Source organism: Cibotium barometz, chromosome 29 (assembly GCF_041138505.1).
Source record: "Cibotium barometz isolate CiBa-2024 chromosome 29, ASM4113850v1, whole genome shotgun sequence".
Lineage (NCBI taxonomy): Eukaryota > Viridiplantae > Streptophyta > Polypodiopsida > Cyatheales > Cibotiaceae > Cibotium > Cibotium barometz.
The window spans coordinates 27,150,481-27,294,659 of NC_141074.1; the positions used below are offsets into that span (position 1 = coordinate 27,150,481).

Sequence of the window (144,179 nt, forward strand, 5' to 3'; positions counted from 1 at the left end):
TGGTTGCAGCGAAGGGTTGGTCTTTACATCAAATGGATGTAAAGAATGCTTTCTTGCATGGTGATTTGCAAGAAGAAGTGTATATGATGTGGCCACTTGGTTATGAGAGTGATGCACATCTAGCTTTTGTGTGCACATTGCGCAAAGCCTTGTATGGCTTAAAGCATGCACCCAGAGCATGGTCAGACAAGATCGGGGAGTATCTTGTTACCATTGGATTTCACATATCGAATATAGATTTTTCACTATATGTGAAAAAGATAGATAGAGGGATCATGCTATAAGTCATCTATGTGGATGACTTTATTATCATCACTGGTGTGATAGTGATGCATGATGTTAGGATGCTTTTGAAGCAGAAGTTTGAGATGAAGGATTTGGGTGAGCTGTGGTATTTCTTGGGCATAGAGGTGGTGAGATCACTTCATGATGGCATTTTCTATTACAGAGGCAGTATGGCTAGGACATGCTGTCCAAGTATGGTATGATAGGTTGTAAGCCTATTTTAGTGCCATTGGAGCAGAACAAAGCTTTCCATAGATACAGGTGAGCTTTTGGAGGACCCCACTGCATATACAGGCACATATGGGTAGTTTGATCTACATGACCATTACAAGGCCAGACTTGAGCTATGTCGTTAGAATTTGTAAGATTCCTCCCCAGCCCCTCAAGATGTGCAGTTTCTTCCCCTATAATCAATCCCCTTTTCACCCTTTTCAGAATAATAAAAGGTCTTGTTTCTACCTGTTTTGGCATAGAGAGAGAGAGAGAGAGAGAGAGAGAGAGAGAGATAGAGAGAGAGAGAGAGAGAGAGAGAGAGAGAGAAAATGTTCTAGAGAGAGGTAACTCAGAATAATAAAAGATCTTGTTTCTACCTATTTTGGCATAGAGAGAGAAAATGTTCTAGAGAGAGATAACTCAATTTTTAGGTATCTTTGGATGGAAAAATATCCTTTCTTATTAAACTAAATTCCCCCGAAATAGAAGTTAAAAAGAATTTCCTAAGGTCCATTAGAAATAAATTATAATCTGCTCAAAAGGCCTTAGCCTAAGGGTCCATATTTTCTAAAAATTTTGGATTAAGGTTCTGAGGGACCAATTAGATTAATCCAAATGTAGGGAGGAGACAAATTGAAGAAATAAAGAAAAACCTCCCAAAAATGAGTAAATACTCACATAAGATGAAGAGTGGACTAAGGACCAAGGAAAATAGTTAAAAAACTGATTTTTGACACCACCCTCTAGGATTCTTCGCAGGTCACCTAGCGCTTCACTCATAGGCTGCTTCCTTGGTCCCTCATCCACCGTACCGGAAGCTCACCATTTTAATCGAACCGAGGCTGCTCAAGACCTCGGCCGACCTTCCTACGTGAGACGTCCTCCATTGACTCTTTGTCAGCTGTTGCAACTTTATCAAATTAGGTCTCCACGACTTCATTCACAAGACGGTCAAAATGCTTCCCCAAAGTTCTTGACATAAAACAGTCATTTAAAAAAAACAGGTCATAAATATAGTTTCTATAGCGAACTCTTGTCTTTCCACATTATTCCACATCATTCTTCATTTATTTCCTGTATTCCCTTTCTCATCACATCATAATCATTCACATCACAATTCACATGACACCACATCAATTCTCGTCCATCACATTCAATTACATCACATCCATTTACACCCATCACATCTCATTCATTCATATCCATCACATTCGTTCATTCATACCACCACATGCATTTTCATAACCATCCCATCACATACATTCTATCCACATTATATCACATCACTTGTGTCCACAACATATCTCATTCATACATCCATCCAATCGTTCACCTGTACGACTACCCACATCTATTCATACATTCATATCTATCACTTCGCATCCACATATATTCATGTCACATCACATCATTTTTCATCACATCACATTCCTTCGCATACACATCCACATCACATTCTTTTACATACATTCACTCACATCCCATATCATTCATTTACATCTTGATTCACATGACATCCCATCTCATCACATCTATTCACCTCACATCTCTTCACCCCTATTCACATCACACATCTCATCACATCTATTTACCTCACATCTCATCACCTCTATTCACATCACATCTATGCATCCCTTCATTCACATCTATCTGATTCACATCACACATCTCTTCACATCTATTTACCTCACATCTCGTCACCTCTATTCACATCACATCTATTCATCCCTTCATTCACATCTATCTGATTCTCATCACACATCTCTTCACATCTATTTACCTCACATCTCATCACCTCTATTCACATCACATCTATTCATCCCTTCATTCACATCTATCTAAATATTTCGACTTTGATAGAATTCTTGAATTTTCTCTTTACAAACTGAGTGAATATGAAATGATAGAATTTTCCCTCTCAAAGTATTTAGTTATTCATTTATCAAATATTCATGAAAATTAAACATAGAATTAAAGAGAATCTAATTTTGATATAAAAATTCTTTATGCATCTATTTATGCATAAAATCAATTTAATAGGAATAACACTTTTAAAAGAAAAAGATTTCCAATATGTATCTTTCTATGCATAGAATTTAAATCTAATGAAAATAACAGTTATATTAAAAAATATCCAATATGCATCTTTCTATGCATAGAAATTGAATCTAATGAAAATAACACTTTTATAATTAAAAAATATCCAATATGCATCTTTCTATGCATAGAAATTGAATCTAATGAAAACAACACTTTTATAATAAAAAAATATCCAATATGCATCTTTCTATGCATAGAAATTGAATCTAATGAAAACAAAACTTTTATAATAAAAAAATATCCAATATGCATCTTTCTATGCATAGAAATTGAATCTAATAAAAATAACACTTTTATAATAAAAAAATCCAATACGCATCTTTCTTTTCATAGAAATTGAATCTAATGAAAATAACACTTTTATAATAAAAAAATCCTTTAATACATCTATTTATGCATAAAATAGGAATAACAATTTTAAAATAAAAAGAATTTCGAATGCACAAATGGTGGGGATTATTCTTTTTGAATAGCATAAAGATAAAACTTATTTCCACAAAATTTAAGAGCCATAACCTCCTTTGTATAGCTAACCATTTCTCAATTTTTACATTCTAAATTTACTTTAAAATTTATCCCAAGATGAAATAAAGCACTCTAATCTAATCAAATTTTCACTTCTAAAGAGTATCAATAGGGAAAGTTTAACTCAATTTTTTTGTTACTCATTTTAGGATAAAGAAAGGCTGAAATTCTTAATGAAGAGAAGAGGGAGCCTTTTCATCAAGGCTTATAATCCATAATCACATTAAAAAGCAAAGAATTCAAAAAACCATAGATTAGAATTTAAAAAGAAATAGAATTAATAACTTACATGGAGTTTTGTGAGCTTTCCTCTTTGGCTTGAGGGATTGAGGGTTCTACTCTTGTTTGGATCAAGAGTGACCATCAATTCTTTGTAGAGGAATTAGTCAAAAACAAGTGAATTATCCAAGTGAATTCAATGTTTTTGGCTCTGGGGAGGAGTAGAGTAACAGTGCATAAACACTATTAAGCTTTTACAAAGGGGGAGGATTCTATTTATAGGAAAAAGTGAGCCTCAAACCAAGCAAACTGATTCTAAAATTTTTCAAATCAGTTTGGTCGATTTTTGACTCTTTTTGGGTCAGTTCAACTTACTTTTCGGAACTAGACTTGAATTAGGAGAGAGGAGAGATGAAATATCTCATTTTATTGATTTAAAATGGAAAGCAATGATGAGAAAAAAGGTGCCTCCTTCATGAGGGGGAATCCTGCAAAGGAATGTGATGTGATGAAAAATGATGTGATGTGACATGAATATATGTGGATGCGAAGTAATAGATAATGAATGTATGAATAGATGTGGGTAGTCGTACAAGTGAACGATTGGATGGATGTATGAATGAGATATGGTGTGGACAGAAGTGATGTGATATAATGTGGATAGAATGTATGTGATGGGATGCGAAGGAATGTGATGATGTGATGAAAAATGATGTGATGTGACATGAATATATGTGGATGCGAAGTGATAGATAATGAATGTATGAATAGATGTGGATAGTCGTACAGGTGAACGATTGGATGGATGTATGAATGAGATATGGTGTGGACAGAAGTGATGTGATATAATGTGGATAGAATGTATGTGATGGGATGGTTATGAAAATGTATGGTGGTATGAATGAACGAATGTGATGATGTGACATGAAAAATTGATATCTTTCATTTTCAATTTTGTACATATTTTGATGGTTTCTCAATGGTAATAAGGTGGAAGCTTGTCCAAGAAGATTGAGACGCCCACAATGGAATAACGGCGTGGTGATGCGGCGGCTTGGCGGCTACCCTGATAACAATATTCTATCTTTAAATATAATGGTTTTACTTGATTTAGGGTGCACACATTGTAAATGCCACAAGTATGCTTGATAAATACTTTGGTATGGTAGATAGTCTAGTGATGCGAAAAATAAAAGTGGGCCTTCATGCTCACATGGATTTTGATTGTATTATTAATATAGTATTCACCATAAGGCTACAAGTTGGGGAGTGTGAAAGGTATATGGAGGAGTGTGTGTAGGTGCATAATTCGGAAAGATTCTTCTAGAATGCCTACATGGAAGAGAAGAATTCCACCATGTGTAAGTGGAATCTCCACCTACATGCCACTTAGACTTGGCTATTATCTCATCACACTTTCAAAGTCAAAAAGTCTTCAATTTAATAATCAATAAAAGACTTAGCCTAAGAGGACAATTGATGGTGACATCTACCCTTATGTCATTGAAGGGTTGAAGATTTTTATGTTGTAATTTGTAACAATGGAAGAGAGGGTGATTCTCCACCTATAAAAGGAGCCCTCCTCTCCCTTTCAAATCAATGAATGAAGCCTCCTCAATTGAGTATTTTGTGTCATTACCATTCTCTTATCATGCTTAACCCAATTTTGGATCTCTTTGATGATTCATGATAAGTGGGATAAGGAGTTATTATCTTGGTGAGCCTGTGACTTCTCAAGGTAGCCCTTGCCTTATGTCGCCCTGGAGGTACCAATGATTTTAGCGGTAATGAGCATGTGAAAAGACTTTGGGGACCATAGGTAAATCTTTACGATTGTCCGCTAAGCAATGTTAACCCTTACCCTCTAGCTTGAATCATGAAGGAGATGAAAGGTAAGAGGCTATGTGAAAATTGAGATTTCATGCAAAGAGAGGGAAGTGCAGTTTTTGTGGTCTAATACCCAAATTTCAACCGATAATTACTCATCACTCGGGTATTGGTTTCTAAAATTGATCATATGGCTAGGAAGCTCTTTATATGCTCTTTCCACTCATGTAACTAATTTCTTAATCCTTTACTTCATTGATGATCAGAATTTCTCCCAAAGTTGCTAACTTTTAGGCGAATTTTGGCAGTTTTATAGTCTTGTAGTAAAATGCTCATAACTTTTCGCTCGGTTATCCATTTTTCAAAGTTTTTATATAAGCACGAAGCTCTCTTTAAGCTCTAGATACCTATGTAATCCTCTTTTATACAGTCTTTATGAATTTAAAACTATAATTCTCTGTGTATCTCTATTTTTATAGACATTTGGCCATTATTTCTTCTTAATAATGATTAATTTCTCTTAATCTCTTATCAAAAAGCAAATACCATGTATCTAATCCTCTTATAAGTGATTGCTATATTCTTTTACTTTAAGATGTTCTATCCAAATTGCCCAATTCGAATGGATGAACCTTACCAACATTCCCCATATGTTTCCGTTCACATAATCCTGAGTCGGAAGATTTTCTTCCCACAAAGAATTGCCCTCTTGTTTGGAGCTACAATACTGGCAGAAATTCTTGCTTCTCCTGAGCCTTTCATCTTTCCTTCCATGAATTATGATCTCACCTTTGATGTGTTTATCTTTATCTTAACCTAGGGAGAGAACGGGGGGTGAGGAGGCTATGAGGTTTCATACAAGTGTGTTTTGATTCTAAGAAGTGACCGAAGTCAAAACCCCAACTTTGTGTCACATCTTTTGGTGGAGACGGCGGGCAGGTTTTACTTAGAATTATTCTATTTTAACCTCAAGGTCTCGCATGATTAAAGAAAAGTTATTTTGAAATAAGTAAATTTTCCGTGTTGCTACTCATCTCTTGGTGCAAGATGTTTAACATTCCGCTGTTCCAAGGATCGGAAAGAGGAGACCTGGGGAGCTATCTCCAAGATTTTAACCGAGCATGCCGCTTGACGGGTTGGTTTATGAAGGAGAGGATAGAAATACTTCCAAATTTCTTGGAGGATGTGGCCTTAACTTGGCATGAGGCTTTGCTAGAGGAGTCCAAGAATGATTGGGAAAGGTTGACCAAAGCAATGAAGGAGAGATTTGGGACAATGGAGTCACCAAATGCTTTACTATTACAATTGGATCAGATTTTCCAAAAGGAAGGAGAGTCAATTTCTGCCTTTTCAGTGAGGTATGAAGCCTTGTTCATCAAATATCAACAAGCTACTTTACATGTTGTTGCTTCTTCTTTTTCACTTTCTATGCGAGATTCAAAGAGTTCTTTAGCAATGGAGCACCTTAAGATGAGCAAGTTTATCATGGCTTTGGATCCCCGCTTGCATGGAAAAGTTCTTAGCAAAGATCCCACTAATTTTAAAGAGGCTCTTTGTATTGCTTTTTGAAGAAGGAGGCCTTTCTTCATATTGAGTCCACATTCCAATCTTCTCCGAGTGTGCCGACCCCACCACAAGTAGAGATAGCCTCAATATCTCAAGTACAAGCTCCATCCTTGGATCATAACATTTCATAACTTATGGCAGAATTTGTTGATTTGAAGTTACACTTAGTCAACGCAAGGCCACCTAGGGTTCCACGAGTTGAGGATAAACCTAGGGATAGAAGTAGTGTCACATGCTATAAACCTAGGGATAGAAGTAGTGTCACATGCTATGAATGTCAAGAGAAGGGGCACTATCGCACTGAGTGTCCAAAATTGAGAAAAAGAGAGGATAAAAGTTTAGCACTTTTAGAGGAAACGTGCTCAAAAGAAGAAGAAGAGAAAACATTGATGCCATTAATGGCAAAAATGGGGTCGTAAAACAAGAAGAAGAAGAACAAGAAGATAAATCTGAAGACGAGGAGAAAAATAAGAAGAAGAAGAAGTCGTCTAGGAGAAAAATTGGACAATCTGACTTTCCTCTTAGATAAGGATTTCTTAGTTATGACCTCTTAACAGATCTTAGGGAGAAAACGGCACAAATCACATTTGGGCAGCTTTTGGCACTCTCTTCAAAGCTCAAAAAGGAATGGGGTAAGCTGGCTAGCACAAGGGAATCTAAGAAAAAGAAGAAGAGAGATAATGGGGCTCCTATGGCTCAAAAGGTGGATATTGATGTAGGAGATGATGTGCTTGTGATTGATGTCATCATTGAGGGGCAAACAATTTCTAATGCATACATTGATGGAGGTGCGTCAATCAATGTCATGAGTGGAAAAACAATGAAAGATGCCTATTTAAAGTTTTCTACTAACTCTCCCTATCGCATCAAACTTGCTGATAATACTAGGGTAAAAACCTTAGAAATTGTCAGGAATTTGGGAGTGGATGTATGTGGTATTTCTGTGCCTACAACTTTCCAAGTCATTCCTACAAAGCCTGATGCTAGGGCTTACCCACATTGATATTGGGTAGACCATGGCTTCGCCAAGTGAAGGCAATTCAAAAGTAGGAGACAGGTGATCTTATTCTACAAGGTGAGAATAAGAAGGTCCACTACAACATCAAGAGTCGTCTACAAGAAAGTGGTAAGAGGTGAACCTTCAACTTCTGAAAGTTCGGAGTCAAAGTCATCCGATGAAGAGGAGACAAGTGGTAGCTCTGAGGATTCCATCTCAGAAGGGGAGGTGGAGGGAGTTGCATTTGGTCTTTCCCTGGGAAGGGATCGAGGGGATGCTGAAGATAATGGAGCCTTGGAAGGGGAAGCTTCTTCAACCATGTTCGAGAAAGGAGATGTGGACCTCACTAGTCTTCACCAACAGAATGAACTGCTTCTTGAGTCCAAAGCAGGTACTAAAAGGGAGAATTACTTAAAAATGTTGGATGGATTTCCTAACCTTTTTGCAAACAGTTACTCACAAGTATGCCAAGTTACCCTAGTAGAGCACAAGATTGATCTCAAGCCCCAAAGTAAGCCAGTGGTACAGTGGCTAAGGCGTTTGGGAGTAGTGCAAGCGGAGGTGCTTAAGAATGAGGTAACTAATTTGCTTGAAGCTGGATTTATTTTTCTAGTAGAGAATTCAGAGTGGATTTCCCCAATTGTAGTCACTCCCAAAAAGGGTGAAAAATGGCGTGTGTGTGTGGACTTTCGCCCTCTAAATGCATGCACAAAGAGGGATTATTATCCTCTACCCTCAGGATGAGATTTTGGATCAAGTTGCAGGTCATGAGTTGTATTCATCAGTGTGTGATGGATACACTGGATACTTTCAAATCCGAATTTATGAAGAAGATCAAAGGAAAACCTCATTTATCACCCCTTGGGGAGTTTACTAAAACTTTGGCTTCTTTCAAAAGTAGCTATTCTTGCATTAATGGATGTTCAACACTATTTAGATACAGGATACTTCCCTCCTGGATTGAATCCTAACACAGAAGCAAAGGCTTACAAGGAAAGCTCATCCTTACACAATTCTAGGGGATGTTCATTTTACAAGCAAGGTAAGGATAAGATTCTTAGGAGGGTAGTGAGCCTGTAAGAATCTAAAAGTATTATGAAACTATGTCATGAATGTTCAGGTCACTTTGCCTCAGCCAGCACAACTCAGAGGATCCTTAACACAGGTTATTATTGGCCTTGACTCAGCAAGGATGTCTATGAGTGGTGCAGAAGCTGTGAAGTATGCCAAGCATATGGGCATAAGCAATTGGTTCCCGGACCCTTAAACCCTATCCCAGCATATGGTATATTTGAAAGGTGGGGATTAGATTTTATGGGCCCACTTCCTCATTCCTCACATGGGAAGTATTACATATTGGTGGCCACAGATTATGCAACAAGGTGGGCAGAAGCAAAGGCCATGGTCAATAATAAAGCAGTGGCTGTGGCATCCTTCCTCAAGGAATACATATGTGCCCGATTTGGGTGCCCATTAGAAATCCTTACGGATGGGGGGAGGTATTTCAGGAATGACTTGATTGAAGCTTTGGTGCAGAAATTAAAAATAAAGCATGCTATGTCAACTCCCTATTATCCCCAATGTAATGGTTGAGTAGAAAAAACTAATGGCTTCTTTGTGGATCTTTGTCTAAGCTAGTGGATACTATGAAGAGAAAGTGGGATGTGCATTTGGCAAAGGTCCTATGGGCCTATAGGACAACTCACAAACTCTCTCTTGGTTTCACACCTTTTCAGTTAGTTTATGGAATGGAGGCTATTTCGCCAATAGAATTGGAAATCACAAGCCTTCACACATCTTTTGCACACTTGAAAATGAAGAAGAAACACATGCCCAATGCCTAGTACAACTGGAGACCTTAGATGAGAGGCGACTTCAGGCACTTCAAAATTTTAAGGCTACACAACAACGGCGCAAGGCAAGGCATGACACTATCACGAGAAGAAGAAGAAGAAGAAGCCAAAACTCAAGCAAGGAAGCTTAGTCATCTCATGAGGTATGATGGCCGTGTGGAGAAACGGCTAGATAAGAAGCTTCTTCGACGCTAGGAAGGCCCCTTTAGGATAAAGCAAAAGTTCAAAAATAACAACTATCTTCTAGAGGATATCTTCTAGAGGATGCAAGTGGGCTAGGAGGTTCTCAGACGTGCCAATGAGCACCGGCTAAAGATATTTTACCCTCAAGCACCATGGCCACAGCAGACCCCCAAGACAAGCATGGAGGATCTCCTGGGGGAGGGAAGATGTGACATGACAAATTGATATCTTTCATTTTTAATTTTGCACATATTTTGATGGTTTCTCAATGGTAATAAGGTGAAAGCTTGTCCAAGAAGATTGCGGCGCTCACAATGGAATAACGGCGTGGTGATGCGGCGGCTTGGCGGCTACCCGGATAACAGCATTCTATCTTCAAATATAATGGTTTTACTTGATTTAGGGTACACACATTGTAAATGCCACAAGTATGCTTGATAAATACTTTGGTATGGTAGATAGTCTAGTGATGTGGAAAATAAAAGTGGGCCTTCATGCTCACATGGATTTTAATTGTATTATTAATATAGTATTCACCATAAGGCTACAAGTTGGGGAGTGTGGAAGGCATGTGGAGGAGTGTGTGTAGGTGCATAATTGGGAAAATTTCTTCTAGAATGCCTACATGGAAGAGGAGAATTCCACCATGTGTAAGTGGGATCTCCACCTACATCCCACTTAGACTTGGCTATAATCTCATCACACTTTCAAAGTAAAAAAGTCTTCAATTTAATAATCAATAGAAGACATCCTAAGAGGACAATTGATGGTGACATCTACCCTTATGTCACTAAAGGGTTGAAGATTTTTATGTTGTAATTTTTAACAAGGGAAGAGAGGGTGATTCTCCACCTATAAAAGGAGCCCTCCTCTCCCTTTCAAATCAATGAATGAAGCCTCCTCAATTGAGCATTTTGTGTCATTACCATTCTCTTATCTTCAAACCCTTATTCAAACACGCTCTTTATATGTGAATGTCTCATTTAGCATTAGCTGGACTCATGCTTAACCCAATTTTGGACCTCTCATGATAAGTGGGATAAGGAGTTATTATCTTGGTGGGCTTGTGACTTCTCAAGGTAGCCCTTGCCTTATTGCCGCCCTCCTTTGGAGGTACCAATGATTTTAGCGATAATGAGCATGTGGAAGACTTTGGGGACCATAGGTAAATCTTTACGATTGTCCGCCGCTAAGCAAAGTTAAACCTTACCCTCTAGCTTAAATCATGAAGGAGATGAAAGGCAAGAGGCTATGTGAAAATTGAGGTTTCATGCAAAGAGAGGAAAGTGCAGTTTTTGTGGTCTAATACCCAAATTTCAACTGGTAATTACTCATCACTCGGGTATTGGTTTCTAAAATTGATCATATGGCTAGGAAGCTCTTTATATGCTCTTTCCACTCATGTAACTAATTTCTTAATCCTTTACTTCATTGATGTCATAATTTATCCTAAAGTTGCTAACTTTTAGGTGAATTTTGGCAATTTTATAGCCTTGTAGTAAAATGCTCATAACTTTTCGCTCGGTTGCCCATTTTCAAAAGTTTTTATATAGGCGCAAAGCTCTCTTCAAGCTCTACATACCTATGTAATCCTCTTTTGTATAGTCTTTATGGCACCTCTAATAGGTCCTGGAGGATAGAGAGCGGACCTTGGCCAGAACCCTCTCCTCACTCTGAGAGATTCAAAGATAGCTACAAGCGGCCCAATAAGTAGAGCAGCGTGCATGACCTATCCCTCACCTAGACCATAGCACAAAACCTCCGTTCAAAGACTAGCCAAGTTGAAGAAACCCTCACAAAAAACAACCTCAACTTCCAACAATATTGTGAGGTCACAGAGGAGGCTCTCCACCAAAAAACCACCCAACTCAAAGTAGCAGAAGCTTGAGTAGCCCAACACCCACCCCCCCATTTGGCCCTGCCCCCAGCGTGGTCAAAAGAAAGGTTGACATGCTAATGGACACCGCCATGGAACTTCCACTCCTTGCCATTCCTCCCTAGAACCCATCCCAAATCCTTGAGCTAAATTTTTGAACCGTCCACCTTACCTTACTACAACATGATATTTTCATCGATGAACCCCTATCACAAGCCACCTTCTTCTATACCCTAACCAAAATTCCACCTCATAGCATCTCCCTCTTGGCCACCACACTCTTCTTTCAGGGACAGCTCTCTTTCGCCCAGCCCTCCATCTTTTTTTACCTCCCTGCCCATCCTCTCCAAGCAAATATTATGAATTGGGCCCATCTCCTTTGCTACTACGGCAACAAACCAAACAAACCAAACCAATTGACCTTGCCGTCCCCAATGGGCTATGCCATTTACCAGCCTTTCTCCTCCCCAAAATAGTAGAGGCCCTCCGATTCCTACACCGCACAGGCTGGGAAATTGTCTATGCAGTAGCCTAGAAATCCCTTTAGTGCTATATGAGCTCCCGTCGCATTCGGCGGAGGGTCTCTTAATCCTCTACCAACGGTGCCACTTGTACAGAAGGAGGTTATCCAAGCCATCGACATTATGCAGTTTAACGACTTGCATGTGCCAGTCCCCATGGAGTAAGCTTTCTTTTCCATTCCAAAAGCCCTGACAACACCTCCTCTGATGAAGACAACAACGACAACGACGATAGGTGAAGGAGCCTCAGGCACCCACCCCCACCTTCATCTCCCCCCCATCAACCTCCTCCTCCTCGCTCCTTTCACCCCAAAACAAGCACCAAAGAACCCCCATCCCCCTACATGATACCACCACACTCCCTCTCTTCCCCTCACAGTCCTCTGCACCCTCACAGTCCTCTACACCCTCTCACTTCACCTCCCAATCCGAATCCATCACCTACCACCTTAACTCTTCACTTAGGCCTACCCAAATCCATAACAGCAGACTTACCCTCTGTTGAGATATCGAGCTCGTCTAGTGAGGCGGTGGCCACTCTGGTGACCCGCCTGGGGGATAGGCCCCACACTTACACCACTAGCATGGTTGGTGAGATCATGGGAGATATGCGGCCAGTGGGATGACAGGCTAAGTACTGCAGGAAGACAGATTGACTGTGAGACACTGTGGGTGCTGCAAAGAGGTCTACAGTTGCCATTGGGTGTATGTATGTGCATTGAAGTCACTGGTTGTGACATTTGAGAGTACTGCAGTACCGCTGTGCAGAAAATATAGCAGTTTGTGCAGGAAAAACCAGAGTGCAGGTTCTGGTAAAATTGTGTGTTTGGCAAGATGTCTAATGATGGCATAACACAGATTGTGGCTGAGAAGCTGGATAAGAATAACTTCCATGCTTGGAGGTTCAGGTTGACTAATTTCCTGATGGGAAAAGGCTATTGGGACTACATAGAAGGTGAGCATAAAGAGGCACCGAAAATACCGGATATAAATCCTACTGCTGCAGATGTGAAAGAGTTTAAAGACTGGAACCAAGGAGCCAGGAAGGTTATGTATTGGCTTTCCATTAGTATACAGGACACCATGATTGGGCACATTCAGGATGCCAAGTCCCCCAAGGAGGCGTGGGACACCTTGGTAAAGCTTTATGAAACCAACACCAAGGCACGTAAGATACAGTTGAAGAATGAACTTCATACTGTGGAGAAAAAGAGCATGTCTGTGAATGACTATGCGTTGAAGATAAAGGGCATTGTCGAATCCCTTGCATCTATTGGTGTGTCAGTAGATGATGATGACAAGGTGGAAGTCTGTCTACGTGGTCTCGGGCCACAATACAAGGCGTTCAAGATGTCTATTCAGACTCGGGAAAACATTCCCAACTTTACAGATTTGGTGTCTATGCTGATTATCAAAGAGAAGAACTTGGGTGAAGACCAACAGTCTTCACAAAGCAAAAACAGTTCAGAGCAACAGGCCTTCTACACGAGTTCAGGAAGAGGACGAGGTAGAGGAGGCCGTGGACGCGGTCAAGGAGGTGGCCGAACAGGTAATCAGAATTATGGCCAGCAGCAGCAACAACAACAACAGTCCCAGAATCAACAACAACAACAACACGCAGGTGGAAGAGGCAAATTCAGAGGCAGGGGGAGTCAAAGAGGCCGTGGAAATTGGCAAAGGCAATATAATGATGCACGTGAATGCTACTATTGTGGTAAGCCAGGACATGTGCAATCAGAATGTTATAAGAAGCAGGCTGACATGCAAAATGGGAAAGTGCAGCAAAACAACTATGCATCCTCAAGCAGAAATAATGAGGACAATGAAAGGTTGTTTGTTATGCAACATGTTGTGAATGCCATGTCTGAAAATGTTGATGCAGCACAAAAAGATAATGTATGGTATGTGGATTTAGGCGCTTCGAACCACATGACGAGTCATGGGGAGTGGTTCAAGGAGATGAAAAACCCAGAAAGACCAGGTTTTGTGGAAACAGGGGATGACACTGCTCATCCAATTGCCCACGTTAGAGATGTGCCATTATCTATGCAGGATGGCAAAGTGAAGTACCTTGCAGATGTACTTCATGTACTGAATATAACAAAGAATCTGGTTTCAGTTGGCCAGATGATTGAGCAGGGTTTGCAGGTTCGGTTTAACCCTGATGGGTGTTACGTTGAAGATTTCAAAGACAAGTGCAGGTTGGTTGCAAAAGGCAACAGAGTGGGCAGAATGTTTATGTTGGATGTAGACATGCCTGAAATGAGTGCTGCGATGTTTGCAAATGGTTCAGGAGTTGTTGCAGACACAGACATATGGCATAAAAGAATTGGACATGTAAATGTGCAGAGATTGAAGTCTATGCAGACAAAAGGAATTGTGACAGGGCTGCCAAAATTTAAAGTGGAAGGTATGCAGAAAATATGTGAAGCATGCCAATTTGGGAAGCAAACAAAGCATGTGTTTCCACGTAACAAATATGTGAGCAGAAATGCACTAGATGTTGTGCATTCAGATGTATGGGGTCCTACGAAGACCGTGTCTATGGGAGGCTGCAGGTACTATGTCACTTTCATTGATGACCACACAAGGAAAGTGTGGGTATATTTCATGGAGAAGAGTGAGGTGTTCACTCACTTTCAGAATTTCAAAGTTTTGGTTGAAAAGCAAACAGGGAAATATGTAAAGTGCCTAAGGTCAGATGGAGGGGGAGAGTACTTCTCCAATGAGTTCTCTGAATTCTTGAAGAAGAATGGTATTCGGAGACAGTTCACATGCAGATATACTCCGCAGCAAAATGGAGTTGCTGAGCGGAAAAACAGGCACATTGCTGAGATTGCGCGAGCATTGATGGAAGAGAAGGATATGCCGCATTGCTATTGGGCTGAGGCTGTTTCTACAGCAGTATACATCATGAACAGGACTCCAACTGCAGCCATACATGATGTAACTCCAGAGGAGAAGTTTACTGGCAGAAAACCAGATTTGTCTCATCTGAAAGTTTTTGGATGCATTGCATATGTGCATGTGCCAGATGAGCTGAGAACCAAGCTGGATCCGAAAGCTAAAAAATGTGTGTTTATTGGATATTCCCTTGAGCAAAAGGGATACAGGTGTTATAACCCTGCTACACGTGAGTTGAGGGTAAGCAGGGATGTTGTATTTGATGAGATGAGCAGCTGGTATGCTGCTGAAAAAGAAGCTGTTGGGGCTGATTTGAGTGGAAGTGTGGTTGCACAGAATGCAGGTCAGCAATCACAGTCTTTGAGTGGACCAGGAGAGTCCTCATCTAGTGGGTCTGTTGATAGACCATGGAGTGGCAGGCTGCGTCATAATACCAGCCCTGCAAATGTGATTAGTACATCACGTAAAGGAAAAGAGAAAGTGGTTGAGCCCCTTGGTATGCTTGACATTTTTGCAGGGCATTCAATGTTGATGGAGAGTCTAGTGGCTCAGATATGAGCCTTGATGAGGAGCTTGGGATCCCAGCTATGAGAACACCTGGTGTAAAGAAGGCTATGGAAGCCATGAATGAGAAGCTGCGAAGATCTGGGAGAGTGAGAAATCCTGTGCAGAGATTTACCTATGATGGTTATGTGGCACATCACTATGCATATATGGCAAAGGTTGTGGAGGTTGTAGAGCCCACATGCATTGATTAGGCTGTTGGAAATGTGTGTTGGGAGAAAGCTATGGATGAGGAGATGGATGCACTATATGGAAATGAAACTTGGGATTTAGTGCAATTGCCTGAAGGCAAGAAAGCCATTGGATGCAAGTGGGTGTACAAAGTTAAACATAACAGTGATGGAAGCATAAACAGGTACAAGGCTAGATTGGTAGCCAAAGGATATGCGCAGACATATGGGATTGATTATGAGGAAACTTTCAGCCCAGTTGCCAAGATGGCAACAGTGAGAGTTGTGATAGCAGTGGCTGCGTCAAAGCAATGGTCTTTACATCAGATGGATGTAAAGAATGCATTCTTGCATGGGGATTTGCAAGAAGAGGTGTATATGTTGCAGCCACCTGGTTATGAGGATGTGGGTCACCCCGAGCATGTTTGCAGGTTGAAGAAAGCCTTGTATGGCTTAAAGAAAGCACCAAGAGCATGGTCTGACAAGATTTTTGAATATCTTGTCACTATTGGCTTTCATGTAGCCAATGCAGATTTCTCGCTGTATGTGAGACATGGTGATAGAGGAGTTGTGCTTGTTGACATCTATGTAGATGACTTGATCATTACGGGGGACCGTGATGCAGAGATCTTTGATGTAAAGATCTTGCTTAGACAGAAGTTTGAGATGAAGGATCTGGGGGAGCTCAGATATTTCTTGGGCATTGAGGTGATTAGGTCACCACATGGTATTGGATTACTGCAGAGACAGTATGGCTTGGACATGTTGTCCAAGTATGGTATGACAGGCTGTAAGCCTATTTCTGTGCCATTGGATCAGAATGGCAAGTTGAGTGTAGATTCAGGAGAGATCTTAGAGGATCCTACTATGTACAGACGCATAGTAGGAAGTTTGATCTACATGACGATCACCAGACCAGATTTGAGCTATGCTGTTGGGTTGGTGAGTCAGTTTATGCAGGTTCCACGGAAACCGCATTTGGATGCAGTGAGACGCATACTGAGGTATGTGAGGTCTACTTTGCATTGTGGACTATTTTATGAGACTGGGACAGAGATATATGTACATGGGTACACAGATGCTGATTGGGCTGGTAGTATCTCAGACAGAAGATCTACCAGTGGATTCATGTTTTCTTTGGGGAGTGCTGCTGTGACTTGGAGCAGCAAGAAGCAGCCTACGGTTGCTCTATCGAGTACAGAGGCCGAGTACAGAGGAGCTGCTATGGCAGCATGTGAGGTAGCTTGGTTGAGAAAGCTACTTGCAGATTTGGGTCTATCAGTGGATAGACAAGTTGTCATTTTCTGTGACAACATTAGCAGTATACAGTTGGCCAGGAACCCAGTTTTTCATGCTCGTACGAAGCACATAGAGGTCCACTACCACTTCGTCAGAGAGAGGGTCTTGGCAGGAGACCTTGACCTTGTTTATGTCAGCACAGAGGATCAGGTAGCTGACATCTTCACCAAAGCATTGGGTACAGAGAAGCTCCACAGATTCAGTTGGTGTACATGAGATGGAGTTGAGCTCGAGGGGGAGTGTTGAGATATCGAGCTCGTCTAGTGAGGCGGTGGCCACCACTGGTGACCCGCCTGGGGGATAGGCCCCACACTTACACCACTGGCATGGTTGGTGAGATCATGGGAGATATGCGGCCAGTGGGATGACAGGCTGTGTGACAGCCATTCTAGAGACTGGCATAGTTATAGCGCCAGCTCATTTAGTCGGGTTCACAGTATAGAGAACCCGTGTATGTATTTGGTTGAGTACCTTTCATATTGTGTGTACTCTCATTCTTGTATATGGTGTGTTGAGTGTTGAGTAGAGAAGAAGAAGAAGATTTTCAGCCTCTCACCTTGTGTGTTCTCTATTAGGGTTTTGTGAGTGTGTGTGTGTGCTTGCAAGAGCTCAAGCTCTCTTCCCCCCTGCATCTTTTCACCCTCGACATTGGCCAGGCCTCCCCCATTCTTTACTGCAACCCTCAACACCCTTGCCTCATCACATCAGCCACCCCTCTACCTTTGTCCCAACCACCACCTAGCATCCCTCCCCCCAACCCTTGGAAGAACGGAAAATCCATCGACCCCCCCACTGAACCCCATCAATTGGCACGATCCATTTGATTGCATGGAATTCGAGCAGGCCATACGTATCTTGCTCAGTGGACAACTCGAGGAGGCTCCCATCACTAGAGTAACTGACTGCATGGAACTCCATGTCTTGCAACCCCACCTCGACGCCAAGCATCATAACTGGAAGCAAGAGCACCCCCCTCATCAATGCGATGGCTACCATAGGCCCCCTGCCCCGCTGCTTTCCCCATCACGTTTGAACTCATGGGTGAGCACTGGTGGTGTCCTTTCCTCCTTAAGCCCTACATATGGGAGAAGTACTACAAGGCATCGCGATAGCTCTCCGGATCGATCCCGAATATTTACCGCTTCACCATCGCTGGGCTTGAAATATTTTTCTTTAAGAGCAAGCCAAGAACCCCAAACTTCTTTTGCAGCTTTCCATGGTTCTCTCCTCCAACGCCACCACACAGAACCCTTGCACATAAGAAACCATGCTCAAACGCATCCATGATTTTGTCAAAATATATGAACATATGCCCAATCCACAGCCATGGTCTCCATCTTTTAGTTCTTCAATCTCATCATCACTCTCTTGGAGACCTTCTCAGATTTGAACCATTACCACGAGGGCACTTGAGGCTTGGCCTTCACCCTTAACAAAGGCCCAATACCTCACAATAGGGATTCCCCCCCTCATCAATGAGGCGCCTACTTCACACATGCGGTGGAGTTTTAAATCATCAAAAATTGAGATATTTCATCTCTCCTCTCTCCTAATTCAAGTCTAGTTCCAAAAAGTAAGCTAAACTGACCTAAAAATGGTCAAAATTTGACCAAACTAAACTGAAAAATTCTAGAATCAGTTTGCTTGGTTAGGATCTCACTTTTTCCTACAAATAGAAGCCTTCCCCTTTGTTGAAGCTTAATAGTGTTTTATCCACTATTACTCTACTCCTCCCAAGAGCCAAGAACTGTGAATTTCTTAATAATTCACTAGTTTTTGACCATTCCCTCTTCTAAAGATTTGGTGGCCACTCTTGTTGCAAACAAGAGTAGAATCCTCAAACCATCAAGCCAAAGGAAAGCTCCCAGAATTCATGTAAATAAGAAATCTTATATTTTTCTTTACTCTTTTAATGGTTTTCTAATTTTTGTTTGGTTGAAATGATAATCTAATGCTATGCCTTCTTGGAAAGGCTTTCCCCCTCTCTCATTCTTAAAATCAGCCCTTCTTTATCCTAGTTAAATGATCTAATAATTGGAATTAAATTTATCATATTATTTCTCTCTTAAAAGTGAAAATTGATTAGTTTAGAATGCTTTAAACCAATTGGGGATAATTCCTAAGTAGATAAAGATTAGAAAATTTAAAAAATGGTCAGCCATACAAAGGAGGTTATGGCAAAATTTTCTAAAAATTTGTGAAATAAATTTCATCTTTTATTAATCAAAAAGAGTAATCCCTATCGTTTGTGTATTCTAAAAGTGTCATTTTCATTCATGCATAGAAAGATGCATATTGATTTTTTTTTATAAAAGAGTGATTTTTAATAGAATTAAGTTCTATGCATAGAAAGATGCATATTGATTATTTTGTTATAAAAGAGTGATTTTTATTAGATTTAATATCTATGCATAGAAAGATGCATATTGATTATTTTCTTATTTTAAAAGAGTGACTTTCATCACTATTGATTTTTATGCGTAAATAGATGCATAAAAAATATTATTTTTATTATAAAAGTGTTACTTTCATCAATATTTATTTTTACGCATAAATAGTTACATAAAAGAATATTATTTTATTATAAAAGTGTTACTTTCATCATTATGAATTTTTATGCATAAATAGTTGCATAAAAGAATAATTGTTTTATTATAAAAGTGTTACTTTCATCAATATTAATTTTTATGCATAAATAGATGCATAAAAGAATACATTTTTTATTATAAAAGTGTTACTTTCATCAATATTGATTTTTATGCATAAATAGTTGCATAAAAGAATATTTTTTTATCATAAAAGAGTTACTTTTATCAATATTGATTTTTATGCATAAATAGATGCATAAAAGAATATTATTTTTATTATAAAAGGGTTACTTTCATCAATATTGATTTTTATGCATAAGTAGATGCATAAAAGAATATTTTTTTATTATAAAAGTGTTACTTTCATCATTATGGATTTTTATGCATAAATAGTTGCATAAAAGAATAATTTTTTTATTATAAAAGTGTTACTTTCATCAATATTGATTTTTATGCATAAATAGATGCATAAAAGAATAATTTTTTTATTATAAAAGTGTTACTTTCATCAATATTGATTTTTATGCATAAATAGTTGCATAAAAGAAAAAAAATTATTATAAAAGTGTTACTTTTATCAATATTGATTTTTATGCATAAATAGATGCATAAAAGAATATATTTTTTTATTATAAAGTGTTACTTTCATCAATATTGATTTTTATGCATAAATAGTTGCATAAAAGAATATTTTTTATTATAAAAGTGTTACTTTTGTCATTATGGATTTTTGTGCATAAATAGATGCATAAAAGAATATTTTTTCTATTATAAAAGTGTTACTTTCATCAATATTGATTTTTATTTATAAATAGTTACCTAAAAGAATCTTTTTTAATTATAAAAGTGTTACTTTCATCATTATGGATTTTTATGTATAAATAGATGCATAAAAGAATAATGTTTTTTATTATAAAAGTGTTACTTTCATCATTATTGATTTTTATGCAAAAAAGGATGCATAAAAGAATTTTTTTTTAAATAAGAGTTCACTTTAATCCTATGTTTAAATAAGAGTTCACTTTAATCCTGTGTTTAAATCCCATGAATATTGGAAAAATGAATAAGTAAATACTCAGTGAAGGAAAATTATACCGTTTTATATTCTCTAGGATGGTAATGAAAAAAAAATCAAAAAAACTATCGAAGTCGAAATTTAGATAAATAACTAATTTATTCCTCATAGAAATTCGCGTTTAGTTTTGAATTCAATAAAGTAGTAATTGAAATAAGATAGTTCAGGGAGAACCTTTCGAGACTCAAACCCTAAATCAGAGTATGACTAAGACGTACCTCCTTCGTCAGATTCAAGAAATGACGATGTGACCAGTTCAGTAATCTACACTCAAATCACCCATCGAATCTGAAACTAAGTCGAGACCTTTGATTTTGATCTGAGGATCAAGAATTCAGAATTCGAGGAATTCTTCTTGGGAATCCAGAACTGTGATCTAGAAGTCTTGGGTTACGAAATTAAGATATACTCATTGTATTCAAAAGAAAATCAAAACTGAAAACTTGCATAGTAACCTTGTTTTCTTAAAGGACTGTCTTACGCCAGAATGCTAGAGGGAGCATTTGGTATATGTGTGTTCTAAGGAAAGTTCGATTGCAACAGCTGACGGGGAGTGTTCAAAGGACGGCTCACGCGACAAAGCCTGCCCAGGTCTTGATGACCAGCCTCAGTATGGTTAAAATGGTGCGCTTTCGGTACGATGGACAGGGACCGATGAAGCGGTCCCTGAGTGAAGTGCCAAGACACCTAAGGAGGATTCTGGAGGGTTCTGACCAGGGATGCACGGGCTCGCGGTGCCGAGGATATCCATGCGTATGTTGTGGAAGATATATATGTATGATGACGAGAAACCTATTGTTTGTTACTGGATCTCATTGTTGACCTATTAGTCTCAATGGAGAGTCCAGAGTGATACTGTTTTGTGAGAAACAAGGATTGAATGGAAATTTTGAGTTGTGACATCTGTACCCAATAATTGTTTGTCAATGGATTGTTTTAAAAATTAAAGTTTAAAGAGGAGTGTGTGAGTATTTGTTTTCTAAAGCAAAAGTTAAGAAAGGCTTTCAATTATGGGTGGGTGAGTACTTGCTTTCTGTACCCAGTAATTGTTTGTCAAACAATGGATTGTTTTATAAATTAAAGTTTAAAGAGGAGTGTGTGAGTATTTGTTTTCTAAAGCAAAAGTTAAGAAAGGCTTATCTCCCTCCTCCCTTCCACTCACTTTCCTATCCACCTAACCCCCCTATTCGTTCCCCTTCACACATTTCCATAATACCATTTGAAATTTTCTATTTTTCCTCCTTTCCCACCTAACCCCCTAACACACTTCCCACCTAACTCCCTACCCTACTAACTCACACACTAAACACACACACACAATTACACTCACCACCCCCCCCCCACACACACACTAACACACAATTACACTCACCACCCCCCCCCACACACACACACTAACACACACTCTAACACTTAATTCACAACTAACACATCTCCTAACTCCCACCAACTTACTAACACTCTTTTTTAATATTTTGTGTTCCACCCTTTTAAAGAAAATATATATATCTATCACCCCCTCGTTAACTTTATGCATTGTAAAAAATTTACCAGGGGTAACACGCTACAGAAAAATTCTTTTTACACAACATTCTCACATTTTTTCATGGAGATTTGATCACTTATCTTTATATCTAGCAACAGAGATATAAGTGGACCACACAATCTTGCACTACATACACCCCTATTTGTGTACACATTGGCACAAAGGTGGCACATGCACATTGATCACACGTCCTCCTTTTTTTCTCCATTCTTTCTTGGGATCTTACATCATGAATTCATTGGTGTCACTACTTTATCAGCTACCCATCCCCATGACCACACCTACATCACTAGTTTTATGCAAATCCTTTGATATTATGAGCATATTTGGGATTTTGTTCCATTGTTGAGGGTGGCATGGGAGGACCTTGCTTGTGTAATCTTTGGGGGGACATATGGTCCGCACATCATGATATGATGTATAGAGGTTCTTTATTGTATATGGCTCATCATGGCCTTCCCTTTTACCTCTTACTCCTCTAGGATCACATAGATTTTTTCTATTGAGATCTTCACATGGAGGTGTTACACAATGACACATATCTTATGTCCTCCAGTGAGGTAAAATGTACTTTGGTTATCACACCCATCAGGTATTGCATCATTAGTGGTTGAGCTGCATTTGTCCTCATCATCAACAACCACTTTAGATCATGTGGATCTAGTGTCTATGGGCACTATATAGCAGATAGCCTTGACACTGACTATTTTCCATCCTTTGGCTTGCTCTTCTTATCAGGAGGACTTCTCCCCACTTAGTGATACATTCATTGAGAATGAGCCTCTTGTTGGTACACATTGTGATTCCATGCCTTATCTAAACTCATCATCTCCACATGTCTCATTATTAGGCCTTATGATTCATTGTACTTATACATCTATGGCCTTTTCTAGAGCACCATCTCTAGCCACTTTCATTGGGAATCCATGATCAACTTTGGATAATCCTTGGTCCATACTGAGACAGATGCTTCATCGACTTACCCTTTTACATTGAAGTTTGCTATGGCACCCACCTTAGCATCATATGTTTGTGATTCAGGCATGCACTTATGGGAACCCATTGAGTTTCCTATCTTCATTTGGGATCCTGGTGGATGGGCTACACATTAGAGGTGGGGGAGAAACCTATACCTCCTTCATCAACATGGGCTTCATCGACACATCTTTTGATCTTCCTTGGCCTATTGTGTTTTCTCCAACCCTTTCTCTCTCTCTGTTTATTTCTCTCCCTGAGGGCTTTTGTGAGAGGCAAGCATTTGGGTCCTAGCCTCCTTAACGTCTTCCATCGGCATGTAAACACCTAGAGCACAAAAAGGCCACACAAGTTTCTACATGCCATAAGATGCTTGGAAACAAGCCAATCGTATAAAGCAGAGCACCTATGTGGCTCTAGCTTACCCTCTTGTTTATGTTGACTTATATGTGTCAGACCAAGGATATTCAAAGTTTCTTGGATTTAACAAAATTCTTTTAAGTCTTTGTTAAAAGACTATGCCAAAATAGTCTTTGTTGAAAGACTATGCCAAAATAGCTTTTTTGGTTTGGTCACTAGCTTGTGGGTAATATGGGGAGGACTTTCTATGAGTGACAAGGAATTCTTGTCACTCATAGAAAGACTATGCCAAAATAGTCTTTGTTGAAAGACTATGCCAAAATAGTCTTTGTTGGCATAGTCTTTCAACAAAGACTATTTTGGCATAGTCTTTTAACAAAGACAAAATGCTTTTAAGTCTTTGTTAAAAGACTATGCCAAAATAGTCTTTGTTGGCATAGTCTTTGTTGAAAGACTATGCCAAAATAGCTTTTTTGGCTTGGTCACTAGCTTGTGGGTAATATGGGGAGGACATTCTATGAGTGACAAGGAATTCTTGTAAGAGGAATTGGATTACCTCATTAATGAAGTGTGTTCCATTGTCACTCACAAGCTCAAGAGGGCAACTGAAGCGTGTGATGAGACTGACTCACATAGGAATTTTGCATTGGACCGTGCATCAGCTTTATGGGTAGCCTAACCCATTTGGTGCGATAGTCCGCAATTATATATCGGGCTTGAGTGTATCTGGTTATGGGACTAATGGGCCCAATGATATCAACGCCCCACTTTTTTAGTGGTTGCAAGGACACAACAAGGTTTAGGGGCATGCTATCCTTAAAGTGGGGGATTGCTGCTTGTTGGCATTCATCACACCGCTTTTGACGTATCCTGTTACATCACAGCCATTAAAGTGGGCCACCATAACCCGACTATGAGGACTTTGCGTGTAGTGATACCTGCTGCAAAGTTTATTAAGAGACTAAGGTTGAGTAGAAGGGTGAGAGAAGGGTGTGAGTGTGAATGGAGTTGAGGTCCACTTGCTCACCTATTTAAAGGTGAGGCCATGAGGCATTTTGTATGAGAGCAAGGCCTAGTTGTATGCATAAACAACTTAATAAGCAAGATATTATTCTTGTATTTTTTGAGTCTCTCCACTCCACACACTTGATCTAGCATGAGCACCACGTTTTCTCATCATGGTATCAGAGCTTAGGTGATTTGAACCTCTTGTGGTGTAGATTAGGTCAAAAATATCCATTTTTTTCTTATCTTCCTTTTGTGGAGCTCAACCCTCTCATCTCGAATGGTCCACGCATTCGCCGGCTGGAACAGAATAACCAGGCGCCTCTCTCTCTTCCATCCAAGTTTCCATTAAAGCTTGTTTTTGGGTTTTTCTTGCTCAATCATCACTCCCTTGCTTTAATCACTAAAATGGTGGTGTGAATGCTTAGTTGCTGAGTTCCTCTCTTGTCTTTGAAGAGTTCTCATTCACATGAGGTAGCCATAAGCCTCATGCCCGTCAAGCTTCAACATCAACATCAATTTTTAAGCTTTCAAAGTGATTAAGTGTGCTTCTAAGCACTAATTGTGTTGTTTAACACTAATTAAGCTATTAATCCAACAAAGGGAGGTTATTTTTAAAGTGTTTTTAAACACTAATAGTGTTATTAAACACTAATGGTGAGTTAATCACCAAAATAAGTGTTATTTTACACTAAAAATGTGCTTTTTAGTACTAATTGTGTTTTATACACACTAATGGTGATATTAATCATCAACTAAAGTGTTGCTCAACACTAAGGTGGTCTTAACCATCAAAGGAGGAGGTCATTTACATTAAGGAGGCTCTTCTTCATCAACATGGAGGCCGGGCACACACCATAAGTGCCACATTCAAGTCTTCATCATCAACCCGTTTCTTCCAAAGAGAAATGGTGCAACCATGAACCAATTGTCTTCATCTCATAAGCTAAAGAGGTTGAAGAATTCTAGTTTTTTATCATAAAACTCAGATTTTTGAGTGTTCTTAAAGTTGGGCACATGTACATTAAGTGCTCATCTTCAATGTTTATGTGTATTACCCTTGAGGCTCTTATTTGTAAAAGACATAGGCATGCCATAAGCCATATGTTCTCGTTTCCCAAGCCCAAGGCATTTCATTCCGCTGCATATTCTGCATTTTCATTGTATAAGATGAGTTGTGAGGTTGAGCATAGAATCCCTAAATGCTCTACCTTATTGGTTGTCATGATTTTAAACATCTTTTGGCATTACTTTTGTAAGAGGCATTGGCAACATTATGAGCCATGTTCTCTCCTTCTTGAGCCAAAGATGATAAACCTTATTTGTTTGAGTATTTACCTCAACCAATCACTCATTAAGCTTGTAACTTCAAACCCTAAAGGGTATCATTTAACCAACATGCATAAAAGCTATTGTAATTGTGGAGTAGACACTGCCCTTGACCAATGCATAAGGCAAGTGGTAAGACCCTCCCTTTCCCTTCCCCATTTAAATCTACCTCACTACCCATGGAGGAGATATGGTATTCAAGGAAGCATCAGCATGTTGGAGGACCATCTAAAAGCAAACCACTTAAGCAATGGTAGCAGCCTGCTTATGATCATTGTGTGAGAATGGTCAAGGTGGAAAGCATATGGTGGAAGCAATGGCATGTATCTCTCAAGCATGTCATCTACAAGAAGCCAAGCAAACACAAAGAGTGGGGTGCATCATCATTGAGGTGTACATCTTCATCAACAAACAAATAAAGTCTTAGATGGCATCAATGTAATAGCCTCTAAGGCTCTAGGAACACTTTTGTAAATCCTAGATAACCACACCTATATTCAAGCCTTGTACGCCTAATGTTATAAAGGCATCTTATGTCCAATACCACCTATTCCATCCTTCCATAGTTGGTATTGAGGGGGGGTATTAAGAGACTAAGGTTGAGTAGAAGGGTGAGAGAAGGGTGTGAGTGTAAATGGACTTGAGGTCCACTTGTTCACCTATTTATTAAAGGTGAGGCCATGAGGCATTTTGTATGAGAGCAAGGCCTAGTTGTATGCATAAACAACTTAATAAGCAAGATATTATTCTTGTATTTTTTGAGTCTCTCCACTCCACACACTTGATCTAGCATGAGCACCACGTTTTCTCATCAAAGTTCCCCCCAACACAAGCAGAGTGAGGTTATTCTAGATGGAAGACATACTCGCCACCATTAGAGAGTCTTGACATGTGGTCGGCCAAGACATGCTGTGAGCCCTTCCTCACTCTGATAGTGAAGTCTAACTCAAGCAAGATCAGTAGCCATCTAGTGATTCTTCCTGTTGTACTACAGGGCTTGTTTACCAAGTATAGAAGAGCTTGATGGTCTACGAAGAAGATAAATTTGGTCGCCAAAAGATAATGGTGAAACGTCTTAATGGTGTAGACCATGGCCAACCCTTTCCTTTCAGTCATGGTATAGTTTCTCTCAACCTTGTTTAGTTGGCGGCTAGAAAAGCTGATGGGAAAATCCATCTTGTGTTCACCAGGTCGGGCCAACACACATCCAATAGCAAAAGCTAAGACATCGATGTGGACATGGAAAATAATGTCCCCATGGGACCTAAGAATAGGAGCACTTGCCAAGGATTTCTTGAGAGTGGTATCATGTTGGCATTCCTCTGTCCACTCAAAAAGGATCAAGAGGTCGAGCTATACCAACATACATAAAAATGAAACACCAATAATAAGCAACATGTCCCATGAAACATTGGAGTCCTTTAATGGGTGGAGGGAGCTCAAGGATGCGCCACACCACCTTGCTATCATCTATGGAGATTCCTTGTCTGGAGATAATGTGTCCCAAGATAACTCCATGTCTAACCCAAAACTATCATTTGGGTGGGTTCAATGAAATGTGATACAGCCTACATCGTTCTAACACCTTACGTAAAAATTTACGGTGTGCCTTCCATGAGGAGTTAACACAGAGGTCATCCATAAAGACCTCAAGGAATTTTTGAAGATATTCCTTATATGCCATGCCCATTAGTCACAAGAAGGTGTCAGGGGCATTAGTCACAAGAAGGTGTCAGGGGCATTGGTCAGCCCAAAAGGCATGGCACGGTATGCATAAGTTCCCCATTCTATGGCAAAGGTTGTTTTGTGCTAATCCTTGGGGTCGATCAACACCTGGTTGTAGCCAAAAAATCCATCAAGGAAACTGTAGGTTCCTTTCTTGTGACTCATTCTAGCACATATTCAATGAAGGGTAAGGGATAATAATCCCTTATGGTGGTGGCATTGACCTTTTTGAGGTCCATGCACACTCTTACCTTCTATTATTTTTGGGCACTATCGCAATGGGTGATACACCAGTTTGTGTGCTCTATTTCGTAGATTAATCCGAGCGTCAATGATTCTATCTATTTCTTCCCAAACCATCTTGGAATACTTCAGGTTCATAGGATAAGCCCTTTGTTTGACCAGTCTTGCTCCATCAACCATCTACATGGTGTGCTTGACTACTTTGGGAGGTACACCTTTCATATCCATGTACTTCTAGGCGAAGCAATCCTGGAATTCTATGAGTAGGTCAATGAGCTCAGTCTCTTCCTCTGTAGAGAGGTCATCTCCACTGCCAGGTTAATTTCTTTTACCTTGGCTAGACCATCATAGAGGCCTCGGATCTTCACCCAAGCGTGGCAAGTTAATTTCTTTTACCTTGGCTAGACCATCATATGATGTCCCTAGTTGTCCATTGTGGAACCTTTGGGCCGAGTCATATTGCACAAAATAGTCAGCCATCTGGAAAGTCTTGAAGTGTTTGGGCACTTGTTTGGTCTCTTCTACCCTAGCGCTTTTTCTTTTATTAGTTTTTTGGCTTCTTTTTCTAACAACGCTAACTTCTTATTGCCTGATTTGTGCATGGAGTGGCAAATCTTTTTAGGTTCAGGTTTGGGATCAACGGGCTCCATTGGTGGTTGTGTGGACAACAAGGGAGTTATTTGTGAACTCCTTTTGCCATATTTTGTTAAAGTGGTCATGTGCTTCAACCACCCCAACATATTTTAGCTAGTGGGTGTCTTAATCATCAAGAAAACATAGCGTTTTGGCCCAAGGAATCCATCAGGCTTGCCAGTCCCATGTGAGCATGTTTCTCGTGATGGTTCCATTTTATTAGCCTGTTCTGGTTCATGAGTGGCAACATTAGGTAGGTATGCAGTGCTAAGCATGTAGAGAGATGTAATCTCCTGCCCGTCTTAGCAAACCTAGTTCCCATGCATCTAGGAAGTATGTCCACGGTCATAAGGATATGCATCCAATTCTCATAGTCTTCTGGCTGCTCTGGGAAGAGGTGCACATTCCTCACTTTCCTTTTCATCTTCTAGTGTTTTGTGGCACGTTTGACATGGATGGACTGCAATGGATCTGGTAGTTGTTACTGTCTGCAAAGTGTCTGCTACTCATGGGATTTACCTTCCAGGTGTGTAGGTTGATCTTCACTGTCTGATCTTTCCTTCGAATGTAGATATGGTCGGTATCCCAGTCGTGATTCATTTTGGTTTCCCTCATGAAAGTCACCCAAGGATGTAGTCATATGAAATGGGCTATTCATCACCACAAAGGTGTGGCAGAAGGTGGTTCCAACAAGGATCTTTATTTTCAAATCCCTCAATAGACCAATGGGTCTAGCAATAGCTCCATCAATGATTTTTACCAGTAGCATTGTGTCATCCATGGCGGGTGCTCTCCATTTTTCCCAGCATTTTTTTGTAACAATGCTCACTCATGCTCCCCCATCCAGGATTGATGTGACTTGGAGACCATCGAAGGTTTATCGACAATGCCACATTGATTTTATCGCCTTCAAAGTATTGTCTAAGCTTATTTACTCCAAATGTGGGGGTGCCAGTGATCTCATGGGGTTAAACAGGCTCATCTTCCTTTGACTCATTAGAGTTGTCTAGCTCCATGGATTCTTGCATGCCTGCCCCGAGACGTCCCTCCATCCAGTCTTTCGGATCTTTCCATAAGCTTGGGCTACCTTGAAGCAAGGTGCCAATGGGGATCTGAATCTGAGAGGAGAGGAAGGAAGAGAGACCTGCAATGTCTCTAGGAGATGAGGTTGTTCCAAGGAAGATCACCTTGGCTTGTTCTTAAGGTCTTTTGTGTATATGGTATTTGGATGGGGATGTCTATGTCCGTTCGTTTAAGAAAGTCATCCCCAGGTTTTTGAGATATTCAGCTACCCAGTTTCCCTAAGTGGGGGGTAGCTTTGCAGTGGGTACTACTACTTGTGTTGGCCTATGTGGGGGTGATTGGTATGGGAGCTCTCTAGTATATACCTGAGCTTCATTAGTGGGTCTCATGTTGGAGACCCAAGGGCATGGCTTAAGGTAAGCAATCGGAGGCTCATCTTCTATCTGTGTGCTTGGCAATCCCTAACCAATTCTTGGGCTTCCAAGAGTATTTCCTTCTCCTTTATGGGGTTAGGGTATTCGAAAAGCTTTTTAGGGAGCTGGTTAGTGTCAATCGGTTCCCTGGATGGAGTGGCCGAGTGTAGCAGATCTTCCTCTTCTGACAAAGAGGTTGATGCATGTGTGGTTGTGCCATCTTTTGAACCACTCTTGAAAACTACCTGGCTATCTCCTTTGCTGATTTTTCGTGGAAGATAAGACCATTGCTTGTCCATGGTCTTGCGAGACGAGGCCGCCGATGCCTCGGCTGTAGCATGAGCTGCGGCCCTCTGTCTATTTTGTAATATGGTTATGGTGTTGAGAGGGACCGTATGGATGAAGCTGTCTCTTACACTCAATAGGTTAATTCTGGGGCTAGGATTAGCTTTATGAGCCTTCCCTATTGTTCCCGATCTCAGCGGAAAATCCTTATACATGTGGTCTATCCCACACCCAATGCATTAAGGGGTTAATGCGGAAGCGCCTATAGAGGTACTTTCCATCCCTTTCTTGATTGGACACTCAGCCACTCGGTGAGGTTCCATGCAATGATAGCATTGCATGGGTGGTCGTTTCTCCATTGTATTTATGTCCCAGCCCCATGGCATTGAGGCAGTTAAGTACACTGGGAATATTTGGTCACCCTCCATCACGTAGTGGCTTAGAATTTAGGAGGGTGGAATGGTTGGCTCTAAAGGTTCGTAGGACCTTCGTGAATTTCCCCTCGTCCCCTTCTTCAAAAATTTCCATCAAGGTTAGCTGACAAAAAGGTGTCACTCGTGGTAATGGGGGTTGAGGTGGGAGAACTGGAGGTGGTGGGTGCATTTTGGGTACCCTAAGAATTTCTCTTTGGGTCACTTCTTGGCCTGGTTGAGGTACATTGTGAAGAGCAGGTGCTGGCAACGGTTGCCTTGGGTTTGTAGGCAGGGCTTGAGGTAGAGTGCGGGCTTAAATAGCCCATTGCTAACAGCAGTTCGTGACTTCTTGATTATTGCCCCATGTTTGGCAATATGCGCAATAGAGGGTGGAACGGGGTCGCAAATGTGGACACCATGCGCTGGTATGGTTAGCTTGAAAAATCGGGCACCATACTAACTCCCTCTTTGAATAGAGATGGGGTTGGCCAACCCGGGCCGGTTCTCCAATGTCGACATGTGCTGCATTAATGCAGTGGACAATTGCTCAACCTGTTGTCCAGAAGTGGACTCTTTTCTCTTTCCATTAGATTTTGTGGTGGTGGACTTGAATGAGGCCTCTAATGTACCCTCATGGAGTTCTCGAGAACGTGTTCCCTTGAAGTTTTCCTCGAAGTCCATATCACTCCTGCAGCATTTCTTGAAGGAGGTATGGGACAAGGCATACAAAGAATTGTGTAGGAGTATGTCATCCAGACCTTCAAGAAATCTCCTTATTAACCTTTCTTCAGAGAACTTATCTCTGGCACTACATCGAGAGTGGAGATATCTGACTCTGTTGATGTAATCTCAGATGGTTTTCCCATCCTTTTGTCTAACATTGTGCAACTGCTCATCAAGAGGACTCCATCTTGTCCCTTGATGAGAATATCCTACCTTGAAGGCCTCTTTCAAGGCTTTGAAGGTGGCCTTGTCCTCACCTTTCAAGGACCTAAACCATTAACTAGCTTTATCGTCTAGGGTGAGGCCAAAGGCACTCACCTTCACTTGATCATCCACGTGGGGCCAAAGGCTTCACAAATCTGGTTTTACATTTTTAAGTGTGGGATGGGGTCTCCAACCCCATCAAATTTAGTGATTAGCTTTGAGATGTTTACGGGTTTATTCAGCTCTATTATAGCAAGGACCTAAACCATTGGCTAGCTTTACCGTCTAGGGTGAGGCCAAAGGCATTTAACTTCACTTAATCGTCCACGTGGCCAAAGGCTTCACAGATCTGGTTGAACATCTCTAAGTGCGGTATGGGGTCTCTAATACCATCAAATTTAGTGATTAGCTTTGAGATGTTTACAGGTTTATTTCACTCTATTATGGATCGTGGTACTGATTGAGCTGGGGCCCCATGTGATACCCTGGGTATGTTCCCTGTGGTGGTGGGTATTGTTGATATACAAGTGGACTGGGCTGATGTGAAGGGATTGGGTAGGCCCTTTCTCTTTGGTATGATGTTTCAGGCCCTTGGAAAGATGCATTTGACCCTAGTTTTAGTATGGGTCTTTGGGCCTTGTATGGAATATTGGCCACCCCTAAGATAAGCATGGCTCTCCAGACTAGTGGTTGAATCTGGGTCCGCCGATGGCTCTCGCTCTGCCCTATTTTTGCTCTAGGATCTAGAGATGACATGGGCCCGCTTTCTTGTTGGTGTTCCATACCTCTCGCCTTGGGATGTGGCTCTTTCGATTGTGCGTTTCCCAAGATAAAGTTGCAGAGCCTCGAAGCAAGGCTTCTCTGTGAATGTGTGGGAGAGGTAGGGTCTTGCTCCTGGATAGGTGGTTTATCTACACACTACTTCAAATTCTCCTTTTTCGAGGTCAGGAGTTTCTCGTCCCATGCTGGGATGGTCTTCGCTCTCACTGGTGTTATCAAAGACAAGCACCGTTTGTTGACTCCAAGCGATATTGACCAATGGGTCTAACCTTATGAGTGAAAGAGCTTCATGAGAGTTTACATCATCAAAGAGAGGGTTGTTTTGCACCAATTTACCTGAACGTAGGTGCATGAACGTGTGGAACTATTGTGCAGAATCCCCCTCTGAGCAATCTTTTTTTTGTGGGAACGGTACGACCGTACACTTTGAGATGGTACGAGCATACACTTCTAAAGTGAACGGGTGTACGCTTCTCACAGGAAGAATATGGCACATGCGTACGCTTCCTAAAAGACATGGGCCCACGCTTCGAGAAGAAACGGGCATGCGCTTTTAGATGGAGAAGGTACAGGCATGGCAAACAGATGGTACGAGCATGGCAAGTTTGCCAAGCGTACGCTTTAGGAAGGAGAAATGGTACGAGCATGGCACAAATGGCACGGACGTACGCTTGTTGGAGCCAAGGAAAAAGAGAATGACACGGGCATGGCGAAATTGAAACGGGCTTGGCTTGAAGGGAACACATTAGAATGGGCATGCGCTTTTGGATGAAGAAGGAACAGCCGTGGCACAAAAGGAACGGCCGTGGCACAAATGGAGCGGCTGTGGCACTTTCAATTTTCAGAGATTTTTCAAAGAATCCAATCCTGCTGCTCTGCAGGTCTAACTGCCACCTACAATATTCTCTAATAGCCCCTTGGTTAAATTTGCTTTATGCGTAATTAATGCAAATATTCTCTTTTTAATGCTAGTTGCCAAATTAATGGACTAAATATTTCCCAAGATTTTCCTAAGAGGAATGGAACGGGCATGGCACATTTCCACGACTCTGCCCTGTGAATGGAATGGGCATTCGCTTCTCTGAGGTTCATCAAGAATGGGATTTTCACCTAGTTTCCTCCTTTGATTTTTGCAAATTTAGGTATCTTCCCAATATTTTTTGGATTTTTCTTTTTGATAAGGAGCTAGAGCTAGTCTCTAGCTACCTATTGATGCCTAGAATGCATAAAGAAACCTAATAAATTAAGATTAATTTGATAATTAAATTATGATGCAAACTTAATGAAAGATGAACAAAAGATCAAAAATTATATGAATGTCAAGGGAAAAGATTAAGCACTTAGTTGTGTCTCCCACACTTGGTGAAGACTTCAATGCCCCAATGCTCCAATTGACCTCCAATATCCATTAAACACCATCAATCAAACAAACAACTCAAACACAAGCAAACAACCGATGGATTTGCACTCCAACCAGGACAAATGAGGACTCTAGAAAATGAAATAAGTGGAGGACCCTAAGCTAAGTGCTATCCTCAGTAGTGGCACCAAAGATGTTAATCCAAACATACAACATTGCACACAAAGAGAGGGAGAGAAGAAGAGAAACAACCATGCAAGGGTCAAGTCGAAAATGTACACTTAGCCAACCCTAATAAGGGTTAACTCCCCTTTGTGAGGCCGCTAGGGGCTCACTCCACCACCACTTGTGTCACCCAAGTGGAGATTCAAGAGATAGGTGAAGAGCAAGAAGGAGGGAGCTATGGAAATCTCAACCTTCACTCCATGCCACATGCATGTAAGAGGGACCTTGGTAGAGAGACAAGAGAGGGGCGAGGAGAGGAGAAGCTAGATCATCACCATCCCAACATGCATACACAACCATAATCAATCATGCAAGCATCAACAATATAAGCATGCATCCACAAGCGAGAGAACGAGCGAGAGAGAGAGAGAGAGAGAGAGAGAGAGAGAGAGAGAGAGAGAGAGAGAGAGAGGCAAAACTCAAATAAAACTAATGGGATTGTCCCTTTTCATATTTCATAAAATGTCTTATATATAAGAGCTCTCATTTTACAATGGTTGTCCGCCCATTTATAATTTGGGGGCCCAAAACTAGCTTCCTAGTTCTATGTACATCTCTTTCCTATGACTGGTATTACACAAGTTGTAAGCTCAGTCATCCCATATCTCTTTTATCATTCAGCACTTCAAATTGATAACTTTTACAAGGAGCGTAGCCACACTTGAAAAAATTATCTTAACCAGAGTGGTGAACAATCTTCAAGGACCTAAACCATTGGCTCGCTTTTACATCTAGAGTGAGGCCAAAGGAACTCACTTTGACTTGGTATCCACGTGGTCTAATATTTGCAGATCTGATTAAACATCTCAAGTGTGGTATGGGGTCTCCATTCCCATCGAACTTGGTGATCAGTTTAGAGATATTTGCGGGTTTGTTCTGCTCCAGTTTGGGCCCTTGCGTAGGCTGAGCTAGTTTTGGGGACATAATGTTGGCAGCTACCCCCTCCCTATTTCCATAGCTATCCTTAACATTTCACGGGTTAGCCCTATCATGGCTAGAGCGGGTGCTGGTTGGGGAATAATAGGTGGGGGAGCTAGGCCGGGTGGATAATAGACCATTGGGGGTCCTTGTCTCATGGGAGGATTGGGTTGTGCTTCATATGGCCCCATATGATATCCTGGGTATGCTCCTCGAGGCGGGTATTGTTAGTACATTGGTGCCCCAGGCTACTATGAAGGGGTTGGGTAGGCCCTCTCTCTCTCTGGTAAGACGTATCGGGCCCTTAGAGAGTTGTTTCTTGTCCTGGGTTTAGCAGTGATCTTTGGGTTTGATATGAATTGTCTATCCCCAATGTGGGCATGGCCCTCCAGACCGGATGAGTCTAGTTTTGGTTACTTTCACTTTGCCCTATCTCCGTTCTAGGATCTAGAGGTGACATGGGCTCTCTTTCAGGTTGGTTTTGCATACCTCTATCCCTAGGATGTGGCTCATCTGACATTGCATTTCTCAAGATAAAGCTCCGGAGTCTCGAAGCAAGGCTAAGGCTTTGTTGTGAATGGGTAGGGGATGTTGGGTCTTGCTCCAGGACAGGTGGTTTGACCATGCACTGTGCCTCTAACCCTCCTGTCTCTATGTTAGGAGTAACTCATCCTATGCTAGGATGATCATCACTCTTACTGGTGATGTCAAAGACTAACACTATTTATCTCCAAGCTGTGTTGATCAATGGGTCTGCTAATCTTATGAGTGAGGGAGCATCATGAGAATTTATATCATTGAATAGATGGTTGTTTCGCACCAATTTTCTTGAGCATAATTGCATGAATGTGTGGAATAATAATGCTGGACCCCCCTGTGGACAGTCTCTCTCTGTGTGTTTTTTTTTAATGGTATGGGCGTACGCTTTCAAGAAGGTATGGGCATACACTCAGATGAGGACACGAGTGTACACTTCCCGGAAAGGGAATGGAACGGGCATGGCAAAGATGACATGGACATATGCTTCCAAGAAGACACAGGTGTGGCAAGGAAGAAGGAATGAGGAAGGAATGGGCATGACAAAGAAGACACCAACGTACCCTTCCTAGCAAGGGCATGGAGCGGGCGTGGCAAAGAATACACCAGCATACACTTCCCAGCAAGGGAATGGAACGAGTGTGGCTTCAAGGAAGGAATGGATGTACGCTTTAAATGCTATGGCCGTATGCTTTCAATTTGAGAGAGCTCTTAAATTGTGCAAGTGCTGACAGCCACCCCGCTGAAATTCCCTAACAGTACAATTGTACCCCTTGTTTAATGCACTTTATTCGTAATTAATGTAATTTATTCCTTTTTAAATGCCTTCTGCTCAATTTAATGCAGGATATACTGGAAGATATGCTTGAGGGAAAGGAACGGGCATGGCGAAGAAGACACAACCATGGCACTGAGAAGAGAAAATTTCACCTCTTCTCCTTGTCAGATTTCTGATGATTCAGGTACTTCCCAGATGTTTTTTGAGCTTTTCTTTTTGTAGGAGGCTAGAGTTAGTCTCTAGCTACCCCAATCATACCTAGAATGCCTAAGAAAACCTAATTATCTGAGATTAATTAGAGGATTAAGCTAATTATGTGAAACTTAACAAATGTTGAACAAAACCAAGGCAAAGCACTCCGCTATATGAGGGTTGTACATATTGATCCCTTCGTGCAACCTTAGAGCTACTGAACTTGCAAACCATGTGCAGTTAGAGCAACACTAGTGTGAAGTCTCTTTCGGTGAATTCCTTTGTTTTGTTGGTATTTTTTATACGTTTATTTCATAATCTATGTATTTTCTAATCTCCAAAAATAAGGTATGATATCTTATGTGTGTGTAGACTTATGAAAAAGTTGCTTCCTTCGGACAACAAGATGCAAGATGATACGAGGGCACATTCTAGAGAGTGGCATGGATTATGAATGCATGCATGCGTGTGTATGATTGTGTACTATTTAGGGGTGTTCACACAGATGCAACCCAATGTTTGGAGTGTGAAGTGCAAGGTACAATGGTTCCTCAAAAGGTACTAAGGCATTTTCCTATCATACCTCGCATTCAACACATGTTTCAAAGCAACTCTATTGTTGAGCTCATGAAATGGGATTCGCATAATGGAAAAATATAGAACAAAAGTGGTCACAATTCAAGGAGCGGGCATGTCACTTTACAGCTTGGATTGGGGATGGATGATTCAATCCATCTGGTCTTAAATCAACAACATAGAGCACATGGCCAATGGTAGTAATAAACTATAATCTCTCTCCATAAAGGAGGGTAATGTGATGCTACCTCTTCTCATGCCCGAAAAATCAACAACATGGAGCACATGGCCAATGGTAGTAATAAACTATAATCTCTCTCCATAAAGGAGGGTAATGTGATGCTACCTCTTCTCCTGCCCGAAAAGCACAAGTTCAAGAACATGGATGTGTATCTTGATCCTTTGATCAAGGATCTTGAGATACTATGGCATGAATCCAAGTGTATGACACACTCAATAGCTTTCACAATGTACTGGAGAGGTGAAGGAAATTTTAATGTGGACAATACATGACTTTCTGGGATACGAAGAGAGCTCCGATATGATTTCTATCCTTAATAATCGACTTAAGAGTTTTTGACTTTGATGTATGATGTATCAAATATTAGTTGACATATTATATATGTCTCTTGCAAATAATTAGAACTCATAAGTTCCTGCCATAGTGCTTGTCCAATTTGTGGACCACATCACTTACTACATCATGGCGAGATCATCACTTGTTACATCATGGTGGCCAAATCATCTCAAGAAGTTGTGTATGAAAACCATCATCGATTTCTTCCATAGTTTGTTCCATCTATAAAGGGAAGTCCCACATCCTCTAACAATGGGTGGTTAGGAAATGGTGCAAAGAGGATTAACCTATATGCCATCACCGCACAGGAATGACAAGATACTCAATATTCTTTCGCCTTCTATATTGGATAAAGCTTAAAATCAATCATCTTCTAAATCCAATTCACATCATAAAAAATGTGGTATTGAATATTTGGGACCATATAATTAGCAAAAAAGATTCTCTTGGCGATTTAGGAGGACTTGAGATTGATTAATCATCTCCCAACTACTTGGCCAAGAGTTCAAGATAATGGAAAGGTGATTTTATCACAACACCTTAGATCTTGACAAATAAGGAGCATAAGAGAGTAAAGGATCAAATTGCATCGTTTTGTATGCCCTCAGGTGTCATGCATTCACAAAAACAAAGAAGAAAGGAGCAACACAATTATCTCAACTAAAATTACATGATTGGTACAAGATGTTATAGGTATGTTCAAGGTCGACCTCAAAGCCTTCCAAAACCTATCTTCATGGGGTCCGGATCTCTTTCTTACCCCCCATTACGTTGAGGCCTACCACAATACGAAAATTTCTAGGAAGGTTAAGATGCCAAATGGGTCACCTTGCCAAATCTTACTTTCCTCCTAGTCCATGCATCAAGATCTCATTATCTTGGAAAGGGCGAGCGATTGCTTCTAAAGAGAACATGCTAAGCTCAATGAGCAAGCTCGTCTTTTGGGCGGCACAGCAAAGCTGTCACACATGCTTCTGAGCAAGAAATCGAGTGCCTCCGTCTCCCCTATGACCCAATCCACAAGGGCTTGGTTTTTAGAGGCCTCCTCACAAACTCACGCATGCCTCCCCAAAAAGTGGGAGATTTGGATTAGATAAATCCATTTTACAAAGCTTAAAAAGCATTTAAGTCAACATAAAAAGCACACACAAAAAAAGCTTAAAAGCATTCAAGTCAACATAGAAAGTACACCAAAAAAAGCTTGTGGGGTGAGATTATAAAGGCACAGTAATCAAGCGTCAACATAGATCTTATATATTGGGCAAGCATCAACACAGGACAGACAATGAAGAAATACTGGGGGGATACTGGCTTGAGTGCCTCTCCAAGCTTTGCCTCGTTGTGCCTTGGTATGCAAGAGATGGAAGTCCCTGTTGAGCTCTGAGAGTCTCGCTCTTGCTTGCCACTAGCTTCACACAGCCTCCCGGAGAATGCATGATGTTTTATGATGCTCAGCAAGACAGCCCAATTTCCATAAACGCCGCGTCGCTTCTCCGCCCACGACATACTCTTGGCAACCACAAAAGGCCTGCTTTATCACACGGCCTATAGAATGAGTGCTTCAAGGTCACCAACTTGGTCATGCGCAAGAGCACACGACTTTCGCCTCCCAATCCAAGTGGCTTTCGCTGCATGGTGTACCACTAGCAAAGCCGCTCAAAGCCGCTCCTACCATGTCCTCGTTTGCAGGAACAACGACGATAGCCATGAGATTTTTGTAGCAAAAGTGTATGATTCTCAAACCAGGAAATGGGAATCTGTGAAGGCTACTCCTTTGAGAACAGAGAGCTTTGTACTGTGAAATGACTCTTTCGTGGTGGCAAGGGCGAATAAGGTGGATCCGTTTACGAAGTCGAGGAGCCATGTCATCCAACGTCTAGCTTTTTTTTATCTTAACCCATCTGGTCTCACACCCTTGCTTGTTTTTGTGCAAAGGTGTTAGGCTACCCAAGTTAAAAATAAAGTAAAATATTAAAAAGAAAAAGTGTTATGGCTCACCTAAACCTCCCTTGAAACACATCTAACAAGAAGATTACCTGGTAAACCGTAACTGTCGTAAGGATCTTTCCAATGGCCGAACTCATAACCCTTGAAGTCTCCAAGGTCTACAACTCCTTGAGAAGCAGTTCCATCGTGCCTCCAATGAGCATTGTCACATCGTCGCGTTGCACTACGTATACTCCTCTCACCTCACTTCACTCTCACACACTCACTAGCATGGATTAGAGAGAGATTAGTAAGAAGATTAGCAAGAGCAAGACTCTATTGCACAATGGGAGAGGTTTTTGTATTATGAGAGATATTCACTTATATACATGGCCATAAGTGTTCACACTTACTTAAACTATGGCCGACCGAGCACTTTAGGCTCATAAGAGGCCTAATGCTATTACATGACTGCTCTCATAATATATCCATGAAGTACATCACTTAGGACTTTATCCTAACTTACTACCACACACTCTTGAAGGGAAAATCACCATAAGTATTCCATAAGACCATTACACGTCCAAGTTTTAGATAAGGACACCATTGCTTCATATCTTGAATGTATAACCTTTTAGTATATCTACCTTGACTCCTTTATATAAGATAATGGTAGTAGCTCTTGTTAAACCTAATAATGGGTTAACATTCCCCCCTTCCTTATAGGAAATAAATATACATGAAGTACATGAACAGAGTCAAATAGACTCTTATTGAGCTACTGCTTGTTGAAGTAGCCATTGGTTGGTGAGACATGAAAGAATTACGTCGACTTGCAAGCCTAATATATGTATCTTAACTAAGGGTTAAATAGCAATGTATTGAAGATTTAAGTTTTTGTTTGGAGAGGTTTGTAATTTGAAGGAAAATTCGATGCGATGGGTTGTACCATTGACTAGGCTATCGCCCACCATGGCTCCCCCATCCAGAGATGTACCTAGAAAGTTATCGATAATGAGGCTTTGGTGCAAATATTCTCCATTGCATGAGTATGGATATATACTCATGGAGCAGCCACTACATTACTTAGCCAAAAGAAGGATGAGCTAAGCTTAACAAAAATGTATTGGCTATTGAAGATCGTTGGGAGGTTCTTGTGATATTCTACCATTTTTAGGTATGTCATTTGTGTGACTCCCTTGTGTTATTGTTGGTTTTTTTATGTCTTTTTGGTGATGGAAAGAGTGTTAGTAAAGTAATCAATAACAACACTTGTGTGATGTGGAAATTTAGTGGAGTAATTAGTTTGTGCCATCAAGCAGCAGACTGTAGGTCACGACATGAAGGCTTAACACGTGAAAGCTTAAAGCCTCAAGAGCTTAAAGCATGAAGTATTAATTCGTGAACTAGAAGGCTCGTGAGTTAAGGTATGAAGGGCTTAATCCGTGAAATTCTTAACCCATGAAGGGCTTAAAGCGTGAAGGGCTTAAGCCGTGAAATACTTAAGGCGTGAAGGACTTAAAGCGTGAAGTGTTTTTTTATTTGCATTACATTATATTTTGTTACCACCTTGCGAACAACAGGTTCTTGTGGTGGCTACTCTCCTTTTTAAGGGAATAGATTCTCATGTTTGCCACGTAGCTTATGCACTCATGCTTCTCATCCATAGGAGTGAAAAGAGCATTGTTAGTTTGTCCTTTGTGATGTGCTCAGTCTCCCTTGGTAGACATGGAAATTGATTCTTAAATTTGTGGCTCGATTGTTGTCGAGGTGGTAGGTACATCTTTTGGTTGCTTACCCCCATTGGGGTTAACTAAACAAGCAAGATCTTGTGTATGTGTTATATGCATGAGAGGGGTTGAGTGGCTTGCTTGGTTTTGTGTGGGCCCCCATTCTTGTCAAACTTTAGGTGAAGCTGTTGGGGTTGAAGGTATTGGTGAAGCTTTCCATATGATGGTATTACCATCATAATACCCTTGTTGTTGAAGCACATTCACCGGCACCCATCTTTAATGAACATTAGGGGTTAATGGGGGTTGATGCCCTTGAGGCCTCTTTCTTTGACCAAGCTTGGGGCACTTCTTCATGCACTTGGAAATCCAAGCGTTAGTATTACCTTAGTAGTACCCTTGTGCTTGCAGTAACCTTTTTGGTACCCACACTTGCTGAGTTGTTGTTTTTTGAGGAACTTGCATAGGCTTTTATGGACGATGTTATGGAGTACTTTTATTCTTCCTTGGCCTTTAAGTTTTGCATTGAGGAAGAGGCTTTGATTGTCGAGGCACCCAACTTGGATTGGCGGCGACCACATTTGAATACCATTAAGATATCTTGATCTTGGCTGTCTTGGTGGGGTTTTCTTTTTGGATGAAGTAGAAGGTTTTGGGTCCTCCACATTGGTTGGCACTGAGGTTTCACGTTTGAGACGGGCGTTGTTAACAATGAGACTGGAGTCACTTGTGGAGTGGTTGTTGATGATGAGACTTTTGAGCATACAGCCTTCGCCTTTGGTAAGGTTGATTAATGAAGAAACGTCGAGTTTGAGTTTTTTCCTTTAAGGTCCTTTAGAGATAGATGGTTGCGCTTGGGAGACTTCGTCAGGAATAGCTGTTGATTGCGAGGTTGTGGCGTTTGACTTCGTTTTGGCGAGGATGGAGGTGAAGAGGTAGATGCATTGTCTAAGTTAGTCAGTGACACAGATGGTAAGTCTTTGTTTAGAGGGGCTTTCGAGAAAGAGGCTAGTAGCTTTTTGCATTCAGCAATATAGAAATCCATTATGGTTAGATCCTCTTCTATATGCAGTATGGTATTGTCAACTTTGTGTCATTGACCATCTCATGATGACCCTATCGCTAGCAAAGTATAATGGTGATTGAGTAGCAATAGACCATTTATGTTCCAAGATCAAATCTACTTCCAACACATACTCATGATGACCCTATCGCTAGCAAAGCATAATGGTGATTGGGTAGCAATAGACCATTTATGTTCCAAGATCAAATCTACTTCCAACACATACTCAAATCTACTTCCAACACATACTCAACCGCAAAAAACTTGCAAGTAAGTGGGTTAGTTTCAATATACATTGTATGTTCAAAGTACCCCAACATGACATGTTCAAGTCTTGTGTGAATGGAATTCTATCAGGATGAGCTGTGAGTGTTAGTTGACCTAACAAATCCCATAACTCGAGGGTCATGAGATTGTGCTCTCGTTGTGGATAAATCTGTGCTTGGATGGTGGTGATTTTATTGGAAAGTTCTAATCCAACCATAATTCTTAGGATATTCTAAGTAAGATATGTTGAAAGTTTCATCTCCTCCAAGGTCTCTCCCTCCCGAATAGCAATTGCACAATTCTTGTAGGAGTTTTCAAGGTGACTATTTCCATGGGTTCATTAATTGAATACAAGGAGTCACGTACCCAAATTCCACCAAGGATGACATCATACTCAAGGGAATCTGGGATAACATGGAATCTAAATTTCACATTGCCACCGATTGTTTGAGTAGCATAGTTAAAGAAACCTCGAGGGCTAATCAACGAGCGTCTGTGCTTAACACATTGCCCAAAGAAATCTAACCATACCATGATAGAATCTTCAAGTGGAACCATGGATGTTTCAATTTTTGTTTCATCTTCAGATCCCGTTTCGGTTTCATATTCCCACTCACTTTCATCCTCTTTTTGGCTCTAAGCTTTTTCAAGAGTGCCTAACGTGTATAATGGCACACTCGATCCTTTGACAACTTTAAGTGAGTTCTATTTAAAAACTTATGAATCCTTATAGTCCTATTTTATATAGCTCTTAATGTCTCGGTACAACTCATGTTTAGCCATTAAAGGTGAAAGTGTTGACGCTATGCTGGCTTCACCACGAGAGAAGACTCCTCCAAATGAGAATTTGAGAGAGAGCTTAAATTTTGTAAGGGATTCATAAAATTCCTCACGTGATTTTTCAACCGCATCATTCATGCAATCTACTACTAATGACTCTTCTATAGAGAGTACGTCTTCCTCTTAAAAGACGAAGCAATACTCCTCCGATTTTTGTATGTTGTGGTTGCTTTTTTAGTTTTGACCTTATGAGGTTCAATCACAACAAATGATCCTGTATGATACTCAACAATGCTAAGCATGCTCTCTTGAGCTCGCTCTTTGCGTTCCAAATATGTCATGTGATCATGATTTTCGAGTTGGTGTGGTTGGGTGGGTTCTAGTTTCTTGATTAGTCTGTGAGGTGCACTGAGTGACGAATCAAAACTTGTTTCATGCTCACTAAGTGACATACTAGAACTTGTATCATTTTTTGACTTTCCTTGGATCATCAGGTCTGTCCATGCAACAAGAATGATTTTTCTTTTTTGCTTTTCTGTTCTCTGTCTGAGAGGTAGCCTTTGAGGTGGTGTGAGTGGTAGCCTTTGAGGTTGATGCTTCTACATCATCATGTGTAGATTTTGGCTCTTTTGGGCTTAGGTCCTTCGCATGCTCCTTTTCCTTGTCCTTTATTTCAACTTTGGTGTCGACAGTTTGTTGCCCCTTGTTTTTCTTAAGTTTAGAAGGTTTTGTTTCACCTTTTGGTTTCTGTTTTAAAACATGCTCTTCTATCCACTTCGAAGTGTTTTCTTTTACATTCTTTTTTATTGTTTCTCGTACCTTGGCTTGCAAAGTGTAAGCACATTCAAGGGTACCGTGGATAATTTTTCATTTTGCACACTTAAGATGTTAAGAGTTGTATTCTACGTGACACGTTGCAAAATGAAGCAACTCGCCTTGGACAATCTTGGAACATGTGATCGATGCAACATCGTTCATATGGGTTACAAGGTGTCAATGACTATGGACATGAAAGTATTACAAACTATGCATTCTGTCACTTTGCGTGGACCACAACAATAGAAACACTGAAGTGTTTATTTGACTGCTCTCTCGAGCAGTTTCTACCCTTTGGATTGTGTTTGTTTGGAGCGGCACGAGAGATGGAGGTTTTGAGTTAATTGTAGGTGCATGGAGACATTGCAATGTGTCATGATGACCAAAGGTTTTTCAATATATGCGGTACAAAAAAAATAGATGCATTATACGCACAATGGAGGTTGGGATGGACGTGGTGATGGCAATGAACAAGAGACATTTCACCCATCACTTTGAGAGGCATTAAGGATGTTTGGTTTTACATCCTCTCTTGGAGATTCTAGTTTAACACTTTTAAGCAAGGCTACGTAGAATTCACAGATATTTTCAAATTTCTTGGGAAGGTAAGTGAGATAAACACGAAGGAACCCTAGCACACAACAATTTGTGAGGCATTGGAAAAAAGTGGAGTTTCTCATACAAGCATAGTTTGTGCCATAAATAATATCTAGAGCTAGAGAGGTGATTTTAAGATGCAATCTTTTAAAGGTAATTATGGGAACTGAAGAGAAAATAATTAAGATTTAAGTAACCAAAAATTTAAAGACATTAACCTTTAAAAATCAAAGAATTAGAAGGGCATATTTAAGCTAGATTTACACACACACAAACACACATACATACATGCATACATACATCACCAATGAAAGTGAAACATGCTTATCACTAAAAAGGAAATGGATCCTACCTTGGACTTCATAATAAACTATGCATCTAAACAAGTAGCTCTCCTCTATCTCTATCTCCTATGTCATGCACATAGTCTATCTTCGCACTCAAGTACATGTGGAACAACTAACAAAGTAGTTCTCCTCTGTCACTATCTCATATAGTCTATTTTGAGAGAGAGAGAGAGAGAGAGAGAGAGAGAGAGAGAGGGTCCTCCTTGGTTTTATGTTTGAACAATAATGGAGATTTTAAAGCCAAACAAAGGAGAACGAGAGGAGAAAGGGATGAGTTTCAACAAGAAATAGGGAAGGAGAAAGAGGGGATTGAAGTGATTAATGGAGGAAGAAATGATGTTGATTAGGCAAGTTGCAATTGGCTACATGTCACAACAAAAGTGAATGGGAAAACTATTTGGACACAAGAGGTGGACTTTGCAAGAGGATGTGATGTTCATATAATTCCTTATTATACCTTGTAATGCAGTGTACATTTGCATACTTCACATCTTAACGGAATAATATAAGCAAGATTTCAATTTATGACTAAGCACACTTACTGTTTTTTCAAGCAAAAAAGATGTAATGGAATATTTGTATGCAGCACTTTAGTTGTGAGCATATATTGATGCCACATAAATCAATTTTAATTTTAACATAATGGCAAACTCTATCAAAGATAATCGAGCATGCAATAGAGACCATAACCTTGTCTCCTCTGAGCTTTAATATTATGAGATCTCAAGATTACCAGCCCTTTCAACAACTTTCCTTACTTCAAAAGGCAACCGCCGATCACAGCTATGGAGAAGAAGCTTCGCATGTAAAACTTCATCAATTAATACTACACAATGCAAGAAACTTATCTTTCTTGCATAGGCTCTAAATCACCTTCCAATTTTTTAATACATGCAAAGGGTCTGAATCACCTTCAATTAAATAAATAATTACACGAAGTATTACCTATAAAGAAGACCACAAAAGAAAATATGAATTGTAGGGATAGATAATACCTTGGGCAGAAGTTCTCATCCAGCTTGGAGCTATGCCAAATGGCAAGGAAGTGTGAGAGTTGCTGAGCTCCTTGCACCCATGGCCGGAGGAAGTTAGACAGAGGGAGAGACAGTAACGACTAGACGCAAAAACATCGCGGAATAAAAAAGATATTGAGTGAATAGGGACAAGGGCAGTGGTTAGTGCTGGGACTGTGCAGGGAAGCACATAATCACTCCTCTTTCGAATTCACTGGCATACTGTGATATTGCTGTTCTATCAATATAATACAAAATCAAGCTGGTCAATGATGAATACATAGGTAAACTTTTTTCCAACTTTCTTGAATGCTAACACAGGTGTTAGGCTTGAGACTTGTGCATTGACTACTTTGGCATTTGGAGCCACACACCGTACACATGAAATAGTGCAATGCCTATATTTCAGAGGGATGGACATGCTCCCCAAAAAACTTTAATCTCCTGACTTGGAAACACCACTATAACAACGATTTTTATACATGGGCTTCTGCTTGTAAAAAGATCCAGATACGGTGCAGACTACACTGCTTGGCAAGCTCCAGCTTCCCCTTTACAGACGATCAAAGAGAGAGGGATTGGCATAATGATGTAATCATGGTGAGAAATTATGCAGACAAACTTTTCACTTGCTGTCATCAAGTTGTTACTTTCTGCTCTTGTGGCGATGACGTTTGTGTGAGTGGTGCTCATTGTCTTCGTTCCTCTGAAAACTCAAGCACACCCTTCAGAGTCAGGACTCAGAACATTGGCAAAAGCTGAAACAACAAGCCCTTATGATAACATGGTCATGTTTGTAAATTAAAAAGGAGGATACAGAGATGACCTCCACATGTTACAAATTTTAATAAAATAATCAATTAAGTGCATGTCTGTGCATAGAAAAGAAGGGATCAAGGGACATCGCCCACCCAGAATCTACGTTTGTGATGTGCAAGTGCATGAGTCTGGATTTTCACTGTAGATTAAGTCTCCATGCATTGTATCATAGACAACTACAAATGGAAAAATATAGAGAGCTCAAAAAATGAAACAGGATACTACAGCATTTTCAAATCTCAGTTGGCAATCATATGAATCCTCCCAAAAGACATTTCAAAGTAATGAAAGCAATAATGATTTTGCCGGTAGATTAATAGATGAGGCCTGGTAACAGAGGCATTGCACACAACACAAAATAAAAGCAATTTACAAAAGTTCATAGAATGCAAGAGGGCATTTGCTTGAAAACTTAAACAGGATACTACCTGAAGGAAGCGGCTTCTATACCCACAAGTTATGAAGTACACTTGATGTCTTCGAGAGAGCCGAAACGGCCCATGACACACAAGTACTGTGCTTGGTGATGCATAGGGCATATAAAGTTTAAAAAAAGCATAATGAAAATGAAATAGAGAGAGAAAGATAGTTTTTGAAAAAAGGTTTTATTAATATCTGTTGGTCATGACTAGTCCCGGCTAGTTCAGGTGTGAACACAGCTTACTCACGGGCACTTTTTCCTGTGACTGGACACAAGTTTTTTCCCCGTGTGAACACACTTATGTGTGTTGGGCACTTTGCCCTAGGCCTTTTAGTACTCACTTGTACTTTCATTTTCATATCATTATTGAGTACATCTTTTCTAGCACTCTTGAGCTTCACTCGTTTTCTCTCTTGCAGCTATGTGTGTGTGTGTCTGTGTGTAGGCTTCTCCCCCATACCCAACATTGGTATCAGAGCCAGGTTGTTGCTAGGGTTAGGGTTTCTCCCTGCAGCCTGCATTAGGGTTTTTGAGCATTAGGGTTAGGGTTTCCCCTACTGCCCTCTGCATCCACCCTCATATCCGCTGCCCTCAGATCCGCTGTCACCCCTGTGCCGCCCTGCATCGTACGACACTGCCCAGCGCCGCCCTAGTCCGCGGTACCTCAGATCTATGCGCCGACTTGTTTTGTCGCCTCCCGCTGACTGCACTTCGTGCCTCCCAGTTCGCTGCACCGCTTGTGCCGACTGTACCTGCGCCGCTTGCGCCTCCGCCGCCGCCCAGTTCGCCTGTGCTGTTTTGACCTGCTGCCGCGCTGCTACTTACTGCAGTGCTTACACTGCCACCTCTGCTGAGCTGAGCGCTTTAGCGCTATTGTTACTGATTGCAGATCTGAGCATGCTGATACAACTCGCGCCCCTCCTATTGCGATTCAGCCATATAGCTCGCGCGCACATTGGCTAAGCTGAGCGCCACCCTGTACCCAATTGTACCTGCTCTTACTGCCCAACTGTACCTGGTGGGTGTACAAATCTCCACCCACCTGCACACTACAAAATTTGGGGCATTTGAAATTTTTCGAAAATTTCAGCCCCCACAAATTTACAGATTTACAGGTTTGTGGGATTTGGCATATTTTGACCTGAAATTGCACATTTTGTCCGTTGAAATTTGGGGCTTTTCACCATTGAGCTTGCAATTGCAACATTGGCACACATTGGCATTGATTTCAGCAGATTTGGTGCGTAATTGCACTAGAAATTTGGGGATTTTACAGAAATTGACTCGATTTTGCAGGAATTGGCACTATTTGCAGGCAATTTTGGGTATTGCAGGCACATTTGGTTGGCATTGGAGCATTTCCCCCAAATTTTTTGGGAGTTACAGCATTATTGTAGCATTACTACTTGTTTGAACACACTTGTGACCACCATGTCTGGGAATACTGGTGATTTATTTGGTATGCTTTCCGTTGAGGATAAGTTGGATGGCACCAACTATCCTATGTGGGCATACATGATGAAACATGTACTTGTTGCAAAGAATTTGTGGGTTTATGTATCAGGGGCTAATGTCAGGCCCATTGCTCCTGCACAAGCAGCAAGTACTTCAGGAACCATGGATGCAGGTGATGATGTATCTTCAGGTGGTGCTACATCTTCTGCACCTTTGCCACCCACTCCAAAACAGCTCAGATGGGATGCCAAGGATGCTCGGGCACATGCTTTGATTGCCCTCTCATGCAGAAGGCAGGTTATACCGCACATTCGTTCATGCACCTCTTCTAAGGGTGCATGGGATGTACTTGCTTCTTTGTATCAGGTTCGCAATGAGGCCCGTGTTGCCTATCTTCGCAAGAAGATTGAGTCTGAGCATATGGATGAGGGTGACTCAATGGATAAGTTCCTTACCCGCATCAAGGATTTGCAAGAGCAGCTTATCAATATTGATGAGGTCATTCCAGATGGTTCACTTGTATCTACAGTGCTTCAAGGTTTGCCAGAATCCTATCAGGGTTTTGCTACTACTCTTCGTCTACTCATGAAGGGTAATCCAAACTTGTACACCTTTGATGAGTTGGTGACTCTCTTACTGCAGGAGGAGCAGTCTCGTTCTAATAGGACCACTATGCTTTCTGCTGATCAAGCATTTGGTGCCTTTGATCGAAACAAAGGTAAATCTGGGGCTTCATCTAGTGGTAAACCTAAGGGCAAACCACATGCCCATTCAAATTCTACCTCGTCTAAAGAGGGTGACAACAAGAAAAAGAAGAGATGCAACTATTGTAGAAAACCTGGCCATCTTATTGAGGAATGTAGGAAGGGCATTGAGAGTGAAAAGAAAAAGAAGCAGCAAGGTTTGGCTGCTACTGTGGACACTAAAGAAGAGGCAAACTTTGCTCATGAGGGATATGCATTAGTGGGTGGTTACATGCAGTGTGCCTGCTTTTTGTATGTCTATCTCAACTGGAGATTGGTACTTCGACAGTGGTGCTTCTAAGCACATCACTTCTTGCAGAGATCTCGTTGCCAATTTGCAAGATTCACCTCCAGGTGGCATAGTTATGTGTGCCAATGATGCCTCTTACTCCATTAAAGGCATTGGCAATGTGGAGCTAACAGCATGTGATGGGGATAGCTTTACTCTTTGTGACACTTTATATGTACCAGGCATTAAGAAGAATCTCATTTCTGTTTCAGCCCTTGCATTATCTGGGTTTAAGGTTCAGTTTTCTGATCATTGTTGCTTAGTGTATGACAGCAGAGATTCAGCTTCTCTTATGCTTTCTGGGACATTATGCAGTGGCTTGTATAAGCTTGATATGTATGACAGGAGTACTTATTCTCATGATGCTATGATTGCCTCCACATCCCGTGTGATGAGTGACACTGAGTTATGGCATGCTCGGTTTGGTCACTTGAACTTCCCATCTCTTGTACGCTTGCAGAAGCAAGGTATGGTGCATGAGCTTCCTCCTATGCACGTTCCCTTCAAGCATGTATGTGAGGGATGCATCCTTGGAAAGATGCACAGGAATTCCTTTCCTAAAGATGGGGCTATGAGGGCTGTCCGACCATTACAGCTTGTTCATAGTGATCTTTGTGGCCCCATGAGGGCTCCATCTTTTGGAGGACACTTGTACTTCATCAGAGAGACATAATCGTACACTCATGGAGATGGCACGTTGCATGCTCAAAAGCAAGGATCTGCCCAGTAAGTTTTGGCTTGAGGCGGTTGTGTGCGCCAATTATGTGCTTAAACGTTGCCCCATTAAAGCCTTGAAATCGAAGACTACCTATGAAGCATGGAATGGCAGGATTCCAGTGGTGACTCATATGAGTGTCTTTGGGTGTTTGGCATATATGCATGTGCCCACACAACAAAGACACAAGCTTGATGCAAAGGCAATCAAATGCATTTTCATTGGTTATAGTACTTAGAGTAAAGGATACAGACTCGATGTGCCTAATACAGGCAAGATCATTGTGTCAAGAGATGTTATCTTTGACGAATATGCATCTCAACCACTTGTCTCATGTACCAACCAGCCGTCTATTGGGCCGGAAGATGTCTTTGATACTTTGTTGCCTTAATTCAATTCAAATGTGGACAATGTAGAGCCAGTTTCAGCTCATTTACAGCTACCTATGCCCGCTGAAAACCAGCAAAATCAGCAGCTGAACTTGCCCCAAATTGATCCTGAAATGCCTCAAATTCATCAAGATACCTTGGGTGATGCATTGGCAGAGGAAGTTGCAGATACTAGGAAGTCAAAAATTGTTCCTAGATGGCTGGTTGACACTTTGCGTGATAGCAAATAGTCTACATTTATGCCAGGTCGTACACGTGTTGCTTCTCGCCATGCATCTTCACATTATGTGGATACAGCTCTTGTTGCCACCGCTTGTAATGAGGAACCCATTTCTCATGTTGATACATTGGAGGATGACCATTGGGTGGCAGCCATGCGTTCGGAGTTAGACACCATTGACAAAAACGGTACTTGGGAGTTATGTGACTTGCCCCCGGGCAAGCGTGCTATTGGCACAAAATGGGTTTTCAAACTTAAGCGTAAGCCTGATGGTTCAGTTGATCGCCATAAGGCTCGCTTGGTCGCCAAAGGGTATGCCCAACGTGAGAGCATTGACTATGAGGAGACCTTTGCTCCCACTTCACGTATGACTACCATACATACTGTTATTGCATTGACTGCCCACAAGCAGTGGCATGTACATTAGTTGGATGTTAAAATTGCTTTTTTGAATGGCGATTTGCAGGAGGAAGTTTATGTGTCTCAGCCTCCTGGCTTTGTTCAAAAAGGTGCAGAAAATAAAGTATGCCGTTTACATAAAGCATTGTATGGTCTTAAACAGGCTCCTCGTGCTTGGTATCACAAAATTCATACATACTTGACTGCCAAAGGGTTTCAGAATAGTTCAGCTGAGAGTACACTTTATGTACGCCACATTGGGAACAATGTTCTCATCCTTATTCTTTATGTGGATGACATGCTCGTCACTGGCCCTGAAGAGGGTGATATTTCAGCTTTTAAAGCTGATTTGCAGCATGCATTTGATGTCACAGACATGGGGCATTTACATTACTATTTGGGCATACAATTTATACCTTTTGAGGGTGGTATCATGTTATCTCAGTGCACATATGTTGACCAGCTCCTTGAGCGTTTTCACATGACAGATTGTAAACCTGTTTCTACTCCTATGGAACCAGGTCTAAAACTGTCACTTGAGCATGCTGGTGAGCCTTTTGATGTTGCCACCTATCAGCAAGCTGTGGGATGCCTTATCTACTTATGCTCTACTCGTTTGGACATACAGTATGCTGATTCCCAGTTAAGCAGATTCGTGCATTGTCCGAGCACTATGCATTGGCAAGCGTGTAAGTGTGTCTTGCGCTATCTCAGAGGCACTGCAAACTTTGCCTTGTTTTATGGCAGTTCTTCTACACTATGCTTGCTTGCATTTACAGACAGTGATTGGGCAGGTTGCTATGGCACGCGAGTGTCAACCAGTGGTAACTGTTTTCTTCTTGGTGACTCATGCATCTCATGGCTCAGTAAGAAGCAGCCTACAGTGGCCACTTCTAGTTGTGAAGCTGAATACAGAGCAGCCTTTATAGCTACTGTGGAATGTGTTTGGCTACGACGCCTTCTAGCCGATCTTGGTGTTGGACAGCAGACCCCTACCACCATTTACACTGACAGTCAGAGTGCTTTGGCAGTTGCACGAAACCCAGTATTTCATGCCCGCACAAAGCATATTGAGGTTCACTATCACTATGTTAGGGAAAGGCTCCATGCAGGAGAGATTGACTTGGCTTATGTGTCTACACATGCCAATATAGCAGATGGGTTTACAAAGCCTCTTTCGAGGGAAAAGTTTGAAGCTTTCCGCGAAGCTTTAAGCTTACAGCCTCTTCCAGGGTAGTCTGCTACACCCTGTCCCCGTTTACACCATTCACTTGAGGGGGGTTTGTTGGTCATGACTACTTCCGGCTAGTTCAGGTGTGAACACAGCTTACTTACGGGCACTTTTTCCCTGTGACTGGACACAGGTTTTTTCCCCGTGTGAACACACTTATGTGTGTTGGGCACTTTGCCCTAGGCCTTTTAGTACTCACTTGTACTTTCATTTTCATATCATTATTGAGTACATCTTTTCCAGCACTCTTGAGCTTCACTCGTTTTCTCTCTCTTGCAGCTGTGTGTGTGTGTCTGTGTGTAGGCTTCTCCCCCATACCCAACAATATTCACTAAGGTTGGCCAAAGCAAAGGAGGCCTATTCTCGACAAGCCAACAAGGACAAGAGGGATGTGAAATTCTTGGAAGGTGATTGGGTATATCTCAGGATTATGAAACAAACATTGAAACACATGGGCAAACGATGCCCAAAGTTGTCGGTTTGGAGTTTCGGACTTTTTCCCATTCTGAAGAAGAACAACAAGGTGTCCATGAAGTGGTTGGTTTTCACCCTCCGGAAGCGACAAGAAACGTCTCCCACACACACACTGGATGGTTTATTTGCAGTTAGAAAAAAACTTGACCACTGCCACTATGATGAGAGAGCACACCAAATCCACGAAGAGACTATTTCTACGACGGCGGCTTCAGGGAGCAATGCTCTCCGTGGGAAACAATGTTCTAGGATTGTATGCTTCTCATGAAGCAACAGGGAGATCAATCGCATGAGCAAAAAGCCATGCCATGATCTTGGCCCTAGAGAAGCAACTACCACTTCTAGATTCTTCTTTCCCCATTCCTTCTCGCCTCCTCTCACCAGTTACCACCCAAATCCCTTCCCAGATCCCTACCTCGACTAACTTTGTTGAGATGTTAACGTAGCACGCCCGTGGCATGAATTGCACATGCGGGAGTTTGAGCTTGGGATGCAGGCAACACCTCGCGTTGCCATGCAAGAGGAACAAAGACGACACATGGAACATGTAAGACAAGGCATGTGCAAGAGCTAGGCTACGGCGGGTAACAGTCCAACGTGGAGATTCTAGAGAGAGAGTAAAGAGTAAAGTGTAGAGAGAGAGTATATTGCACGACTCAATGTGAGATTGATTGATATGATTGATACACCAAGCACAATGCCTTTTTTAACCTTTGAAGGTCCTCTTGCATGACGTAAGCAGTGATGTCACGCACGTATACATATCTAGATATTTATTGAACCACTATAAGAGTGGGTTCACACACTATAGCACACTTGGCCTTCTAAGAGGATGTTCACACACAAGACTCCGAAATTCCCAACAAACCCCCCTTCGGAGCGAAGGTGGAGTGATCTGAGAAGACCTTCAATAACTATGGGGATTTGGGCTCAAGACTACAACACGTGATACCAAAGATCACAGTGTACCGACACCTGAACTCTCGTCTCACGCATGATATAAGAGCATGACTACTCATGGTTGTGCCAATGTGCAGAGTAATCACCAGACGGTTGGTATATCAGCCTTACTCATCGATGCCCCCTATCCCCTTTGCTTCCTCCTCCTCGCCTCCTCGCCTCTTCCGCCTTGGTGCTTCCCCTTTGGTGTCTGCCTGTCCCATATTCCGCCCTCCGTCATGTTCTTCGCCAGCCTGCTCCCGTCGTCCCGATCCTTCCCCCCCAAGCTTTATCCTCTTCAGCCAATTCATCATGAATTTTCAGATTTCGGGCATTTTTTTCTTCGGTGAGCATTGGTGTCTTCTAGTCATCTCACCTCTAGGACTCCATGGCAACCGCTCTGTCATCCCCGACCAAGGCCGCCGTCCCTTGCCTTTCCTTTTCCTGAAGCAGATCTCCAGCTCCTCACATCAACACCCACCTCCTTGGAGGCCTCCACCCTGGTTTGCAAGATTGTGGATAGCTGCCCGGTGTGCGGACAGCTCAAGCATCTTTTGCAGACTAGTCTTATCGGCAAGCCGGGTAAGATCACTGATATTAATCTTGGGGCGTGAATACTACTAGGTTGAGTTTGATTCACCAATGGCATTGGATAGAGTCATGTAGCTCAGACTGGGGTTCATCTGCTCAAACTCCGTACCATGAGTTACCCAATGCTGTACACAAGCACACTCCACTAAGGTGGGCCTCGCCAGATGAAAGGACTCATCTCTCTCTGAAAAATGACGTCGTCGGACTGGTATAAGTCCAACCTAATTCTGATCCAAATCCAAAAAAATCTAGAAATACCACTATGCCATAGGCACGGCTAGCATTGACCAACCACAGATCCAAAGTATCTCATCGGGTCCAAAAGTACATCCTCCAAAACAACCCTGCATGCCGCATCAAACCAAATGCAGAACTAGTAGAGGGAGGGGCATCCTCAAAAGTATCACAAAGAGAGGCAGAGGTAGACTCCTCACAATGAGGAAGGGAAGCAAGAATATAAACTGTAGTGGTAACAAAGTCCTTAAAAGCATCACTGAGAGTAGAAGACTCTTCCATAGAATCAAATCCCAAGAATCAGCAACAAACAAATGATCCCTGTGAAAGGATCACACCTCACAGGCAAAACACCCTCCTTTCTCTGCAAACACTGCAAAGAACATATGCTCGGACAAAATAAACTCTCCTCATGATCTCTGAAAAGATCACTACTCTCGTCAAGAAAGAACTTCTCTCCTCCAAAATCTGCAAACTCCAGTCGCAAAAGAAAGTCTCCACAGATACAAAATAGCTCTTAAAATTGATCCTCAAGTGAAGTAGCTAGAGATGGGCCCTCTCTCATTGTAGAAAACTCTTTTGGGAAGTAAAACGCAGCCAAAACACTGCTGTCCAACAAAAAACAGCACTCCACCGCCAACAGAAGGCAAGGAACATGAAGAAACCGGGGAACTGTGTAGGCTAGAAACAAAACGCAGGCTTAGATGCTCCAAAATCAGCAAAACACTGACTGAAATCAAAAAATTCAGTGTCCTCCTCAGGTACCACACTGTCACCAAAGCCACAATCCACACAAAACCCCCTTTGAAAATGATATGTGTCCACTGGAGAAGAAAACACAGAAGAGGCTACAAACCTGAAAATACATGCCGACCAGCTTCCACACCTCAGATGAGGAAACAACGCTAAAGAGAAGGTACCTTCAGGTCCAAATGATGAACCCCAGGTGAAGGTAGAGCTACCAGCAAGAACAGTCCAGAAAACACAGCAAAACAGGGCTGCAAATCTGAAAATGCAGAAGTGAAAGGGGCAGTAGATAAGGCAGAATCTGAAAACGCAGATCCTAGAAGGTACCACCAAGCCTCAGATCAACCAACCAACATCAGCAAACGAGCCTGTAGGAGAAAAAAACACAGCAAATACATTGCTGCTGCTCTGCATAGAGCAAGCCAGCAGCACTACAAGAGTCCCATGGACAGATGCTGATGAAGATCGACCACAAAACTGCAACAGTGAAGCATCTGGAAGAGGGCAAACTGACCAACAGCAGATCTGAGAAAAAAAAAACACAAGAAAGAGGGAGCAACTAATGCTACAAGTCACCGGTGCTCTGATACCATGAAGGAATGAACAGCGGAAGATGGGAAAGTGGGAACATAGGAGAGAGAGAGAGAGAGAGAGAGAGATGGAGAGAAACGCAGGTACATACTTGCTCTCAATATCACCAAACAAGAAACACATGCTGGTACAAGTCCCGCACAAGAGGGGAAGATGACCTCGTATGTGAGGGACTGCAGCAAGCCAGTATGCAGAGGCACTAAGGCATGCAAGAGGCACAAAGCAATAAATGTGAGGGAGGGAAGGCCGGCTATATATATGCCCAAATAGGGGCAGCCGACCACCTCCTCACGAGTAGGAATAAAACCTAATGACTCCATAAAATAGGGAAAAAGTGGGAATATGATGTGAGGGGTGATCAGCCCCTCTAGCTAACATGGTCAGCCCTAAAGGCTAAAATGGGACACCACAAAGGAAGCCAGCAGCAAGGGGATGACGATGTCTAACACTCATCAGGGGGGAGGGGGGATCTCGGCCCCTTTCAGTGCATCAGGTCTAGATCCCAAGGATCATGGTGCACGAGAGTGGCATGCCGTCGATTTTAGGGGGAACCACTGTCGGACTTCCAGAGCAAAACACCACCATCAAGCACACTAGTCTAGCAGGCCGCAAGAGGATACGGTTTTGTCAGAGAACCATTATGAGCACTTACGACAGCACACAACCCCCCCCCCCCCTCGTCCGCACAAGGGCTGGCATGACATTCAAAAAATACTTTATTCTTCGTGTCCTGAGCATTGAGCATCCAGGAGAGAGCTTTTCTCTTTGGAAGAGCATCCAAGAGAGAACTTTTCTCTTCGGAAGAGCAATTCATTCCAAATGGAATACTGGTCTCTCTCCTCCCCAACCAAAAGTGAGTTATCTAACTCAAATGGGGCTGCCCCTTGGACCCAAAGAAAAAATGTTCCACAATCAAGCAAAAAGAAACTTGTTGTGACATTAAAGATAGTTGACATGAACCCAAATAATACAGGCAGATTTTTTCAGTCCCTCCTCCCACTTGCTTGAAAATTGAGTAGGAATGTCTCTATGGTGTGTAAGAAAGGATGTTTCTAAAAGTTAATTTCAGACAGGTTAAGGTTAGAAAGAAAATTCAGATGGATATGAAAAAACCTTTTTTGTTTTGTGATCGTTTCCAATCCTTCGCTTGTGGCTTTTTGAATGTTTCTTATCTTTCTTTCTCCTTTTCCCACTTCGCCTGTTCCTTTGAGAATCATCACTGGTATCTTCTGACATGCTTTCTTCAGAACTCACCGGACTTTTTAACAGAAACTGTTGATCTTTGTTACCACTGTCTTTAGAATCATTAGCCTGATGTTTGTCATGAAGGATAGAAATTGCAGTTGGTTTCTGCTTGCTTTGCTCAAAACTGTTTTTTGAGGAGACCTTGAAGTGTCCTTCCACATTCGAATCACCTTTAGCACATGAATAATCAAAAGGGATCCCTGCTGCTTCAGAGATTCCGTCCATTCCCTTGGAAACACCTTCAACTGGTTGTGGAGCAACATTATTGATCAGAGCAAGTTCATGATGATGCGGTTTTTGAGGTTTCTCTCTGATAATTTGAGCCCCTCCAGAAGGTCTAGCGAAGACATTGGTAGCCTCTACATGATGGAGGGTCTCCTTGCCTCTTCTTGTCTGGTTTAATTCTGAAGGAGGAACCTTCAATCCCAACTCCTTTCCAATGGATGCCAAAAAATCTCCTGCTTCCAGCCGATTCAATGCTGCTTGAGCAGCCTCTGCAGATTTATTTTCAATTGTTGCTGCTTTGTGAGATTCAGCATCTTCCTCATCAGAGTCGTCTGAAAAAATAGCCTGCTCAAGCACAGAGAAGGAGATAGTAAGAAAGAACCTGAGATCTATAGCCTGAATATCACAAGTGCCATTCATTGATCAAATTGCTTTTTTACCTTGTACAGATCAACAGGTTTCTCAAAAATGTTCCTCACTTGACCTTCATGGTCAAGATTCTCAATGCCAAAAGGTCTATTGTCCTCTTCTACAGAAAGACTTGGGCCAACAGACTGTGATGCAGATTCCAAAATGCCCTGGTTTTCTATAACAATCGGAGGTTTCATACTGGTTGGTGGTGGATTTGAAAGAAGAATAAAGCTCTCTGTTCGACTCCTTGGCTTTGGAAGTGGTGGAGGCTATTCACCATAAAGCAACATGTTAGTGGACACAAGTCCGACAAGTCCAAAGAAAATAAGTAAAAATTCTGCTTGGGAAGAAACTTCTTTCATGCAAGGAAAAGACCACAAATTTATCCTCTTCATTCAAGTCTTTCTTCTTGCCACAAAATATGCTACAGAAGACAAGACACTTGGGCGTTGTACATCACACAAGATCCCAGAGTCAAATACACCTACTTTCCCAGAATATGGATCTGGCAAATGAAATCGTCTGCAAAGAAGGGGTAGCGGTCTCCAAGGTTGTTCTTCCCTCCTTGGATATTTTCCAGCAGCCTGTTCTTCTTGAGACTTCCCAAGCCCCTGCAAAAGACATACATCACAGAAGTGCATTTTCACGCTTGAACAAGGGGGATTGAACTTTGCACAACAATTATCTACTACAATGGTGATGAACCTAATCCCGCATCCATATGCAAGCCTATGGCAGGAAGTTAAGGCGGAAAAGAATGCATGAATGTTGCTTGGAAAACATCAACACGGTTTAAAACTGTAAAGACATCGAATGCAAAACACACCCCAAAAAAAAGTATTTGCAAAAATGCATGCCATTTTTCTTCTGAAGACCCATGTGTAATGCTCTCACAGACCCAATAAAAGCCCCAAAAAAAAATGCATCAAAGTTCAACTTCAAGTAGAATTTTGTGAAGACGTTAAACATAGACACCACAAAAACAAAGGGACCTTGACAAGTAAATGATGACTGCTATCTCCTCACTGATATGATTTATTATTCAATCCGATTCTTGCTTCTCGTACAGACTCCATTATAGACCCAATAATTCAAAAACAAAACACTAACTTGTTCAAGCAAGCTCTTAAAAATCATTTTAGAAGCAGACACTGTCCAGATTCAAAATCTCACAAGTACAGGAACCTTGTCAAAAGTCTGTGACGCAAAGCGATCATTCATTATGGCTTGAAGGTTTTCCTGGTATAGCCCACCAGATGCAATTCCAACAGTCAACATGGCTTGAGTTTTTTGAAAATTTTGACAGGCAGCCTCAAACTCGAGAGTTTCCTGCGCCCGTTCCCATTCTGTCAAAGTGCTTCTCCCTGCTGCCTGTACATTTCGCAGGCCACCTTGGTACTTGTCTTTTACGAACTGCTCAAATCTGGCCTGTTTCGAAGGATCACTGCTAAAAGGCTGAGAATTGGACAACGAATCTTCAGCCTGCAAAGAAGAAAACAGCTAAGAACTTCACATTATCACCAAGGCACACGCGTGATCTCTGTATAGCTACATCAACTGTATGACAACTGCACATGAGCTTGCTATCAGTTTCTATGCTATGTTACTACTCGTTCCCTATGAATAATGGGGTATCTTTACAGTCATTCAAGAAGACACAAAAAACAGGACTTCAACCAGTGCTATGATTTGAGTGGACAACAGAAGCACCTGAGATGCAGATTTTGTGAAAGCACTTGATAAAGCTGACTGCAAACGAGCATGATCTTCTGGAGCTAGCATGCTTCGACGATGTAAAGGAATCTCTCCCAGTATTTGACCTCGCTGCACTGAATCTAGAGCTGTTTCCTTTTTATTTTGCTGTGGCGCTTCCGTTGCAGCCTTCCTATGTTCTTCCCAAAGCCTTCGCTTATAGTAGGCATGACCATTGCCTTCAAATAAAAACTCAAACATCGGATTGTTATTTCTCTTCTCCATGTAGAGATTCTCAAGCTTTTGGCCACTTCTTGCAACAAATGTAGCTAGGCCCTCAATGAGTTTACACAACTGAATGTCTTCAGGTGGTGCCACTTCAGCTGGCTCAGACCTCAAGAACACCTTTTCAGAGTCCAGAGAATCTTTAAACTTGTGCACAGCATCAAAGTCTGGAGGTACAACTGGGGGAGAAAACCTACAACAGAGAATGCAAGTAGATCTTATGAGTCTAACCCTCACTCACATCATGTGGGCAGCCAACCATACAGTTATCAGCAACGAAGTTCAAAACTCACAAGATGTTATTCACAAGTTTCTCTATGCTCCTAAACAGCTTTATGGGATAATTCCTGTCATCATTTGGGCATTCTCCGTGTTTCCAACCTCTGGACAAACTTTAGACCTATGGACTGGCTCCATTGTTTGGAGATGACACCTCAATGCCAGGACACTGATGTATACGCTGAGAGTCATCTGGGCCGGCACCTCGTGGCAAGGGACCTTATGTCAATGCCCACGGCCAGTAGGCTGGATTTGGTAGGCCTGGGGACCTTGTTCCACGACTCGATCCAGCTTACGGTATCCAAGGACATCGTGTCTACGCCCAGAATGACCGCCTGCTACAAGCTAAATGAAAAGGAGATTGTCCAATACATTTTGTGCATTGCATGGCATACCTGCATGCCTAGAATTTGTTTTGGTGCAAAATGTTTTACTGCCTGAAAAATTTGTATGTCTAGTTTATGGGCAAGGGGCGCCCTCTCATAAACCGTCCGTGAATTTGTATTCTTGCCTTATTTATGGGCTGTAAACAAGTGGTAAGTGTGACTCTCAACTCTTTCTTTATTTATGCAAGAGTTATTTTCTGTTTTACAAGTACACACTTCATTAAAGTGTGGATGGAGACTTTATAAGCGAGTTTATACCATTTATTAAAATGGTCGGCCAGGCATATGGGCAGGCGCCCTTTTTATTAAAAAAACATGGGGGCACCCTCCACACTTATGGGAGAGGTGCGGCCATACTAAATAGATGAGGTGGCCCAATGGCCACCACCTTTCTGAAAAGATCCGCACAACTCTCTCTCCCTCTCTTGCTCACGTCTCTGTGCATCTCTGCAAAGCAAAGAAATGAACCAACACTTCAGAAAATCAGAGATGCAGCCTGCACTTCCATCCATACTGTTAGTACAGCTATTTCCGTACAGTGATGTCAGCTCCTTGCGCCATTCAGTCCGTAGTCGTGCCTGCTGTACAATCTGCCATTCATGTGTTCTATGCTTACTGTACACCTGTGTGAACATCCCATACAAATCTGACGCCATCATTTGCTGAAATCTACTTTCCTGATCATGAGAAGAAGAATCAAGAGACCTGCTCTACGGCATGCTCATACATGTCAGTCTTTCTGTGCCTTGGGCCTGGCACACGCATGTCCACATAGGGATGCCAATGGAGAGCAGTTGTGTCTGACAAATCACTGGGGATTGGATAATATGAAGTTATGATCACCTTAAGCTTTGGATTTTCGACAACCAGCATCAACAAATTCATGTTTGGTATTTGTTTTCATTGCATAAAGCGTCATTGAAATTCAAACATTCAATGCCCTTGAAGCTTATAGTTTGGAAAATCCTTGTTAGTACATATATTACAGGGGGGTTGGCCCTTTCCGGCCCTATTGCTAGTGTCATTTAATTTTCAGCATTGCTACCTGTATTGTGTTGTGCCATTTTATTATTATTTAAGAGTATTAATAGTTTAAGTGTGACAAGATTGTGGTCAACCCTGTACAAGGGTATTTCATAGGTATGCAGTGAACAGCCACCATAGATCACGTGGGCTCTTGAAAGACGATGGCGCGGCCCTGCAGTAGAGGCAGACAAAGTCTACCTCTTTGACTCTCTATCATAGGAAGAGCCCTCTGCCCATATGAACAAATAAAATCTCTTTGGAATCAACTATTGTTCCCCATCAATGATTCTCGGGAAACTCAAGCACCTAGCATAGTTTCCACTAGTTCCTAGTACAATCACTCTCTGATTCGATTGCGGATCTCTGGACAACCTCTTGAGATTATGCCAATATATAATAAGGATGTACCTAATCATCTACTTATGGAGCGTTTGGTTTCTGTCCATGGGATATGCGGATAGAATGTTGCAGTCTGCTTATCATCTCCTTATGGAGCATTTGGTTTCTGTCCATGGTATATAGTATATACGGATAAATGTTGTGCTACTACCCAATTCTCATGGGTCTTGGGTGCCCACAGATACTACAGATATGCATCAATGTTCTCATAAGAAGACGTCAAGCAGTGCTCAACACCTTCAAGCAATGATGTCACCATTCCTTGTGTGACCTCGATAGGTATTTTGTCCAATTGATGCATGAGAGGGAGGTTAGGCCTTCATTATGCATGTTGAGTAGTTTTCTTTGCTTAGCCTCCTCTTCATCATCTAAGCTAGCCACTTCTATATCATGCTTTCGTGATGTGCTGGCAAAGACTGGATATCTGTAATGTGCCCGACAACTGAGGAGATGGCCTCAAGATAGTGTGCTTCCTGCAATTAAGACAATAAAGATGATGAATTCTAGCATAGCAGCTGAGGTTGTAAGGAGCTGAAGATCTGTCTCTCAAATGATACAACTGAGGGTCTCTTAAGTTGAGGAAGTCAGGGCAGCTACCATAAAGTCACTGCAGTGACCTCTGTGGATTCAACAGTCAGTAGTTTTGATAGGTTAGCGCAGGCCGCTCGGCGGTACAGGGAGCTAGTGGTGCTCACTGCTCAAAAGCCATTGTGGAAAATTTGACGATGAAGCTAACATGAGAAGTCATGGAAAAGGAGCAGACGAAGGGCAATGAAGTACAAGTTAAAAAAATAAGGGGAAGGGGCAAGAGTTACAGAAGAAAGGCTCAGAAGAAAAGCTAACATGGGTTAGTGCAGGCCGCTCGGGGGTACAAGTGGTGCTCACTGCTCAAAAGCCATCGTGGAAAATTTGACGATGAAGCTAACATGAGAGGTCAGGGAAAAGGAGCAGACGAAGGGCAATGAAGTACAAGTTTAAAAAATAAGGGGAAGGGGCAACAGTTACAGAAGAAAGGCTCAGGAGGCCAAAAACAGGAAGCTGCCATGCAAGCTGGGCTGCCTGGCCTCGGGCTGCCGGCTAGCCATGTGCTGAAGGCAGGGAAGCACAGTGCCAGCACATGGGGAAAAAAAAGGGCAAGGAGTAAAGGGTAAACAAGCAAGTAGCTGGGGTGAGAAAATTAGATCTTGGGCTAGAGTGGCAGCGGTGCTGGAGAAGCCAGGGTGGGAGAGAGAGGGCAGAGGTGAAGCCTAGAACCGAGGCATGAAAGGATCGAGGAGTGGGGCGGGTGGCGGGACATGATGTCACAGAGAGGGAGTGCTTCGGCTTGTTTCCTTCATGTAACACATGTAAGGGTTTCCAGGTGTTCGCCTGTACAGCCAATCTCTTATGTGACTTCAGGAAGAAAGAAATCCCAAACTCAAATAAAATAACCTTAAGAGTGTTGATATTCAGCCTTGCAGCCTCCAGAGACTATCCTAGTCTTGAGCTTTCTAAGAGTCTAGACAGTGACCAAGATAACATTATTTTCCTCCAAAAATTCAAAAGATCTTACAGCACAAAAACAGCCTTTGTACCTTTTTGAAAGGTATCTTTGTTGTCTGAAATGTTTCTCATAACCTGTGCTAGTTTTACAGCCAATTCCTGGTTGAATTTTGAGAAGGAAAGAATCCAACACTTAATCAATAACCCTTGGCGTATAATGGGGACCTGTGCAGCACTGCTGAGCAAATGTGATCGGTTCCCCCCCCACCCCCCCCCAAACTGGCCTTAGGCCCAAGATCCTCTCATAGTTACCACCGCCCGTAGGCGCATTTCACCGCCCTTAGGCACTTTTTTCTACCCATAGGCAATGCCGCCGAGGGAGCACCTAGTGGGTGGTTTGAACACAGGACCTCCCGGTCCCAAGACAAACTTGAGCTACCACCTCTTTGGCAGGGTTTTTTTTTGTGTTTTCTGGTTGTGTTCATTTCTGTGTTTGCAGTGCTTGTCCGTGCTGTAATGAAGTGATGGGAAGTTTTTCAACACCCTTTCTATGCGCTGACAATCCAAGGAACCTACAATAAAATCAGGAAAAGCTTGAGATAAAAATATACAACTCCACTTTAAATCCTGAAATCAGAGCAGGTCTGAAACCAGGTAAGACCCTCTGTTTTGTTTCAGCTGTCATAGGTTGCTGCTGGCTCTTAGAGCTGGGAGCATGTGGCTCTTCATCACTTGGTACAGTTTCAATCTCAATACCTACATTCAAATTTCAATAAAACAAACACAACTTTTAGCATGGCTATTCTTCTGAACCTTTTTATCAAAAGCCCAGAAAAACTTTTATACCATCTTGTATCCCAAACATTGTAGTGTTAGCTAAAAATTTGTTTGTCTAAAATGGAGCTGCTTAACAACAAAACATGGTAGGGATCCATAATAACCTCATCTAATATTCTATCACATTTGCATGCTGAGCAGAAGCAATACACCACAAAGGATGCTCAAAAAAGATGATTACAGGAATTCCACAAGCCTGCCAAGCACACACCTTGAGCATAAATGTCCTCATCCTCCTCATCAAGTTCTTCAAGTGCACCAATTCCAAAGCCACTTCCCATTCTTCCAACTGGGAGTACATCACCAATTATAAAATGTTAAATGCTGCATATAAACCACAACTTTACCTGCAAAAAACACAACCCCTACCCTTTGAAAACCCGCCCACACCACGCCCCCCCCCCCCCAGGCACGACTTTTGCACACTCCCCAGGCAACCCCTTCCTCCCTGTTCACACCTCAGCCCCCGCCTCCCCTAGGCAGGGCTGGACCTTTTTGACTGTGGTTCCCTTCAGCCCTGTTTTCCGTGTTGTTACCTTTCCCCCGTGTCCTTTCCTCCTGTGTTCCCCCCCTCCCCCTCTTCCCTCTTCAGTTCCCCCCTTTTCCCATTTCTCACCCACCCTTCTCTTCTCAGCTTCCGTGTTTTTTCAAGAGGCAGCAGCAAGTGTCTTCTCATCTCCCCTTTTCAGAGGACCCCATGAGAGCCACTCAACTTCCCTGACTGAGGCCACCCTAAACTGCTTATTTTCTGAAGCAAACCTCAAGCTCTCCTTCCAGCCTCCTGGGCCACGACCTTGGTCTGCAACCTGCAACCAAATCCGCAACCTCCTGCAAGCCACCCTCATCGGCGAGCAGGGGTGTATCACAGATATCCAATTCCTCATCAATGGATACATCTGCACAGAGCTCAACTCGGCCCCTCGCAAAGAAAACCATGTCATTGACCCCCCCTGCAATACGGGGCCCATGTGTTCTTCGCCAGGTGGAGGTCTCAACCATCTAGCCACATGTAGCCTCACCCTGGTGTCCAAACCGGACTCTGCCGGGCATCCATACTACTCTACGACACAACAGCTTCTCCTCATAAAGAGGGCTTTACAATGTAGAGCCAGCCGGTACTCTCACAATCAATCATGACGAGGATGAAGCATTGATACCCAATAGAGCTAATGTCATCCTCAGTTATGTCCAAGTTAATCTGGATAGAAATCCATCGTGGCTAGGGTGATTAAGAAAACGATGGCGTTAAAATTAGCAAATCAGAAGAGTAAAATCAAAAGAGCTGGCAGTGACGAAGCAGCGTATGTACAGTGGTAGATCCTATAGGAGCTCACGAAAAAAAGCATCTAGAGGAAAAAATAACCTAGTCCTAGCCAGCAATACAGGGCACATAACAGAGCGTATAGAAGAAACAAGAACTGAAGGATCACGCCACACTTATTTGATAGCATTTTCAAAAGAAATTGGCACTAGTGTAAACAAAATTCATTTCAAACATTTCAAAATGGCTTCTTCAAGATAAGCCTTTGCAATTAATTCATTACACCTTCAAAATCACAAAATGTAATGTTTCATATGACTTCTTCATTCAACTTGTATCTTTGATAACGTGACGGCAGCAGGTGAAGCTGATGGACTTTGATTGTGTTAGTTTTCGTTCTATTACATGTTCAAGGAGGACCATTTGCTTTGTATGCACATGGTTTCACATTCATAGTATATGATGTTGTCCTTTGAATTGTTCTTTGATGCATAATGTGAAAAATTATGCATGACATTTAAATACTGAAAATCAAGTACCAAACAAAGTAGTCTTGTTTTCGGAAAAAAAAACAGATGTTGCACAAAGGAAGAGTGAAGCAAGAGGAGCATAAACCGATCTATGTAAAAACACAGTCCCCCCTTGAAGAATGGAGAAAACTTTGCCCTACAGCTCTAGATTCAACACTTAAAGATTGAAAGCTCGGTGCTCTTTTTCAGAATTCTACTAGAGAAGGTTGTTGCATTCCTCTTTCGTTCATAACATTCTCACTCCCTGCTGGTTTTATTTGAAAAATAGAGAAAAAAAGATCCAAAACAGGGCCCACCATACCATTGGGCCTGAACAAGCTTGGCTTGGAGGCAACATTCTGATGCTTTGTTGGACCCCTTCTTCCATCAAATGTTTCTTGACCATGCCGTCTCTCTACACAAAAGGTCAAACTCCAATGTTTTTCTTAAGACACAAGCAAACAAAACTGTTCATGCAAAAAATAACTTGCAGAAGTTTGAGCTTTTTAGGAGCTACTACTACCTCGAAATTCTGGCGCATTTCTATAAGGATCAAATCCAAAACCATGACGATCTTTTTTCGGATTGATGACATGCATCTGCGAAAGAGCGCAGTTGATTTTAGGATGCAATGGCTCAGAAACCTCAATCAAAACCCCATCGTCAGCCTTGCCTAACTGCATTGGCACACAAATGTAAAGCAAAACCCCATGGTCAGCCCCCTCACTTTTTTCTAAGAGACCATTTCTGTTTTCGTCTCCTGTTACCTAATCCCTGCTATAATTTTTCCTCCCCCCCTCCCAGCAAAAAAGAAGATCCAAGTTTCCTTTTCCCAAAATTTCCCCATCTTTCCATGGTTTCTGAGTATCCCTAAATCTCCCTAAATTTCTCCTCTATATTCCTTGAATTTTCCACACTTTTTAATTTTAGCGATTTCTATTCACATACAATAGTTTTAATCAAATGTTGATTCAGTAGCTACTCTCTAGATTCAAGCCATTTCAGTCACAAGCAACAGAAATTTTCATTTCCATTCCATTTCCAATCAATATGTGACTATGATCAGCATATCAAAGGTGTTCAAGCTAGCAATATTTCCCATGAACTGCTCTCATGGCCACACCTCTCGAGCAACTGCACTGAAATAGCCCCGTACTATTCTTGGCCTCGCTAATTCCTCCTTGATTGTCATACTAAGTTCAAAACAAATTTTAAACATCTTTCCTAGAGACATCACGATGGATAAAGTTCACGATAAAAAAGTTGCCCATTAGACTAGGGCTTGGCCATAGAACTCTTCACTAGGGCCACAATGTGGAAATGCCCTCCAGATCAAGTTTGGGAATTCATTAAATCTTGCCAAAGTTGAATAGAAGGCTGCATGGGTTCACTGTCCCTCTTCTTACAATGAAGCCTTTTAAATAGGTTTTCCCCTACTTAAATTTAGTATCGTAGTTTCAAAGAGAAACTTCCTTTTTGGATACTATTTTGAGTTACAAAAAGGACTTCCCTTTTTGGGCAAAGGTTCTAGACTTGAGTTGCATTGATAGGAAAGAATATAATGTTGCCATTTTCAGCAATGCTCTTGATCATTCCTAAAAGGTGGTTCACGTGTCTTCTCCCAGGCCTCCGTTTGCTGGTGGTCGCCTGGCCTTGCTTCTAGTCCTTAATAAAATTGCATTCTGTTTCTGAAGCATCATAATATGCCCTATGTTATCAGCATAGAAAGTTATCCCTATCATTGTCCTAATTCTGGGTATTAACAATTGGCCCCCCATCAGATTGAGAAAATGTGATGGAAAGCCAAAAAATGACTCTGCTTCGTACTTCCTGCACCAAATCCCTTTTTCTTAAGGCAGAACAAGTGCTTTCTAACCCTCTAAATAGCAAGCATGCCTGTGACAAAAGGAAATCTGAAGGAGGTCTGAGAGGAACACAAATAATCAAACACTTCACTTGATTAGTCCGGCAAAGTTAACCAATTCAAGACACTCTGAAACTACCATAGTTACCCTAGATGCTCTGCTTAGTTTTGAGCCATTTCATTTGATGATCCACACAAAAGTCTTTTTACATCACTTGGGAATCCTACTTGAATAAAGCAAACATATATTCTGTGAAAGTTTATGTGTAGGTGTAACATTCACTCGACTTTAGTCAGGATCCCCTTCCCCCTTTTGGCTATGTGAACGGGTATTTTGAGTATCTAAAGCTCCAGATGTGCAGAGTATGCATCACTGTCACACTCTAACTGCTGCTTCAGATAGAATACAGGCACATCCAAAACTAGTGCACTCAAGAAGGTTGCATTTAAGGCTACTCTCTACTTTACCACCTGCTGTGCCCACACCAGCATGATCAAATTTTTGACTGGCCATAAGGACCTCCCATTTTGAAAGACATTTGTGTCATTCAGCGGTCTTTTGGCCTTGCAAGTAACTGTTTCCTACTACATAGAGGTCTCCTTTCAAACAATCAATAGTGGTGTTAAACATTTTCAATTATAAACCAAGATAATGCTTGCAAGAGAAAGTTTCTAGGATGCAGGGAAATCCCATTGAATTCAAAAAGCGCAGTACGTCTTGAAAGTATGAAAAATTACAAAGATATAATCAACACTCCTTGCTTCACTATGAGCAGGGCAAGTATCATACAGGCGTACTCCTAGGCAGAATCTCGGCAACTTGGGGGGTGCCCTCCGAAGCATTTTGGCTGTCGTGATCCGATTCTTGAAGCATTTCGGCATTTTCTTCCTCTTTAGAAAGTCCACCTTGATCATATGGTGCAAAGGCCAGCATGGCTTTGCGGCCTTGTCTTCTAGCATCTGCACAAAACCCACAGAGCCAGAGCCGAAAACAAACTTCATGGATCCCACTTGGATGAAATCAACCAATGCTACCAACAAATGCATAGTGTCTCCAACACCAAAAACACAAATAAAAAATACACTGAATTGCTGTCAGGAGAGTATGGTATCTATAATGAGTATCCTTCAGATCAACAATCTAAAAGCTTACTTCTATGGTCAAAGAAAAATCTGAAATGGTAGCTTCACTATCATCAACTGCTAGAATATTAAAAAGCAGACCCCCACATATGTTTACACAACTGTACAAAATCTAGTAGTACAAAATGGACGGTGCACATCAGCTTCAGAATAAATTTCAAGCGGGTGCTTCATCAAAGGTGGAGTTCACTGGAAAGTTGACCAACATGCCATAAAGCTTCAATGATCTATTTAAGCATTTGGTGTTACAAAGAGGCCTAAATGGTTTGCCAATGAATTCATCTCCTCATATGCATGATGAGGAAAGCCAAGAGGCTAGAGCACATCTATTGTAGCAACGCAATTGCATAGAGGCATAATCCACACAACTCTAGCTGGAATTAGCTCTTCTACCTTTCACTTTCGTGCACTTAGCCTTGGAGATTTTTGCCAGCTTGACAGCCTGGCAACTTTGGAGGTTCAAGTGCCGACACGATGAATAGAACACGTCTTCTTCCCTGGACATGATCTTACTTTGGCCACTATATGGAACCAGATAGATTCTACTTGTGATTGATAACTGTTTTACAGAGACTCTTGCTTAACATTTAAGAGTTGTTCTGCTGTTTAAGCATAGATCTCCTTTTTTGGTTTGACCAAAACACTTTGAATCCCCTCTGAATTTGCAGGCTAAGTTATTCTAGTTTGTCCTTGTAGGCTTTTAAAACTTTGCTCTTTATTTCCTTCAGAACTCCTCAGTTGTTTTGCCAATTGACTCTGTGTTGCTTTTTTTTTTCTTTAAATATCATAGTTGTTTTGATTTTGTGGACAGATAGTTCATGACATAACTGCTGTTCCAACCAGCATTTCCATTTGACAAAGCCATCTTCCCACGCTTTACTGTCCAAGAAATAACCTGCAAGCATCCAGATTTGAATGTACGGAGACTAGAATTGGTGGCTGAGCCGTTTTTTCACCTTACAGTGTTGAAGATTAACAATGAACACATCTTAGACGTGTGACTGGGGGCTCCAATAAAATACAGAATCTTCTTCAATAAAGGTACAGGCACTTCTCAACTTCTGAGATACTCTCTTGATGGACTCTATAAAACCGTAAACGCCATCAATACAGGTGGCAATAATGTGATGCTGTGCATCTGGAGTTTGTCTTCTTAACTAAGAGAGCTATGAGCATTTAATACAGAAATAGAGGAAATTCAAGAGCTACATTGCAAAGTTGGTAATCTCTGCCAGAGGGCTCTAGCCTGACTGGTTGCAACCGGGCCTGCTGTGTAAAAGGTCCCAGATTCAAACCCTGTCACCGTAGCTTAGGAAAAGAACTCACAGCCAAAAAAAAAAAAGAGTTGATAATATCTACAAACTTCTATGAACATAAAAGAGACTAAACAGCCAAAATCTGTTAGATCTGTAACTCTCATCGACTTTGAAAATCGATTTAAACGCACTTATGGGAGCAAATGAATTGTAAAATAGGTTCACCTGAAGATGCTGCTATGTGTTTTGGTCCAATGGCTCGGCCATGCCTCCATCCCATCTTGCGAAGCAACTCAATTCCTGTGTCATGGTTTAAATATAAACGATGCAGCCGCAATGAATAGAAATTCACATCTTTAATGCAGCACAAATGAACAGACCTATAGAGTGTGACACTGGGACAAAAATCTCGTCAGGAAGGAGTCCAGGTATTGCAGAAGGCCTGTAAAAAGAACCCCAATTTCAAAACAAAAGCGTTAATTATGTTCTGCAGTAGAGAGGCAAGACACAGCTGGACACCTGCACATTTGCTCACTGCACATTGCCTCCCCCCCGTCTTCTCCCTCCCCCCCCTTTTTTTCTCTAATCCCCCCCTCCCCCCCTCTTCTGTTTCCTTTCTCTCTTCGTTTCCTCGCCCCTCTCCTCCATCCTCTCCCGTGCAGGTTGATGCTTCCAGACTTCCGGGGTTTTTAGTTTTATTCGGCAAGCTTCGATTCATTCTGGTCTTCACCCTCAGGAGGACTCCATGCCAACCGCTCCGTCATCCCCGACTAAGGCCGCCATTGCTTGCATTTCCTTCTCCAAAACACATCTACAGGTTCTTGCCACGACTATTGCCTCACTTGAGGCCTCCACCCTGGTCTGCAAAATTGTTGGTAGCTGCCCCACACACGGACAGCTCATGGATCTTTTTCAGGCCAGCCTCATTGGCGAACCTGCAAAGATCACCGATATTCACCCTCTGGGGCACGGATACTACCAGGTGGAGTTCGACTCGCCATCAGCGTCAGACCGAGTCATGCAATTGAGTCCCCTTGCACTACGTACAACACAGGCCTCCTTCTTTTCCGAGAAAAAGATCCTTCAATTAGTTAAAGAAAAAACAAACGCAAAGGGCTAAGTACAACCATGGCGGGCTAGATACAAACTCGCCTCATATAAAGGTGGGAAACAAATGATCAAAGGGGGAAGAGATGCTTCTTCTCTGCCTGGCCGCTCTATGAGGAGAAGGCTATCTCATACAGGGGGAGGGCCGCCGGGGGGGGGGGGGGGGGGGGGGGGGGGGGGGGGGGGGGGGATGGGGGGCAACCGTACAGGTGGTCCGTAATGCCAAATGGGGTCACCGCCTCCATATGTGAGAAAAGGGCCAGGCCTCCAAAGTCTCAAGAAGGCTTCCCGCCGCTCCGCATGCGGTCAGCTTCCCCCACTAACCGCGAAGGGTGTGAATGATATCAAGCCATATGCTCCTGATGGTCTCAGCCAGTGGGAGTGAGTACCCTCGATGGCCTCGCTGCATCTAGCACGCCAGATGTGCCAGGCTGCTATGCTACTGCAAAATCTGCCATCTCTGGCATGAGCCTGGTCGCCAGTCACCTATCGGTGGGTGTGTGACTGGTACCGCTCAATACGATGGTGGGAGACCTAAAGGGCTAATCCTCCCCAATCCTCCTTGTAAGTCCTGACCACTCTAGCCTCGGTGGCCCAAGCGACAGTACCCCAAGTGATGGTCCGGGTCGATGCCCTGTCCATAGCGAAGATGCGGAGAATCTGCTGCCAAATCTGATGAGCCTTCGGGCAATCTCAAAGGAAATGTCGCTAAGACTCCTGGGGGTGGCCGCACCTCGGGCAAGCTGCTGACCGACCTCTGACTGCCAGCCACGTAACGACCGCCCAGACTCCTGTGTGCCATCAGCCAAAGAAAGAGAGTGATCTTCCTCAGCCGAAAGCTGTCCCAAAGCCTCTTCCAGAAATCTCAAAAGGAAGCACTGTGATAGGCCCTGAGACTGCAAGTGTGTACTACTGCTGTCGGTATGCCATCTATCTCAGGCATCTGGATCCTGCAGCCAAGCCGCTCTGTATATGCAAAGAAGGGAGCATCCAGAGTCTCCTCCCGATATGCGGGATCATGCCAAGTCCACTCTCCGAAGTCCAACTGCAACCGCGAGAGAGGTCGGCTCTCCCAAATCCATAGCCGCCATAGTCTCTCCCTGGCCACCTTGGCCGGTGCTGGATCTATGTGCCATTCCCGTGCTCGAAAACCAATCACCCTCACCCTCTGTAAGGTGCAGCCTCTGAAATCCTCCAAGGGTGCTTTGATCTCTCTAGTGTGCCATGGGATCCAATAGAAAAAGTGAGCAAACCACTGTCCTCATCTGCTCCATGGACCACAACGAGATTATCGTGTCTGGTAAACACGCCTAGCCACACCGGGGGGGTCGGTTCTAGAATAGGAGTCAGCCACTCCGGAGAAATAGCTAAGTCGATGTCAATGCTGAGCCTCTCTCTACCCCGGATCCCTGTCAGGCCTCTCTCCTGCTCCGCATGAGGTAACTGCCTATGTGCAATCCAATCTCCGAGAGACCTGGTTGGTCCCATGCTCAAGGTGCCCCAGGATATATGCAGTCAGGCCCCTAGCATGTGGCCACTGGGTAAACGGATCAAGGGGTTCCAAACCAAAGGCTGTCGAAGCTGCTCCTCTGAGGCCACTGGAACAATCTGTCTAAGGGATGGCCTGAGATGATCCCAAGCATGAAGTAGACTGGCTGCAGATCTGTCCTCAAAGGTAGGGCTAAAACCACGGGCTCGCATCTCTGTGAAGGTCCATCTAGTACTCTGCGGCCACGGGCCTCCAAGGCTCGGAGTGCAGGCTGAAATCCGGGCCAAGAGGAAATCCTTCCAAGGCTCACCGCCAGGTAGGAGTCCTCTGACAATCAGCTTGCCCAGCAGGGCACGGCTCTGTATTGCAGGATCGATGAGGCCAAGCCCCCCTCGGCTACGTGGCTGAATGATCAGTCTCCATGCCACCTTGGCCTGGCTGGCCTCCCATCACTTCCGGCCCGCAAGAAGTTCCAGATCAAACGTTGTACCTGGCCAATACATGCCCGAGAAAAGGCCCACCACAAAGTGATGTACCACATGGTGGCAAGCACTACCTGGTTCGCCACCACCACTCTGCCTACTAGGGATAGCCTCGCCGAGCTCCAATATAAAAGCTTCTTTCAAATACTCAGAAGAAGCGGAGCGAGCTGCTACTCGGGAGAGAGATCAATGCCAACCTGGCAACCGAGGTAGCGGATTGGAGTGCCCCTCGGGATTCACTGGAAAGTCTCAATTGGTCGCCAAGTCGGGGCGGGTGCAGAGCCTACCCAAAAACCACACGACTTGTGCTAGTTGATCTGCGCTCCTGATGCAAATAGAAAATCTCGATCACCTCCGCGAATCTCTGGAGATTCCCAACATCTCTAGCAAGGTAGGCTGCTGTGACGTTTGCAAACTCCAAGTCTAGCAGCTCCTCCTGTGTGCGGAGGGGAAGGTGCAATCCCTGAAGTCCGGTCTCCTGGGCGGAGAGAAAACTACTCATGGCCCGGCGACAAATAGGAAGAGGTACGGCACTAGAGGACAGCCCTGTCGAACCGAGTGGAAAAGGGGGAATCTGTTGCCTCAGGCTCCCTAAATGAGAACCTGGCTGTGTGATGCTGAATATAAAGTCCTGAGACTCCACGAATCCACTCCATGGGGAATCCCATCCAACTCATTGTGCCCTCCAGAAAGCTCCAATCCACCCTGTCATAAGCTTTCTCAAAGTCTAGGAGTAGCACAATGAGGTCTTGCTGCCGCATCCTGGCCAAAGCCGTCGCCTCCCAAAAGGTAAAGATGTTGTCTAGCATGCTCCGATCCTGAACAAAACTAGTCTGAGTATCGTGGATCAAGTCTAGGAGAGAAGGCTGAAGTCGCCTGTTGATGACCTTGGCCAAAATCTTATAGGCCGTCCCTAGAAGGGTGATGGGTCTCCACTCCGGGGTCTTCAATCTATCACCACCCTCCTTGGGAATCAAATGTATCAAGCCCTCTCTGAGCCTCTCTGGCATGGCACTTGTGAGCATAATCTCATTGAAGGCAGCGCGAAGGCCACCTTCCATGAGGTCCCAATAGCGAAGAAAGAAAGAGACAGGAAGCCCATCCGCCCTCGGGCATTTGCCCCTAGGTAATGCCATCACCACCTCCGCCACCTCCTCAGAAGTGAAAGGGGTCAATAAGAAAGACCGAAGGAAGGGGAGAACCACCTCTCTCATGTGCCTCCAGACTCTCTCATGCGCATCCATCACCTGGGGGGATAATGGGGCACCAATGACAAGAGATCGGAAGAAATCCATAGCGATGGCTCTCACATGTGGGGGATCAAAAACAATAGCTCCATCCTGGCCACACAACCTACGAATACTATCTATCCTCCTGTGGAGGGCAGCTATCTCAAAGAAATCTCCAATAACTCTGTCACCGGCTTGAGCCCAGAATGATGCCCTGGCATGGTATCTGTACTCCACCCTCCTCTCCTCAATGGACCGAATCTCCGTGCAGGCAGCAACGATCTGACTCTCAACCCACGGGCCGTCTAGGAACTCTCCTGAAGACGCTGTAAAGAGGCTCGGCCCCTCCTCAGACTCCTCTCCTGCTCCCGAAATCCCTCCAATCTACTCTGGACTGCATCCTGTAAGAAAACACTAATCTCCCCCAGGCCATCATCAAAAGTGCACGTTGCAGAGCCTGAGGAGAAGTACAGTCCTGCCCATATCTGCTCGATCCGACTACAGATCTCAGGGTCCTAAATGAGGCTGTCTGGAATCCTTGAGCTTGCATGCCTGTCGTGCCTCCATGGGTCCTCTAGGGACAGAATAACTGGGGCACGAGCTGAAAATGTAGTGCTTGCCAGAATACCAACCATGCCTCCACGACTACAAGCCACTCATCGACATAAAACCTGTCCAACCAAGAGAAGGTTGGGGCCAGTGCAACGCCTATCCGATCGAGAGAAGCTAAGACTCCATGGCTACGCCCAAACTCTGGAAGATGCCGAGGGTCCTGTCCCCTAAGAATCAGTATCATCTCCTCCTAGGCAGAGTACTCCGCTCCTGAGACTATGGCCATGCCAGCTCCAAGTCTGTCCTCTGCTGCCTCTATCATATTGAAGACACCGCCCATGCACCAAAAATCAGCCTGGGGCAGGGCCTATCAGATTGCTCCAAAAGATAGCTCTACTTGCAGCAGCATTCGGGGTATAAATGTTGAGGAAGCCAACGTTATCCTCCCCAATCAAAATGGCAACCCACTGAGCACGTCTTGGAACTATGACTCTCGATCATGTCACAGACGGCAGAAGCTGCTCACTAGCAGAGAGACACACTCCTCCCTGAAGGGCCAAAGGATGAAGACCAAAAAGTATGACTCCTGTCTGGTAGAATCTTCCCGCAGTGGCGGGTGCGCCCCTCAGTAAGGTGATGCTCCTGGAGGAAAAAAAGAATGCCGATAGGTCCCCCCACCATAGCTCGCTGAAGCTCTCCTCTAAGACACTTCCCCACTAGAATTGGGCTTTACCCTTTGCAACCTATATGATGCCTGGTGAGCACAATCCTTGCCTTTCGGCTTCCGGCCTTGCTGAGTCATAGACTTGGAACTCTCCCACGCCATGACCACCTTGTCGAGACAAGTTACCATGGTCACCATACTAGAAAGCACTTCCACAAGTGCCTCTAAATCCATGATGAAGAGCTAGAACCAGTGACCAACAAGAGAATTATCGCAAGGGTTGCAACCCTTCACATTGAGGAAACGGTGGTGGGGTAGGGAACCGACAATAGCAGAAAGAACCCAAAGAGTGACTTTTCACAACCCCGACTTGTGCACTCCTAGAGACTAGGGCTCTACTGTAACCAAGCAACCTATGCACAAAGGTGATGAAGAGAAAAAAGAATTGGCAATTCTTTAGGCTCTGATACCAACTGTACTCGTGCCTATGTGCTATGGTTTGAAAGAAGAGTGCAGTGGAATAAACACATAGCACACACAAGAGTCCTGAAACAACTGTTCTGTATTATGTACAAGAAGAAAGAGTTACAACTGAATCTCCAATCCCAAAGGGGAAGACATCAAACTCCAGTCCAAGCACTGTCGAAGATTTCCTAGCCAGCCCACATGGAGAGAAACAATCTGTCAAAGGCTTGTGCTGAGAAGAAGCAGATAAGAATGACGATTTTGCTACGCACGTATATTAATGCATCAAAATTGCTGGTCAGCCACCTTTATTGATGTTGGTCAGTTATAATTTCCCACGACTAGTTATTATATTACGTTTTCACATGGGGGGCTGCCCCCCTTGCCCAGGCCGTGCCCGCCACTGCCCATAATGCTGCCCGCCTTGCCTGCACACACATCTCTACTGGCCTCTGCAGCCTGTCCTGCACACGCCTCTGGTAGACCTGCTATTGGTGAGGCGTGTCACACACACATGTGGCACTACTATTGGTGAGGCGTGTCACACACACATGGATCAGTTATGTACTTTTTTGCATGTTTATTCACCAAGATAGTGAATCCTTGAGACCCGGGGTAACTTTAGAAGGGTCAATTGTCCGCTATCACAAGTTGTTATCTTTGTTGCAAATGAGTTTGGTTAGAGCAGAAAAAAGATGTGTGTGTGTGTGTGAGTTTATCCCATATGCACATGGTTGTAATGATGCCTAAAAGGCCCAATTGTATAAAAAGGGGATGTGCTGCCTTTTTTGAGATATCTTTTGTTTGGTGATTATTGCAACACAATTTTAGTTTGATCCATTGTTGTGCGTTCACTCTTTCAATTCACTCTTTTAGTTTGCTTGGCACTAAAGTATGGTATAGTGGCAAAAAAAACTTATCTTCTCAATTTAGAAGCAAAACTTTCCTTCCCAATATAAAATCACCAAAAGAAAAAAAAAATGAAAGACATCATAGTACACAAGAAAACTTTACATGCCCTTTACACCTTTTACACGTCCTTAAGCCAATGGCATGGTAAAACTTCCCTTCATATGAGAATGTCGAGAACTACTGTGCTAGCAATCTCCTAAAGTAACACAATGCAAAGAAGCTGCTTATTACCGTTTCTTCAGCTCTTGGGCAGCTTCCTTGCAAGCAAACTCAGCAGCTGTGAAACCAAAAGTATCAAAGTCTGAGGCAGTAGCCAGCCTCGTAGAATCTTGTTCCTACATAATATTATCAATACAAGCTGTAAGTGCACACAAACCATCATTGCTGCAGAAGGCAAAAGATTAGAGAGACCATATAACAGTTGCACACCGCTTTTTCTTCATCATCCATGAAGTCATATGCTCTCTGCTGCGCCAACTCTGCCCGTTTCTTGCGAGATGACATAAATCTTTGGGGAACCCATCCTGCAGTACACATTTTCCTTGAGCGCTATGCAGATCTCAATCCTACTTCACTCCCAAGAGTATTATGGTTTCTCTTGCTGACCTTCTTATCTACCTTGAGAAAACTCATAAAAGACATCTAATATACTGTGGATCCCGATTAGATTCATACTGACAAGACGTCTATAAGCTTCCCTTTTTTTTTAACATTTGTCAAATCAAAAGAGCTGTATTACGCCGAAATAATTAGCTTCTAACACCTCATTTTACTTTCCTTGCACAGGCATTGACTGTAATGTTCCAAAAGGCAATTAATTAAGGGGCCCGGAAATGTGCAAGAGGGTTGCGCCATGTTAATGCATCCAATCCAAGCCGCCTACAAGGCGCTCCCATCGCCTGCAAAGGATGTGGATAATGTCCAGTCAATTGAAGCAAAGTCTCCACATGCAGGGCGACAAATCCATCAATGGCCTTGCTGCATCGAGCACACCAAATGTGCCAGGCAGCCATGCTGCTGATAAGCTTCGACCTCTTGCTCACACAGGACTCTAAGATCCAAAGGGGCACCGGTACCAAGGAAGCAGGGATGGCCAAGATCTGACAGTGTGAGCTGAAGGGCAAGCTGTGTGCCATCCTCCTCGTATAGATGTCCCCCACCTCCATGGCCCAAGTAATCGTGCTCTCCATGACAAAGCAGGAGTACAGGTTTGGAAGTGAATAAGTGATGAATCCTCCACCAAACCTGTTATCCTTCCGGCAATCCCAAAGGCAATATCTTTGCGACTCATGAAAGGGCATCACAACAATTCCATGAAGTTGGACGGCCTGCCACAACTAACTACATGCCCAGCACAAGGCTGTGGTGAGCAGGCAGCCAGAGGAAGAGGAGAGAAAACCAGGGGAGAGGCCTGCCAGCTCTAGGGTGCAATCTATCCCCTATGACAAAATGTGGCAGCCCAACTTGGCCAAATATTGAGAGAAAGGGACGCAAAGAGCCTCAAGTCATATGGAGGGGTCGTGCAGTACCATTCTCCAAAGTCCCACTGCAGCCAAGCAAGGATGCAGTTCTCCCAAAGCCACAAACACCACACCGGGTCAACTGCAACCTCCAAAGGGGAGTGGTCGATGTGCCACCTATGATTGTGAAAGCCAACTATTTGCACTCGCTAGGGAAGGAAGGGGTAATCCTCCTCCAAGAGGGCAAAACTGGTAGCCGACCCTAATTGCCGAGAACAAAAGCCAGAGGGGGGAGTCCTCCTAGATGCCAAAGATCGCTGGAGGCCTCGTCCTCCCTGTGCTGTCATATGGTGTGCCTGTATCATGCGTACATCCAGGAGGGATCAGGAGCTGCAGGAGAGCAGCTACTGCAACTCTGAGAGGCGAGACGTGGGGCGGGCGGGTTTTTTTCTTCTTCTTGGGGGGGGGGGGATGCTGTTGAAGAAGAGGCAATAGGTGTAGGGGTGAAAGCCACGGCTACCTCGAGCACGGTCAGGTCTGAGGAGGGAAGACGGGATGCCTAGAGTATCAGGTGGACCCTTGAGGGTGCCGAAAGAGAGGCTATCTGGACCGCCAGGTCAACAATCTGATCCTAATCTGAGATATGCTCTGCCGGCTCCACTAGGATATCCTGTAATAAATGCTTATAACAGTTCACCATAGACTTTGGTGTCTCAAAACCTGGTCCCCACCTCATCGGCCACACTAGTATGAGTGAACCAGTCAGGGGCTTGCCACTCCTGCTCAGTTGGCGCCTGCTATTGCTGGTCCTTCCAAGGACCTCCACTTCCAGGGGGGCGTTTCCCTCACTCGAGCACCAACGAGAGCAGCCACATGGCAGGTTCCCCATTTGGCAGCATATAAAACACTGCCCAAGCAATTATGTGAACTCAACTCACTGCAAGAAATGGGAACCATCTACGCAGGGATCATGATGTATCGAGGGAGGTTCTCTGGAAAGACAATGAGAACGCTAAGGCTTGGGAGCCCTGCTGCCCTTGCAATGGTAACTACCACCATGGGGGAGGACTCAAGAACTTCACCCAAAGAACACCCGACCGCAGGAAGAAGTACATGATACTCCTTTGTGTTAGAATTTGTGCATCTCACTGTGTGTGGGGACCGGGCTTTTTATTGGCACACATGTATTTATCTCATTTGTGTTGGTCGTGGGTTTATTTGCTGCAGTCGGCCAGCTACACAGGCAGCCAGCCAGCTTCACTCCTTCCCTATAGAAAGGCCACTTCCCTTCTCACTTATTAACTCAGTTCATTCATTCATAGGCACATGTTCTACACCATCTAGTATTGCCATTGTAAAAAGCCTCTTGCTACATAACATGATGTTCATTGTTTGATGTCTATCTCTCTCCTTTGCTCTCCCTCTCTCCTATGCTTTGCTTCCGCATTGTGCAACTTTATCACTTTGGAGGTAAGGAAGAAAACCCAGACTGGGAATCTTGAAACTCCTGCTAACACAATGAGTTTGGAGAGAAACCGTGCTTGCACTTGGCGAAGTACACCTAGAAGCCCCACATTGCGAGCGGACTAGACAACAAGGTCTTCGCATCAAAAGTGGTGGAGTCAAACTGGATTCAAATATCCATTGCTGAGAAACTCGACGTACATGATGCACCCTTGCTCCGAATAGGGCGGCTTGCAAGAGATCCCGTATATGTCCCCATCCTGGTCTGCTGCCGGTGAACTTGCACCCAGTCAGATCAAGTGGAACACGAGCCCTAGAAGACGATCCAACAAGATGCAACCGGACAGTAGAAGGTGTTTGACAAGAGCTACTCAAACTCCATGACAACTCAATATACAAGGCAATGTGAGGCAAGGTGGGAGGGAGCTTAATGACCTTGGTCATCACCACCGGGGCCTCCACCATTTAGTTGGACGCATTTGGCTCCCATTCTACACATTATAGATTTTTTAAAACCTTTTTGGTTTAAAATGTGAGATATATCCCGTTGCCATGCGGCCCAAGAAGGAGATAAGGGGAAAAATCAGATGGGAAAAAAGGATAAAGGGCAGAGGCAAGGAAAAAGGTGGAAGCAGAGAAGCGGACAAGGCAGGGGAAGGGAAACAGACCAGGAAGGAGGGCAGCACGGCTGGCAGAGTAGGAGTGGGTGGAAGTGTGGCACGAACAGCCTCTCATGTGCTACATGTAAATCCTTCCAAATACTTTTTGGATAATCATGCTAAGGCAAAGGACAATTTCTTCTGTATAAATAAGGGAGGCTTCCATTTTCTTATTAAGGTTTTTTTTTATGAAAATGTTTTCATATTATGCTACAGATACATTAAGGACAGAATGGACACAGCATTTTCTTTGCTGAACAAAGACTCTTTGCTTTCGATTGGCTTCTAGCAAGGAAAGACAAACTATTTTTGCATCAACTTTGAGCATAAGGGAAGAGGCTAGCAGACAGACATGCTAAGAATGCTGAGACAAGAAAAATCTGGGGACTAAAGTGGGTACGGGAAAGGGGATGAGGAGGAGAAAGGGGACTTGGGATAAGAAGGAAAGGGAGATCCAATTGAGAATATAGAACTCCCAAAAATCCATACATGGTAAAGAGGAAGGGAATGATAAGGATTTTGGAGTCCCAGTTATGGACTTCGACACATTTTGAAAGATGTGAACTTTTCAATATTGAAGAGAGAAGGGAAGAAATAAAGATTCCATTATAACACCTCGACGTCAAATGGCAAGACCTGACCAAGTGACTGAAGCTCTAAGCCAAATATCTCATATCATAGAAAAAAAAAATTATCAAAAAGTAAGGGCATTTATCAGGCATTTAGACCCTGACTATAAGCTTCAGGAATCTTTGGAAGATGCAACAAGCGATCCCATATTATTTATGGTACTCAAAAAAAGGGTAAGCCTAAGCAAGGTCCAAGTCCAAAAAAGTTTTTTTAAGAGAAAGGGTGGCTTTGAGGATAACACGATGAAGGCCTTTATTATAGATATATGAGCTTGGGCGTCAGACCATCCTGCTTTTTGGTATCTGGAAAGGGAAGCTCTAACGCTTACAAAACACACTCGTGAATGCTCAAGTCAGGGGGGGACAATAGTGAAATCTGATTTATCATGACCTATTTTGATGCCCACTTATGCTAAATTTAGAGCCTCGCTTCTTGGCCCAGGCGAATACACTTGATCACTTATTCCAGCCTTACTGCTGCCCTTAGAATTGATATCCAACTTTGATTCCATCAATGGTCTTGTATCTCACTTGCTTTGTGCAGCTTAGGAGTGAAGCACACGGGTAAATATACAATCACTTATTTTTTGTGTAATCTACAAAATGTGAAGGCCCATCTCCAGCTCATCCAATCACGCTCCGTAACATGAAAACCATCTTCCTTTTCCTGCCCATTTCCACCATAGATTCTCTCTGGATACTTCCCACAACACCCCTTTTGCTTCAACTTGCACTACTTGGCCTCCATAAACTCTGAAGATTCTTTTCCATGTATTTTTTTGAATGATTAGTAAAGGTGCCACATGGCCTAAGTAACACTCTTGAGGATAAAACTTTGAGCATTTCAACAACCCCTTTTTGTCCAGGAGATCTAATGCCTCTAATTACTTGGAAAGTAAGCCACGCGACTTTTCTTAACATTCCCTTTATAAATCAGCCTGCTGATAAAACAGCAGTGTATACACTTGATTGGAGCATCACAATGGGAAAAAAGGATCTATTGTCAAACTGCCTTGCCCACATCACTAGATGCATCAGCCACCCCACCACTTGAGTGGAAAAGGTTGCAGCGCATTAAATAGTAATGACAATTTGGACAACAGAAAAACCTAGAACATATTCAATGTTCGCGTTTGTAAAAGATTAAAACACACATATGGACTTTTAAATTTTAGGTACTTTAAATATAACATTAATTTGGTCCAAGTGAGATCTAGATCATAATTCAGAAAAGTGCAATTAAATTAAGGCCAAGAGAAAGTAATTCACTAAGAACATACCCTCTTTTGAGCCAACTGTGTTATAATAACCTGCTGAAAACCCTCCTGTAAAAGCACCATGAAACCGTCTACGTCCATTTTCATCGAAGACCTGAAGTTAAGAAAAGTCAGCTGTCCATCTTTTTCTCATATATCTTACAGTAAGTTATTCAAAATGTTTTCAACCACTCCCAGACATAAGCCACACATATTTGTCAAGATCCAAGAAGCATACAAAAGAACTCAAACAGAAAGTCTACAGGTTTTAAAAACTAAAGGAAAGCTGCCCCCTTCCCTCTCACACTAAATAATACCATTTGAAAAGTTCTTCATTTTCTAGCATTAAAAAACTTGCATTGGCCAGAGGGCATTGTAATCAGTAACAAGATGAAAATCATCATGGATTAGAACAAACAGATTTCACCTATAATCTTTTCCATTTGCTAACTATGCTGATAAGTTTCCTGGACTCAATATGCAATACTGACGGTATACACAGGTTTGCGCCTCATTGGAGTGCAAGAGAGGCTTGTAGTTACATGTTTTGTACACCCAAAATGCTTTGGCAAATTTTGTATTGAGGAAAAGGTCATGTGAAGAGCGGTCAAATGAGTAGTGTATGATTTAATAGAAACTAGTAATGGATGAGTACCTATTTAAAATTGCAATTTTGCACAAGAGACTCACCATCTGCTCATGCACTTCACAAAATACTATTTACGTGGAGATTTCCAGGGGAATAAGCAGGGATTGCCCAAATGCGCAGCAAGTTTGGTGGTGGATATTGGGCCTGTTCAAGTTGGATCCCAGCACCTGGCGGAGCATTGCCTTGGCCCTATTGCATGGGCTACAAAGGCAGGCCCGTGAGGAGGATGGCATGGGCCTTGCACTGCAACTCACCCACTTCCATCGCAGCCTCAGCCCACTTCCCCGTCCCTCTGCCTCCGCAACTCCCAGGGCTAAAGGGGGGAACTCTTTATCAGTGACATCTCAACCTGGCACGTCTAGCAGGCAAGGTGTTGCGAGTCATTGAGGGTTCCATCAAACCCCTGGTGGAAAGCATCCTTTCAATTTGGATGGACCTCTTCCACACCCGTTATGAATGCCTAGAGCATTTGACAGGGGATTCAGAGCGCATGCAGCAGCGCATGGCTGCCTTCTTTTGCACTTGGAAACAGTCCCTTCCTCTCTAGAGGGGACTCCACCAGTGTTGAGTGGCCCCCATGTGGCTTTCCACCACCACCACCACCCCCCCCCCCCAAAAAAAAAAGCACAGCCCCCCAATATAGTTTCTTTCCGAGAGTGGCCAGACATGGAGGGAGTCCCCCCCCATTTGTGACCTTATGTTACATCCTCAAAGGGTTGTAGTCAGCTCTTGAGCAGACGCTTTCTTTTTATTGATAGAAGGACCTGAGATGTTCTTTATGTACTGAAAATGTTAAATTTTACACACAAAAAAAGATAAGGATCGCTATTTTAAACCAAAGTTAGAATAAGAAAGTGCAATCTTTCTGCTTTCATTTTAACACCTGAACTTCACATAAAAAGCATGAGGCCCTGCACTCACACTTCAAGGAGAAAGCACCTGCTCCATGTGTGCAAGGTGTATGGAGAGCTGCCAGGCTGATGGACGTCGTATAGACAGTGAATGGGGATGCACTGCTGGACTGTATGGTTGCTATACAAGCAAATTTTACGCATGCACTGTACAGCAACCTGCACAAACCTATAAGAGATAGTACAGCCTGGCTGTACAAATGGAGGACTGATTGCAAGCTGATGTGTCTGTATGGAAGGCACTTCCATGGTTGTATGAGCTGTATAAGGATGATGTTGACCACCAGACAAGAGCTGAACAAGAGACCTGTTGTATGATGTACACAACTTGACTGCGCACAACTTGTCCATACACTATTCCCCATTTCAAAAGCATTCATTCTCTCCATTGAGAGGCAATCCCAAAGTATCCGCTATTGGTTTATTTTGCATGCTTGTCACTTGGAGTTTGTTTATCACACACAAAGGCGTTATAAGAAATCCACTTGTATTCAAGACATAACTTTGGGTATGAAATAGCTTCACAAGTTCCGACCCATGACTAACCGGATATCCCATACATTTGTCCATCACAACAAATTTGTCAAGGCCACCTGTCACCATCACAAGTGAGCCCAGCATCGCCAACTCCATTGATTTCTCATCTTTACAGAAAGAGGGAGATCCAAAAAGGCACTTAGTGTGCAGTAATATACGTCCAGATATCTAACACGACATGCAGCAACTTTGAAAGGTACCAAGCCTTGTACAATTGTTGTTTCTTCATAACAATCTTCTTCCTCCACAATCGCTGCTCGTCTAGAGAATCATAAGGTTGATCTTTTGCCAGGCTTGAAATGGAATCTGCAAGAAAATTCCCTTACCACCACTATAAGTCGATGGAGACAGAGCTGGGTCTTGGGCCGTGGGCAATCCTCTTAGTGGGCCGACAGCCCCATATGAGGCCAACCATCACCAATGTGCGTATATATACATACCCAGGGAATTTGTCAAATTCATTGCATTTCTCAACACTAGACTGAGTCTGCAAAGCATTTCTCTTAGAGCGTGGGCTACCCAAGAGATCTTCGAGCAATGTTTGGGCTGTGATTTGACGTCTTCCTTCCTTGGTCATCTTTTATCCTTGAAGTGCAGTTGTGACACTTTTTTCTTGTACATAATATAGATCCGTAGTTTAGGACTCTTGTGTGTGTTGTATGTTTGATTCCGCCACACTCTAGCACATAGGCACAAGTGTTCTACAATTGAGTATATCCTTGAGTGTATGAACACTGCCAAGGTTTTCTCAAAGATTGACCTCAAGAGCAGGTACCATCAGGTCCGGAATGTGAATAAGCACATCCCCAAGATTGCATTATGCACCAAGCAGTCTCACTATGAATTCGTGGTCATGCCCTTCGAATTGACAAATCCACTTGTCACATTCAAAAGGAGATTTTCAAGCCATTGTTAGGTTAGTCTTTCTTTATCTTTTTAGACGACATACTTGTCTTCTCAGCTATAGAAGAGCAACGTTAGTAGGATATAGAGCATAGTCACAAGAAACATTTCGTCTGTTTCGTCGTTTCAACACATTTCGTTTCGTTTCATCTCTATGGACAAAACCGAGAGGTTTCAAATTTACACTTGTCGAATCAAATTGGGAAAAAGTGAGAATTTACGAAAATGTAAAAAAATTCAACAATTGGGTGTGAAATTAGATGTGATTGTGGTTGAAAGGGATTCACAAATCAAGGAAAAGTGAGAAATTGAAGAGATTGTTTAAAAATTTCACCTATTGGGTGTAAAATTAGGTGCAATCCAATCTAAAGTATAAAATTGGAGTCTATAAATTAAAAGAAAGTGATAAATTGAAGAGCTAGTGAAACACTTGTAAGAAATTTCAACAAATGGATGTGAAATTAGATGAAATTGACCAAGAAGTCAAATTTGGACAAAACAGTGTTTCGACCATTGAGGTTGAAAGTATGAAATTGGAGGAAAATGAGAAATAGAAGAGCTGGTGGAATACTTGTAAGGAATACAACTGGGTGTGAAATTAGATGAAATTGACCAAGAAGTCAAATTCAAGGACTGTTACACATAGTCGCAAGAAAATTTTCGTCTATTTCGTTGTTTCATCTTTACATGTTTTTTAAGAAAATTGAGATGGAAAGGAGAAGAAAGTGAAGAGAAAGAGAAAAAAAGAGAAGAAGAATAAGATTTCCTTTTAAATTAAATTTGGGCGAAATTGTTAGGAATCAAGGTCTTACATGTGAGTTTGTGTATGAATCCACTCCTACAGAGTGAGAAACTGTGTGAGTGTGTGAACCACCTCTTAGGGGGGGTTTTAAATAATATCTAGATATTTGTGAGTAGTTAACCTAAGCAGTGATGTCATTGAGGCAACCTTTGTACTTATAAAAGGTACTTGTACTTCATGGAATTAGTCAAGCAACCCCATGCTTGACATTTTGGAGTGGTATACCATCTACTCGGAGCTGATGTTGCTCCCATGTATTTATGTTCTTAGTTTTCCATGACGAGTTTCCATGGACAGTTTTGTATCACCCCAATGAGATAGCTATATTTATGTTTTCATTCTGTTTTATTTTCCATTCCATGATGAGATATGCCATGGACATTATTGTACCACTTTGGTCTCATAGGCCCATTGGGTCTTTAGTAGACGCTTAATATATCTTTCTTTCTTTCTTTCTTTCTTTCTAGCTTTCAGTCTCTTTTTCTCTCTATCCCTATCGACTGTTTCAACACCATAGCCATGGTTGTAGTCTTTGATCCCCCATAGCCTATGCACGGTTATGGCGTTTCGATCAGCATTTCATTTCGAAACGTTTCGTCCATTTTCGTTCATTTCGTGTTTCATAGAGACAAAATGGGTTTTCACGTGACTATGATATAGAGCAAGTGCTTAAATTGATGGAAGAGAGTGAGCTTTACATCAATGGTAGCAAAGAGTCTCAGATCTTTTTGGCCAAGGTACACTATATGGGCTACATCATTGGCTCAAAGATGCTTAGACCCCATGAAGATTCAAGATACACTCAAGTCTCAGTTAGGAGATCCCGGTCACTGCATTTGACATACCGTATGTATACCCACATTGGCAAGTTCTCCAAACTCTCAGCGACCCTCATGGACCTGTTGAAGGGTGCTAAGACAAGGAAGCAACGCATCCAGATGATTTTTGGAACTCAAGCAAGCCCTCACTCAGGCTCCTTGTTTGAACCCTGCCTCGTGGGATGATACATTCACCTAATCACCAATGCTAGTAATACACTATTGGCGTGGTATTATAGCAAGAGGGTCATTTGATCACTTACATGAGTCATAAGGTGAATTCAATTGACCGCAATTACCAAGTGTACGAGAAAAAAACTCCTGGCGGTGATCCAGGCTCTTAAACATTGGAAAGACTTTCTTTACAGGCACAATTTTGTTGTTCGCATGGATCACCATACACTCCATTGGCTTCACACAATACCAAGTGCCAAATGGAGCCACCACCAACATCACTAGAGTTGAATCTTTCAACAATTTGGCGGAATGATTAAGTATATCTTGGGAAAGTCCAACCCGGTGGCCAATGCGCTTAGTCACAAAAGGACACTTTCCAATATCCGACTCCAAGGTGTTTGGTACATTAGAAGCCACACAAGACCAAGTCATTTCTCCACACACGGCGGTTGGCTCTTTTACAAGAACCAACACGCGCACATGGGGAGTCCTCTGAGAGAGAGCTAGTCCCTCCAAAGAGCTAGACGCCCCCAACCCCAACAACCCAGACCGTTGCCTTGTCAACTCTAGATCGGAGACTTGCTTCAATGATATAGAGAGGCAATTGAGGCCAAGTTCATGGTCCAGAGGATGACACATTATGAGCTCAAACACATGTGGTTCTAATGCTGCCTATTTTATTGTACGCACAAGGTCGATGTAGTACATTGACCATGGCTATCCTTTTGGCAACTAGTCTTTTACTTTTTTCACATTGTCTTGACATTCAATTTACTCATGGATCACATGTAACACCTTTTTGGTCTCATGGACACTTTGGGTCTTTCGAAGACGGGGACCAAGCTTGGGAGAGCAAGATTGGAGGCAGATAGAGAGGGTACACATTATGATGTCTCACGCATGATCAAGAGTAAGCCTTCAATGCCCATGAGATTGTCCTTGCAGAGTTTGGAGCACCACACCTACTCATTGATGCCCACTTACACACGATCACTTACATTTACCACCTTTATACTTTGGATAGAGACAAGTTTCCGAGACTGGCACTAGAGTCCTCCAAGTTGGCTCAGATGGATCATGGGTGTAACTTCCGAGGTGCCCTGGGGTTTCGCAAAACACTTGACCAGTACTGCAATTAAGCACTGAAATCGGTCACAACCTTAAACATATGCCACTTAATCCACATAACTGTAAAAGAGAGATGTCCATAGCTGACACCGCATAGAGGCCAGAATGCCCCCCTCCCCCCCCCCCAATGGAGTATTTTATTACCCAAGGAGAAAATATCATGTACAAGCTTTGAGGGCCTTACTCTCCCCATGGGAGATGCTGGATTTGAAAGAATGGGTACTATGCTGTGATACCCAAAAAGAAATGCTGCAAGAACTGTACAACACTGTATATGGACAGCAAGCATAAAGGAGAAAAGAAGATCACTGCTGAATATCACCAGAAAAGGTAGTACATCATGTGGAGCAGCATGAGGGTGGTCCCATAGATGCTGCCTATCACTGTAGAAGCTGAAAAGAGAGATGATCTGAGGGAAAAAGGAAGCCAGCCCTTTTATACTACCTCAGTATGCTAGCAGGCCGACAGCATGGCTGTAGCAAAAAAAAAGCTATAAAATGCCTAAAAAATACCAAAAAATGGTAGAAAAAAATGCTGAATAATCTCTGCTAAGATATGCCAATGCAGGGCCTCATATGGAGCCAGATACAAGCATGAATATGCATGGGAAAGTCCATCTGGGGATGAAATAATTTCCAACACCTCCTCTTCAACGCTAGATGAGTGGACCAACTCCAGCACGCTGCAAAAAATCCTCCAAAGAGTCTGAAGAAACAACCTCCTCATAAAAGGCACAAAGTTCACGAAGATATGGTACATTTGAATACCGAGAAGGTCTCCGAAAGAAGCCACGAGAAGATCGAGAAGATATCGAAGACGAAACACCAGAAGCAATCTGGAGAGAGAAGCCCTCAAGAGATGGAACCATAGATGGCTCCGAAAAATGTGGTACCTCCTCTGCATCTGCAACAAATATCGGGACTGAAGTAGAATCCTCCTCTGAAGAAGGAAATGAAACAACCAGTGGAACAAACTGATCATCAGTGTTTGCCAGGTTAGAAGTAGGAACAGGCTCCAAGATAGTGGAAGATGCCTGCTCTGAAACATAAGAAGGAGAAGCAACTGCCAAGAGAGAAGCCGCCAAAGTAGGAAGCTCCAAAATATGTGAGGATGTCTCAACAAAATCATCCACTTGCTCTGTAGAAGAACCACTATCCTCCTCTGAAAGAGAGGAGAGAAAATCTGCAATAATAGCACGGACATGGAATAGCACAAGATACTCAACCAAAGGGATTAGAGGAACTGATAAGGTCTCTATCAGAAACTTATATAAATAATCCTTTGTTGCGGATAGGGCACTGACTTCTAAATCAAAAGTCTCCTGTGTGACCACCAGGATGGACTCATCTTGCTCCTGTGAAGATGAAAGAACAAGGGGATCATAGACAACAAGAAAAACCATCTTAGTATGAAACTTCGTACTCTCCTCTGTCATTGGTGAAGTATCTGAGCCGAAAGACCAAGTATGATAGTTGGTTGCTGTAAGCTTCATGGATTCATTGACTTGGGGAGGATTGAAGGATGGTATGTGGGCAGGGGTGGGAGCAAGACCTAGATGAGAGAAACTCAGAGAGGAAAGATTGGAAATAGGAACCACCTGTGGAGCGGCGGAAGCAGGGGATCCAAGTTGTGATGGAGCGGGAAAAGAGATAGCAGAAGGAATAGCTGTAGAGAAGTGGTCTCTTGAAGCCATGTCTGCTAAAAAAAAAAAACAAAGTACCTCCTCTCAAGCTGTGCACAGCAAGAGAAAGAAGAAAGAAACGGAAGGGAGGGTGGGAATCTGAAAATAGAAGAAGCAAACTATCTCAGGGTTCCTATCCTCAGCACCTATGAAGAGGGTTTCACCTAATTACAGCAAAAATGCAAAAGCTATGCAAAAAACGCAGCCTACAATAGCAAAACGCAACCACTCTGTAGAAAGAAATTGCAGCACTTGAGGCAATCCCGAGTGAAAACGCAGCTCCACATGAAAATGCAAGTTACTGATGAATAAAACACAGCAAGTGAACAGCTCCTATATGCTCTAAACAGTCAACAGCAGCATGGAAATAGAAAACGCAGGTCCCTGTAGATGTTTCCCGCTCTGATACCATGAAAGAATGGGTACTATGATGTGATACCCACAAAGAAACCTGAAAGAACTGTACAACACTGTATATGGACAGAAAGCATAAAGGAGAAAAGAAGATCACTGTTGAATATCACCAAAAAAGGTAGTACATCATGTGGAGCAACATGAGGGAGGTCCCATAGATGCTGCCTATCGCTGCAGAAGCTGAAAAGAGAGATGATCTGAGGGAAAAAGGGAGCCAGCCCTTTTATACTGCCTCAGTAGTATGCTGGTCAGCTAGCTGTAGCAAAAAAAATGGTATAAAATACCTTATAAATATCAAAAAATGGTAGAAAAAATTGCCAAATAATCTCTGCTAAGATATGCCAATGCACGGCTTCATATGGAGCCAGATACAAGCATGAATATGCATGGGAAAGTCCATCTAGGGATGAAATGATTTCCAACAAGATTATTCATATACAAATCATAACACATTCCAACACGAGGCAACCATAAAATTCAACCGGAACAAAAGTTGAATATATACCAAGCCAACAATATAATCCATATAGCTTCGTGTGGGTACTAATTCTTCCCCAAAAACCAAGGGTCTTCATGCAATAGAGTTGGTACAATAGGTTCAGCTCTCCATTCAGCCGGTGCAGCAAGTACAATAGCTAGTCGAAGTACAGTGGTTGGTACAACTGGTATAGCCAATACAATGGCTGGTATAATAAGTACAAGTGTTGGTACAGTCGGTACAGTGGCTGGTACAGCAAGTACAAGGGTTGGTACAATAAGTACAGTGGCTAGAAATCATAATAAAATGATTAAATACCCTTGCCTTCAGTACTTTGTCATGATGGAAGCCTCCAAAACAGTCCCCAACAGCCGGTATTCTTCATGGGCAGCCTGAGAGAGAGAGAGAGAGAGAGAGAGAGAGAGAGAGAGAGAGAGAGAGAGAGTAGCCATCATTAGGGCAGCCTGTAATAACGGTGGTAGAGACTAGTGTGCAACAAGAGAGCCTCCTTCAAATGAAGAGAGAGGGATCCAATTCATAGATTTGGGCCTCCCATGAGCTAAAATGGCAAGAGAAAGCTATAATGACAAGTTGTGAGGCCACTTGTCTCACTTTGATCCACTTTCTTGCCACATGTCCCAATCTAAGAGATGGGTTCTCCCATAATCTTTCTCTTTAAAAATATCCCAACTGGTAGCAAATTTGTCATAGGTACTTTGGCAACTCTTGGTATCTGCTCAATTCCAAACGTAATGACGTGAACAAAATTTCCATAAGAGTCGGGCCAAAAATAGCAACTCTCTTAAATTTTAGGAGTGTGATCCTTTGTATTCCAAGATAATCCCCCATTCCCAAAACTTGTTCTTTCCAAATATTTGGACATCCTGGAGTCCACCAGACTGGGAAATGTCTAGGCTAGTGACAATGGGACAGAGCAAGTCATGGTACTCCCAAATACCAAATATCTAGATGGTTTGAAGCACATAGTCTACGGTTGTTACCATTTGGATTATCACTTAATTGACTTTTTATTAGCATCTCTTTTTAGTAATAAAAATTTATGTTTGGCAAGTAGAATCCATGGATTTGACACTAGGCTCAAGATCCCCATAACCTAGGTAATGAGTCACAAGTGGTACTATTCCCGTCGCTCATTTGGACTTGGCTAGATAAAGTTGGTACTATGCCTGGACTTAAGCCAAGTAGACAATTAAGTGGTACAATTCTCGGAACCTCGGGATCAAGTGGTACCACTTCCGAGTTCTTGGGTCAATGGTACGATTTTCACTTCATGCGGTCAGGTGGTACCATTCCTAGAACTTGTTAGATGAGCTCGTGGATTTACAAGCATTGAGAATGGGAGAATGGGAGATTTCCTAGCATGTGTGTGTGTGTGTTTTTTTCCCGGGAAAAAGTCCTAGCATGTGTGATTGCACTAGCATGAGTATGCTTGTGGACGCTGGATTTGTGCTTGAGCATGATGTTTGTAACTTTGTTCGAGCTTGTTGATGTTGCTCGCATGAACTGTTTACAAGTTGTCCTCAGGACTAGGGATGGCCGGAACTAAGCAACCAACGGATATGCAGGATGAACCATTTTTTACAACAGTTACTTGTTGTCTGTGGACAGGTTTATTCCTTAGTTTTTAGGTTGAGACCCTACAAACCTTGTATTCCACACTACATTTTATATAGTGCGCCGCTGTTTTGCACTATGGGCATAGAACCTCTACACCGGCTCCCTCTCCAACACCTATCGTACATCGTCCTGCTGTTGTCATGTCTGCACCGCTGTCCGTTGAGCGCATCTGCACTCTGCCGTACTGTACGTTCAACTTGCTGTGCCGTACAGATGCTCACGTCATCTCTGCTCGGCTGCACAGTTCTCTCTCTCTCTCTCTCTCTCTCTCACACACACACAAAAAGCAGACCAAGAAAAATACCTCTTGCGACGAGGACGCAATCCGCAATCTGCCTTGATCGATGGCTTGCTTCTTGCGCTTGCTGGAAACCACGTCTTCTTCTCTCTCCAATGGAGTCCCGTAGACGACGTACTCGTCCTCCTCGTCAGTGGCCATCGTGATGAGGTCTTGGGAAGTTCAAAAATTTTACATTAGGCTTGTTTTTATAAACCTCGATCGTTTGTGAAGAACATTAGCTACCTTAAGGTTAGACGAGTCAATTGAAGAGCCTCGGTTCGATTCTCTCTCAGGAAAGAGTGAGGTGCTCCAAAACCTTTTATCCTGTTTGAGCAAAGACAAGACCTTGTAAGATAAACAAAACAGATTAACAAAAACAGGTAAGCATGTTCTCTCTGTAGGGAAAATCCTTTAGATTAGTAACGAACGTAAATTAATTATGATTAATTAATCAATTTGAGTAGATTATCCAATTTGGGAATTCATTCATTGTTTTTTTCTTTCGGGAGGGTGCATTTGTGTGTCCCATATTCATCATGTAGCCCCTAGGTATTGAACCCAGGTCCTCATCGTGGAACCCAATGTTTTTACCAATTGAGCTACAGGCTCGTTGGTGGGAATTGATGTGCTTCAATGATATAAATTTAGATCCATACAATGCAATCAAAACTTATGTATGAAGTTATATTTTGTTTTCTCCATTCTAGATATAATTTGTTTCAAGTCATAGGCCACTAAAAATGCTCAATAATGGTCATTGCTTTCCTCTAAACTTTTCCTCCATATGGGTACTTTCTTCTTTTTTACATTTATGGTTGCAGATTGTGGTTTCATGGCATGGCATGAAATATATGATTTTTGGCAACTTATTTGAGCTATAAAACTAGATTAGATTGAGCTTGAAAATTGTCCCTCATAGACATTCACATGGTGGACAAGGCTTTGGGGAAATGATCATTTGGAGAGCTAAATGTTAAAGGTGGAATGCACTTCTCTATTAGAGTGCTATAAATTTCTTGCCATGTCAACAATTCATGATTGGTTGTCTTAGCCTCACCACTTCAAAGCGCTCATCCCCTTGTGTGGAATCTTCTCAATGCACACCATGGTGATTTCCTCAATGTGACGCTAAGGCTGTTCAATGTATAGAGCCATTCAAGGATTTCTAAGTTATCACTATAGGAGACAACACTTCTCTATTACTACAATACTATAAATTTCTTGCCATGTCTGCAATTCATGATCAATTGTCTTGGATCTCCCCTTTGACACTTGCCACGAAACTTATAGGAGTCACTTCCCACTGGTCAACTATCGGCACACAGAAGTTGGTTGGCCATGTAATTTAGAGGCCAGCTACCTCTAGTGTAAATTTAAGCCTTAGATTGACATCCGATCCACAATCTACAATGGCACCTCGCAATGGGGTACTATAGCCATTTATATGGTAAAGATGTGTGGACGTAGGCTGATAATGGGTCGAGGCACTTTTCCCTCCCAAACATATGTACACACTCTGTGTGTAAGTGACCTTATCATGTCACGTCACTTGTACTTCACTCATTCTCATCAATCTAATTTAAGTGTTGTGCTTCTCTCTCTCTCTCTCTCTCTCTCTCTCTCTCTCTCTCTCTCTCCTTGCTCGTTAACATCTGTCTGTGTGTTGCTACCTTCGTCTCTATTCCAATAATTGGTATTAGAGCAAGTTCTTTTAGCCCTCACCCCCTTGTCATCTTTTCCTCAAGCTACTCTTTTAATTGTCTCGCATTGAACTATCCTCTTACGTGGAGAAGATATACCCTTTAGTCTACATTAATATTCTTTTTTTTCATTTCAAGTTCGTTCATCATGTATCCAAGAGTTGCTACTTGGTTAGGGAGACGTGCGGCCTCACTGCCCTACTTCACTACGCACTCGCACACTTTAGCAAGACACTATGCTCGACATGTACCCAAGAGACAGTGACAACAACAGGCAATTGGCAAGATGACACCTCATTAGAACACACTTCTTAAAGAAAAGAGACACACAAAAACAATGAAGAATAAGAACAATTGCATTCATTCACTTGTTACCATATTATAGTAGTGATGTGTGTGAACACACTTAGGACCGCCGGGGCATTTTTTCCCTCACTAGGAGGTTTTTTCCCCCGTGCATTGTATATACGCCCATAATCTTCTAGGGCTTGTTATCTTTCATTTTTGGCACTCATAATACACTACTGTGTTGTGCTCAAGCTTCCTCATCTTCTTGAAGTTGTGTGTGCATTCCTGCAACCCTAATTCCAACAATTGGTATCAGAGCAGGCTTCCTCCTCCCGGGCAGCATCACCGGCACCTGCCGCTTCATCTCCTCCGATTGCAACGAGGTTTCACGAGCGTCTGCAGGTTAGTATATGCCGTGGGGGAGCCCGTAGGGCTTGGTCGTTTCAGAATTTTGATCTGAAGTCATTTCGCCCTCCGTTTTTGCATTCCAAGTACTGCGCAGGCAAAATCGTCCTACTGTGCAGATTTTCTGTCAAGATTAAAATCTGCAGGACAGGTGCCCATTCGTCTGTTTTGGGCTGTGCTGCATAGCACAGGTCGATTTTATACAGGTTCACCTCTTACAGACAGCATTTACATCTAGTAGTACAGTCATTGGCCATGGCTGACAACAATGATGTATTCCGCATGTTGGCTGCTGAGGATAAGTTGGATGGCACCAACTATCCATTGTGGGCATATATGATGCGACATGTATTGGTAGCAAAGGGGTTATGGAATATTGTGCAGGGTATTGATGCACGTCCTATTGTGGCTGGGAATGCTGCAAACACATCAGAAACAGGTACTGTTGATGATGGTGCAGGCACAAGTGCTGTAGCAGCTGTTCGAGAACCACCACTTTCAGCAGAGCAGATTCGTTGGGATGGTAGAGATGCGCAGGCTCATGCCTTGATTGCGCTGTCTGTCAAACGTACCATTATCCCACATATTCGCTCCTGCAGGACTTCTAAGGATGCTTGGGATGTACTTGCCACATTGTATCAGGCAAGAAATGAGGCTCGTGTTGCTTATCTCCGAAAACAGTTGGAGAATGAGCATATGAACGAAGGTGATTCTATGGATAGCTTTTTGACAAAGATCAAGGATTTCAAAGAGCAGCTCATTTCTGCAGATGAAATCCTGTCAGACAGTTCACTTGTGCAGACTGTTTTGAATGGTCTACCAGATTCTTATCAGGGTTTTGCTTCCACTCTTCGCTTGATGACGAAAGGCAATCCCAATGCCTTATCATTTGAGGAGTTAGTTTCTGTTTTGCTGCAAGAAGACCAGTCAAGGCAAAACAGGAATAATATGCGTGTCGCAGATCAAGCTTTCGTTGCTAATCAGAGAAGCGGGAAAGGTAAAGCTGGCTTTTCTTCTAGTAAGCAGAAATCTGCAAATGCTGCGCAACCAAAGAAGGAAGACAAAGATGAGAAGAAGGGTGACAAACAGAAGACATTTTGCAAGTACTGTAAGGGAAATGATCATGTCATCAAAGCGTGTCCTAAGCTGGCTGCGAAAGAGGCTAAGAAGAAAGAGGCTGGTATGGCTGTTGCAGATGCCTCTCCTTCTAACAATGAATCTGCTAATGTTGTGCTAGATACAGAATGGGCATTCAATGCGCAGTGCAGTTATGACCCATCTTTGCATGACACATGTATGTCTGCAGTAGATTCAGATGTATGGTACTTTGACAGTGGTGCCACTAAGCATATCACCTCGCAGCGCAGTTTATTCACTTTCCTTGAGTCTGCTCCCACAGGGAATACTGTCACTTGTGCCAATAACTCCTCTTATCCCGTTAAAGGAGTTGGACAGATTGTGCTGAATGTTGCAAATGGCAACACCTTTACACTTTTTGATGCATTGTATGTGCCAGGGATCAAAAAGAATCTGCTGTCAGTCTCCGCATTTGCCAAAACAGGTTTGGTTGTAAAATTTGTGGATGACAGATGTACTGTTCATGATCTCTCTTGTGGTGACATCATAGTAGCATCTGGTTCACTATGTCGAGGGCTGTATAAGCTCAATATGGATGGCAAATGTGTAGAGGATTCAGCATGTGCTATTATGGATACGCAGGCTATTTCAAATGCAAAACTGTGGCATGCACGTTTTGGTCATCTGAATTTTGCAAGTTTGCTGCGCCTGCAGAAATCTGAAATGGTGTCTTCTTTGCCTAAGCTTGAGGCACCTGTCAAGCATGTTTGTGAGGGCTGCATATTGGGTAAAATGCAGCGTGCTTCCTTTCCCAAAGATGGATCAGTGAGAGCTGAACGCAGATTGCAGCTTGTTCACAGTGATGTTTGTGGTCCCATGCAAACTCCATCATTTGGAAACTACCTTTACTTCGTGACTTTCATTGATGATTTTACCAGGCATGCATGGGTATATCCTTTGAAGGCAAAGTCCGAAGTGTTTTTGTGCTTCAAACAGTTTTTGGTTATGGCTGAAAATGTGTCAGAAAGTAAGATGGGCACTCTCCGTTCAGATCGAGGGGGGGAGTATATGTCTTCAGAATTTAATGCATTTCTGGCTGAGCGTGGGATAAAACACCAATGTACAGTGCCGTATACACCACAGCAAAATGGTGTGGCTGAGAGAAAAAACAGGTCTCTCATGGAAATGGCAAGATGTATGGTTAAGAGTCAAAGTCTACCACATGGTTTTTGGCTTGAGGCTGTCATGTGTGCCACTTATGTACTAAACAGGTGTCCCACCAAAGCATTACAGGTTGTCACTCCATATGAGGCTTGGCATGGCCGCAAGCCATCTGTTGGCCATTTACGTGTTTTTGGTTGCCTGGCATATGCATTAGTACCTGTGCAACATCGCAGAAAATTGGATGACAAAGCTGTCAAATGTATTTTTGTTGGATATAGTGCTGAGAGCAAAGGCTATCGTTTGTATCATCCACAGACAAAGCGCATTTTGGTTAGCCGTGATGTTGTATTTGTGGAAGATGCAGTTCAGCCCTTGGTTTCATGTACTAAGGAGACAGATATCAGCTCACGTGATGTCTATGATACATTGTTGCCTCTTTTCAGTGGTGCACAGTCAAGTGCAATACCTCATGAGGCAGTTTTTCAGCCTATGCAGGTTTTAAATGATGGCACAGATCAGCCTATATCTGATGCAGATGTGCATGATGCACTTGAAGATGAGAGACAAGAGATTGAGGGCTCTAGGAATATGCCTAGATGGCTGGTGCAGACTTTGCGTGACAGCAAGTTGGATGCCCCTTTGTCTAGTCGCACTCGTTCTGGCTCTCATGGTGCCTCTTATGCGTCAGATTGTTATGCATTGGCTGTTTCTAGTATGTGCGATGAAAGTGAGCCTGTTTCATTTGATGAGGCACAAAGTTCAGAAAATTGGATGGCTGCTATGCAAGCAGAATACGATGCTATTATGAAGAATAGTACATGGTCTTTATGTGACTTGCCCCCTGGCAAGAAGGCCATTGGCACTAAGTGGGTATACAAATTGAAGCGTAAGCTTGATGGCACAGTGGATCGCCATAAGGCTAGGCTTGTTGCAAAAGGTTATGCTCAAGAGAAGGGCATTGATTTTGATGAGACTTTTGCTCCCACATGTCGTATGACCACTGTTCGTAGCATCTGTGCGTTAGCAGCTCATAATGGTTGGAATGTACATCAGCTGGACATAAAGACTGCGTTCTTAAATGGAGATTTGCATGAGGAGGTGTATGTATCGCAGCCTCGTGGTTTTGTTCAAAGAGGGCAGGAAAACAAAGTGTGCAGGTTAAAAAAGGCTTTATATGGTTTAAAGCAAGCTCCACGAGCTTGGTATGAAAAAATACATGCATATTTGACTGCACATGGGTTTCAGAATAGTCCAACAGAAAGCACTTTGTATGTTAAACGTGTGGATGGTGTACATCTAATCATTGCTCTCTATGTCGATGACATGCTGCTCACAGGACCAAATGAGAGTCATATTGCTGATTTTAAGGCTGATTTGAATGCCTCTTTTGAGATGTCAGATTTGGGGCATTTGCATCATTATTTGGGGATACAATTTAAGCAGTGTGATGGAGGTATTGCTTTGTGTCAGACAAAGTATATTGAAACATTGTTGCGGAGATTTGGCCTTGAAGACTGCAAGCCTATTGCTACTCCAATGGAGACAGGTTTGAAGTTGAGTCTTCATGATGCTGGAGATCACTTTGATGTCACACTCTATCAGACAGCTGTTGGTTGCCTCATTTATGTATGCATTACGAGGCCAGACATTCAGTTTGCAGTCTCACAGGTGAGCAGATTTATGCATAGCCCAGGCATTAAGCATTGGCAGGCAGTGAAGCGTATCTTTCGCTATTTGAGTGGTACTCGGCATCTTGGGTTGTTTTATTCCAAGGGGGGATCATTGCCGCCAGATTTACATGTTTTTTCAGATTCTGACTGGGCTGGTTGTTATGACACACGCGTGTCCACGAGTGGTTTTTGCTTCATGCTTGGAAGCTCATGCATATCATGGTTGAGCAAGAAGCAGCCTACTGTGGCCACTTCTAGTTGTGAAGCTGAGTACAGGGCAGCTTTCACAGCTACGGTTGAGTGTGTGTGGCTCAGACGCCTTATGGCTGATTTGGGTGTTGGGCAGCCATCTGCCACCACCATCTTCACTGACAGTCAGAGCGCATTGGCAGTTGCGCGGAACCCAGTGTTCCATGCTCGTACGAAGCACATTGAGGTGCACTACCATTATGTCAGGGAGAGACTCTCTGCAGGAGAGATCAGTTTGGCTTATGTGCCAACACAGGATAACCTTGCAGACCTTTTCACAAAGGCTCTGCCTCGTGAGAAGTTCGAAGCTTTTCGCAAAGCTTTGGGCTTACTCCCTTTTGTGGATTCGTCCACATAGCTAGACACTTCCCTATACATGAGTGCTAGCTCTTGTTCACCGCATCACTCCAGGGGGGATTTGTTACCATATTATAGTAGTGATGTGTGTGAACACACTTAGGACCGCCGGGGCATTTTTTCCCTCACTAGGAGGTTTTTTCCCCCGTGCATTGTATATACGCCCATAATCTTCTAGGGCTTGTTATCTTTCATTTTTGGCACTCATAATACACTACTGTGTTGTGCTCAAGCTTCCTCATCTTCTTGAAGTTGTGTGTGCATTCCTGCAACCCTAATTCCAACATCACTAAATTGAGATGCTGCTCAAGAGTGGACACGGCCTAATCATGGGCTCGCTTTAGCAAGAGGCGCCATTCTTGGGAAGGCAACAAGAAGTAGTTTATGAGGTACTTGGAGTGCATTAGAATATCCACATTTGATGCCCAAACCAAGCATCGAGCCACAAGTTGGCCGAGGAAGATGCAGAGTATCAAAAAGCCAAGTGAAGGGAAGGATGTCCCATAGTGGGTCGAGACTGGCATTAGTGAGTAAAGATGCACTCCATACGACCATGAGATGGGGATCCTAGGGAGGAAGGAAGGAAGGCGTGCTGAATGGAAAGAGTGGGAGAGAGGGGATAAACAAAATGAGGACTTGCAAATAGTTGAGAGGCCATGGGTGAGCTGAATGTTATAAGCGGGGTGGTAGAGGGTGGAGATGATGGAGGCTCCAAGGTGGGGGTAGGTAGTGTGGCGATGGGGTTGGGTGGGGGAGAAGGTGGGTAAGATGGAAGAGGTGGTGGTGGATTGTGGTAGAGGTGGAATAAAGGAAGTGATGGAGCCTGTAAGGGTTGGAGGGCGGTTGGAGGGCGGTGGCGGGATGGAAAGCCAAGAAGCTGGAGGTGGTGTGGGGTGACGGCATAGCATGGCACCGGGGGGGATGTAGGGTGTGAGGGCAAGGCACCGGCAAGGAAGGTGGAGGGTCTCCAAAGTGGAGAATACACCAAAGGTGACTGTAAGAGCCCCTTTCAACGCGACAGAAGGGCAGAGCTTGTGGGGGATGGGAGTGGGTGTGATGGTCCCGAGCTATGGTGGATAAGGAAAGAGAGAGAAAGGGAAAATTTGAGGGGATGTTTGTGTTGAAAAGGGAGAAGAACATTGTTTGGACACTTGGTGTCCAAGAAAGAGAACAACATGGTGCAGCATACAATTTTGGGCGAAGAGAGAGAAGGGACATGTTGTGGACACTTGTATGTCGAAGAGAGAGAAGGGGAGGACTTTGGTCAAGGACAGAGTAGGGGAGTACATATGTCGAAGAGAGAGAGGGAAGCACATGTTGGGAAAGATAGAGAAGAGAATTATGGTCAGTCCAAGTGAGAGAAAGGGGGATTGTTATGTCGACAAGTGGAACAGCTTTTGTCCAAGAGAGTAGGGGAGTACATATGTCGAAGAGAGAGAGGGAAGCACATGTTGGGAAAGATAGAGAAGACAATTATGGTCAGTCCAAGTGAGAGAAAGGGGGATTGTTATGTCGACAAGTGGAACAGCTTTTGTCCAAGAGAGAGAAAGTACACTGATAAGAGAGAGAAAGGACACTTGTTGGACACTTTTTTGTCAAAGAGAGAGAAAAGAAATTATGTAATGGAGGGACATGTATTATCAAACAAAGAGAATGTGACAACTATGAAGGGCTTGATCGAAGAGAGAGAGAGTGACAAAGGCGGCATAGGTGGGTGTGGGTGTGGTTGTGGAAGCCATGGGGGAATTAGACGACTACTAGAGCATGACATAGATGTAGAAGAGGTGGCTTCTCTTCAGAATGCATGGGATGAATATGCAAAGGAGGGGGGGTTATAGCGAGATGAATACTGAGAGTGTGGGGTGGCAGAAAACATATTTTGTTGGTGAAGACGAGAGGACGGTGATGTGGGAGGTGGTGTGAGATGCTCGAGAGAGTGCATGATGGTTGCAAAATCGATGGCAACGTAGAGATGAGTGAGGGAAGATGGATGTAGAGAGAAGGAGAGAGAAGAAAACTTAGCGAGACCGAGGAGAGAGAGAGAGAGAGAGAGAGAGAGAGAGAGAGAGAGAGAGAGAGAGAGAGAGAGGATGGAACTTTTGGAGGATGGGAAAGCACTTTGTGTGAAGGGAGAGAAATGGGTGCTAATTGTCAAAGAGAGAGAGTGGGCAATAAAGTTTATCGAAGAAAGAAATAGGAGCAGTGACATCGAAGAGAGAGAGAGAGAGAGAGAGAGAGAGAGAGAGAGAGAATATTTTTGTTGAAAAGAGAGAAAGGGGAGCCCTTGTGGGGTTGAAGAGAGAGAACAAGGAACACTTGTAGTGAAAATAACACTTTTGGTGAAGAGAGTGTGCACAAAGAAAAGGGGGGGGGGGACAAGAGAAAGAAGATGTGCTTCTGCCTATGGAGACGGTTTTTAGGTGTAAGGTTGTATTTTTTTTTCTTCATTCAACAGCTTGGGCCTACCAAGAGATGGTTTTCATGCCAATGTTAGAGGTAGATTTTGAGTCTGGACCCATTGACCAAAGGAAGGCGCTTGTTGGATAAGGTGCACTATGTGTTGTGGTAGGATGTCTTGAATCTTGTAGGGGCATGCCCATGCAGGGATCTGATTTTTGTCATGTTAAGGTACCGAGCTTGATAAAGGAGCACCAAGTCACCTTGAGAAAAGCAAGGGTGATGTAAGTGTCGATCGTGCCATGCCTTGTGTCAGTGTTACTTCGCTTCTAGGGCGAGATTGGCAAGGGCACGGGTTTCTTCCAAGATGGAGGGATGGTTGATGATGGAGGAATAAGAGGCACCAAAGCAAGAGATGCTGAAGGTCTCCACCCAATAGGAGCCATGGTTGAATTCAGAACTGGAAGGGGCTATGGTGAGTAGTGACAAGGCAGTGCTATAGGCCTAGAGTGTGCCGAGAAAAGCCTTGAGCCATTGCTTGGGATGCTAATGACAAGCCTTATAGAGAAGGTGGTAGAGCACTTTGTTGGTGCTCTTGGCCTAGCCATTGGCGTGAGGATAGTAGGCACAAGATTTGCAGTGAAATACTTCGTAATTGACAAGGAGGTTGGTGATGATTTCATTGACAAAATGGGAGCTTCGATCATTGGTTAGCTTTAAGGGACAAACAAAGAGAGTGAGGATGTGTTCATAAAAGGAATTGGGTGACTATATAGTGGCATCTTTCGTGGCTTGTGCTTCTTCCCACTTGGTAGCATAATCAGTAAACAAGTGACTATGAAGGTTGTGGCATCTTTGGTGGCTTATGCTTTTGCCCACTTGGTTGCATAGTTAGTAGCGAGACAAGGATATAGTAGCACTTACTAGAATAAGCCATGGGATCGATGGGGGGCCCATGAAGTTGATTCCCTACCTCTTGATATTGGGGCATGTAATGCCAGAGTGAAATATGCACTCTGTCATGATGTGCCCTAGGTAGTCACCACTGGAAGGTCTAGCACAAGCATCCTCCACTAGGGGTTGGACCTCATGAGCACTTGCACATCATCAAAGGATGTTTTAAGTCAATGGACTTAGTGTACATAGTTGCTTAAGGTTAGTAATAGAGGTTGGAATATTTTTAAGTTTGGCCAACCTAGTGTGAAAATTAGTCCCTTATATATAAGTCATTTTTTACAATAAGCAATACATAATAGTTTTCTTGTGATCTCTCTTTCTTCCCTCTTCTTGCTTGCTTGTATGGTTTTTAATTCATGCTTGCTAGATGAATGCATGCTGAAAAAGGTTTGATTATAGGCTTCCCTATTCAATTAGCTTTTTCTCCCCCTACTTTTCGTGAGAGAGAACCATCATGAAGTAGCATCTCTTCTTGCCTCCATCTAGGCATTGACAACTCTCCCTTCACTTGTTAGCAACAAGGAGCATTCTAGTGTGACAATGAAGTGGGGACGTGAGACAGATGAGCTAGTGCACCTGCATGGGAAGTTGCATTTGCAACTCAAAGGCAAGACCCAACATATGCTTCGACAAGGTTAAGGTAAGCTCTTGACTTGAACATATTTGGCACCGTGTGGGGATTAGTCTAGGGCTTAGTTTTGTTTTTTTGTCCATTCCAAGCTATTGGGATTACCTAATATTGCTTGGTGTTAGGTCACACTCCAAAAAACATCTATCATTGGATGTGTATAATTGTTGCTTTTGATTTCTATTTAAAGTTCTATGTTCATCTATTAATAGGGTAAAACCCTTTTTTGTGATTTGCATGAATTTGGATCCTAAGATCTTAGATTTTGTTGTTTTGATCTAAAAATTACCTCAAAAATTGTTATTAAGAGTGGAATCCACTCTAAAAAACATGACCCATTAAGTTGAATTAAAGTGAAATTATCAATTTTTGTGTATGCATTTTTGAATTGGTAGAGTAGAACCATACAAAATCATCTAAAGATAATCAAAAAACACATAATTAGTTGTATCATAACATTAACTAGGATTATGAATACTAAACACATCTTATCAAGCCTAAAAAATCACAAAAATCACTAAAAACCATGCCAAACCAACTCTCAGGTAGGGGGCGTGAGCTTACAGTCTCATCCAAAAGACGAATCTGGACACATGTGTTTGCAAACATGAGCATGGAGACGTAAGCCATAAGTTTAGACACATGAGCCGTGAGCCTAGAGATGTGAACCATGAATCTAGACACATGAGCCATAAGCTTAGAGACATGAGCTTGAGTCTAGACACGTGAACCTCTAAACGTGAGCCTAGAGGTAGTATACCCAATCTAGTACGAACCAGTTATTACAGCCACCATAAAGACCCGTACAAACACACCTAGCCATGTCTTTGAAAGATTTTCTTATCATCTAATCTATACCAACTATAAATTCCAAGGAAAATTCTTATCCCTCACAATTATAGGGGAATTAAAGTACAATTAATACCCAATAAGTGCACACCAACCCTGTCATAGGTCCGTTTCCTAGAACTCCATGCCCAATTAAGCCTATTTCATACCAAGGAAGTAAGAAGCTAAGCTATACCGAGCTCAATAAGGTTAAGGCCAAGGTAGAGAAGGAAGCAAAACTCAAAGAGCTCCTTAAGGGGAATATCTAACGTAAGTGCATGTGAACTTAAGGTCCTACAACATCCAGGGATAGAGTGGTACATGGAAAGAAGGTTCAAAGGAGCCCGAGCGAAGAGCCACATACTTGATATGATAGCCCTACCACCGCCGAGGTCAAGGAAAAAAAACCTTGCTAGCCTAGGTCTCGCCTAGGTGAAGAACGTAAGCTCGTGTTCATTGCTAAGAACCTCAACCCTAGAGCAAGAAGGAGAATTGATAGCCTTGTTTGAGGAATTTCATGTTGGAATTAGGGTTACAGGAAAGCACACAAAGCTTGGAGAAGAAGAAGCAAGAATGCACACAACACACAATGTATTAGATTGTGTCAATGTACAAAAGATAAGTTAGCCCTAGAATGATGGGCATATATACAAGCCGGGGGAAAAAACCTCCTAAAGAGGGAAAAAGTGCCCCGGCGGTCCTAAGTGTGTTCACACACATCACTGCCTATATATATGGCAACAAATCCCCCCTGGGAGTGATGGTGTGAACGAGAGCTGGCACTCATGTATAGGGAAGTGCCATGCCCGAAGTAGATCAGTCCACAAAGGGGAGCAAGCCCAAAGCTTTGCGGAAAGCTTCGAACTTCTCAAGAGGAAGCGCCTTTGTGAAAAGATCGGCGAGGTTATCCTGTGTTGGCACATAGACCAAGCTAATCTCTCCTGTTGAGAGTCTCTCCCTGACATAGTGATAATGCACCTCAATGTGCTTTGTGCGAGCATGAAAAACATCTCGCAACTGCCAATGCGCTCTGACTGTCAGTGTAGATAGAGGTGGCAGACTCCTGTCCAACACCCAAGTCAGCCATAAGCCGTCTGAGCCACACACACTCAACCGTAGCTGTGAAAGCTGCCTTGTACTCAGCTTCACAACTAGAAGTGGCCACAGTAGGTTGCTTCTTGCTCAACCAAGATATGCATGAGCTACTGAGCATGAAACAAAAACCACTTGTGGACACTCTTGTGTCATAGCAACCAGCCTAATCTGAGTCCGAAAAAGCATGTAAATCTGGTGGCAACGATCCTCCCTTGGGATAAAAATAACCCAAGATGTATGGTGCCACTCAAGTAGCGAAAGATACGTTTAACTGCCTTCCAATGCTGAGACCCTGGGCTATACATAAACTTGCTCACCTGTGAGACTGCAAACTGAATGTCCGGCCTCGTAATGCATACATAAATTAGGCAACCAACAGCTGTCTGATAGAGTGTGACATCAAAGTGATCTCCAGCATCATGAAGACTCAACTTCAAACCTGTCTCCATTGGAGTAGCAATAGGCTTGCAGTCTTCAAGGCCAAATCTCCGCAAAAATGTCTCAATATACTTTGTTTGACACAAAGCAATACCTCCATCACACTGCTTAAATTGTTTCCCCAAATAATGATGCAAATGCCCCAAATCTGACATTTCAAAAGAGGCATTCAAATCAGCCTTAAAATCAGCAATATGACTCTCATTTGGTCTTGTGAGTAGCATGTCATCGACATAGAAATGATTAGATGTACATCATCCACACGTTTAGCATACAAAGTGCTTTTTGTTGGACTATTCTGAAAACCATGTGCAGTCAAATATGCATGTATCTTTTCATACCAAGCTCGTGGAGGTTGCTTTAAACCATATAAAGCCTTTTTCAACCTGTACACTTTGTTTTCCTGCCCTCTTTGAACAAAACCACGAGGCTGCGATACATACACCTCCTCATGCAAATCTCCATTCAAGAACGCAGTCTTTATGTCTAACTGATGTACATTCCAACCATTATGAGCTGCCAATGCACAAATGCTACGAATGGTAGTCATACGACAAGTGGGAGCAAAGGTCTCATCAAAATCAATGCCCTTTTCTTGAGCATAACCCTTTGCAATTAGTCTAGCTTTATAGTGATCAACACTGCCATCTGGCTTTCGTTTCAACTTAAAAAACCACTTACTTCCAATGGCCTTTTTACCAATAGGCAAATCACACAAAGACCATGTACCATTCTTCATTATAGCATCATATTCACTTTGCATTGCAGCCAACCAATTTTTTGATTTTTGTGCCTCATCAAATGAAAGTGGTTCTTCCTCTTCACACATACTAGACACAGCCAAAGCATAACAATCTGATGCATAAGAGGCATGCTGAAAACCTGAACGAGTACGACTAGATATAGGTGTATCAATTTTACTATCACGCAAGGTTTGCACCAGCCATTTAGGCATACCATAACAATCTGATGCATAAGAGGCATGCTGAAAACCTGAACGAGTACGACTAGATATAGGTGTATCAATTTTACTATCACGCAAGGTTTGCACCAGCCATTTAGGCATACCTCTAGCCTGTTCATTTTCAGCCCTATCCTCATGAATTACATCCTGTAAAATTTCTGCAAACGCAGCAAACTAAGTTCAGATGACCAAAACGAGCATGCCATAGTTTTGCATCTGAAACAGCCTTTTTATCAGAAACTGCATTTGCTGAATCTTCCACACACTTTTCATAAGAATTGAGCCTATATAGCCCACGAAAGCCCACGAAACAAGGTGCCAGATACAATAATCGTATCACCAGAAGTCAAATCATGAACAGTACATCTATCATCCACAAATTTGACTACAAGTCCAAGTCTAGCAAGTGCAGAGACAGACAATAGATTCTTCTTTATCCCTGGCACATACAAAGCATCTGAAAGTGTGAAAGCACTGCCATTTGCAGCAGTAAGCATAATTTTACCAATGCCCTTCACTGGGTAAGAAGCATTATTGGCACATGTGACAGTATTCCCATTAGGGACAGCCTCAAGACAAGTGAACATATCACGATGCGAGGTAATGTGCTTTGTAGCACCACTGTCAAAATACCAAACATCAGAGTCAACAGATATGCTTTGTAGCACCACTGTCAAAATACCAAACATTACCACTGCGAGGTAATGTGCTTTGTAGCACCACTGTCAAACTGCCAAACATGCATCATGTACACATGGGTCATACTGGCAATACACGCTAAACGCCCATTCTGTATCCTGCACAACATTTGTAGAATCTGCATTTGTAGAAGCATCCACTATTGTGGCTGCATTTGACTCTTTCTTCTTTGCCTCTTTAGCCTTTAGCTTAGGGAAATTCTTAATGACATGATCAGTTGCCTTACAATAGTTGCACCTCACTTTTTTCTTGCCTTTATCAAGAGCCTTCTCAGACCTATTGTTGCTACCTCTGGAAGGAGAAGAAGTTGTAGACATACTAATAGGAGAAGAAATAGTGGAAGGGGTTGCCTTACCACTTCTTCTCTGCTGGGCAGCAACAAATGCCTGATCAACTGCACGCTGCCTAGCCCTATTTTGCTTGGACTGCGCTTCTTGCAAGAGCTTGTTGACTAAAGTATCATACTTGACAACATTAGGTCTAATAAGTCTCCACGTGGAAGCAAAAGTCTAATATGACTCAGGTAAAGCATCAAGAACAGTCTGCACAAGAGAATGATCGGGAATAATCTCACATGCAGAAATCAACTGTTCCTTGAGATCTTTAATCTCAGTAAGAAAAACATTGATGTCATCATTCCTGCATAATCTTTGATTCTAGCTCTTTACGCAGGTAAGAGATTTTTGCCTCATGACGACCTGCATACAAACCAACTAGAATATCCCAAGCCTGTTTTGCTGTTTTAGCTGAACGAATATGTGGGGTGATGTTACGTTTGACAGAAAGTGCAATCAAGGCATGAGCCTGCGCATCTTTACCACCCCAACGAGCTTGTTCAGCAGTAGGTAAAACAGCAGCAACAGTAGAGCTGCTACAACCTCCAACATCCTCAACAGATCCTACATCCATAGAACCTGGACGTACATCCATACCCTGCACAATGTTCCACACTCCTTTTGCAACCAAAACATGCTGCATCATGTATGCCCAAAGTGGGTGGTTGCTGTCTCCATCCAATTTATCATCAGCAGGCAGACAACATGCGAAATACATCATTGCTATTATCAACCATGGCCACTGACTGAAACTGATGCAAAAGCTACCTGTAGACTGAACAGAGAACAACTCGTGCTATGTAGCACGGTCCATAATAGAATACGTATGCCTGTTTTGTAGAAAACTGCACTGTCAAAATTTTTACAGAAAATGACGAAAACACCTGTGCAGAACTTGCAATGCAAAAATGGAGCCCAAAACGACCTCAGATGCGATTTCTGAGAACGCAAAGCCCTACGGGCCTATTTGTAAAGTATAGGGACCTGCAAGCGCTCGTGAAAGCTCACCTCAATCGGAGAACGTGAGTTGGAGGGTGCCGGCGGCGTAGCCCTGAGAGCCGATGCCTGCTCTGATACCAATTATTGGAATTAGGGTTGCAGGAAAGCACATAAAGCTTGGAGAAAAAGAAGCAAGAATGCACACAACACACAATATATTAAATTGTGTCAATGTATAAAAGATAAGTTAGCCCTAGAATGATGGGCATATATACAAGCCGAGGGAAAAAACCTCCTAAAGAGGGAAAAAGTGCCCCGGCGGTCCTAAGTGTGTTCACACACATCACTGCCTATATATATGGCAACATTTCAGGATGTGTTCACCTAGAAATACATTAACATCATGAAGGGAATCCCTCCAAAAGTGGTGAAACACACTATCCCTCTACATGAAGGTGAAAAACCATCCAAATAGAGAGCCTACGCATGAATCCTAAGAATGTTCAAATGGTTAAAGAAGAGCTAGACAAGCTCATCGATGTGCATGATTTGTGTATGAGACTAAGAACACCGAGTGAGTGTCACTGATAGTGGTCATCTCCCCAAAAAAGAATGGGAAGTTAGAGTGTGCATTGACCTAAAAAAGGTTAATGCTGCCATTGCTCACTACCTCTTTCCCTACACATACCATATGCTAGAAAGAGTTCCCGAAAAAGAATGCAAAGTTAGAGTGTGCAGTAACCTCAAAAAGGTTAATGTTGCCACATTGTTCACACTATCCTTTGCCCTACACATACCATATGTTGGACCAGAAGCTCATAACTTCTTGGATGGCTTCTCAAGATACAACCAAGTGACCATTGACCAAGCCAACCAATATAATATGACGTTTGCTATACGGTATGGGGAACCTACCCATATTATGTTATGCCATTCGGCCTAAGCAATGCCCTCGCCCGCCACCTTTCCAACACTTGATGTGTACATATTTCAAGGATTTTCATTAATGACCCATACGTGCACTCCAAGTGGAAGGAGCATCTTGCTTATCTTTGGATGTGAATCGGGATAGATGTGAATGAATGTGATGTGGTCTTAATGAGATGTGTTGTGAATGAATGTGATGTGGTGTGAATGAGATGTGATGTGAGTGAATGTGATGTGGTCTGAATGGATGAGATGTGAATGAATGTGATGTGATGAGATGTGGATATGGGTAAATGCGAGAGGATGAGATCTGATGAGGATATTTGAGGGAAGAAGTGATGAGATGAAAATGATGTGATTGGATGAGAATGGGAATTTATATGAAATGAATGCGGATTAAGTAATGTTGATTAATGTGGAAAGACGAGAGTTCGTTATAGAAATTGTATTTATGACGTATTTTTAAATGACTGTTTTATATCAAGAATGCTGAGGAAGCATTTTGACCATCTTGTGAATGAGGTCGTGGAGACCTAGCTGATAAAGTTGCAACAGCTGACGGAGAGTCAACAGAGGAAGTCTCACGTAGCAAGGTCGGCCAAGGTCTTGACCAGCCTCGGTTCGATTTAAATGGTGAGCTTACGGTACAGTGGATGAGGGACAAAAGGTGTAGACTATACCGCACCTCATTAAACCCACTCAAATATCAATTATGGGTTAAACATAGAGTCATCCTTGGATACATCATCTCCAAGAACATTACCTCTATTGATGAAATTGCATCAAAGGTAGTAACTATACACTTGTGTGGGAAGGGCTACATTACGTATGTACGCATGAGCTAGGGTTTGATACTTACCATACTTGTGTTCAACTAGGAAGTTCAGAGAATAGTTTTTGTGTTTTCTATGATTCTTAATGAAGATAATAACTATACACGTGTGGGGAGGGCTACGTTACATATGTACACATGATCTAGGTTTGATCAACTAGCAAGGGTGGAGAATTGTTTGCCCATCCACATGATTAAAGCTTGGAAGCCTCTCGCAATCGGCTTGGTTGGTGTGCTTGTCTAAACTTTGGCTTTCTAGGTGGCCAGTTGATATTGTGGTGAGGCATATGGGGGTATCGTGGGACCATGGGGATACCTTTAGGACCAGGTGTAACTGTGGGGGGTATAGTGAAATACATAGCACTCTAGGTGGCTCATCAAAAAATTGAAACTATTTTAGATACAACCATAATGCAGAGGCTAGTGCATAGGCTTGGTGGCACGACCTAGGGTTCTTCCACCAACTTTATTGGTGGGTCTGGCATGTTGGGTGTGCTGCCACTGCTCTCCTCTCCTACTGAGGCTTCAGGTCTAGTGCTGGAGGCAGGATCTTGGGTCTCCACATCCACTTACACTTGACATTCGAGGGTGCATTTGTAGGTGCCCAAACATGGGTTTCTTTGATTTTGGCACCCAAATGTGTGGGTTTGCTTCATAGAATGCTTTGAGCAATTTGGTCAAGATCCAATGAGATCAACTTATGGGGTGGTATTGGGTATTCAGGCCGGTGCCTAGATTTTTGGCATCTGGGTTTGTATGGACGATGAGGTTTCTAGGACCTAGATATTTTCTGTTTTATTTTATTACAAAAAACTCATTTTCTTTTTCTATCTTTTTCACTTCTATTTTTATACTTTTTACTCGATTTATTAAAAAAAACTCCTTTTTTGTTCCTCTTCTCTTTTTTTTTATATTAAACTTGGCCTGGAAATTTGAAAGTACAATACTCACACACACTAGATGCCATCTCTTGCATAGGGGGAAGATTTGAACCCATCACCTAGGGACTCACGAATTCATTCCTTAACATACGATTGGCTTTCTCTTTTCTTTTTACTTTATTTTTTATTTTTATTATTAAAAAGACTCATTTTCCTTTCCTTTTTGTTAGCCCATTCCTAGGGTTAACAAGAGCTACTACCATTATCTTATATTAAGGAGTCAAGGTAGATACACCAAAAGGTCATACATTCAAGATATGAAGCAATGGTGCCCGCCTGTAAATGGTCCTATGGAATACTTATGGCGATTTCTGCTTCAAGAGTGTGTGGTAGTAAGTTAGGAGGAAGTCCCAAGTGATGTACTTCATGGATATATTATGAGAGTAGTCATTGTAATACCATTAGGCCTCTTATGAGCCTAAAGTGCCTGGTCGGCCAGTTTAAGTGTGTGAACACTTATGGCCATGTATATAAGTGAATATCTCTCATAATACAAAAAAATCTCCCATTGTGAAATAGAGTCTTGCTCTTGCTAATCCCTCTCTAATCCATGCTAGTGAGTGTGCGTGAGTGAAGTGAGGTGAGAGGAGGGACGAGCACACGTAGTGCAACGTGACGGTGTGACAACGCTCGCGGGAGGCGTGGTGGAATTGCTTCTCATGGAGTTGTAGAGTGTGGATACCTTAAGGGTTACGAGCTTGGCCATTGGAAAGATCCTCATGATAGCTGCAGTTCACCAAGTAATTTTCTTGTTGGATGTGTTTCAAGGGGGGTTTGGGTGAGCCATAACATTTTTGGTGCCGTTGTCGAGAAATCATCCCTTGGATTTCTCCATCATTTTTCTCTAATATAAACATTACCCATTGCCCATTGTCTTGATAAGTGGTTTTCCATGAAAAAAGAGGTGGTTTTGACGGTGATTTGTGTGTGATTTTGTGAGAAATACCTCTCTTTTTTGTTTTATAAAGAATGCTTTTTTGCTTAATTTTTAGCTTGAATCGTTGTTTTTGTTGTTGTTAATTTGGTTTTTAATGTTCCTAGAGCTTGCACATAGAGTGTCTAAGGCTTTGTTTTCTTTCATTGCATCAAAAAATGCAATAGCAATTTTTAGTGATTTTTAGCTCTCTTTAGAGTTAAACATAGAGCTAAAATCATTAATTTGAGTTTGATTTGTGTGTTTTTTGTTTGATTTGTTTGCATTAGAGTGTTAGCAAGTATTAGGGGTTGCTTAATCCTTTAAAAATTTTCACAAAAACTCTTAAAAATCTTTAAAATCGACTAATCTTTCTTAATTGATTGATTTTTGTCATTAAGGGTGATTAATCTAGTTCAAGAGGCAAAGAGATTAGAAAGTGTGTTTTTTGGGGATCAAATTTGGTCATGCAAGAGGTCAAAATTAGTGTTTTTGAGTATTTTGAGAGCATTTGGATGCATCGAAACACCTAATTACATCAATTGGAGGAATTTTCCTCTCTTTTGCTTAATTTTGCATAAAGAGAAGAGACTAGAATTAAGAGTTTAATTAATCTCTAATTATAAATTAATTTACACATTAGTTGATACACATAGCTTAGCAATTTCATGCTCTATCCAATGATATGAATTAATTAGTGATTAGTGGTTAATTAGAGTCTTTGATTAGTCCAAATAAAGAAAAGATTAGTGGAAGGATTAATCTTTGATTAATTCTTAAATACTTTTTTTCATAACTCATTAAGGATAATGAGCATTGAATGAAAAGATGCCGATGATTTATCAATTTGTCCATTTTGGGGGTCATTTATGAAGGGCGTAAGAGGGTGTCATAACAGTGTTGACCTTTTTGATTCCCACTTGCCTTTTTGGAAAAATGCCCATATCTCCTCATTTTAAAATAAAAAAAATATTTCCTCTATACAAGGAAATTCAATTTTCCACGACTCAAAAAAAAAATCATTGTTTCACGAGTTAATGTTTCACGGCATGAAACTCAACTCTACTGTTTCACGACATGAAACAGACCCCTCGCGTAAAAAATAATAATTAAAAAAATCGTGAAATATACATGTTTCACGGCATGAAACATAAGGGTTTCACAGTGTGAAACAACCCTCGCGCAAAAATAAATTTGACGTTTCATGAGTTAATGTTTCACGGATTAGCGTTTCACGTAAAAAAAGTAAATTTAATTTAATTTTGTACATGAAGTCCATTTCACGTGTTCATGTCGTGAAAGAGGGTCCGTCTTGACAAAAAAGAAAAGAGAAAGAGTCTGGAAAATAGCCCTGTTTGGAGGCTCATATCTCGTAAACCGTAAATCCGATGAACGCGTGCTAGTGCTCACCGGAAAGCTGGCATCGTGCTCTTTGAAATTGGTCTTGAGAGTTCGGCAAAATCCATCATTTTGACTTCTGACTAGCAGCCTCAAAATTCAACCCGAAAATTGAGGCAAAAACAGCCCTTAAAGCACTAAAAATTGAGGCAAAAACAGCCCTTAAAGCCCTTAAAGTACTAAAAATTGTCCAAAACAGCTTGAAAAAGATTGCGAACCATACTCGAGCTACTTTTTGAGTGTCTAAACAATGAAATCACGAAAAAATCAAAGAGACAAAGCTGTAGTACTCCAAAAATACTAAAACTCTCTTATACAGAGTTTTTCTAAATTTCTTTTGGAACACATTCGAAAGCGAGCTACGAAACATGAAAAATCTTTCTGGAAAAAAAAAATCATCTTGAGATAGTGATGGAAAATAGGTTTTGAGACCTCCTCTTCCATCTAGGATGCTATTGGCATGCACTTTTTTCAAAAAATATCTCTAAGACGTTCACGTACATGTGCCTAAGCTAATTAGGACAAACAAACACTCGTTTGACCCAGCGAAGGGTGCGCCATGCCTCTTAAGGCTATAGTAGCAGGCTATAAGAAAACCTTAAAAAAAAAACACATGTGTATGCGTATTAAGGAGCAATTGACATCGTCAAGATATGGCAACGATATTGGGATTATCAGGGTTCACACCACATCAAGATTGGCAAGTTCACAAAACCACTTCTAGGATTAGCTACCCCATTTCTACATTAGCTCTTGGTGACTTTGCAAAGTCCGGGCTCATTGGGTCTTGAGCCATTTCTTTCTCATAAGTTCTTATTGTGGTTCTCTAATGATGGCATCTTTCCTTTTGAGCTCTGCTGCATGCAATGCATTGGTATTACAATGGCTCATAGCCTCCAAGTGATTTTCTTAGCTAATTCCCTGAGGGTTGAATCCCTTTCCTTTTGTACTATGCCTATGTCCTTGCCCTTCTTTGTGAGGAGGAATTGAGTTGCTGAAAGTTGGGTGAGTGGAGGCTTTGGTCTTGGATCAACAGGAATGGGCACTATGCCCCCTAGCAATTCTTGCTTTGTGGTAGTGGCCTCTTTTTCATGTTGAATGCTACTGCCAAGCCTCATTGTTTGGACCACTTGTTGCTTTTTCTTACCCTTTCCTTGTGGTTATGGCTATGGAGAGGGTGTTCTCCTTAAGTCAGTGTAAGATTCTAAAGTCATTACCAAGGTAATGCCCCTAAGTTTGAACTTTTTCTTTTTTCCTTTGGCTTCACTATGTAGTGGTTTGTGTGGTCTCTTCCACTCTTAACTTCTTTACAGGTGGGGGAGTTGATGAGTCAGGTTCTTTTCTATTGTGCTTCTATGGATTTTAAGTGGAGGTCTACACTTCAATTGGTCTCTCCATGGGCTCTCAAAATTGTTAGAGGGGTTTGGGCCTTGAGTATATAATCCTCGAGAGGAGTAGTAGTCTTGCCCCGAGGTGCTACCCTCCCAATGTTAAGAGCTTTTCTAGCTCCCTGTAACCATATTTTGTAAAATTATAGACTCCCGCCCTCGGGATCTTGTTCTACGTAAGCCCTATACTTGCGAGTCAACTTCTATAAAAACAAGTTGGGCTTGTAAAAAGATAAATAAGTGTATATGGCCTTGCCATGTGTGATGAGGTATTGCAGTCGCACATTTGCCTAGTGGGGCTCTATGACTTTGGTTGGGACCAAACATGGTTGTTCTTTCAATTTCGGATGTGTTTTGTTTGACCCACACATGGCCAACTCTTAGTAGTCTAAGGACATTTTAGTTGGACCAAACATGGTTGTTCTTTTAATTTTGGACATGTTTTGCTTGACCCACGCATGGCCAACTCGGGGGAGTCTAAGGAAATTTTGCACAACTTCCATTGTGAGTCTAAGGATGACACCCCTTGCCCTGGATGGACTCTACTTTGAAATCCTTTGTTGTCCAATCATATGAGTTCATTGCCTAGAAGCACCTTAAGTAGTTCATGTTCGTCGTCGATAGTTTGAAAAAGTCTAGTAGGTCTACGTTAAGTAGGAGCCAGCCAAATGTCTACGTTAAGTAGGAGCCAGCAGGATGTCTACGTCTTCCAGTGGGGCTTTATGATTTTGGTTGGGCAAAACATTGTTGTTCTTTTAGCTTTTAATGTGTTTTTTTTTTAATCCACACATGGCCAACTCTTGGCAGTCTAAGGGAATTTTGTATAGCTTCAGTAAGGATGACTCTTTGTCCCCCCTAGACATAGATGGAGTCTACTTGGAAAGCTTTTATTGTCTTGGTCGTATGATTTCATTGCCCAGAAGCACCTTAAATAGTCCATGCCCTTATTGGAAATGCTTCGCCCTTGTGTTGTTTTCGCTGGTAGACCATTTGCTCAATGCTCCACCCTTGTGTTGTTTATGTGGGTGCCGGATGTACTCTATTTTGTAAGGCCCCCTTCATGAGAGGAGTAGCCATTGTGGTAAGCACTTGAACTACATAATAGGTCATGTCTGTGTAACTGTCTTTCACGTGGAACTTCAACATGCATCCTCGTACCTGCTCTAGTTCTTCTCTATGCGGAAGTAGTATACTCTATCAGTTGTTACTTGGTATCTGATGTATGGGGAGACAGCCTCCTTGGTTGCTATAACTTTTTTCCTTTCCAGTCCTATGAGACCTATCTGTGATGCCTGCTATAGTCATGTTTAAAAATAGCTTGTTGCACTCAGCTCTATAATGTGGTTGTGTGTCCTTGGTGGCAACTTCTGCACACTATTCTTGCATGCAACACAAGTAGGAATCTGAAATATTAGGCATGCAAGCCTTTTGCACAATTTTTGGCAGAGCGTTGGTTTTGGGACTAACCCCATTTCAACCTTATATAATGCAATTGCATAAATCATGTATAACCCTAGGCTTGCCCTAGGCAAAATCTCCAACCATGTTATTCGTGAGAGCTATGCCAAATACCTTGAAGTGATCTGAGATTCAGATTGAAGTACAATAATTCAATGTAGATCGTATTTGTTAGAGAGTTGAGGGCATGATGGTGATTACTGATGGCTTGATTGCGCTCAATGTAGATCGTATTTGTTAGAGAGTTGAGGGCATGATGGTGATTACTGATGGCTTGATTGCGCTCAATGCTTATGATCTGGATGTTAGGCTACAATTTTGGTAGCATGTAGGCTCTTTTGAGCTTTGGATTGTCGGTGAAATGTCTCTAAAATTCTGCTCTCTAGTTTCTTTAAAAATCCCAATCGCATCATTGTTGACATGGTAGCATGTCAGTTGGATAGGCATATTAAACTAGGGTGATTTGAAAATCTGGACGATTTGAAATGATTAGTGAGACTGGAATGAAATCGTGGAATTCGAAATTGGCAAAGTCTAGGATTTGGGATGGGCGATCTCAAACAGGATCGTTGATCATGTTAGATACTTGGTAGTACTTTATAGTGAGCTGATGGACTTTTACCATGGACACTTTTATCCCACTAGGTTTCTTCCCATGGCCATTCAAGTATGAACGGGAACCTTAGGGTTAGCTAGCATATAAGCAACATCATTTACAATTTAGGGTTGCTTTCTCATTTGTACTTTTTCTTTGTACTTGTAGAGAGATTTTATCTCTTTCCTTTGAGCTTGCCATTCTCTCTCACACTCTACACCCTTGTGTTCTTATCTTTGAGCATTGTGTGTGTGAGTCCGTCTCCTCATTCTACGAGATCCAATAGTGGTATTAGAGCAAAGCATTTCCATAGCTTGCTTTCTCATTTTCATCTTCAATGTGTGTAAGCTTCCATAGCTTGTGTTCAAGCTTTCAATAGCTTGTTTCATTTGGTCTTTTTTAGTTCATTTTAGTTCAAGTTGAAGCTCTTCATAGTGGTGTTGTAAGCTTTCCATTAAAGCTTCAATTGAAGCTCTCCTACACTCTATACTACGAAGGAGGCTTTCTCATCCGTGAATCGGGTCCAATCAACTAAAATATAGTTGATTTGTACAAAGGATTGAACATCTACAAGAGATTCTACAAGAAATTCCAGTATAACAAAATTGACCCATTTTTCATAATCAGATTGTTTTGATCTCAGTCGGCGGATCGTTTCGACACGACAAAACGATATGATTCCACTTTGCACCGGTTTACTTATGATCGATACATGGCAGATAGAATCACCCATTTCTTAGATCGTTTTCGTGTGTAATCGCTCGATTTTGTGATTGTTTATAGGTGCTGTAATTGCCAATTCAACTCTTAAATCGTTGATTTCTTGGATTGATTGATCCCACTCTTTGATCCGTGATAATTTCTATTTTGGAATCCCTTTGATTCCAAGTTCTCTAGCAATCCTACTTCGCCCTAATTCTACCTTTTCCGTTGATTCCACTTTTTTTCGGTAATCCTACCTCGACTGATTCCACTTCTAGGATCATCACGATCCTACTTTTTGGGGTTGTCCGATTCTTGTTTTTGGGATCGATCGATTCCACTTCTGAGATTGCTCGATTAAATTTTTTTGGATCAACCCACTCTACTTTCAAGGATCATCCGATTCTACCTTCTTCGATCATCTAATTCCACCTTCTTGGATCATTCGATTCCACATTTAAGGATCGTCTATTGCTAATTTTAGTAGTTTGCAGATTGTTCAGTAGCCTAGCTGACATCAGTTCAAGCATTATTTTAGCATCTTTCCTTCTTAAATTCTCCACCAGTCATGTCTGGTCAACAACTCTGCAAAACAAATGATTTGTTTCCAAAGAGAATAATTTGGATAGGTCTAATTACTCCCTATGGATTTTTGGTATTCTTTCCAAATAGAATAAATTGGATGTATCAAATTACTCCCTATAAAGTTTTGTGGTCAAAAGCATCCTAGTTACAAAGGGTTTATGGGATCATGTTGCCAGTCACATATAGCCAATAAGTCTGCAAATGATTTATTTCCAAAGAGAATAAATTGGATGGGTCAAATTACTCCCTATAGAGTTTTTTGGTTAAAAGTGTCCTAGCTACAAAGGGTTTATGGGGGTTGGTGATGAGCCCTACCCTAGCACAATTGCTTGTGCTAGTTCTTAAAGGGGTCAGGGCCAAGAGATCCAACAACAAGTTCCTCAAATTATTGCTGGGGCCAAAGAAGGTGGGATTCACATGATGCTCAAGCTTTGACATTGATTGCCTTGTTAGTTAAAATGTCTATCATTATGTACATTTGCTATTGTAAATCAGCAAGTTCCTCATGTGGAACACTCTAGAAGTTATGTACCAGGCTAAAAATAAAGCCAAGATTACCTCTCGTGCAGAAGACAATTGATAGTGAAAATATGCAAGAAAAAGGATCCACATTTTATAAAATTACAAGACTTGAGACAATGACTTCTCAGTAGTATTGATGAAGTCATTCTTAAAAATATATATGATTAACATCACCCTTAATTCATTACCTGAGTCTTATCTGGGTTTCATTACTTCCCTCCGGCTTTCTTTGAGAGGTAATGCAGTCTCTCTTACCCAAAGAGCTTGTTAGCTTACTATTGCAGGAGGAACAAGCCAGAAAGACTATCTCTGAGAGTTTTAACAGTGATCAAGGGCAATAAAATTAAGTAGAAGACCAATTTCATCAAAACTTCTGAGGCTTAGGGTGATTCGAAATAGCAAGAGAAGGTTACTTTGCTGGTATCACAATAAGCTTGGTTATGCAATTTAAAATTATTTTAAACTTCAAAATAAGGAAAAGAAGAACAAGAAATCCAATGAGGGTTCCAAGAGTTTTACTTCTAACGATTAGAGTTCCAAGAGTTTTACTTCTAACAATTAGAGTTCTAAGAAAGAGGACTCTGCTAATATCGTTATCTATCAAGACTTATCACTAATGGCTATTTATAGTTATAATCTTGAATAGGATGCATGTCTCAGTGCAATTGTCTCTGACAGTTGGTTTCTTGATGGTGGTACTTCTAAGCACGTAACTTCTCAAAGAACTTTGGTCAAATGTATGGAGACTATGCAAAGTGTTCACATTGTTACGTGTGCCAACAATGCCTCTTACCCCATTGAAGGTATTGGTGAGATAGTCTCCACTAGTGAGGATATTTGTCTTAAAAATGTACTTCTCATTCCAAGAATTAAAAAGAATCTACATTTTGTACCCACTCTAGCAAGAGGGGTCTTAATGTTAAATTTGCAGATGATAAATACATTATCCGTGTGATAGAGAACATGATAAATAGATTATCCTGACTGGATCTTTAACCACCAATGGTTTGTATAAATTAGACACATATGGTTCGACCCAGACCTAAACTTGACATTTACTATCACATCTCGCAAAGGTGACTCGAATAATTATGTTTGCTTCACTAGCACAAGCAAATTGAATTTGAAGATATTGTGAATGACACATCTTGTGCTTAGGATTTACACAGGCTCTTTTTGGCCTTTAGTAACCTGACTCTCGACTCTTATGCGCTTGGCACATTTTTGGCATCTAGTAACTTGACATTGTGGTGAGTTAGACAGATGTCTTTTTTTATGCTTTGTGTTGCTATTGAGCAACAAATTCTTTTGTCTCATGATTCGACTTAGGGGGTTCACTATATGTAAAATCTCTATATCATGTGCATTCAAGGCTTAGTTAAAAAGCCCCCCCCCTGAGTGATTCGACGTGTAGTCAATAGTAACCTCTTTATAAACAACGTTGATTGAACTTGTGAGGTTGATTGGACTTGTAGTTTATGGATCTCTGACAAGGAGATTTATCCTGGTTCTCCTTCCATATAAAGTGAGAAGAACATTCATGGTTTGTTGCTTTAATTTAATCGTTATGGCCCTTTCTCTCCAGTCAATTCTGCAGTCATGTCTGGCAACCCATTCGATCCCAAGGATGATTTTGTTTGGCATAGTTCATGTAGTCATGAGAAAGAAACTACCTTCCACGGGATAAGTATTTATGCGGAAATCAAACTTTACAACACCTTCACATCCATTGTACAATCTTGAAAGAGTTTATACTAATGCCTTTGTAGACTCAAGTATTGGTTTACCTAACGAAATCCAAGTCTTATAAGACATTAAAACAAGCTTGGCTATGCTCCTTAGATTTGTTTTGAAGTCCAAGCAAAGCCTTGTGGGCTTTACTTCTTCTTCTCCGTCATTAGTCTGCTAAAGCCATGTAGACGTGCAGTATGCCTATCTTTTGTTTAGCTTTTTCCTCACAAGACTTGGCTTCTTGTCAAGCTTGTTTCTTCTTTTTATTTTTCTTCCCTCTTGATTCCTCAGCCATGTGGATGGCTTCGAGTTACTCACAAAGGAGAGAGGTCCGTATAACTTTCTAAGTTTACGTCCACTCCGTCTATGGTCATTTCATAGATCTTGAAAGGACCCAATCCTCTTAGCTTGAGTTTTTTTCTTTCTTTCTTGAGGTTATAAACCAGGACTAAGTTCCCTATCTCAAACCTCTTGTCTTGATGTTCAAATTAAACTATCTTTTTCCTCTTTTCTTTTTGGCATACATGCCCCCCACCAAAGAGTTGTGCCTCTTCTAGTTTTTTAAGCTTAATGAGTCATTCAAACAACTCATGGCCAACCATTCTATTTGTTGGCTACCCTCAAGGTTGGGATCATGAATTTTACAAGGATAATTGCATCCAATTTGAAGACTAAATTATAAGGTGTAGTCACTATTGACATTTTGTAGGTGGTTTGGTGTGCCCATAATGTTGATGAAAGTTTATGTTCCCAATCTGTTCTAGAAGCTTCAACCGTATTTGAGAGCATCACACATATAAGACTTTGTTCATGCTCTTTGCGTGTCCATTTATTTATAGATACTATGGAAAAGACTTACGGTGGTGACAACCATAAGTTCTTCTAAAAGAAACTCAACCACTTCATTTAAGAAACCAGTCCTTTAGTCAACAATGAGTTCAAGGAGACATCCAAACCTTGTGATGACATTCTTATAGAGAAACATGTCAGTCATCTTAGTAGCATCAAAACCTTGACTATGCCCTTAGCCTCAGCCCATTTGGTCACATAATCACATAATCCAAAGCCACGATGATATATCATGCTTATGTGCTTTTAGTTGAAGGCTAAAGGGTCCTACAAAATTCATTCCCATTTATAGTTTGATAGACATGATTGGTTGTTAAGGAATTCTTTCTCTTTGTTGGGGTATTGTGAAGCATTAGCACTCATCGCATCTTTTAATGTGTTCTCTCCAAAGAGTGTCGGGAACCCCACCACCACAACCCTGCACAGAGGAATTTTTGTGATGATTTCACTTCCAAAATGTCCTCCAACAATTCCTACATAAGCTTGTTCAAGAATATCAAACTCTCTGTGTGTGTGTGTGTGTGTGTGTGTGTGTGTGTGTGTGTGTGTCTCTCTCTCTCTCTCTCTCACACACACACACACACACAAGCTTAAGATATCGTCACTTCCCTTTTATAGAGATGCCCCAAGATGAGCGTGTAAGGGGATGTTACTTTTACAAGTTATCTTTTTCTTTTTAAGGACATTGATTCCTCCATGGGGAATCCATGGCTTAAGAATTGAGAGATTTCATAGCTCCATCTTGGCACTAGACTGATTTGGAATAGAGTGGCATCCAGAAGGTCAATCACAACTCCCATTGGTGGTCCTCCACTCAAGATTCTTGATAAATGGTCGAGCTCTTACATGTGTTGACCGTATTCTTGGTGAGATGGTAAAATCAAACTCAAGAAGAAGCAATAGCCACCTTGTGATTCACCCCATGGTGCATAGTTTGTTCACTAGATAAAGGCTTGATGGTGGTCAACATAAAATACAACTTGTTTGTCAAAATATAATGGCAAAACTTCTTCATGGCATAAACCATTAGCAATCCTTCTCTCAGTGGTCTAATAGTTCTTCTCTAGTTTGTTCAACTTTCCAGTGGGCATAGAAAACTAAAAAGTTCACGTTATTTTCTCTTGGTTGACTTGATATGCATGCTATGGTATAAGTTGATGTATTAATGTGCATATGGAAGATAATATTCCACCTCGATGCTCTTAAATTGGAGATGAGATCAGAGCTTGTTTTAGCTTGTTGAATGCATCCTCACATTCCTGTAACCATACAAAACATACTATTAGGGTATATAGAGGTCTACCGATTTCTACATACATGAATATGAATCTTCTATAGTATCATGTGTGTCCCATAAATCTTTGGATAGGTTTTTGGCTTTTAGATGTCAAATTCTAAAATAACTCACATCTTTCCTTTGCCTGTTGTTATTCCATTTTTGGACACCACATCTATCTCTACCATACCTAACCATGAATTTACACTTTTTTGGGTTTAGGCACAGCCTATAGTATCTGCACCTCTCTCATACTTGCCAAAGATGAGGGATAGGCTCTCAACTTTGAGTTCACACAAAGTTCATCCATGAAGACCTCTAAGAATTCTTGTAAGAAATCCTTGTAAGCGATGGTGGACATTAGTCGTTATAGAACATAGCTTACGCGTTTTAAGTCTAAACAACATTACTATATATGCCAATATCTCCTCCTCTATTTTGCGAATGTGGTTTTGTGTTGGTCTTTGGGACTATGGACACTTGGCTGTATCTAAAAAACCTATCTAAGAAGATATAAGTTTCTTTTCCTACTAACTTGCACGTGTTTAGTGTATGGCAATGGGTAATGAGCTCTCAGAGTGGCATTATTTATGTTTCTCAAGTTGTTATTATTCTCATAACTAACCTCTTGGGATTCTTCTTTGATTTGTCCCTCGTGTATAGCTTTATTTCTCCTTCTCCATCTAAACTTGGATGTCTTTTTGGAGTCGACTATGGTTGAATCCACGAGACTAATGTCTGCTAAGGTTTTAGTAATTCATGATCTATTTTTAGGCATCAAATCTTGGTTTCTTCATTAAATCCTTCCAATTAAAATAGAATTCCTTTGGTATCTCTCAAGGCATTGACATATTACAAATAGTGTTCTTCGTCCTTTGTTAAGGCTAGGTGGATCTCTTGTTCTAATATGCATTGGCTTTTTTTTAAAGCTTTTTTAGAGAAGCTTCTCTACTTCTGAATAATTCTTTGAGGAGTTCCTTGTGTTCTTTTGACACCTCCTCATCCTCTTCACATTTCTCTATCAGTCTCAAGGCATAGCTTGGCTCAAAGCTTACACTAAAGCCTCTGAGTGGTATCATTTTGTCTTCCTTTTTAGGAGACATTTATTTACCTTTTGTCCTATCATCACTCCACAGTTTTTGAATGACACAACCTTTTTTAATTTTTAGAGTAAAAAAGATATAGTTCTAAGAGGGACAATGTAATTTCCATTTTTGTTTGCATAACTGGGCTTTTGTGGTTCTAGGACATGCATCCATTGTGCAACAATAGATATATCTAGTTTTCCTCCTTGTGTGGTATGACAGTGAAGCGACGGAAGTTTCCTCATCTTACTCACACCTTTTATAGCTATGCTCGCTCACAAGACACATGTTTATGATCTCTAATAAACGTGATGTTGTATTAGACCCCCTAACTCATTAATAGGCATCCTAGCCACATCTCTGTACCCCGAATGGTTCTTTAGGTTCACCTTGATAGTATTATTATCTTGTCAGAGGCAGATGTTATCCCTAATCATGGACTAACATCATTTGGCACATGAATGGGCATCCAAGAATCACATCATAATTGATAAGTCAATAATAGAAAATGAATACTCAAGCTAGGCATTACTTCTACCTCCTTCATAATTCCTATGCGTGTTCCTAAATTGTCATCGACTAATAATTTAAGGACAACCTTTGAAGGTTTGGGGGGCTTGCTCCCATATTTTCATCATGTAACTTTGGTGGCCATGTATTCCTCTTCCACCTATAGGATCACACTTGTAATCATGCCATCCAATGTGATTAGAATGATGGCATCCATATTATCACCTTGGAAATAGTTACCCACTATGGTAAACAAGCACGTCTTTGTACATTTATAGTGGGTTTTCCTCCTTTTCCTAGTTGGTCTCATCTAAGTCCCCTAATGGTATGGGTTGATTTTTCATCCATTGATGGACTTTATTCCAAAATTCTTGGTTTTCTTTTTAAGTACTCATCAGCCATCATGATGGTCACAGGGGTAGAGAGGATTGCTCTCAAAGCTCCCATTTCTTCCTTTATATGAAGGCACATTGGCTACTATCATCATAGACTCATCATTTAAGTCGATGTATGAAGGAATGGTCTACAATGAGTTTGGCACCTCCTCATTCTCTTCACCTTTGTCTATCAGTATTGAGGCATAGCTTGGCTTGCACTAAAGCCTCTAAGGGATATCATTTTGTCTTCCTTAGGATACATTTATTTACCTTTTCATCCTATCATCAATTCATGATTTTTAAATGACATAGCCTTTTTTAGTTTCGAGAGTACAGAAGATATAGTTCTAAGAGGGACAATGTCATTTCCATCTTTATCACACACACAGAGTTGGGCTCCTGTGGTTTTAGGATATGCATCCATTGTAGAAATAGATACATCTGGTTTTCCTCCTCGTGTGGGTTTGACAATGAAGCGATGAAAGTTTCCTCATCTTACTCACACCTTATACAGCTACGTTTTATCCTAGCATTCCCTTTGGTGTTTTTGCCTCTTGTGAATCTCTCCTTCCCTAAGCGCAAGTTGCCTCTTGTGAATCTCTTATTCCCTCAAGATGTGGTCATATATAGCACTATCAAGTTTTGTGGATTTTTAGGTTTTAAAGGCTTGTGTTATGGATTTCTTCCTTAGCTCTAAGATCTTTTAGCACTTCCTAGTTTTCTAGTTATTATCCTAAGCGGTCTTTCAATAATGGATCTTTTCGTGATCCCTGGCTCGAGGCACTACCTTCATGGGATACTTCTAAGACTCGCTCTAGAGGTCTCAGTGTAGAAATCTTTCGTGGAAACAACATGATTGGTCCCATGGGTCCCTCTATTTCTAGTTGGATCTGCTAACAGCGTGTCATATGCTTTACTCAACCTCAAGATCTCCTCTCTCGGGTAGGATATTCTTGCAGCTTATTTGGAAGGGATTCTTTGTATTTTATGTCATCTTTCTACTGCTTTCTTGGCCATTTCTAAGAGTCCTTCCATTCTTTCCATTAGGATTAATCTGTCACTGCTTACCATCCCTCATTCCTCCTCAAGAGTGATTTGCATTGGAGGTTCGAGAATAACTTCAATTTCAATGTAGCTTGGATCATCCCTTGGATATTTGGTTTGTTTGGGCCTCTCATCTTGATGGGCTTGTGACACTTTTTGGGATTTCCCCCTAAGTTCTTTTCTTCTATCTATGAGAATTTGTCCATCGAGGTTTTTTACTCCCTATTCTTCTTCTAGGGTAATCTATTCTGTCTGTAAGGATTTGTCCATCAAGGTTTTCTACTCCCCATTCTCCTCCTAAGTGAGAGTAGAGGAATGTGGAACATCCTCAATCTCAAAATATCCTAGTGAGATTTTTTGGATCTCTCTTTGATTCTATTCATAACCTTGGGACCTTGGGAAGTCCTTAGTTTTGGAGGTTATGGTGTAAGCTCACTTGGCAACATCATTTCCTTCCCCTTGTTATGGTTCCTTTTTTTACTCTTGGGGGTGTAGAAGATGCTATGGATAGGGGTGTCTGATCTTGCAATTTCTTGGCTTGGGCCCTCATCTCACAATCTTTAATGAAACTTCCTTTCATCATCTAAGAGAAGACTTTGGACATATGCTAATAATTCTCAACCCCATAGATAGGACACAATGTATTCATGTGGGGATTCTTGTGAAGCAATGACTTTTGGGTTATCTAGGATCTCTAGTTCATGACTTGGCAATGTCGAAAGTGATCATCGCTCTAACAGCACCTTGTTATATTCAATGTAGACCAGAATATTTACAGGTTTGTGATAATCATAGCATTGTAGCACATAGGTTTCACTGGTTGTTTGAGTTTCAGCTTATTCTCCTAACTAACAGCTCATCTCTCTCCAATTTGGTGAGCTACATGAGCCCTTTCAGCTCTCCTTAATGATTTACCTATGAATACGTACGCTCACTAGGCTCTATTCTCGATTATGGAAGCTCTGTAGGGTTTATAGCCCAAAAATATTGATCTAAAGTCCTCCATTAAATACGCATGCTCACTAGGGTCCATTCTCACTTGTGGAAGATCTATAGGGTTTATACCCCAAAATATTGAACTAAATTCCTCCATTATAAATGACTCTTGGACTACTTTGAACTCGTATCTATTGCAATTAGGGAGGTCAACTCTACATGTAGTCTAGTGCCAGACAAAGTCTCATATTCGAAGGTTGGGTTACCATAAGATTGGGCAATGACTCGACTTGATTGCAAATGCATAAGCATCTGATCTAGCTCTAGAATTGCTTGCTGAGATTCTTTTTATGAGCATTTTATGTTTTTTGGGTTTTTTAAAAGGAGTTTTTATGGTTTCAAAATGTTTTTATATTTTTCAAGGTTTTTTTAATAGTGAAATGGTAAATTGATAGGAAACCGAATAAAAATGTGCAAGATGCATGTAAACAATACAAATATGATTTTTTATATTTTCTTGTTTTTTCTACTTTTTCAAGATCTAATTGAATATCTCGAACCAATGATACGGATCACATACGATCTGCATATTATGAACAATCCTCAACAAGTCGATTAAACGATCTGAAAAACTTGAAGATCCGGGAAGTGGGTTGATCTAGATCTTGAATGATCTGAAATTAGGTTATTGATCTGAGAATTGGATCAACGATAGGATCGACAATCATAACTTGAGGATATGGGAAGTGGGATAATCTAGATCCCGAAATGATCGAAAATGGGCAATCTGAATTTGGAATTGCCTGATTGAAAAGGTAACCATCTCAAAAGCAAAGCGATCTGTATTTCGAACAATCTGAATTCAACAATATGAATTCAAAAAAGATCCAGATAATTAACAATCTGAAACACATAACAATTGGATCAATGTTCAAGACTCATGAGCTAGGATTAATGATCAAACCTTGACGATTTTTGGTTTGATGAGGATCGGCAATCCAACTGCTTTGATAAAAAATGGTGGTTATCGTCGGTTTCTGTGTACTTTCCAGGTATAACATATTTCTTTCCACAACTTTATACCTTCTTACATGAGAATATTTAATTGGCACCTTAATAGCTCTCTTTTTTTACGGGGTTCACTACATGTAAACTCTTATATCACGTGCGTTCAAGGCCTAATTTAAAAACCCCTTATCTATAAATTTTTCATGAATAAAACACACCTTTTTCTATTCAATCTGTAAATACCTCCTTTAAATGTTACCCTTCTGTATGTAAAAAATGTGTAAAAAAGGGATTTAAAAAACCCCTTCTATTGAACCCACGTGCTACGCTTACATATTGATGAGTAACCCCCCCCCCCCCCCCCGAGAGACAACTCAAGTGTATGGAAAATGATGATCATTTACCCACTTTTAACTCTAATCAACGATTTGGATGTGGATTCAATGATCCAAAAGCTAGACAATCTTGATCCTGGTCAACGATTCCAAAACTCCAATGAGCAAATAATCAACCAAGTGGAGAGATTACCTACCTTAATCACACTTGAGATAGCTTGCTCTTTGTTTTATCACTCCTATGAGATAAAGAATAGATTAAATTAACTAATAAAAAACGTAAAATAGGCTAAGGTTAGAAACAAATCCTACTCTAATCACACAAATCCACTCGCAAACACACAAATTACACACGTAATCACTCAAATCAACTCAATATCCTACTATGAAACATACAAGTTACAGACGTAATCACTCAAATCAACTGGATATCCTAGTTTGAAACACATTTCCTTGACATTAGACCAAGGATTTGATCCAAGGGCAAGATAAAGTAAGAAACATAGAAGATTTTTGAGTAGATGATGCTCCCTCATCTAAGACTAGTTTGATCCCTAGCAATGGTGCCATGTCAAGAACTTTCTTGCCCTCTTGCAAGGAATCATAGTGATAGTGGCTAAACCAGTAATCTTGGATCATGGAAGTCCTGATAGGAGAGGCAAAAGAGGCCACGAGGTGTGTCAATCCCTCTTGTTTGAGTCCTTCCTCTACTCTCAATCCTCTAAGGTAATCCTTCTAAAAGGCAATGGTTAAGCTAAAAAGTTTGAACCACTCTCCTATCCACCCTAGCTCAATCACTCCCTCACTCAAGCTACCAAGCATGCACACTCAATCCCACTCTAAGAAATCACACAAGAATGCACAACACAAGCAAGTCGGACGTAAAAGCAGAAGAGAAGAAGAAAGCTTTGCACTTAAGAAATAATTGATTTCCCCATTCACATTATCAAAAGTTGTATATATACACAAGGGCTTTGCCCGACCTTCCAACTTAAGTGGGTTCCCATTGCCTATCTCTACTCATATTTACAAGGCTTAGGCTGACTTTGCCTACATCATAGGGCCTATCACCATACATAAAGTAAAATTATCTTAGGCTAGAGGTGGGGATTCTAGATGTACAGAGTGTGTGAATAGCTGGGCAATTCAGTTTCATCATCCACTAGTGGGGAGATCCACTTGTAAGGTTAACAATAGTTCCTCCCACTTCACTAGTGCTTCCAAACAACTAACTCAACTATGCACCCCTCACACGTGAGACTAAGCTCTACTTTAATGATCACCACTAATCCTCCTCTAAAAAATAAATTAAACCTTCATTTATATTAGAGGAGGTTCACATGTGTATCTTTTGTCCCCCATAACTTGCACACCCAATGTCCGATCTGAGATGTGTTTGGACACAGCTTCGCCTTATTGTTGTGTACATTTAGAACCTTTAATAAACCATTAACAAAAATTATCATTAGATACCTTGCTATAAACACCAAGTCCTCTTATTACACACTGGCACCTCCCATTAAATGATTAAGCTCCAAACAACTCGCTTGTAATGCCTAGATTTGCAAGAAGTGTTTGCTATTATGCACTTATGAGAAGCAAGGTGAACATTCAAATAGACACGGCTATATATATTGCCCTTGTCTCTTACATGACTATATATAGTAGCTTATGTGCCTGTTATTATGCACTTATGAGAAGCAAGGTGAACATTCAAATAGATAGCCAAAGTAAGGAGAGCATTCGAATAGACACCCAAAGCAAGAAGAGCATTTGATCATTATTCACCTAAGGTGTATGATATCCCTTGAAACTTCACACTCCTTTCTCTATGATTTTGCTAAAGGAAAAGTCTCCATGTGAGCAAATCTTATGTCATCACCATGTTACGTATTACTGCTAGCAAGAGAGTTTACAACTCAAAAGGAGTTTGGCTAAGCATAAAAGTTCTCGTACATCCTCGATAATCCTCGATAAGGTGAGAGGAGGAAAAAGTCATCTCTATGTGTAAGAGGTGCAAGAGAAAGGTACAAAGAAGGTAAAATAGCTCAGAAAAAAAGTAAGATAAAATTTTAAATTGGGACAAAATGATGTATATGATCAAGCTTGTGTTTAGCCAATGCTCAACTCATAGGATTTTTATGTTCAAATAAGATGCTACCTTTGAAGGTCCATGCTTTGTATTTAGTCTTGCAAGTCATATTCAGCTCCAAGGATGTTAACACACACGCATACACCTCCTTCGTTAGTTTTTGTGCAAGCAAAGACTCTTGTTAAGTACAGTGAGGATGAATCTACATGACAAGCATAACAAAGGGTGGATGTGTAGCTGTTAGGGACACTAAATTGAATTTATAAGTGTTTTTAGAGGTTAAAAAAAAATGAATCTATAAGTGTTCTTAGAGTTTTTTAAAAAAATGTGTTTAGCTTGCAAATGTTGCATTGCACGAGAGAGTTTGCACCTAGGAAGGGATTGAACCTAGAACTATGGCGCATGTGGGACCAATCCTTTAAAATCTAGATATGAACCTTCACATTAATTAATCGGCTATATGTTGTACTGAGAAAGTGGATTATCGCGTAGCTCACACAAACTACCTCTGTAGATTACTCTATCGGCTCACACAAACTACCTCCATCGCATAGCTCACACAAACTACCGGCTCTAGATTAGTCTATCGGCTCACACAAACTACCTCCATCGCGTAGCTCACTCGATCCCATAATGGGACCCAACCGTTAGACCACTAGACTACGCGCCCGTGGGCAACTTTATTCGATAATATTTAGGCCCATTACACATCACCATACCCATGCCTGCCCATGCTGATGTGGTCCAGGCAATCTTCCCCGCCCAATCCCTTGCCCATACATGGGCGGTGGGGTATGTGTAACGGGTCTTATTGTAAAATTGTAGAAAATGAACTTCTAACGGTACTTGGAAAACGAAGGCGAGAGACCGTTCATGGCGACTACCAAGGCAGAAGAGACCGTGGCGGCAAAGGAGACTGTTGGGGAGGTTCCTAAGAACGCCACCCCACCCAAAACACCTGCACCACCACCAGCAGTAAGTCACTCACGCCTCCCTCTCTCTTTCTCTCTCTCTTACACACACACAGCGCAAATGCAAACAATACTCTTGTCTGACATGCCTCCTTTTAAAGTTTTTTACCCCCTTGTGATGCAAGAGTGCACAGAGCAGACTCTTGTCTGACATGCCTCCTTTTAAAATTTTCCCCCCCCTTGTGATGAGAGAGAGAGAGAGAGAGAGAGAGTGAGTGAGTGCAAACAATACTCATGTATGACATGCCACAGAAAGAGAGAGATATCTGTAAATTTTGGTTTTTTTCCTTGTGATGCAAGAGTGAGCACTGAACTTAGATGCCTTGGGTAGATTCGAACCCAAGTCCTCACATTGGGAGGTCTGCATGCTGTCGCTCGGGCAGACTCCTCCAAAGTTGAAATTAGGATGGTAAGTTTTTTTTTTTTTGATTTTTTTGAGAGAGTGATGTTACTTCTATACACACCCACACATGCATGGGGCCTCCCCCCGCACCCTTTTTACGGAAGGCTAGTCAGGGTGACCAGTCAAAGTTGTGATGAGCTCTCCCAACATGTGTTCACCTTAAGCCAATCCGTCCATGGTGGCAACTAGCTAGCTAGATGGATTTTGAAATTGTTTTAGTTGACAGAACTGGGTTAACAAAGCTGTTGTGTTTAAAAAAGGGTACTTGTAATTGCTGTCTCCTCATGACAATAATATAGCTTCAGGTATGGTTTACATTTGTGAGCTAAGACATGAACTTTGAGAAATAAAGAAAACCCACTGCAAGGATTTGAAATAGTTGGCCTTCTTAGCTTCCCGGGGCCAATCCGTTAAGCAATATTGAGAAGAAAGAATTGGGGCTGGTTTGGAAGCTTTGATTATGTAGAAAATAGTAATTTCTTTCTCTATGTATGTTGGAGGACAGTTATGATCTTTTGTTTACCCTTCAACAATTTAACTTAGCTTTGTTAAAGGACTTAAAGCTGATGGTTGTTGAGGGTGATTCTCTACCAAGGTTCATGGGACGATCAAGAGATTTGCCTCCAAGGTTCCTTTTTTCTCCCAAGTAAAGATCCTTCCATTTGTAAAAAGAAGACCTCTGCTTGAAAGCAGATTACAACCCTCCATGAAGGTTCAGTGCACAATGATGGGGGATGGGCTCCCTCCATGGCTGGCTGCTTTCGAGGGAGACTACATCTGTGGGGGTGGGGGGAAGAGCCAGAGCAGCTCCCAAAAGAGGTGTAGCATGAGAGGGTCTTCCATTGTGGTATTTGAAAGTTAATGCGCATGCTACACATGAGGTCATCCATCATGAATGTTGTCTACCCTTCCTATTCACCTCCGTCCATATTTTCATCTCTGGCCCAGAGAACCAAACAATCCACCAGGCATTTGTGCAACATAAAGTAACTTCTAGGTCACACTCAGATGCTGTTATGCACATTTTGTTTAGCTCTGTATGGACGTTTAACAAAACTTTTATACGTAAAAAGGAACTTTGGGAGTGCCTCCCCAGGGCAATTCCAGGGTTATGAAGGAGCGTCACACACCTTGGATCCCAGGGACAGAGGTGTTTGGCCCTATATGCCCCTAGACCATACCTACATCCCAGGCTGCTCTTGAGATATGCAAGCATCACTTGAGAGGCCAGCCATCGCATGTGCTGCCTGTGAGATATGTGACCATCAAGTGAGAGGCCAGCCATCACATGTGAAATCCAGCGGAAAGACTGACAGCCGTCAAGGACATGGTGCTGGAAAAAGGCAAGCTGTGCTCCTTGATACAAAAGTTTGTGTGGAAAACTGATTGAGCAACTTCCTGATTTATCCAGAGATTTGCTCCTAAATGTCAGTCAAGATAGCGCATGGCAGGATTCTTGGCAACCCAAGTCAGAACCCACCTCAGCATCCCAAGGTGGAGGAGCCTGGAGGGGTGAAGTTAACTTAGGAGCCGTTCGCCCATGTACTAGGCAGAAAACCTCCTCAAAACCACTGAAGGTTGTCCATTCTACTCTGCTTGTGTGCTTCTGTATCATCATTTATTTCATCTTGTCAGCTTCTCTGATCAACAGCTGAAGATTTTGCAATTTTGTATTCTATGCTGCAAGGAATTGCTCATAGTCTCAGGCTTCAGCCGCTGATGGATTGATTGGGACAAATCAACTAGGGTAAAAATACAACTATATGTGTAAATTGGTAAACAAAACAAAAACAAAACTATCTATGTGTATTCCTATGACATACGTAGGTGTAAAATGAAGACATTTAACAATCTTTTCCCATGGACAGAGTTAACTATTCTTATTTACATTCCACACTTAAGAGGCTGAGGTAATCTTGGCGTAGTGGCCAAGTTAGACTCACATTTTCTAATTGTGCCAAAATCGGCATAGTAAGGATTAAGATAATCAAGTTGCATTTAATGCAAAGGGCCAAGTTAGTTGCCCCTGCGGGAAGGGGCTGTGAACAAGCATGATGCTAAAATTAAGCACATAAAAACCACTTTGAATTCAAGAAAATTTTGAGTGTGTTGTCGCATGTGCATATACCGAAGAATGAGGTAGAAAGAGCATTGCAGAGGATCAATGGCCTCAAGGTATGCTTTCCTGGACTGCCTTTATTAGAGTCAACTGTTTTGCAATCCCATGACTGTTCAACTAAAAGCATTGGATGATTTAATCTAATAGACATGTAATACAAACATTTTTGCTGTGCTGTTAGTAGTGCTTAGAGAGACTGGAATGGTTCCCACAAAGACTTCTTAAGCTCATGTTTTTTGTAGCAGTTTTCCCATGTTAATCTTGAAACGCATTGTTGTAGTATTGTTATAGTAAAGAGATGCAACTTCTTGTACATTTGAGTTAAATAATATCTCTAAATTTGCAGAATGTTAAAGGCACAGTTATTGTGGATAAGGAAGGAAATGTCCTACACTCAACTCTTCCTGATGTAAGTATCCAAATTGAGAAAGTTCAGCTGCTACTAAGAGGTTATTCACATAGTATATTTCTTTGTTAGGTGGGGTGTGTGTGTGTGTGTGAGAGAGAGGAGATAGAGAGAGAATTGGAATTCCCCATTACTGTACATGATTTACGATCCTTTGTGGGTATTTGCCGGGCATATTTAACCCACACTGTTAGAGTCATCACTGTGAGTCTACTCCCTAGCTTCTACTAGCATACAACTTTTGTGTTAGTAGTTCCAAATCAGCCATCGAAGTTCCCTTCACAAGAGCACACGGGTGTGGAGCTTTGCCATCTATTGTATCACTTCAAAGTTTTCTTTTCTATCTCTGTTTTTGTGCAATTTCAGTTTTAAAGTTTTGTGCTGTGAAAGATCCTACTTCTTGTGAGTGTTCTCTTGTATACACCACACATTGTATCCTTTGACTGACCCTTCTAGTCTCTTTTGGCCAAAAGGAAGCTCTAGCATGGTACCTGTTTTCCACTCTCCTCGATGGATCGGATCTCCGTACGGGTGGCAGCGAGCTGACTCTTAACCCATGGGCTATCGGGGGAACTCTCCTGAAGACATTGGAGAGAAGCAAAACCCCTCCTTAAGCTCCTCTCCTCCTCCCGAAATCCCTCCAATCTCCTCTGTGTTGCCTCTTGCAAAAAACTACTGATCTCACCAACGCCCACATCCAAGGTGCACGCGGCAGAACCTAAGATAAAATCCGGTCTTGCCCATATTTTCTCCATCCTGTTGTAGATCTCGGAGTCGTGTATGAGGCTGTCCGGCTTTAGGGACAGAATAACCCGAGCATGATCAAAGAAAGTGGTGCCCGCCAAGATGCCGATCATGCTCCTACGACGGCAGCCGTGCCTCCTCTGAGTCTATCCTCAGCTGACTCTATCATGTTAAAGTCTCTACCCATGCACCAAAAGTCAACCTGAAGAAGGGCTTGGCGGACTGTACCCCAAAAGATGGCTCTATTTGCTACGGCATTCAGGGCATAAACATTGAGGAAGCCCACTCACTCCTCTCCAATCATAATGGTAATCCATTGCGCTCGCCCAGAGACTATGACACTTGAGCCTGTCATTGCCAGCAAGAGCTGCTCGCTGACAGAAATAAAAACCCCTCCTTGCGTCCTCGAGGGGCTGAAAGAGGGAGACCAAAAAGTGTGGCTCCTGCACGGTAAAATCTTCTTGAAGCGACGGGTATGCCCCTTGGAAAGATGGTGCTCCTGGAGGAAAAGAATGTCGATGGGTCCCCCAACTGTAGCTCTGTGAAGCTCTCCTTTGGACGCCTTGCCTCTGAAAGCAGTGAGGCCCCCCTAAACTCTGAATGTTCCATGAGGCTATCCGCATAGCAATCTATGTGGGAGGCGGACCTATCGGACTGCCCTCCACTTGAAGAGTCTCGGGCATGGGTTTTGATGGGGAGTAATCGCAATCGGTCATGGGGCGAAGACGCGCCAAGTGGGCGCAGATCCTGTCCTCCATGTGTCGCCACTCAATTCGAGCGCGAGAGTAGGCATACTCTGAACTACATCAATCTCAATGAAGGTATTTGTAAGAGTGGGGGAGGGGTACTGCAACTGAGATATGCAAGAACACAAATAGTAGCACCTCCAGGTGGAGGTCACCACCTCCCCGTCGTGATCTCTATGACTTGAGCCTCCTAGCTCCATCCGAGCCAGGGGCTAGAGATGGGTGAGCATGTTGGTGATGCCCAAATCATGAAGATGCTGTGAGAGATCTATTGCCTGCCCTTGGATGATGGCTGCAGCTACCGACTCCGAATCCCACTCCGTCCCCAAGGCGGCACTCAAGGGAAAGGAGAAGATCATTGCGCCACTCTTTGGCGTAGATGGCTTGAAATGGTGAAACACCACACAGATCCGAATGGGAGCCACTGTCTCCTCAAAAATCTCAGTTTCTCCCACCGAAAGACATTGGAGGAAAATGTAATCCACGAGCAGCCGCAAGATCATGAGGGGCTCACCTGGGGGCTCTCGCAGGAGAGCCTCTCACCGGGGAGCGGCAATGGTCATCTCAGTTGGCTCCGAGAGTCGATAAATCAAACGGTGGACGGAGCTCGTCGGCTATCACTGCTCCAAGTCGGGTGTTGCCGGAGGGCTGCGGGAGTGCTCTGGGGAGGTGGAGGGAGGGGGGCGTGCAGGCTCAAAGAAAGAGGATGGGGGAGGGGGACTATTGCGGGAAGAGTTGGAGGCGAGGATGGAGGTTGAGGAGGGGGGGAGGGAGGAGGCGGGAGTGCTTTGGAGAGGTGGAGGGAGGGGGGAGTCCAAGCTCAGAGGAAGAGGATGGGGCAGGATGGGCGTTGCTGGAGGGCGGTGGAGTGCTCTGGAGAGGTGGAGGGAGGGGGGAGTGCGGGCTCAGAGGAGGAGGATGGGGCAGGGGGACTGTTGTGGGAAGGGTTAGAGGCGAGGATGGAGGTTGAGGAGGGGGGGAGGGAGGAGGCGGAGGGGGTGGGGGTGGGGGTGGGGAGGCGGAGAAGAGGGAGATAGGAGTGGCTGGGAGTGATCCATCGGAGAGGGAGGGGCCTGGGGGTGGTTCAGTGGGGGCAGCTACCCTCATTGGAATCTGAGAATTGGAGGAGTCGTCTTGGCGGGGTAACGGCCACCGAACTGAAGGGGCCGGAGGTGGGACCCTCGCAGTGATTGGAGAGGGCCCATCGCCGACATGTGGGTGCTTTGATAAATGCTCGAAACGGTTCTCTCATAGAACCAAATTCTCCTATACTTTGCCAGCCTGGTGCGCGCGGTGGCGGAGTTCAGCTTTGATAGTCGGTTTACAGCCCTGGCGTGGGCCAACTATCTGCCACTCTCCAGCAGTATAGTCGGCTGAGGTCGTGTCCTAGTGCTCGGCTGCCTGAGAGCCTACCTCTCTCTTTACTCCCTTGTGAGAATCTGAGCCGGGACCAAGGGGGGACCCCACCGGATACGGTCTCCTAGACTAACGTCGAGGGCAAGCTCTGGCAAGGTGTCCCATCTGCATGCAAAGGAAGCATTGTCTGCAAAGGCCTGAGTACTCCACTCTCTTTAGGATGGGGTCTCCCCGAAGGCAAGGAAGGAATATGACATGAGACACTGTCTCCGGCGAGGGAATACAGATGCGAAGGGATGGAATCCCGGTCGCCCGTGCGAGGGACGAACGGTGGGGGGGGGGGTTCCATCACTCTCCCAATGGCTCCACCAATCACCAGGAGAAGAGGAAGGTACTCCTTCTTGAGACCTGGGAAGTAGACTGTCACACGAGAAAGCCTGAAACGCTAGCCAGTGGGTCGAACCCGTGCTACCACCTCTCAAAGAAGGCCTGCGCCGTATGGAATGCGATGGGGCTTAGTTGCATGACTTGATCTGACACCGCTGGTGAGTGGAATTCAACCTCGTAGTAGCTGCGTCCCAAAAGATGAATGTGATCTTTGCAGGCTCTCCAAGGAGGCTAGCTTGAAGAAGATCTTTGAGCTGTTCCCGCGCAAGGCGGCTACTGACAATCTTGCAGACCAGAGTGGAGGCCTCTAAAGATGCAACTGTTGTAGCGAGAAGCTGGAGGTGCACTTCAAAGAAAGATAGGCAAGGGACGGCGGCCTCGGTCGGGGATGACAGATGGGTGCTCGGATAAATGCTCGAAACGGCTCTCTGACAGAACCAAATCGTCCTATACTCTACTAGCCTTGTGCGCGTGGCGGCGGAGTTCAGCTCTGGTAGCCGGTTTACGGCCATGGCGTGGGCCGATTGTCTGCCGCTCTCCAGCAGTAGAGTCGGCTGCGGTCGGGGTGCTCGGCTGCCTGAGAGAAGCCAGAGACACCGTCCTCAAGGAACATGAAGAATCTGGGAAACCGTGTAGGCCAGGAACAAAACACAGGTATAGATGCTCCAAAATCAGCAAAACACTGACTGAAATCTGAAATTCAGAATCCTCCTCAAGTACCAAACTGCCTCCAAAGCCACAATCCAAACAATAAACCCCCTCTGCAAGGGATCTGGGTCCACTGGAGAAGAAAACACCGCCAAACAAGGGGCTACAAACTTGAAATTTCAGGTCAACTCCTCCTATGAGGAAAAATTCTGAAGAGAAGGTACCTTCGGGTCCAACAGATGAAGCCCAAGTGAAGGTAGAGCGGCCAGCAAGATCGGTTCAGAAAAACGCAGCAACCATGGCTGCACATTTGAAAACACAGAGGTATAAGGGGTAGTAGAAAGGGCTGAATATGGAAATGCTGAAGCCTCATATCAAGAACTGTTGTAGAGAATAAGTACAATAAAGGGTGTGTGTGTGTGTGGGGGGGGGGGGGGGGGGGGGGATGGCACAAGATAACCAGAAGGGACAGGCAAAAGAGAGCCCAGAGCCCAGAGAGCTCCAAGATCAGGGCGTGGGAAAGCAAGCCCAAATAGGCCAAAAAAGCAGCCTGTTTGGGACAGCTATGTTGCTGCCCAAACCTGAAAAAAAATCGCCTGAGAACCTTGGAAGGTGCCACCAAGAAGGGCAGGTATGCTGTCCAGAAAAAACACCCTGTCGCGCTGCCTAGAGGCTGCCAACTGACGCTTTGATGAGGAGGAACTGCAGCCCACTGAAAGAGGGATGAATCAGCCCTTGAAAAGCTTCAACGCAAGCTTCAAAGCAAAAAACGCAGATCTGACCATAGGCAGAAAAAACACAAAAATGAAGCGGTAGAGGAGGGAGCATCCGACGTTGACAATCACCGGTCCTTTGATACCATGATAGAATGTGCAATGGAAGAAGGGAAAGTGGAAACACAGGAGAGAGAGTGAGAGAGAGAGATGGAGAGGAAACACAGGTGAGAACTTGCTCTCAATATCATCACCAAAAGGAATACATGTCCCGAGCAAGAGGGGAGAACCTCGTATGTGAGGGACTGCAGCTAGACAAGCTAGGCAAGCAATGAAATATGAGGGAGGCATGCCGGTTATATATACACCTACATGAAGGCAGCCGACTGGAGCAAATGTACCTCCACAACTGGGGAAAATACCCAGGACCATAAATGGGGAATAAATATGGGTAAAATATATGTGAGGGGTGACCAGCCCCTCTGACTAACATGGTCAGCCCTAGAGGCTAAAATAGGACACCAAATAGGAAGCCATCAAGTAGGGGATGATGTCTAACAAATATGACATGAGACACTGTCTCCGGCGAGGGAATACAGATGTGAAGGGATGGAATCCCGGCCACTCATGTGAGGATGAAGGGGTAGTTGGGGGGGGGGGATTCCATCACTCTCACATGGCTCCACCAATCATCAAGAGAAGAGGAAGGTACTCCTTCTTGAGACCTGGGAAGCAGGCTATCACGGGAAAGCCTGAAACGCCAACCAGTGGGTCGGATCCCAAGTCGAAGCTATGCTACCACCTCGCAAAGAAGGCTTGGGCTGTACGCAATGCGATGGTGCTCAACTGCATGACTCGATTTGACACCGTTGGGCGAGTGGAATTCAACCTGGTAGTAGTCGCGCCCCAAAGGATGAATGCTTGTGATCTTTGCAGGCTCTCCAAGGAGGCTAGCTTGAAGATCTCTGAGTTGTCCGCGCACAGGACGGCTACCAACAATCTTGCAGACCAGAGTGGAGGCCTCTAAAGATGCAATTGTTGTAGCGAGAAGCTAGAGGTCTGCTTTAGAGAAAGATAGGCAAGGGACGGCGGCCTTGGGCGGGGATGATAGGTGGGTGCTGTGATAAATGCTCGAAACGGTTCTCTGACAGAACTGAATCCTCCTATACTCTGCTAGATTGGCGCGCGCGGCGGCGGAGTTCAGCCTTGGTAGCCGGTTTACGGCCATGGCGTGGGCCAATCAATTGTCTGCCACTCTCCAGCAGTAGAGTTGGCTGCGGGTCCTGGTGCTCGGCTACTTGAGAGCCTACCTCTCTCTTTACCCCTTGGTGAGAATCTAAGTTGGGACCAAGGGGGGACCATCGGAGGCGGTCTCTTGGACTAACGCCGAGGGCAAGCTTTGGGGAGGTGTCCCATCTACCCGCAAATGAAGCATTGGCCGTGAAGGCCTGGGTACTCTACTCTCTGTAGGATGGGGTCTCCCCGAAGGCAAGGAAGGGATATGACATGAGACACTGTCTCCAGCGAGGGAATACAAATGTGAAGGGATGGTATCTTGGCCGCCCGTGTGCGGACGAAGCTACGTTTTGGGGGGGGGGGTGGATTCCATGACTCTCCCATGGCTCCACCAATCACCAGGAGAAGAGGAAGGTACTCCTTCTTGAGACGTGGGAAGCAGACTATCACGGGAAAGCCTGAAACGCCAACCAGTGGGTCGGATCCCAGGTTGAAGCCATGCTACCACCTCGCAAAGAAGGCTTGGACCGTACGCAATGCGATGGTGCTCAGCTGCATGACTTGATCTGACGTCGTTGAGCGAGTGGAATTCAACCTGGTAGTAGCCGCGCCCCAAGCGATGAATGTCTGTGATCTTTGCGGGCTCTCCAAGGAGGCTAGCCTGAAGAAGATCTTTGAGTTGTTCGCGTGCAGGACCGCTACCGACAATCTTGCAGACGATAGTGGACCCTTGCATGAAAGATAGGCAGGGGACGGTAGAAAGATAGTCATCTTGAAAAAGGGGGTGACGGCTGAGAGAGGGGGTGAGGCACTGAGGGGGGGGGAGGGGGGGGCAAGGGGCTGCGGGAGGGAAGAAGGGGTGGCGAAGACAACAAGGGGGGTTGGGCGAGAGAAGGCGCAACGGGGGTGGGGGGGGTGGGAGCAAGAGATAACTAGGGCTCAAGTGAGGGGGCTCCAATGGAGGAGGTGAGGGAGCAGAGCGATGGTGAGCGGGCTGTAGCGGGCTGCAATGTAGAAGGTGAAGGGGGGAGTGATGGTGAGGGGTTGGCAGCACTGTTCGAGGGAGTAGCTCATAGCTCCGAGCTAGGAATTCATTCCTTTAGTGTTTGAGCTTTTGTAGCAGTATTGTTGCGTGGTACATCTAGAGAGCTCAATGCAGCAATGCCATCAAAGGAACTCTCAGCAATGCAGAAGGTGAAGGCGGGAGTGATGGCGAGGGGGTGGTAGCACTGTTCAAGGGAGTAGCTCACAGCTCCGAGCTACGAACTGATTCCTTTAGTGTTTAAGCTTTTGCAGCAGTATTGTTGCGTGGCACATCTAGAGAGCTCAATGCAGCAATGCCATCAAAGGTACTCTCACCCAGATAGCGGAGTCCATCTAGAGCATCCGGCTCAATATCATTCATATCCTCTATGCTTAGTGGTGGGGGAAGCTTCACGGTGGCTCAGACTGTATGCGAAAGTGCTGGGAGGCTTTCTTGAGGATCTAGCGTCACTATCCCTTTCTTGCTAACAGTCGTGGTGGCCCACTTGGCACTATGGACCACCTGTGTGATTGTTTCCCCCTCCCCCCACTGCTTCAAGACACAGAGTCGTCTTTTGTAGAAAAGCCAACCATTCCATATCTAGAAATGGCATGGTCAAGTGGCGTCAAATGCTTGTTCCCACTGAGTATTAAATTCATAAGAATCCGCGTACTTGTGCTTCATTTTGTCTACTCCTGTACCAACGAGCTCCATCCATATGGATTGGATGTAGGAAACTCTTCCTTTCCTCAACACCCTTGAGCTGATCTATGAGAGCTACTAAGAGATCAAAGAACTTGTCGATGTGGGTCGAATATACCAAGCAAATCCCCACAAACAACTGTACACCATACGTTGTTTCTGGAATCTCCCAATTCAGAATTTCTACCACTTTGGCAAGATCTAATCGCATGTCTTCAGCCTTGATTATGTATCCAAGGTAATGTATCTCAAACAAATAAAATTTCAATTTCTTTTCATTCACATAAAGCTCGTTGCTTTCTAGCAACTTCATCACCTTTTGGACGTCAATGTCGTGTTGCTAGACTGTAGCTGAAAAAACTAGTATGTCATCCAAGAAGATGAAGACACACTTGCCGATTAAGTCTCTAAACACACGTATAATCATGGTGTTAATTGTCGCCGGGGTGTTCGTTAGGCTGAAGGGCATGACCACAAACTCGTAGTGGGTCCATTCAATGCATGAGGCAGTCTTAGGGATGTCCCCTTCGACAATCTGTACTTGATGGTATCCACTTTTTAGGCCAAGCTTTGAAAACACCTTGGCTCCATTCAGCTTCTTTAGGATATAATGAATCTGAGGCATTGGGAACTTGCTCTTGACTATCAGCTTGTTCAGAGTGATAATCCACACAAAGTCTGGAAGATACAATGCTTTTTCTTGACATAAAGGATCGGTGTTGCAAAAGGAGACACTGGAATGTATGAATCTTGATCGCAACAATTCTTGGAGTTGGCGGTCCAACTCCAATTCCATAGCCTTGTTCAAGCGATATGGAACCTTACTTAAGGGATCCAAGCTTAGGAGGACATCAATTTTGTGATTCTCCGAGCTGGATGGAGGGAGCTTGGAAAGTAGATTGTCCTAAAGAAAAATCTTTTGGAATATGTCATGTAGGGCTTGGTACTCTTTGAAGCACTGGTGATGGTCTCGGCGGTCTGAAACTTTCATTAGTTCTTGTTTAGCCTACAGGTGGTTTTGATGAGAGGAAAGGTAGGAATAACTGGTTCACACTTCATGATCACAGGGGCCTTGGACACGTTATGAAAATTCCAAAAATACTCGCATGCTATCCCAGCAAGAGGAGGATCATTATGTCTATGCAAAACATGCATTGGTTCTCAATGACCATCAGAAATTGCAAAAATGGCGAGTTAGATCATGCCAAAAACCCCTTTTGGATTAGGGTTCGCTTCTAAAGCTTTTTTCAAAAGCTTGCAAGTTTCAAGACAAAAACAATGTATATCTAGAGCATGAATGTGTTATGCGTTAGCATGTTTTTGCAACACTGCCCCAAATGATTCCTGATATTCGTAGAGCTTAGCACGAGCTTTTGTCTCATGTTTCCACCACTGTAGATATGGATGAAGCGATTGATTTGGAGTCCATGTTTTTAGCTATGGCACTGAACAAGGCAATAAAGGCACTTCGTAAATGGAAGACTCCAAGATGGGGTGAATTGACTATGGAGTTCTTTTTGCAATTTTGGCCTATGCTTGAAGAGTCAACTTTTTCTTTATGATCA

The 144,179-nt window shown here is 42.6% G+C and overlaps 2 protein-coding genes across 10 annotated transcripts in view; one reads left to right on the top strand and one right to left on the bottom strand.

Annotated features, from left to right (window-relative positions):
* Positions 1-46,239: 46,239 nt before the first annotated feature.
* TGH (SWAP (Suppressor-of-White-APricot)/surp domain-containing protein) lies at positions 46,240-93,823 on the bottom strand. Of its 6 annotated transcripts, none has more exons than XM_086823026.1 (18): positions 93,709-93,823; positions 93,490-93,635; positions 83,074-83,164; positions 78,011-78,105; positions 77,813-77,916; positions 71,062-71,123; positions 70,907-70,981; positions 69,073-69,242; positions 66,942-67,017; positions 66,741-66,833; positions 64,860-64,937; positions 64,423-64,567; positions 59,973-60,432; positions 59,436-59,744; positions 58,751-58,873; positions 58,292-58,531; positions 57,495-58,196; positions 46,240-46,830 (listed from the first exon to the last, which is right to left on the bottom strand). In XM_086823026.1, exons 2-18 carry the CDS (start codon positions 93,622-93,624, stop codon positions 46,771-46,773), a joined length of 3,018 nt encoding a protein of 1,005 aa, XP_086679152.1. In that variant the 5' UTR covers positions 93,625-93,635; positions 93,709-93,823; the 3' UTR covers positions 46,240-46,770. The 6 variants fall into 6 exon arrangements, with proteins under 6 accessions (XP_086679152.1, XP_086679154.1, XP_086679153.1 ...); XM_086823028.1 differs by having other exon boundaries at positions 59,448-59,744; positions 93,709-93,822; XM_086823027.1 differs by lacking the exon at positions 93,709-93,823 and having other exon boundaries at positions 59,448-59,744; positions 93,490-93,688.
* Positions 93,824-131,987: 38,164 nt separating this feature from the next.
* LOC147621996 (uncharacterized) overlaps positions 131,988-144,179 on the top strand; it is a 17,640-nt gene continuing 5,448 nt past the window's right edge. For 3 of the 4 annotated variants that reach the window (XM_086823024.1, XM_086823023.1, XM_086823021.1), the window contains exons 1-4: positions 131,988-132,134; positions 132,462-132,539; positions 134,667-134,708; positions 134,999-135,061. In XM_086823024.1, coding sequence (XP_086679150.1) covers positions 132,033-132,134; positions 132,462-132,539; positions 134,667-134,708; positions 134,999-135,061 — 285 coding nt within the window. In that variant the 5' untranslated portion in view covers positions 131,988-132,032. The remainder of the gene's footprint in view (positions 132,135-132,461; positions 132,540-134,666; positions 134,709-134,998; positions 135,062-144,179) is intronic. The other variant, XM_086823022.1, reaches the window with a different exon arrangement.

Excerpts from the sequence above, each read along its gene's own strand:
- TGH (XM_086823026.1), bottom strand. The coding sequence starts at position 93,624 with ATGGCCACTGACGAGGAGGACGAGTACGTCGTCTACGGGACTCCATTG. Across the intron at positions 64,938-66,740 it reads AAGCTTGTTCAGGCCCAATG|TTGGAAGAATGGGAAGTGGC; the intron begins GTATGGTGGGCC and ends ATGTACTCCCAG. Across the intron at positions 58,197-58,291 it reads AACCTGTTGATCTGTACAAG|GCTATTTTTTCAGACGACTC; the intron begins GTAAAAAAGCAA and ends GTGCTTGAGCAG.